General features: G+C 42.1%; 2 protein-coding genes across 3 annotated transcripts in view; one reads left to right on the forward strand and one right to left on the reverse strand.

The window, feature by feature from the left end:
• LOC137633246 (chitinase-3-like protein 2) overlaps positions 1-49904 on the reverse strand; it is a 73205-nt gene extending 23301 nt beyond the window's left edge. Inside the window, exons 1-6 of the mRNA XM_068365446.1 lie at positions 49502-49904; positions 24798-25003; positions 5525-5634; positions 4965-5118; positions 4446-4537; positions 3984-4199 (exon numbers count right to left, since the gene is read on the reverse strand). Of these exons, the coding sequence (XP_068221547.1) occupies positions 3984-4199; positions 4446-4537; positions 4965-5118; positions 5525-5634; positions 24798-25003; positions 49502-49655 (932 nt within the window). The 5' untranslated portion in view covers positions 49656-49904. The remainder of the gene's footprint in view (positions 1-3983; positions 4200-4445; positions 4538-4964; positions 5119-5524; positions 5635-24797; positions 25004-49501) is intronic.
• A 7304-nt stretch (positions 49905-57208) lies between these two features.
• On the forward strand, positions 57209-105624 carry LOC137633345 (cartilage acidic protein 1-like). 2 transcript variants are annotated; one of them, XM_068365595.1, is made up of 14 exons: positions 57209-57250; positions 60511-60644; positions 63742-63834; positions 64125-64363; positions 64784-64883; positions 65127-65272; positions 66813-66950; positions 67174-67322; positions 67482-67565; positions 71296-71434; positions 71813-71919; positions 75593-75780; positions 87237-87369; positions 104973-105624. In XM_068365595.1, exons 2-14 carry the CDS (start codon positions 60613-60615, stop codon positions 104976-104978), a joined length of 1554 nt encoding a protein of 517 aa, XP_068221696.1. In that variant the 5' UTR covers positions 57209-57250; positions 60511-60612; the 3' UTR covers positions 104979-105624. The 2 variants fall into 2 exon arrangements, with proteins under 2 accessions (XP_068221696.1, XP_068221697.1); XM_068365596.1 differs by lacking the exon at positions 57209-57250 and adding an exon at positions 57486-57593.
• The last annotated feature ends 17303 nt before the right edge of the window (positions 105625-122927 follow it).

Below are 122927 nucleotides of genomic sequence, written 5' to 3' on the forward strand. Positions count from 1 at the left end.
ACTCGTCCTACCCCGGTGCTCTGGTTCCTTAATGACGTACTCAAATTGGCTTCTGATACCATTAACAGTTCTTGTGATTACATTCCCCTTCTCAGGAAAACACTTTTCCTGGTGAGCTTGGCTTCCGGGGCAAGAATTTCTGAATTGGCAGCCTTGTCGAGAGACCCGGGTCATATTGACTTCCTGCCTTCGGGAGAGGTCCTCCTTTCTCCTAACAAATTCTTTTTGGCTAAGAACGAAGACCCTCAAAACAGATGGTCCTCCTGGAAAATTGTTCCCCTCACGCATGATCCGTCTCTGTGCCCTGTTACTACTCTTAGGTCTTATTTATCCCGGACCTCCTCTAACTCCTCGGGGCCTCTATTCGTTAGAGAACAAGGCGGTACCATTACTATTAAAGGGATCAGGCAACAAATTTTGTATTTTATTAAACAAGCTAACCCTGACTCTTTTCCTCTTGCACATGATATCAGGGCGGTTGCTACCTCGGTGAACTTCTTTCACCACATGAATTTTACAGACCTTTCCAGGTATACAGGGTGGAAATCACCGTCAGTGTTCAAGAAACACTACCTTAAACATTTGGAAGCCCTAAAATTTTCTACAGTAGCCGCAGGGAGCGTAGTTACTCCCAGGTAACTCACAGGTTAATGCCTTGTCTCTTTATCTCTCCCTCTTACCTGCCTCATTTATACCCTATTGTATTCGTTGGTCTCGCACCTGAATACTGTTATTATATTTGTAAATTTTTATACTCCTGAGTATCTGTATATATTATCACTCACGGCATTATTATACCTGCCTTATTGGATTTATGTTCATATTTAAGATACCCTTATAATTGTTTTTTGGTACTCATCTCTGATTAAAAGCATCCTGTATTTCCCTTACGCTTATGTTTTTTCCTTTATTTTGCAAGTTTGGTGACATTTTCTCTTGTATAGATTCACTGGGCGGCACAGGTTCGAGCCCAGAAAAGGGATTTTGACGTAGGAAAAATCTATTTCTGGGCGAAGGACCTGTGCCGCCCAGTGAACCCTCCCAGCTCCTCTCCCTTGGAGTCCCAAAACTTTGGGTGCTAAGGAGTTGGGTTCTGAGCGGATGCATTGTTAGTAGTACCGAGTGAGGTTGAACGGCTCTCCTCTATTGGGGTTTCTGTCGTGGATGAATCTAAATAGTGCGGGACCTCTGGATTATACGCCCAATTTTATACCGACACCAATAGGTGAGCGAGCTAGTTAACCTAGCACTCCTTTACATTTTTTCTCTGGTATATTTAGCAGTAAATTACCTAAGAATAAGTGCTAAATGGAGCTTATTCAGTGGGCGGCACAGGTCCTTCGCCCAGAAATAGATTTTTCCTACGTCAAAATCCCTTTTTCTTATGGTGACCTATATAATGCCACCTGGACACTACTCTGGTTACCAGGATTTGGTCCATAATATCTGAAACAGTTATAAATAGGTCCGATATTGCGAGGTTTTGCTGTACTTCGCCAACGTCTCAGGATTTGACAAATCTCGGGTAGCAGTGAAGTAGGTGACTGCTTCAGACTACTGGTCAATTTAGGAAGCTGGCCAGTGAATGGGATTCCATGGCAGGAGGTTCAGCAGCTGAGAAGACTGTGCCCTCAGTCTTGAGTCTTTTCACAGGCAAACCGGCCATCGACACAGACACTACAAGATCGACGAAAGGAGGAAAAGGTCTCTTACCTTCGATATGTAAAATCTTCTCTTTTAGATTTGGGAATTCACTGTGCCAAAGGCCTCGCAAACATGTTCCGACCATGGCAACTTATTAGAGGTCTTAAGATCATTAAGGGGCACCGAAATTGATCAATGGCTGTTAACATTGCACTTACACAGGGCCCTTGGAAGCATCTCTAAATTCATTCCACTCACAGATGACTGCAAGAACACTGTCAAATGTACACTAAGAGACTAACAAAATACCCTGTACTTTAACTTTTGAAGAGTGCAACTGTGAGCGCAATATTGGGGGGGCAATCAGTGCTTGTGTAAGTAACAGGCACCTAGTGGTGGAAAACAGGGCATCGTGGTGTTTGTATGAGTGCTAAGAGCAGTATCGGCTGGGAATTTCCTGATGCGTTGTCTAGCCATGCAGGGAAGGAACAGGTGACAGGTGTTCATGTGCAAGCATGCGTGAGTATATGGGAGCCTCCAAGGTGATCCAGGGGTCACAAGGAAAACAATCCCATGGCGACTGATCACAATAGGACCGACAATCATGTGGTTAACAATCCCAATAGGATCAATCATGTGGAGACTGTTTATGAAGAGATCGATCATGAGGAGACCAAGGATTGTATTCCCGATAATGCTCATATGAATAAATGTTTTGTCGCCTGTAAAAATGAGGAAACCAATCGCCAGTTCTTCAAACATCATCATGAGTCAACTTCTCCACCCTCAGAATCAAAACATTCTTATGGGGAGAAAGTGAGGTGTATCTCAATCGTCCAGGAGAAGGAAGGGAAAAACGATGCCTTTCATCCCAACTGACAGTGCGCATGCTCAGTTCAGTGTGAGATACAGCACAGGTAGCAGGTGTGCGAACACCTGTAACTCGTACTGAGACACCTTCCCGGTCTGAGTTGGTTCTCGGTACGGCACCGCCTCTCTCGCATGTAGGTGAGGAGAGATTGGTTGAAGTTTCTCAGGACTTTGACAAATTCTTCTTCTTTAGGACTCGAGTAGCAGCGTTAGAAGGATCAGCTGAAGACGAGGTGTAGGGAGAAGAGGAAGAGGAGCACATATGCTTTTTCTTCTTGCCAGTCTTCAAGGTTTAAGTCTTGGGGCCTAATAACTATGATCCCGCAAAGGAAGTGGCCACAGAACCTCTTCATCAGTGGACGAGACTGAGAACACATCATCGCGTGCCACATCAACCAGTGCTTCCACACGTGGAGCAGATGGGAAAGACTCAGTGAAGAAAGCCTCAGATGCCCTGGAAGCAGCCAAAACCCTCAGAAGCTTCCCTGCCAATGGAATACCAGCGATACCCAAGGCAGGCCACAACTTCCTCAAGTCCAAGTCATTATCAACATCATTGGTCAGTACAGGAACAGGCAAGTCTCAAGGTAAAGGCAGAGGCACATCATCTTCACTAAGGGAAGGTAACGCTTCTGTTTTCCCTGAGGAACACATAAAAAACGAATCAATATCTCCTCTCCCCCACGGATTCCTCCAGAGGACTCTGCTCTAGAGGAATCCGAGTGAGACACAACAGGTTAAGCAGTGCCAGAGGAAAAGGAGCTATAGAGATTCTTCAGCATCAGTTTAGGTGTATCCACCTCTAATAACAAAGCATCCCTCTAAGACTTCTCCTTCCTCTTCTTGGAGAACTCCACCTACCGCAGAGGAGGTCTCGACAAGCACTCACCATAAGGGGATGACTTCGAACAGTCATGCCCTAAGCTAAAAGCATAGAGCAGGCAAGGATCAAAGGCAGATCTCGACATAAACCCGCCTCATGTTTTTTCCCAGTTTTCCTGGATACAGTCGCATATCAGCACACTCCTCCATTCACAGTAAAGAAAAAGAAAATTATTGATACAACCAAGATTGAGGAGAAAGCAAGAGTACATCTATGCAGCTTACAACCAAAATCAAAAGTGAGAGTTTAGTCAACTGACAGGTGAGTGGAGCTTACCCACCACCCGCCAGTAGCTAAAACTACCTTGTTAAAATTTAATTGGCCATTCCAGCTTCATTGAAGCCATACTGTACTGCTATTAAAGGACGGAAGTTTTTTTTTCGTGTAGGAGCAAATGGTTCTGTATTCATTATTTTCATAAATGTATTTTGCCAAACTAAAAAGTATGTCTCTAATATGGTATAAAATGATAAAGTGCACTGCTATTTATACTTATTCATTTACCGATTACTATAAGCTCTTTGTTAAATATTTTTAAACAATTATATAATTACTTTATAAATAACATACACAGATCAGGCCTTACTTCCATGTACGTCCATACGTAGGGATCCCAACAACAATCTTTTCTTTTGGCATTCCTTTTTCTAGCCAATAATTTGCAGACCACTCTATATTCAGTTTTGCAAAGAGGCCAACTTCCTTCAAACCGGGAGCAAGTGGAGAGTTATGCCCCGTGAATGGCATGTATGACTGGAACATGTGATAGTCATATCCCATAACAGAAACAAAGTCGACATATCTGGTAAAAAATAAATTTAATTATTAAATATTTATCAAGAGGGCTTTCATGTTTTTATAATATGTTTATGCACAACGGTACAGATAAGTAAACGGTAAAATATTTCTAGACAATATAACACTGGTTATCACACTGTGATGTACACCTGTAATGTAAAAAAAAATTATACTTTCATTTTCTTTTTTAGTCACTTATGCAGGAATTATCTGTTTTAAATCTACGCTTCAGAGTTTGAAGATTTCTTACTTTGCAAGCTCCGAGACTTCATACGAACTATCCACTATTGACTGAGGTGAACCAACTGCAAGACTCAGCTTCAATGGTGGGTGGGAAGCCAGCTAGGGATATGGAAGGAAAAATAAATCATAACTATGAATTGATAAAAATCAATATTTGACAATTTAAATTGAGGAATTAGTTTCTCAAGATACAGCTCTTTTTTTTCCTTATACAAGTATTTCACTTTGTGATAACCTCAATATTATTATTTTTTATTATTATTACTAGCTAAGCTATACCCTATAACCCTAAAGACTCCTACAGATCTCTGACCAACAGTTTCCCCTCCCCTCTCATCACACATCCAAATCATCTCAACCTTTGAGCTCTCAGTCTTTCTATTACCACCCTAATGATACAGGAACTCTCCCTCAATTCCTTGTCTATAATAGAATTTGTTTACACTACTCCAGCCATGAATATGGGTACAGTACTCTAAAGGCATCCTTTAACCTCTCTCTACATATGACTTGCATACTCACTTACCTTGAGAGCATTATTGAGCTGCAGCACAAGATATGTGAACCATTTTCTTTCACGGGGATCCTTTTTCCACGCAGGCCAACCAGGAAATTCCCAGTCAAGGTCCAGTCCATCAAAACCATGACTTACAAGGAACTGTTGAGCATTGAAAGCGAATCTGAGAAATTACAATAAATCATTACAAATTTTGCCAATGGTACAGTATTTGCAGTAAGTTTAAAATGAATGCTGCCTTGATCAAGAATGCCGATATAAAATAACCCACAAAGCAAGGGCAGGTAAAATTTATAAAAAATAATAAAAAATCATTTGATTAAAATAAAACAAATGGTGTCACATATAACTGAACAGAATCTTGATTATTAGTATTTCAGCAACAGTTTGATTTAACTGGAAAGATTCTATCAAGCTAATATTTGAAGTACTCTAATACTAAGATTTACTGAGATAACAAGATCATTTAAAATCTTTATTTACTGTATGAGGAAATAGATCTGTACTATATTTTGGGGGAAATAAAGATAAAAAAGCTATGCACTGATTCAAATTATCCCCCTACTTACACAGCAATTGACTCTTGATCTCTGACTAGACTTTCAAATCCATCGACAAGACAAAGAAGTACAAGGAGATTTGGATTCTGCTTCCTCAAACTCATCACATCACTATACACCTGGAAATCATAATATAGTACTATATATGTAATTTTAAATTAAAAAATACAATGAAGTTCACTAACAGATATTTCAGTCTCAAATTTATGTGGTTTGAAAAGAAACATTAATACCACAAAAAGTCTGGTAATAAGTATATCAATTTTCTTTAGTATAGAATTTTAAACTATATTTTACTCATCAGGGGAAATAAACACTTTATAGAAGATTTCATTAAATACTTGATATCTAAAGTATCATATACTGTATTGTGTACAATAGTTAACTATGACTATCATTATTATTGTTCTATTAAACTATTATGATTCATTATTATTATCATTCACTGACAATGCTATCATCATTCTTACTATTATTATTATCTTTATTATTATTAATTGCTAAGCTACAACCCTAGTTGGAAAAGCAGGATGCTATAAGCCCAGGGGCTCCAACAGGGAAAATAGCCCAGTGAGGAAAGGAAACAAGGAAAAATAAAATATTTTAAGAACAGTAACATTAAAACAAATATCTCCTATATAAACTATAAAAACTTTAACAAAACAAGAGGAAGAGAAATAAGGTAAAATACTGTGCTCGAGTGTACCCTCACGCAAGAGAACTCTAACCCAAGACAGTGGAAGACCATGGTACAGAGGTTATGACACTACCCAAGACTAGAGAACAATGGTTTGATTTTGGAGTGTCCTTCGCCTAGAAGAGCTACTTACCATAGCTAAAGAGTCTCTTCTACCCTTACCAAGAAGAAAGTGGCCACTGACCAATAACAGTGCAGTAACCATTTGAGTTAAGAATTGTTTGGTAATCTCAGTGTTATCAGGTGTATGAGGAGAGAGGAGAATATGTAAAGAATACGCCAGACTATCCGGTGTATGTGTGTGTGTGTGTAGGCAAAAGGAAAATGAACCATAACCAGAGAGAAGGATCCAATGTAGTACTGTCTGGCCAGTCAAAAAACCCTAAAACTCTTTAGCGGTAGTATATCAACAGGTGGCTGATGCCCTGGCCAACCTACTACCTACTTTCTTGGTTGGATATCCAAGGGGTGGCCTGATGCTGTAATGTCACATTTAAATATGCAAATCCACAGGTTGACTACTGTCTTTAATTTAAAAATGTTATTTTTATTAGTAAAATAAATTTTTGAATATACTTACCCGATAATCATGTAGCTGTCAACTCCGTTGCCCGACAGAATTCTATGGAGGGATACGCCAGCTATCGCAATACTAGAAGGGGGTGTACTTACCAGCGCCACCTGTGGACAGGTACTCAAGTACTTCTTGTTGACACCTCCTCAATTATTCCTCGGTCCACTGGTTCTCTATGGGGAGGAAGGGAGGGTCGATTAAATCATGATTATCGGGTAAGTATATTCAAAAATTTATTTTACTAATAAAAATAACATTTTTCAATATTAAACTTACCCGATAATCATGTAGCTGATTCACACCCAGGGGGGTGGGTGAAAAAACCAGTGTACAAGACTAAAGGATAGCTAAGTATCCCGTATTTCATATAATCAGTTATCCACAATAACAATGAAATAATAAGTACCTGGTAAGGAAGTCGACTTGAACCGTTACTCTGCCTTTAATAAGATCGTCTTCCTTACTGAGCGCAGCGTTCCTCTTGGGAGGCTGAATCAACTCAAAGGTGCTAAAGTATACAGGGCTGCAACCCATACTAAAGGACCTCATCACAACCTTTAACCTCGGCGCTTCTCAAGAAAGAATTGACCACCCGCCAAATCAACAAGGATGTGGAAGGCTTCTTAGCCGACCGTACAACCCATAAAAAGTATTCAAGAGAAAGGTTAAAAGGTTATGGGATTATGGGAATGTAGTGGCTGAGCCCTCGCCTACTACTGCATTCGTTGCCACGAATGGTCCCAGGGTGTAGCAGTACTCGTAAAGAGACTGGACATCTTTGAGATAGAATGATGCGAACACTGACTTGCTTCTCCAATAGGTTGCATCCATAACACTCTGCAGAGAATGGTTCTGTTTGAAGGCCACTGAAGTAGCCACAGCTCCCACTTCATGTGTCCTTACCTTCAGCAAAGCAAGGTCTTCTTCCTTCAGATGAGAATGTGTTTCTCTAATCAGAAGCCTGAATAGTAAGAAACTGAGTTCTTAGAACTTGGAAAAGAAGGTTTCTTGATAGCACACTATAAGGCTTCTGATTGTCCTTGTAAAGGTTAAGACCTTTTTAGATAGTACCTAAGAGCTCTAACTGGGCAAAGTACTCTCTTCAGATCATTCCCCACCAAGTTGGACAGGCTTGGGATCTCGAACGACTTAGGCCAAGGACGTGAAGGAAGCTCGTTTAGCAAAAACCGAGCTGCAAGGAACATGTAGCCGTTTCAGATGTGAAAACAATGATCCTGCTGAAGGCGTGGATCTCACTTACTCTTTTAGCTGTTGTCAAGCACACGAGGAAAAGAGTTTTTAATGTGAGGTCCTAAAAAGAGGCTGATTGGAGAGGTTCAAATCTTGATGACATAAGGAACCTTAGGACCACGTCTAGATTCCAGCCTGGAGTGGACAACCGACGTTCCTTTGAGGTCTCAAAAGACCTAGGGAGGTCCTGTAGATCTTTGTTGGTGGAAAGATCCAAGCCTCTGTGGCGGAAAACCGCTGCCAACATACTTCTGTAACCCTTGATCGTAGGAGCTGAAAGGGATCTTACTTTCCTTAGATATAACAGGAAGTCAGCAATCTGGGTTACAGTGGTACTGGTTGAGGAAACTGCATTGGTCTTGTACCAGCTACGGAAGACTTCCCCTTGAGACTGATAGATTCTGAGAGTGGATGTACTCCTTGCTTTGGCAATCGTTCTGGCTGCCTCCTTCGAAAAGCCCCTAGCTCTTGAGAGTCTTTCGAAAGTCTGAAGGCAGTCAGACGAAGAGCGTGGAGGATTGGGTGTACCTTCTTTACGTGAGGTAGACTTAAAAGGTTCACTCCTAGAGGAAGAGTCCTGGGAATGTCGACCAGCCATTGCAGTACCTCTAAGAACCATTCTCTCGCGGACCAGAGCGGAGCCAACCAACGTCAGCCGTGTCCCTTTGTGAGAGGAGAACTTCTGAAGTACCCTGTTGACAATCTTGAACGGCGGGAATGCATACAGGTCGAGATGGAACCAATCCAGCAGAAAAGCATCCACGTGAACTGCTGCTGGGTCTGGAATCGGAGAACAATACAACAGGAGTCTCTAGGTTATCGAGGTAGTGAACAGATCTATGGTTGGCTGACCCCACAGGGCCCAAAGTCTGTTGCAAACATTCTTGAGAAGGGTCCACTCTGTGGGGATGACCTGACCCTTCCGTCTGAGGTGATCTGCCATGACATTCATACCGCCCTGAATGAACCTCGTTACCAGTTAGCTTTCGATCTTTAGACCAGATGAGTAGGTCCCTTGCAATCTAGAACAACTTCCACGAAAGAGTCCCTCCCTGCTTGAAGATGTAAGCCAGGGCTGTGGTGTTGTCAGAGTCCACCTCCACCACTTTGTTAAGCTGGAGGGACTTGAAGTTTATCAAGGCCAGAATAACCGCCAACAACTCCTTGCAATTGATGTGAAGTGTCCTTTGCTCCTGATTCCATGTTCCCGAGCATTCTTGTCCGTCCAAAGTCGCACCCCAGCCCGTGTCTGATGCGTCCGAGAGGAGACGGCGGTCGTGTTTCTGAACAGCCAAAGGTAGACTTCCTTGAGAAGAAAGCTGTTCTTACACCACGCGAGAGTAGACCTCCTCTCTTCGGAAACAGGAACTGAGACCGTCTCTAGCGTCATGTCCTTTATCCAGTGAGCAGCTAGATGATACTGAAGGGGGGGGAGGTGGAGTCTCCCTAACACGATGAACAGGGCCAGCGATGAAAGTGTCCCTGTTAGACTCATCCACTACCTGACTGAGCATCGGTTCCTTCTCAGCATGCTCTGGATGCATTCTAGGGCTTGGAAGATCCTTGGGGCCGACGGAAAAGTCCGAAAAGCTCGACTCTGAAGATCCATACCCAAGGAGACAATGGTCTGGGATGGAACGAGCTGAGACTCCTCAAAATTGACCAGGAGGCCCAGTTCCTTGGTCAGATCCATAGTCCATTTGAAAATCTCCAGACAGCGACGACTTGTGGGAGCTCTTAAAAGCCAGTCGTCTGACGGAGCCGGACACAAGATCATGGTACTGCTGCACAGTCTGTGAACTGTCAATCATGGGCAAGCGAGGAAGTACAGTGACAACCCGAATCTGTCTAGACTGTCTGGGTCGTACAGACAACTCCTTATCGGGTTGCTGAGGTTGCCGCACTGCGTCACAACAAGTCACTTCTGTTGGTTGTTGAACGTCTTCCCCGTGACACATTGACTCCGTAAACAAAAAATCCTCTAACAAGGACTAAGCTTGGACTGCATGTCTTGCAACACAGCTCAAGGTCTATGGGAGCAGGTGTGGTAACAGACGGGATTAGCGACTGAAGTGGAACCATTACCTTCCCTGGAAGCATGTTACGCTTAAATAAAAGTCCATAGGAGGCTATGCAGCTAAAGGCTCCCTCCAAATGACAGAGTCCTCAAGGGAATATCAGAAGGAGGGAGAAAAGAACTTTCTCATCTACAGGGACCATATCCTAGAAAAGCTAAGTTCTCTCAGTGAGGGTTCACTGGTGCAAAAGCAGCAGACTAGAAGGCATTATGAAACTGCTTGACAGTCTAGTGAGTTGGCAACAACCAAAGATGTGTGACTGAGAAGCATGCGGTAAGGTATGCAGAGCATGTTGTATGCAGAGTATGCTGTATGCAGAGCATGCTGAATGCAGAGCATGCTGAATGCAGAGCATGTTGTATGCAGAGCATGTTGAATGCAGAGCATGCTGTATGCAGAGCATGTTGTATGCAGAGCATGCTGAATGCAGAGCATGCTGTATGTAGAGCATGTTGTATGCAGAGCATGCTGAATGCAGAGCATGCTGTATGCAGAGCATGTAGTATGCAGAGCATGCTGTAAGCAGAGCATGCTGTATGTAGAGCATGCTGTAAGGTAAGCAGAGCGTGTGCATGGCGTTTAACATTTCTCAGAAATTCCATGACCAGTGCTAGAGTGCTTTATGCATGCTTGCATGGGGTTTAAATATCAACATAATATTTACCTAACATTCATAACTCATGATTCATATTTTTTGCCATACTCTGCGATATTGTTAAAAACATATTGCAAGGAATACAAATATATTTTTATAAGTAATACAAATAACCTCCATTATCATAAGGTTTGAAAATGGAGGTAAGGTATGCTGAACAGCAGAGTCAGAACGAGCTGGAACAACAATAGTTGAGGTTTCCTCTTCAAGACTCTGTTGAGGGAACACCTGAGGCTCAGTCTGCAAAGGCTGATCAAAGGAAGTAGCAGAAGGTATGCGCATGGGTGGAGGAGGCTGACTCCTGGCATGAGTGGCTGAACCCAAGGGTTGCGCTTGCTGAGCGGTTGGCGGAAGCGGAGTAGCAAGTTCCTGTTCCTGTGGTGTGAGCGGAGCGCGATGAGGTAGAGGCTGCGCAGAACAAGGTAAATGTCTCGCAAGCTGAGGCTCCTGAGGCGCAAGGCTAAGGTGTAGTGGTGCTTGCCTTGTGGAGGGTTGAGCTCGCTGCAGCGAGAGCTGAGGAGACTGACTCAAGGACGGGAGAGGTTGTTGTACCTCAACCGAGTGTTGCATCACTGGTGGAGCAGCAAGTGGAGGCGGAGGAAGAGAGGTATAATCCTCCTGATCCCATTGTAAAGGTTGCCTTAAAGAAGGCGGAGGCTGAGCACCACTGGGAACAGCCAACTCAGAACGTGGCTCAACATCGTACGCCTGGCAGGTGGTACTGCGATCAGGCGGAGCGAGCGCAGGCGGAGGAAGAGAGGTATAATCCTCCTGATCCCATTGTAAAGGTTGCCTTAAAGAAGGCGGAGGCTGAGCACCACTGGGAACAGCCAACTCAGAACGTGGCTCAACATCGTACGCCTGGCAGGTGGTACTGCGATCAGGCGGAGCGAGCGCAGGCGGAGGGAGTGTAGGCGGAGGAGGAGGCGCAACACTCTCAGCCCGACACTCACGCATCAAGACCGAAAGTTGTGACTGCATGGACTGCAGTAGAGTCAACTTGGGGTCGGCAGACACTAAGGTCTGCTGAGGTAAAGCCTTAACAGCAGAGATCTGTTGCGGCAGAACCTTACTCCTCTTAGGCGGAGTGCATTCAACTGATGACTGAGGAGAGTCAGAGCTAACCCAAAGACTGCATCCGGGTTGTTGAACTCTAACTTCGTACGTCTGGCATAGGTCTGGACTTTATGTTTAAGAGGTATTGAGACCTGAGACCAGCGTTTTCTCCCCTAAATTCTTCTGCAGACGAGCAAAATAAGGGCTCAATCGTCTGCGGGTGGGAGTGACGGTCTCAGTAAGACACGCCCACAACCACCGAGGATACTTCTGTGCGCCGATCAAGGCCTGCTGCACCCTTTTGTCCTTCGACATTGCTTCTCCCCTGGGCTTGGGAGCTTGCAAGAGGTCCCGGACTGGGAGAACGACTGGCGCGCACAGAAGTACCCTCACGCACAACACTGACACACTTTGCGCTAATCACTTATCACTTTGATTTTCTGTTTGCACTTATTTCACTGAACTCGAAACTTTAAGTGGTTTGTACCTGAAACACGCAATTCTATCCTTTCACAAAAGTTAGTAATTGCGAAAACAGAATTACAATGTAACAGAAAAATCTAATGAAAGATAAATAATTCAGTGGCTGGAAAGAGACTAAACACTAGATCACTCTAGAAACGTTTACTTTCTTCCCCTAAAGAGACTAGGGAGAAGAGCAAAAAACGATAACAACGTTACTCGTACGCCTGGCAGGCTTGAATGAAACGTTTACTCTTTCTCCCTCCGTCTCTATCTATCTATCTCTCTCTCTCTCTCTCTCTCTCTCTTGACTTAGAACCTGAGAGAAGAGCCCAATCATATATATCGTTAAAACATATTATTGTTAAAGGAAAAAACTGAAATATTTCCCAAAATGAAAAGTTCCTTTATTAGGATTAAAACCATTAAGTTAAGAAAGAAATGAACAAAACGCTAGACACGGTTACTCTTACTGCAATGTGAAACCGTGAAAATTCTTTCTCTATCGTAACGATAGAGTGCAAGTTGAACGTTCTGAACGTCAACAACTGCAGAGACAAAACAAAACGTTAGTTCAACTTTGAAACAGTACTAGACTATCAAAGAAATTCTTTCAAAGACATTAATAGCATAATATGTTAACAGGTAAAACCGAAATGACGGGCTCAATGTTAATTAACTTCGGTACTAAGAAAAGACCGCCTACTATTAGGAAGGTCGAAAATAAACAAATATAAAAATTAATTTTAATAAGTTTATAAAAAAAGGAAGTTAATCGAAGAGGCCTATAAGAGGCGGAGAGATATAAAATAAATCTATAACTTTTGTCAAGCAAAATTAAGAAAGAGAGTCTATACTCTCTTAGAAGCCAACACTTCCGTCTAAGGGAAGGGTCGGCCATTTAAAGGTGAAAGAGAGTTCATACTCTCTTCGTCACCATAATTAATCAAATTAATTCCAAAAGCTAACTAAGCTAATATAGAAGTTTCCAGTAAAGCGACAGCCGAAATCAAAGAGAAATACTTCACCAAAGTCGTGAAAATACTCCAAGAACATAAGCGTATCCCAGAACGTCTTGCCGGAAGCACGACAGAGGAATAATTGAGGAGGTGTCAACAAGAAGTACTTGAGTACCTGTCCACAGGTGGCGCTGGTAAGTACACCCCCTTCTAGTATTGCGATAGCTGGCGTATCCCTCCATAGAATTCTGTCGGGCAACGGAGTTGACAGCTACATGATTATCGGGTAAGTTTAATATTGAAAAATTCAAAACTTCCAACCAATGTGTAACAAAAACAAATGCACGGAAAAAAATATCAACAACCAATTTAAAGTCATTTCATCATCATCTACGCCTATTGACGCAAAGGGCTTCAGAGGATTCATTGGGTAGATTCATCAAAGGATAGCCAGTTCCTTGTGGTGTGCAGTGCCTATCTAACTAAGGCAAGTGACCCCTGCCAGTCAATACTAATTCCAGTAAGATCATCCGTAAGGCACCAGGAGTAGAAGCTGAAGAGGCAGCTTGTCAATTGCCTTAAACCCAATCCGTCACCCTGTTGCCAGTGACTTCATCAAGATTTAGGGGGCATTTCCTCCCCCACCAAAGTACTTGTTACTCCACCAGGTTGCTCATCCACTTACACTGTCATTGGCAAACACGGATTGTTAAGATATGCCACCTAACACGGTCCTTTATTAGAGACTGCTTTCATTTTGGTTATTTTAAATAAAAAAAAAGACTGCATTCCAAATAATCCTTATGAATATCAGTAATATGATGACAACGAGGCGATCGTATACAAACTTATGGGTTTACGGCAAATTTCAATTACTGTCCGGTTGTTAAACTACAGTACAGTCATACCTCTCGCCACTAAATAATATGCTTATGAAATTTTCAAGCTGCGAAATGAGAGGCGAATATTTTTATATGATTCACTTCGCGAAAAAAGTTTCATTTTAAGAAAAGAGACTTGCCAGCCAGGCCGAGAATAAAATAGTCACCCAATAAAAAAGGTGAAGAAAATGAGTTTAGACAATAGAAAATGTAGCTCTAGTCTATAACAGGGTAACTATAATAGTAAAGTACATATGGTACTGTATATTTTGTATATGTACAGTACTGTATGTATTGTATAATTTTCCATTTATTATTCCATTATGTTGTATAACTTAATTTACAGGTATTAACAGTTAGTTTAGGTATACTGAATGGTTCAAATGTATTTGGCTGTACAGTATTTTATTGTGGTTATCCTGTAGCTTTATTATAAGATTTAATGTGGTGTTTTGTAGGGTGTGGAACGAATTAGGCAATTTGCATGTAAAATGTGACTCACGACACGAAAAAATCACTTAATGAAAGCCACTCCAGAAAGAATTAATTTTGTGTTGTGAGGCATTACTGTATTGGGCAGTACAATAGTTTGCAAGTTTCATGGCAGATCTCAAAGCAAAAATCTGCAAAATGTGGCAAGAGCTACCTGAAAGGTGGTTACTGAGTGAGTAGTGAATGGGTCTTTACATTAATTTTCAGTCCTACATTTCTGCTTTCTCTATTTATATCTATCATATTTTACAATTCTTCCCATGATTAACTAAACAGAACTGTTATCTGCAAATCTTAAATTGTTAAGGTATTCTCATTAATGTTATGTCTTGTATTTTCCAAATTTAAATTTTTAAAAACTTTTAAGCACGCTGAATAATTTAGGAGAGAAGGGGTCTGTCTAACTCCTTTCTCAATCAGAATTTTCTCACTATCTTCATGTCGTTTTAGGATTGCTGTACTGTACTTCCCGTTTAGATATCTTCAAATGTTCTAACATAGGATTCATATAACCTTGTTTTTGAAAGGCTTTCATACGATTGGAGCTTCGACAGAATTAGAAGCTTTCTCATAATCTATAAATACCATCCATAGCAGTTTGTCATACTCTTGTTAATTTTTCCATTAGCTGGTCAAGTACATGGAGATGGTCAGTGGTTGAATACTCGCTTCTAAAGCCAGCCTGCTATCTTAGTTCATTAAAATCTAGCTGCCTTTCTATTCAGCACAACATGATATTTGTAAAAATGACAAATTCGTTAGGTAATTTGTATTTTTCCTAACTATACAAACCTTAACTATTTAATATGGGTATTACTTTCGGCGTAGCTGAAATGACGAGCCATTAGAATTTTAACGAGGGTTTACTACCCCCTCGCTAGTTAGCGAGGGGGTAGGGAGGGGTAGCTAGCTACCCCTCCCCCCCCCCCTCACACACACCTGTGATGAGCTCACTTTGCTTAGAGGTAGGACTTCCTGGGGGACAGGGCTGATGGGCAAGTTTGATTAAATAGCTAAGGTTTGTATAGTTAGGAAAAATACAAATTACCTAACGAATTTGTCATTTGTTCCGTAACTGAAATACAAACCATGCTATTTAATATGAGAAGTCCCCGCCATTACTGGCTTTTGGCTTTTTGCCCGGGGACTCAGTATCTGAGTGTGTCAGCACTCAATGATAAGGAGTCCCTGTACGTCGATAGCGCCTTGCTCTGCAAAGGCCGCGGCCTACATAAGCTTGGGTGTGAACCAATGAAGTGTGACTCGTCCTAGGAGGTTGACCTGAAGTCCTTTAGATGTAACTTTAGGCTAGGACTCTCCCAATACCACCTCGTAAGGGTATGGGGACGTGACAGTATTAGCTTAATACTAGGAACACAAGGGAACATGGTTTACCTGCAGTGGTTTGAGGTCAGCTGTGCAAAGAACCAGGATGCTGCTTTTCTCAAGAGAGGGGAGGATGAAGAAAAGAATAAGGGCCAGGCATACCTTTTCATTCATGCAGACTAAAACCGGGTAACAATGCCCTCAACCCTCTACTACTTGTCCATTAAGGAGCCTGAGGTTTAAACCAACTGTTGTGCAGCCACCACAGGGCCGATAGAGAACGTATCGATCCTCCTGTAGGTCACGTCTTGCAGGTAGTGGGCTGTGAAGTTCGTCTGACGCTTCCATACGCCTGCTTGTAAAACCTGTGTCACTGAGTAGTTCTTCTTGAAGGCCAGGGACGTAGCTATGCCCCTGACATCATGTGCTCTAGGGCGACGTGACGGAGGAGGGTCGGGATTCAGGGAATGATGGATAACCCTTCGAATCCAGGCTGAGAGGGTATTCTTAGTAACCCTCCTCTTTGTCCTCCCGGTGCTTACAAACAGTGCTTGCACCTGAGGACGAACTGCAGCTGTTCTCTTAAGATAGAGCCTCAGACTCCTTACTGGGCACAGTAGGAGATGGTCTGGGTCATCTGTGACAGAACGAAGACTCAAAACCTGGAAAGAGTCGACCAGAGCGTCCGGCACCCCTGGATTCTGGGTCTTAGCAACAAACCCAGGGACGAATCTGAACGTTACCTTCCCCCATCCCCTTGAATGGGGGATGTCATACGAGAGACCATGAAGTTCGCCGACTCGCTTGGCCGAAGCCAAAGCAAGTAGGAACACCGTCTTCCAAGTCAGGTGGCAAACAGAAGCCTGGAGTAATGGTTCGAAGGGAGGTCTCTCAAGAGACCTGAGAACTCGAACCACGTTCCATGGAGGAGGTCTCACTTCCGACTGGGGGCAGGTAAGTTCATAACTTCGTATGAGTAGAAAAAGTTCGTTCCAGCGAAGAGGAAATGTCCATTCCTTTGAGTCTGAAGGCAAGACTTAAGGCTGAGCGATAGCCTTTCACTGCCGAGACTGAAAGGCGCATTTCTTCCCGCAAATAAACGAGGAACTCCGCTATTGCTGGAATAGTGGCATCGAGTGGAGAGATACCCCTTCCACGACACCAACCACAGAGAACTCTCCACTTTGCCTGGTAGACTCCTGCGGATGACTTTCGCAGGTGTCCAGATATCCTTTCTGCAACCTGCTGCGAAAAGCCTCTCTCTGTGAGGAGGTGTTGGATAGTCTACAGGCGTGAAGTCGCAGCGAAGCTACGGCCTTGTGAAAGATGTTGGCGTGTGGTTGTTTGAGTAGCTCGTGTCATGGAGGGAGTTCTCTCGGGAGTTCCGTTAGGAGCTGCAGAAGGTCCGGAAACCACTCTACATGCTGCCATAGCGGAGCTATCAAGGTCATTGAAAGATTGACCGATATTCTGGTCTTGTTGAGTACCCTCCTCATCAGACAGAACGGGGGAAAGGCGTAAACGTCAATGTTGTCCCACCGTTGTTGGAAGGCATCTTGCCAGAGTGCCTTGGGGTCCGGAACTGGGGAGCAGTACAGCGGAAGCTTGAAATTCAAAGCTGTCGCGAACAGATCCACCGTCGGGGAACCCCACAAAGTCAGGGCTTTGTTGGCTACTAGACAATCCAAAGACCACTCGGTACTCACTATCTGGGATGCTATGCTCAGACTGTCGGCAAGCACATTCCTCTTGCCTGGAATGAAGCGAGCTGATAATAGAATCGAGTGGACTTCGGTCCAGCTCAGTATCTCTAATGAAAGATGGGATAGCTGCTCTGAAAAGGTACCTCCCTGCTTGTTGATGTGAAAAGGATATCTCCCTGCTTGTTGATGTAAGAAACTACTGTGGTGTTGTCGCTCATCTCCACCATGGAGTGACCCGCCAGGTATTGTTGGAACTGTTGAAGGGCCAGGAATACGGCCTTCATTTCTAGCAGATTTATGTGGAGGCACTTTTCTGATTCTGACCACAGGCCTGAGGTCCTGTGGTTCAGAACGTGGGCCCCCCACCCTTTCTTTGAGGCGTCCGAGAACAGCATCAAATCCGGGGGGAGGACGAGAAGATCCACTCCTTTTCGTAGGTTCTCGTCTGTCACCCACCACTGAAAGTCCGTCCGTTCCAAAGGGCCCAAAGGGACCATGACGTCTGGGGAATCGTGTCCCTGATTCCACCGAGACTTGAGTCGCCATTGAAGGGATCTCATCCTGAGGCGACCATTTGGAACCAGACGGGCCAGGGATGAAAGGTGACCGAGGAGACGTAACCACGATTGGGATGGGAGTTCTTCTCGTCTGAGGAAAGGATCTGCGACCCTCCTCAGCCTTGCTATCCTGTCGTCTGATGGGAAGACTTTGTAGAGATTGGTGTCCAAGATCATGCCTAGATATACCAGTCGTTGAGTTGGAAGCAGAGAAGACTTCTCGAGATTTACCATGATCCCTAGATCTTGGCAAAGTCCCAGAAGCTTGTCTCGGTGTCGAAGAAGGGTCGACTCCGAGTCTGCCAGGATCAGCCAGTCGTCCAGATAACGGAGGAGACGGATGCTGATCCTGTGTGCCAACGATGAAATCAGGATGAACACACTGGTGAAAACCTGAAGTGCTGTGGAGAGACCGAAACACAGCACCTTGAACTGGTAGATCTTGTTGTCTAGGCTGAATCTCAAGTACTTCCTCGAAGACGGATGGACTGGGATCTGGAAGTACGCGTCCTTCAGGTCCAGTGTACATAAGAAGTCTTGTGGTCTCACTGCAAGTCTGACCGTGTCTGCCGTCTCCATGCTGAACGGGGTTTGTTTGACAAACCTGTTCAGAGCTGAGAGGTCGATGACTGATCTCCAGCCTCCAGACGCCTTCTTTACAAGAAAGAGTCGACTGAAGAAGCCTGGGGAGCCGTCGACGACCTCCTGGAGAGCACCCTTCTTTAACATGGTTTCGTCTTCTGCCCGTAGGGCTTGCCCCCTTGCCGATCCCATGGCAAAGGAGCTCAACGACACTGGATCCGCAGTCAGGGGAGGTAGAGATGTTGTGAACGGGACGCGATATCCCTGACTGATTACGGAAATCATCCAGGGATCGGCCCCGAGTTGCTGCCACCTGATTGCGCAACTTTGTAGGCATCCCCCCACTGGTGGACATGCAGGGGGATTGCCAATCCTAGTGTTTGCGGCCTCAGCCACTCCCTCTAGGATATTTCCCTCCCCTAGAGGACTTCTTGCCTTTCTTGTCATTGACAGGAAAGGGCTTCGACACCGTTGCCTTTGCTGCCACTGCCGGTTTCGTCGTCTTGGATGGGCGAGGTTGTTGAGGTGCTGGATGTTTATAGGGCTTAGATGTAAGAGCCCTGTGTAGGAGAGTGTCCTGGTTGGACTTCCTCCACCTCTCAGCTGCCTGTTCCACGTCTTTAGGCTCAAACAGATTCTTTCCAAGGATGGAAGAATGTCTGAGCCTACTGACCTCGACGCTGGGGACCTTCGTGTGGAACCTCTCGGCCACGGCATCACGTCGTTTCAGAATGGAATTGGCCCACAAGTTCGAGACTTGGTGGGCCAGAAACTCGATGGTGCGCGTGCCCGAAAGTAGGAAGGTCTCCAAGGCCTTCCTGGTACTCTCCTTAGACAGGTCCTCGGATCGTAACAGGAAGCCGAGAGACCCTAGCCAGATATCCAGCCACGGAGTAGCCTGCATGGCACACTTCGCAACCTTCTCCTGACTGTGGATCTCTGTCGCCGAGAAAGACACTAGCTGGCTGGAGAGACTCTCTAGAGGGACACTCTTGGTAAGCTCTTCCACAGAGTGGTGTAAGGGAAGAGCTAAACAAGATTCCTCCATGATCTCGAAGTACCTCCTCTGATGGACTCGAGGAGGAGGGAGGAGTTTATTGCCGGCACTGGAACGGCTGGAGGAGGCGAGCTCGAAGAGCTGGCCCTCAACCTTATCCCTGACACTCTTCACCCCTTGGGACCAAGACAAAGCCACACTGGCCTTAGAGGGTTTCTGAGTGCCAAAGACTCGGTCCAGGACCGTGTCCTTGCCCTCTCGAGGGGGAATCTCAGGATCCAGGAACCCATTGAGATTCCTCATCAGGGTCAGAACCTGCCAGAAGGCATGCTCTGACTCCTGTGGCTCCCCTTCTGAAGGACTGGCAGCAAAGTCTCCCATCCCCAAAGGCTCTTCTTGGGGGGACTCGTGGACGTTTTCTGCGGGTCTTGGCGGCTCTGGACAAATCCTTGAGGATGACTTCGGGATGGTCTTAGAGTCCTTAGGTTCCCTCCTGGGAGAAATACAGGACTCCAGCAGCGATGGCAGGGGCTCTTCTCCTCTGCGCGGGGTGGGGTTTCTCCCATTGGTGCGATGGAAGAACGCCTCACCTCGGTAGAATCCCCTGAGGACGGGAAATCCTCGTCCACAGGGGAGAGGGAGAAAGTCCGGGGGGGGGGAGGGAGCCTTCCTCAAGGACTTCCGAGGAGCCAGCTTGGCCCTAGGAGAAGTCACCACGTTGTCTACTCCTCTCTTCCTCTTCAGAGGGGTCGGAACTGCCATTGATTTGAGGCCCAACTCAGAGAAGGCAGGTTTGAAGGCCTGCATGACAGCTCTGATGATGGACCCGAACCATGGCTGCTTACTGACAGTGGCGCTGTCAGAGACTCCCTCTGGAGGGAAGGGGACCGGGCAATCCTTAGGAGTAGAAACCACAACTGGGTCTGCCTGAAAGGAAGAAGATGAAGGTTGGTTCCTGGACCTATCCAGAGTTCTCCCCTCCTCCGGCAAGTGCGCTGGTCTGCGCTTGCGGGTGTGTGTGTGTGTGTGTGTGTGTGTGTGTGTGTGTGTGTGTGTGTGTGTGTGTGAAGACGATGACCTGGTAGCTCGTGTTCCTGTCGCTTCGCGCATGAGCTCGCGCTGTGAATCCCGCTGGGAATTGCGCTGGGGTTCGCGCGATGGGATTTTGACTGGTTCGCGCGGGGGCGAACGTTCGCACACGCGGAGGCGATGGCAAGGGCGCGCGATCAAGCGATGGCGCGCTGGCGCGTAGGCGAGCGATGGCGCGCAGGCGAGGGGGCGCGCTGGCGCGTAGGCGAGCGATGGCGCGCGGGCGAGCGATGGCGTGCAGGCGAGGGGGCGCGCTGGCGCGTAGGCAAGCGGGCGCGTTGGCGAGCGATGGCGCGCAGGTGATCGGGGGCGCGCAGGGGCGCGTTCTAGCAATTGAAGAGGATGCGCATTAGGCTGTACAAGCGTTCGCGCGTGCGGAGGTGATTGCTCGCGCGCGTGGACGCACAGGATCCCGTTGAGCCCGTGAGGGCGAAAGCATTGGGCGCGCACGCGCAGGGGAAATACCTCTAGCGCGTGGGCGCACAGGAGGGCGCACATCCAGAGCTGGAGAATGCGCAGATGCGCACGGTGATGACTGCGCGCGATAGCGCGTAGGAGCAGGCGGGGTCCGTTGGCGCGTCGGTGTAAGGCGGCGCGTAGGAGATCGCTGGCGAGAAGGTGAAGAAGGAATCTTACCTCCTGCGCCCAGATCCGAAGATCGTGGGCGCGCAGGAGAACGCTGGCGAGCAGGCGAACGCTGGCACGTAGGAGAAGAGTGCAGGCAAACAGGAGATCGTGAGCGTGCAGGAGATCGTGGGTGCGCGTGGCACGCATCAGGATAAGGACGAGCAGATGTGCGCTGGCGAGGAGGTGATCACTGGCGTACAGGAGATCGCTGGCACGCAGGTGAGCGCTGTCAAGCAGGAGAGCGCTGTCTTGTAGTCTCAGGAGCAGGAGATCGCTGGTGCATTGTCCCTGGAACAGGTGATCCCTGGAGTGAAGTCTCAGGAACAGCAGAAGAGCGCTTGCGCGCAGGAGAACGTTGGCGCGCAGGGGATACCTGGCGCTTAAGGGACTTAGTCACATTGTGAGAAAGTCCCTTTTGCCCCGAAGGGACCGATGCCCGTTTGATAACGGGGTGTGTGGGCGCCCACAGCCCATCAGCGCCCAGGAACGGAGACGGCAGAACGGCAGGTCAGCAGGTCTGGCAGGCGAAGGAGATCGCGAACGATCTGCAGAGAGGTCCAGGGATGCAGCTGTAACGGTCGGTGCACAGTGTGGAGGATCCTCTGCGGGGGACTGCGAAGGCGAAAAACCGAAGAGGCGCCTCCCAACACCCTTGTGGGGTGAAGGAAGGCCTCTACGGCGATGAGGAGGGCGAGCTTTGCGTCTGATACGTCCTCTGGGTGCAGCAGGCAGACCATCGGCAGTCCTCCGAAGAGGAGTCTCTGTTAGTGAACTCCCCCCAGGGGGAGAAACACCTGCAGGAGAGACTGTTGGACTTAGCTCCTCCCTCGAAGGATGTTCGGAGGGGGGAACTAAGCCTTCAGCTACATCAGCAACCGAAGCAGAGGTTTGACCTAACTCGTCAGAAGCCTCTGCCACAACAACGTCGAAGATAGACAGAGGATCAACCTCTCCTACCGGCAGCGACTGTTTGACAGTTGCTCCCAACCTGATTATGTCAAACAGAGCTTACTTGGAGGGCGAGCCCTGAAGCCCCAAGGAAGCCCAAAGCTGTAACAAATCATTGTTAGACACGTTATCATCATTAGAAATAAAATCCTCCCCCGGGGGAGGAGGAGGAGCTGCCTCGCTATGGGAGGCAACTCCCTCTCCCAAACCCCGAGATTGGTTAACAGAAATGCAGCCTACGCTACCACTCGACGGCCTCTCGGAAGAGACCGATCGAGTGGGAGCTTCGGAGGAGGTTTGGGCTACGGAGGAAGAGTCCTTGGGATTTTCTCTCTTCAAGGAAACCCTTGAAGGAGAAATATCCCGTTTGGACTTCTTCTTCCAACGCCGGGAAAACCTCTCCCACTGGGAGGTAGACCACTCCCTACACTGACCGCATACTTTATCTCTGTCACACCGTTGACCCCTACAAAAAGGACACAAGGTGTAAGGGTCCGTGTCAACCGCCGACATGTAAGTTCCACAAGGGCGGTCAGGTAAACTGGGACACTTCCGCATCGTAGAGGCCAACTTCCAAACACTCTGTCAAAAAGAAAAAGCAAAGAAAGATCAATGGCTGTCAATGCAGGCAAGGGTGGGAACGGACACGTCCGATCATCACCCGAGCCAAAAGCAAAGTGAGCTCATCACAGGTGTGTGTGAGGGGGGGGGGTAAGAAAGCTACCCCTCCCTACCCCCCGCTAACTAGCGATGGGGGTAGTAAACCCTCGTTAAAATTCTAATGGCTCGTCATTTCAGCTACGCCGAAAGTAATACCAACATTAAATAGCGGGGTTTGTATTTCAGTTACGGAACAAATATTCATATATTACTGAGATTAAACTTATTGTGTGGTAATTTTTCAGGACTTTTGTGTCTCCATTTTTAGTGAATTACTGAAGTATAATGATAAAGTTTTTCCAAGCTGTAGGTATAAAGCATTTTTGCAGAAATTTTGTGTAAAGTTCAGAGAGTTATACTAATATGAAATCTCCTCCATTTATTATTATATTACTTGTTAGGCCATCTTCACCAGCTGCTTTGCCTCTTTTCATGTCTTTTAATGCTTTCTTTACTTCTACTGTTACCTTTGGTACTGGCTTATGTGTTTCATTATTTCTATTGGCAAAGTTATTTCTTATAGCACTATTGTATACCATTGTATAGAAATTCTTTGCAATTTTCATCAATCCATCACATTTGTTGTTGATCTTTCCATTTTTATCCTTTAAAGCAAACAGCTGTTGATGCTCTGTTCCATATTTTATTTTCATCAATTTGATGCTTCTTCCTTTCTTTAGTGTTTCCTCAATTCTGGTCTGATTGTGTTTATGAATGTCTTGGGTTTATAGTTTTGGATATTATTATTTTATCTCTCTTGGATTTTATGCTACTTTCCAATCTTTTCTTGATTAGTTTCTTGATGTTTTCTGATAGTTTTCCTTGATCTTGTTTAGGAACTCTTCCACCTATATCTTGTGCCGATTCCAATACAAATTTTGTTAAATTAATGTTAATTTCTTTTTTACCTCCGGTTTCATCATGCAGGTGGGAGTACCTATTTTGTGTTGCTAAACTAAACTCATCATATTTTTCTCTTACGACAGGAATGTTTATTTTCTTTCTTAAAATTGGTTTTTCTCTTTCTTTCTTTAGATTTAGACAAATTTCACTTCTCACCATTTTATGGGCAATTGACGCTTATAAAAACCTTTCATCCTTTGACATAGGGAATTGTCTTCATTGAAGCTGAAGTGGCTGTTGAAATCTTTAACCCTTTTACCCCTAGGCTCTTTGGAAATTTCCAACCCTTAACCCCCAAGGGGTTATTTTTTCCCCAGCACATTTTGCAGTACATTTTTTTCTAAATTGCTCTAACAGCCTTAATTTTTGTCATAGAGAGGTCAGGTTGGTCCCATTCTCTTGGAAAATGCCTGAATTTTTTCAAAAAATTATCAAAAATATTAAAAAAAAAAAAAATTTATAGCATTTTTTTGCAAGGATGTACCGGTACGTCCATGGGGGTAAAGGGATGAGTTTTGTGAAACGTACCAGTACGTCCTTTGGGGGTAAAAGGGTTAATAGGGTAGTTAGAGTATGGGTTTATTGAAAGAAAGAAAATGGGAAAATTCTAAAAAATTTATGGGTAAAGTTTGCTTAAACGAAGCTTCTGGAAAATAAGCAATGTGAACATCAGGTGAGTATAGAAATAAGAAATTTCATTATCCAAAATTCTATTTTCACATATAGAGTACATATAATGTATTTATACATTAACTGATAAGTCAAGATCTACAAAGTGACTTTACCTTAGTATGTTCTTCAGTCACAGGAACTATAGTGCTATTCTGAATTCTAGCGCAAGATATAATGATGTGGGTGCAAATGTTAGGATCAATATCTTTAGGAGTTAGGAAACCCCCAACAGACTTTCCATATCGTGGAATCCAATAATAACACACTTGCTTCATAGATGCATTTGCTGCTTTCACACTCTCAGCAACATAATTCATCCCTGTAAAAGAACAGGAAAAGTCTTCAGTTGCTAACTAGATTAAAGAAGGGTTCCCAAAACACTGAAATAAAAAATAATTCAACTTTAAATTAAGAAAGTAAAATATCAGAGATCTTTAAAATTTATTTGTATAATTTCTAACTAGACATGCTATACTAGAGACCTTTAATAGGATTAAGTTTTCAGCATAGCTGAAATTTATAATGAGGCAGGTGGCGGGGAAGCTCCCTACCCACCCAACACACTGAGTAGCCACTTTGACCTTAAACCTAGGACTCGTGCGATGGTTGAGACAGGATGTCTCACCTAAGGGATTCAAATTTGTATAGTTAGGAAAAATGTAAAAATCTTTTTAAATTTGTGACTTTTTTAAACCCTTGTCCTTTAATAGCTGACTTGTTCTAAAGAGTGATTAAGTCCCAATAAGCAACTGGCTGATTCACTTTCCCAGGAATGTCAACCATGACAAATTTTGAAGTAATTTATGTTTTTCCTAACGATACAAACTTGTAGCTATTTATAAGGGATATTACTTTCCTCGAAGCTGGAAGATAAGCCATAAGACTTTTAGGGAGGGTTAACCACCCACGCCCTAGTTAGGTGGGGGGGTAGTCAACTACCCTGCTCACTCACAAACCTAGCCACGTAGGACTTCTCGGGGGACAAGTTCTGGTCGGCCAATCTGTATAAAAAGCTCCAGGTTTGTATCTTTACGAAAAATACAAATTACAATGCTTCCAAATTGGCATTTGTTCCAACACTTAAATACAAACCCTCTGCTATTTATAGGATGACTTATTCCTTAGGAGGGTGGAAGTCCGCACTAACTAGCTTCTTGGCATTTATCCGGGGTTTCTCCGTACGTGCTCTGCATGTAACTAATGGAAACCCTTACACCTCGCTAAACACCGTGCTACGCACGTCCAGCAGCCTACGCAAGCTGTGTGCTTGTGATACTAACAATGCGACGGTCTAGGGAAGAATTCTCCGACTTGCAAGAATCTTCCGAGGGTACCATAGACATTACCCAATACTGTACACCCTTTGCAGAGTACCCTGTGTATTAATTATTATTATCATTACTTGCTAAGCTACAACCCTAGTTGAAAAAGCAGGATGCTATAAGCACAGGAGCTCCAACAGGGAAAATAGCCCAGTAAGGAAAGGAAAAAGGAAAATAAAATATTTTAAGAAGAGTAACAACATTAAAATAAATATTTCCTATAAAAAATTTAACAAAAAAAGAGGAAGAGAAATAAGATACAATAGGGTGCTCGAGTGTACCCTCAAGCAAGAGAACTCTAACCCAAGGCAGTGGAAGACCATGGTACAGAGGGTATGGCACTACCCAAGAATAGAGAACAATGGTTTGATTTTGGAATGTCCTCCTGGAAGAGCTGCTTACCGTAGCTAAAGAGTCTCTTCTACCCTTACCAAGAGGAAAGTAGCCCCTGAACAATTACAGTGGAGTAGTTAACCTCTTGAGTGAATAATTGTTTGGTAATCTGTGTTGTCAGGTGTATGAGGACAGAGGAGAATATATAAAGAATAGGCCAGACTATTCAGCGTGTGTGTGGGCAAAGGAAAATGAACCGTAACCAGAGAGAAGGATCCAATGTTGAAATGTCCAGCTAGTCTATAAGACCCCATAACTCCCCAAGAAAGGGGAAGATAAAAGAAAGAAAGAGCCAGTCATTCTTACGCATTCATCCCAGACTAATCCCGGGTAACCTTAGCCCTCAACCATCTGCTACTTGTCCATCAAGGAGCCTGAGGTGCTTAGATCACTTGTTGTGCAGCCACCACAGGCCCAATGGAGAACATCTCTATGTTCCTGTGGGTGACATCTTGCAGGTAGTGGGCAGTGAAGGTCGTCTGATGCTTCCACACACCTGCTTGCAATACCTGCATCACAAAGTAGTTTCTTTTGAATGCTATGGACGTTGCAAAGCCCCAAACGTCATGAGCTCTGGGTCATTGGATTGTAGGGGAGTCAGGATTCAGTGTCAGGTCAATGACCCTGTGAATCCATGCAGAGATGGTGTTCTGTGTAATGCTCCTCTTGACCTTCCCCGTGCTAACGAAGACTGCTGACACTCGGGGGCTTGCAGCTAATGTTCTTTTGAGGTAACACCTCAAACTCTTTACTGGGGATAGTAACAGTTGACCTGGATCATCAGTTACAGTACGAAGACTCCCAATCCGGAAGGGCCCGAATCTAGGATCCGCTACTCCCGGATTTTGAGTCTTAGCTATAAACTCAGGGACGAAGTCCAGAATTACCTCCCCCATCCCCTTGAATGGATGATGGCATAGGAAAGGCCATGCACTCCACTAACTCTTTTGGCCGAAGCCAAGGCAAGTAGGAACACCGTCTTCAAAGTGAGTTGGCGATCCGTTACCTGGGTAATGGTTTGTAGTAGAGAACAATTCAGAGACTGAAGGACGCGACCCACATTCCTTGGAGGAGGTCTAACTTCCGACTAGGGGCAGGTAAGCTCATAGCTTTGTATGTGGAGAGAAAGTTCCTACGAAGAAGAAATAGAGACTCCTTTCAATTTAAAGGCAGGGCTCAAGGCTGAGTGAGTGAGTGGTAGCCTTTCACTGCCAAAACTGAGAGGCACTTCCTCCCAAAGGTAATACAAGGAACTCCGCTATTGTTGGAATAGTGACATCGAGGGGAGAGCCACCCCCTTCCACGACAACAACGACAGAAGACAGTCCACTTAGTCTACCATTCTTTTTGCAACTTGTTGCAAAAGTCTTCTCTGAATGGGGAGGTGCTGCATAGTCTCCAGGTGTGAAGTCGTAGCAAAGCTACGATTTTGGAAGATGTTCGCATATGGCTGTTTGAATAGATTTTGTTGTGCAGGGAGTTCTCACGGAAGTTCTGTCAGGAGTTACAAAAGGTCTGGGAACCACTCTGCGTGATGCCATAGCGGAGCTATGAGAGTCATAGAGAGATTGTCGGATACTCTTCTCATCAGAAAAAACGGGGGAAAGGTGTAGATGTTGATTTTGTTTCACCGTTGTTGGAATGCATCTTGCCAGCCAGAGAGCCTAGGGATCCGGGACCGGGAAGCAGTAAAACGGTATCCTGAAGTTCAGGGACATTTTGAAAAAGTCCACAGTCAGGGAACCCCAAAAAGTCAGGACTTTGTTGCCTATTAGATCATTCAAAGACTACTTGGAGCCCACTATCTGAGTCGCTCTGCTCCCAAGTGTCCGCGAGCACATTCCTCTTGTCCGCAATGAAGCGGGCTAATAGGGACACCGAGTTGTCTTCTGCTCATCTCAGTATCTCTACTGCTAGATGGTATAGAGGCTGCAAAAAGGTACTCCCTCATTTGTTTATAAACGGCACTACTGTGGTGTTGTCGTTCATCAACACCACCACTGATCCTCCAGGAACTGCATGAACTGTTGGAGGGCTAGGAAGGCTGCCCTCATCTATGAGAGATTTATGTGCTGGTACATATCGGATTCATACCAGAGGCCGGTGTCTGTGTGGTGCAGCATGTGGGACCCCCCACCCTGCTTTTGATTCATCTGATTGAATGACTGATTTAAAATTCTCTGGCATCTTGACATCAAAGGTCATTAATGTTCATATCTTTTGTTATACAGAATAAAAGAGTATTCAATTTAAAGAGATAAAAGCACAGCTGTCCTTATAAAGTCTGAATAGTTTTCAGAAGACCTGCTTCAGAAATAAATCTAAAACTACCGCTGGCATAGTACTACACATCCTATATATATGAACATTGGGGACTATTGATATGGGAGTGCCCAACATGTGAGAGTTTTTTCTTTTTTTATCATTTTTTTTTAGTCTAGTTATTGCTGTTCAAATCTGAATAATATTGCAGAAAAATTTTTCTAATTTTTTTCTCATTTTAAAAAAAACAATTTTATATATGTATGCAGTATGTATTTCCTTCCATAATGTGCCTTGTGTCCCAGCCTTTAGATTTTTTTATTTATCATTTCATTGGTAAGTGTAACAATATGCAAGTAAAAAATCTTACCTGAGAATTGAGCTGTTCCATTTTTTCAAAACTCAGTACAAGCTAAAATAATAGGAAAGTTCTAGGGTTCTAGCTGGGTGCCCTTGCCCAGTATAAAATCAAGGGGTGGTGCCCTGTGCCCATTTCTTTCTTGACTTTTTTTCCCCCCAGATCTCTGAGCATTCCACCATATTTTTTGTGTAGTGCAAAATTAGAGTGCGGTCATCATTCTGACATTAGGAAGTCTGTGAGCTATGTTAGGCCACAATCTGCAAACCATAACAGCATTGATTCTACATGTTACTTTATCCTCGGTTCCTCTACTGGGAATAGGTTCGGTTCTGGTCTCAATCACCAGTTGTAGTATCCCCTGCCTCTGGGCGTCGTTCTTGCTTGAGGGAGGGTGAGCCAGACAACGCATGGTCGCCTTCGGTCGCCATAGGGAGACCTCATTGCGTTACTTTTGGTAGGCACTATATTGGGGTACTGAGGGGATGGTCTTCTCTGGTTTCTCGTTTGGTGGCTGGGTGCTAATCCCTCTCTGCTCCTTTTCTCCCGGTGTCAGTTTGTCACTCTGGTCAGGGGCATTTAGTATGGATTTGGACTTGGGTTTGTCCTACACTCTGAATTGGTTTTGCTGCCAAATGACTACCAAACTGACCTTCAATTCTCCCTTGGCCTTTGTTATCACAGTGCATTGTTGGACAGGTGAAAATTGTTCATGTTCAAGTCCTGTATTTCCCTTGCTTTGTTGTTCGATCATCCTATTCCGTTCCAAAAGAGGGAAATTCTTACTGAGCTCTCCTTGTCAATGCGGTAATAAGGCTAGATAAATCATACTAGGGTAAAGTTTATTAATATGACAAATTCGAAGATAATTTGTATTTTTCCTAACCATACAAACCTTAGCTATTTACACAGGGTTTACCTTTTAGCGCAGCTGAAATGGCGAGCCATTAGAATTGAACGAGGGTGTATTACCCCCGCGCTAGTTAGCGGGGGGGTAGGGGAGTGGTAGCTAGCTACCCCTCCCCTCCCTCACACACAGATGAATGCTCACTTTCACTTAGAGGTAGGACTTGTCTTGGGGGACATGGCTGGCGGGCAAATGTGTGTAAATAGCTAAGGTTTGTATGGTTAGGAAAAATACAAATTATCTTTGAATTTGTCATTTGTTCCGTAACCGAAATACAAACCACGCTATTTACACAGGGTGACTTACCCCTTAGGTAGGGTGGAAAGTCCCCAGCCATACTGGCTTTGGCTTTACCCAGGGACTCAGAATCCGAGTGAGTAGCACTCGATAAAAGGAGTCCCTGCACCTCACAAGTTCCTTGCTTTGCAAGGAACCATGTGGCCTACGTAAGCTTGTGTGTGAAGGAAGAAGTGTGACCCGTCCTAGGCAGTTGACCTGGAGTTCCAAAAGGAACTCTGGGTTAGGACGTTCCCAATACCACCTCGTCAGGGTATGGGGGACGCGACAGTATTAACTCAATACTCGGAACACAAGGAAGCATGGTTTACCTGCAGAGGTTCGTGGTCAGCTATGCAGAGACCAGGGTGCTGCTTCCCCGTAGAGGGGATGATGAAGAAAGAAGTAAGGGCCAGACATACTTCTTTCGTTCATGCAGACTAAAACCTGATAACAATGCCCTCAACCTTCTGCTACCTGTCCAAAAAGGAGCCTGAGGTTAGACCAGCTGTTGTGTAGCCACCACAGAGCGATAGAAAACGTATCGAGACTCCTGTGGGTCACGCCCTGCAGGAAGCGGGCTGCGAAGGTCATTAGACGCTTCCAGACTCCAGCTTGTAGCACCTGCGTCACAGAGTAGTATTACTCGAAGGGGAGGGACGTTGCAATGTATCCAACATCGTGCTGTAGGGCGACGTGACGGGGGAGGGTCTGGAGACAGGTCGAGATGAATGTCCTTGAGTCCAGGCTGAAGAGGCATACTGGTGACTCTCCCCCATGTCCTCCTTGTGCTCCCAAATCGGCTGCAACTGAGGACAAACTGCAGCTGTTCCCAGCGCTAACCTCTTGATTCCTTTACTGGCAAGAAAGAGAAGGTCTTGGGACATCAGATACAGAATGGAGACTCGAAATCTTGAATGAATCGGACCGAAGGGCCAGGACCCCCAGATTCTGAGTCTAGCCAACAACTCAGGAGCGAGCCTGAATGTTGCCTTCCCCTCTTCCTTAGAAAGGGGGGAGTCGTAAGAGACCAAGAAGATTGCTTACACACTGGCCGTGGCCAGAGTGAGCAGGAGACCCAAGGCAGAATACAATCCGAGGCCTGTCGTAAAGGGTCTTGAGAAGATCTCTTAAAGGACTAAAAGTCCGAGCCATGCTCCAAGTTGGAGGTCTTCCTCCGACTAGGGCAGGGACGATCGTAGCTTCGCATGAGCGAGGATAGATCCAGCGGGCAGGAAAAAGTTATTCCTTTAAGCCTGAAGGTCAGGGAAAGGCTGAGCGACAGGCTTCATTGCCGAGAGCGGAAAGGAGTTTCCTCCCGCCGAAAGGCAATAAGACCGTTATTGCTGGAGAAGAGGCCTCAAGGGAAGAGGTATATCTCCCACGGCACCAACCACCTTAGACTCTTCACTTTGCCTGGGAGACCCCTGTGGATGACTATTGCAGATGACGCGACCTCCGTACCGCGACTGTAGCGGGTTGTCTCTTCTTGAGGAGGAGGCGTAGTGTCTCCAGGTTCGGGAGAGATGTCGCAGTGTGGTTGCTTGAGTAGTCTGCGCCGTGGGAGAAGCTCTCCCGGGAGTTCCGTCAGGGGAAGCAGAGGGTCCAGAAACCGTTCTGCGCATAGTCCCAGTGGAGCTCTCCCATTGAAAGGTTGACAGACAACCTGGTCTTGTTGAGACCCATTGTCCACAGACAAAAGAGAGGGAAGACGCAGGCGTCGAAGTTGTCCCACCATCACCGGAATGCATCTTGCCAGAGTCTCGGGGTCTGAGACTGGGGGGGAAGAATAGCGGAAGCTTGAGGTTCCAAGCTGTCGCGATCAGGTCCCCCAGACCAGTACTTGCTGGTTACCCAAGGTCAAAGACCCCCAGGTACACTCTCTCTACGAGGCTCTGCTCGGATAGTCTGAGCGAACATTCCCCTGCCTGGAATGAGAGAGCCGATGGTGGTATTGAGAGAATCTCAATCATCCCGGTATCTCTACTGCAAGATGTGAAGGTGTGAAAATGCGTCCCCTGCTGGTTAGAATACGCCAGAATCATGAAGTCGACGCGCACGGGGCGACTCGGCAGGAGCTATAGGATCTGTAGAGGGGCCAGACTAAGGCCCCTAAGCCTGCCTGAATGATGGAGAGGTATCCTTCAGGTCTTGACCATAGGCCTGGACCGGAACATGCCCCCCCCCCCCCCCCTTTCCTTTGACGAGTCCGAGAACAGCATCAAGAATGTGGGGAAAGGACGAGAATATCCACTACCATCAAGAGGCTCCATAGGTCAACACCCACTGCAGGTCTAATAGTTCCGCTGGTCCCATAGGGGCCAGGAAGTCCGGTTAAACATTGCCTGAAGCCACCGGAACTTGGATCGCCCCACATGGAACTTATCCTGAGGCGACCGTTCGGACTATAGACGGGTCAATGAGGAAAGGAGAACTAGGAAACGTTCCAAGGTAGGGCTGAAAGCTCTGCTTGACTGAGAACAGGTACTGCGACTCTCCTCAGTCTTGCCACAGTCAACCGAAAGGAAGGCTCGGAGGATGTGGTAACAGAATCTGGCGTCCCCAGGTGGTCACCCATCCAAGTACCGACGTTGCTTAACCTCGCTGGACGGACGAGAAGCTGGGTTTCCAACGTGGTAAGGCCGTTGACTCAATATCATGGCCAGATACTCCAGATGTTGAGGCAGAGGAAGAAAAGGCTCCAAGCAAAATACCATGAGCCCACACTCATGGTAAGCATCCGGAAGCTTGTCCCGGCGCTGAAGAAGGTCGAACCCGAGCCTACCGGAGTTGACCAGCCCTCCAAACAGCAGAGGAGGCGGAAGCCTGCACCTGAGCGGCCAAGAGGAAGGCAGGGAGAGTTCTCTGGGGAAACAAACCTGCTATGCCACGGCGGGATAGCCACACTGCATCATAAGCAGGAATACTTGCAGTCTAGGCTGAATTCGACGAGCACCCTGGAAGATGGATGGAATGGAAACTGAAAGTACCCGTCCTTCCGATCCAGGGTTTAAGGAGTCCTGTCGCCTCGTTACCAGTCTGATCGATTCTGCTGGTCTACGCTGGCCAAAGTTTGTTCGACAAACTTGATCAGGGCTGAGAGGTCGACTAAGGACATCCCCTCTCAGATCCTTTCTTACAAGAAAGGATCGACTGAGGAGGCCGGGGGTGAAGCCGTCGATGATCCTAAGGAAGACCTTCGCCTAAGGTATGGATCATTCTGCCCAACCGGGCAACTCTGCTGACGCTATGGCATAGAGGTTCAGAGACACTGAATTCGCTGACAGAGACGGCAGGCGCGATATCCTTGGCTGATCACAGAGATTGTGCGGGAATGGGCATCGGGAAGCTGTCATTCGGATGAGTAACCTTAAGCATCCTCCCAGAGAAAAACCTGCAATCCTAGAGTTCGTGAACTCCTTTTAGGACTATGCCCCCCCGGGGGAGTCTCCCGTGCCATCTGTTCCTGACAGGAGGAAACTGCAATTGGACACCTTGTCCCAGTTGTCGTAGCCGATAACTTAGGCCGACGTGATTGAAAGAAAAGGGCGCTGGAGCCCTGCAGAGTCTGGAAGAAAGCGCCTTGGAGGAGTGAAAGCGGAAGTCGATTTCCTTCGCACAGCCGCTGTCTAAGTCTCTGTCCTTGGGCACAAAAAAACTCTTCTCAAGGATGGAAGGGTGTCTGAGGTCATCGACCTCCACAGATGAGACACCCGAAGGAAGCCCTCAGTCAGCGCGTCCAGATGGTACAACATCGAGCTTGTCCGCAAGTTAGATACTTAACGACGAAAGGCCAAGGTGCCTGAGCTCGAGAGGAGGAAAGTACCCATGCTCTTCCTGTAGCTTCCTTGAACCAAACCTCGGGCCGTAACCGAGGAGGGAAAGAACCTGGTAAGCTCCCAGAGGAAGGGGTAAGCAGTCACCCCTTGTCCGATGGAGAAATCTCGAATGGAAAGCCCCCCCGCCAAAAATCCTTCCAGGGAATGACGGGGAAGGGCTAACCAGGTTCAGGAAAGAGGAGTGTTGCTCAGATCTCCCTTAAGTTTCTCCTATTCTTGCAAGTGCCATGCTCTGCGTTTACGGGGTGAGGCCGTGTTCTGGAAATATGCTCCAGAAGAACTCGCCAGGCTGGCCATGCTGCGAAAACCCCATTGGGAATCGTGGTCGCAATCGCCCTGGAGCTCGCGCGACGGTAATTCAAAGATTTTCGCTTGGGTGAACGTGGAAGCGCCCATGCACGGTAACGCAAACGAAGGTGAGCGAAGGAGCGCAGAAGGAGGGCGAGCGTGGTAGGAAGGGTGATAACCCATAGACGAGCAATGGATACTGCAAGAAATAAGCCGACGTTTGTGCGAAGAAACGCTGTAGGTTCGCGCGACGGAACACCATCCGTCCGCGTGATGGAAAACCGTTGGTTCGCGCGTGGGCGAACATTGGAGAGCATGGGCGCGGACGCGCATGAGCGTAGACGTGCAGGCACGTGGGCGTGTGGGCGCGCGGGCGTGTGGGCGTGTGGGCGTGTGGGCGCGCAGGCGAGTGGTCGTGAGGTGGATGAGCGCGAGTCCGAGGCGGCGAACGCAAGCGTTAGCGCGATGGCGAGGAAACACGCTGCCGCGTGGGCGAGGAAGACCGCTGGCGATATGGATCAACAAGCGATCGGTGGTGAGCTGGTGAGCGCTAACGCGCAAGTTTTGTTATGCCGACGCGATGGTCGAGCAGCATGCGCAGGTGAGCGATCGTGCATTGGCAAGCAATATGCGAAGGTGAGCGATGGCGAGCAGCATGTGCAGGAGGGCGATCGCGCGATGGCGAGCAGCCTCTGCAGGTGGGCGATCGCGCGATGGCTATCAGCATGCGCAGGGTCGCGCGATGGCGAGCAGCCTCTGCAGGTGTGCGGTCGCGCGATGGCGATCAGCATGCGCAGTTGAGGGTCGCGCGATGGCGATCAGCATCCGCAGGTGTGCGGTCGCGCGATGGCGATCAGCATGCGCAGTTGAGGGTCGCGCGATGGCGATCAGCATCCGCAGGTGTGCGGTCGCGCGATGGCGATCAGCATCCGCAGGTGTGCGGTCGCGCGATGGCGATCAGCATCCGCAGTTCAGGGTCGCGCGATGGCGATCAGCATCCGCAGTTCAGGGTCGCGCGATGGCGATCAGCATCCGCAGTTCAGGGTCGCGCGATGGCGATCAGCATCCGCAGTTGAGGGTCGCGCGATGGCGATCAGCATCCGCAGTTGAGGGTCGCGCGATGGCGATCAGCATCCACAGTTGAGGGTCGCGCGATGGCGATCAGCATCCGCAGTTGAGGGTCGCACGATGGCGATCAGCATCCGCAGTTGAGGGTCGCGCGATGGCGATCAGCATCCGCAGGTGAGCTAGTAGCTGGCGAACCATGTTCCTTCAGAAGAGTTGGAAAACATTGGCGTGCCGGCTGTAACACACGCGGGCGATCCGGAGATCGCCGAGAGACAGGTGATCGCTGGCGAGCTGATGATCGCTGACGAGCAGAAGGCTACGCGTGGAAGCCTGCGTATAGAAGAAGAGTCCTTGACCCCGACCTGAACCGAAGTTCTAGATCGCGAGGGCGAACGTGGGCGCACAGGGCGCGTAACAGGAACCAACAGGAACAGCAGGGATGATCATCATGAAAGCGCTGACGAACAGGAGAGCGCTGATGAGCAGAAGAGCGCCTGTGCGTTAACACTGAGAAGGAGCAGGAGAGAACACAGCAGAAGGGCGCGCAGGGAAACCCTGACACGCAAGGGAAGAACCCCCGTGGGAGGCAACCCTTTGCCCCGAAGGGATCGTTGTCCGCCGGGAGACTGATGTCCGTCGGAAGACCGCTGTCCGTCGGGAAGACCGTTGCCCGTCGGAAGACGATATCAGACTGCTGTCCATTTGCACCAAGGCGGAAGATCGAGAAAAAGGAATTGTAGGCTGCAAACGGAGATTCAAAAAGGCGCCTCACGCACCCTTATAGGGAGATGAGAGGCCCTTACGACGAGGCGGACGGTGGGCCTTACGGCGAGGGAGGCCAACAGCAACAGCAACAGAAGAAACCTCCGAAGAGGAGTCTCTATGAGTGTACTCTCTCGCGAACGAAAGAGAAACACTTCGTAGAAGAGACTGGTCAGCAGTGACCTAAAAGGAGCAATCCTCCGAAGAGGAGCTCCTGCAGTTGCCAAGCCCCTTGAGTGAAACTGCAGGTGTAACCGCTCAGCACCAAGAGCATAGTCGCACGAAAAAAAGGCAAGAGGAGAACCCTCCATAAGGTGAAAAACTCAAGCCTGGACAGGAAAAACTTCCCTCGGAAGGAAAGTTACCTGCCCAAGGAGGCAAGCCTCCTGAGAGTTCTAAAATGAACTGGAGAGCTGTCCGTCGTCACGGGAGTACTTCCAGTAGAAGGAGACACGCCCCTGACGAAAACACAAGGGGGGAGGCAGCAACAGCCGAATCCCCAGGACTCAACAAGACAGCTCACACCGTTGCCATATTACAGAAACGAACTAGATCGGTAACTGTAAAAAAAAAAAAAAAAAAAAAAAAAAAAAAAACATTAGTACACATTCATTCCCCCGGGAAGGCTCCGAAGAGGAATCCCAAGGGAAAGGAAACAAGAATTACACAACAGGCACGTGCCCTCACAACCACTTACACTCACGGAAGGAGAGCTGTAACCAAAACAGAATTATAACAATTATAATTATGTAACATGTAATTATGTAATTTAAAAATTAATGAACACTAAAGAAAGAACGAAAACCCCGAAAGAATCGTTCTACAAAGCTGAAAAATCAACAAATACAATTAGATTCATAAACTAATTGAGACAAACGTACGGCGTAGCAACCCCCCCACACGGAAAGGAAGCTACAAGGGCGTAGTAACACGTAGTAAAAGGGTGAACGACCTCAAGAGAGAGAGAGAGAGAGAGAAAGACATAAGTCAAACTCGATCGCCACCCATAACGCCGTGGCGGCTAACTGCCGAGGACACCACGTAGATAAGTACACTACACAGACAAATCTGAAAAGGAAACTTACTGATTTCTATACTCAAATATGTATACAACCATGAAAACATGTTTACATATATATTGAGTAAATGAAAAGTAAGCGATTAAGTAAAGACAAAACAAACGATGGCTGCCAAGAGAGGACCAAGACAGAGACGTCTGTCACAGTCCGAGCCAAAAGTGAAAGTGAGCATTCATCTGTGTGTGAGGGAGGGGAGGGGTAGCTAGCTACCACTCCCCTACCCCCCCGCTAACTAGCGCGGGGGTAATACACCCTCGTTAAATTCTAATGGCTCCCCATTTCAGCTGCGCTAAAAGGTAAACCCTGTGTAAATAGCGTGGTTTGTATTTCGGTTACGGAACAAATAGAATTTTCATAATAAAATTAATATCAATGTCGAAGACTAGATGCTTCTTCATCTAATCACACCCCTAAGATGACCAGGTAATTCAGGGATAAACCTCTCCCCTTTTTCAACACATCTGAGAGCAGAGTAACATGTAAGGAGGCGGAGAGCCGATTAAGTCTCCCCTGTGAGGGTTCCTCATTCATTCAACAGATAAGATCACCCCAAGCTTCCCGTCTCACTGGCATGAGGGATGGGAGATCCCTGGAGAGTGGCCAGTGATTCTTTAAACAGTACAGTACTGAAGAGAACTCTGGCCAAGGAATGAGCTTCTCCAATGAGAAAAGGTGACTAAGAAGATTCTGCCAGCACTGAGCTGGTAGTTCTATGTTTTGACAGAACAGACATGCAACCTACTTGGGCTTGCTGATGCGATTGTCTAACTGACAGAATACCGCTGGTGTAGTGTTTACCAGTATGCTCCAGAGCTTCAACCTCGACTTGAGTAAGAGATTTAATTTTTCCTCGATTATCAAAATCCCCGGATAATGACAAAAGCGAAAAGTCAAACTCAATCTTGTTGCAACTGCCACATGAAGGAGACCAGGATCAGCCCCTGAGAGATACATCTACAGTAGTATCCCTTGCTAATGGCCACAAGCCACTACCAAGGTGAAAATCTTTATGAACACAGAGAAGCAGTACACAGTTATCGAACCTATTGTCCTGAATTGGTCCATTGTACCATAGAGGGAGAAGAGAGGTACTTTCTAATGGACCAATACATGGGTACTAAAAGTACGGGTCCTTCAGATCCACCGAAAGCATGAAGTCTTCCTCTTTCATGGAACTCGGCACAGATCACACTGTTTTCATACAGGACTTTGACCCACAAACTCATTCTGTGGCGAGATGATGATAACCAGCTTCCAGTTGACTCTCTTCCACCAGAAATTCTACTATAGAAGCCCAGAGATTCGTCTCAAACGACTTCGAGCTAGTTCCTCTTCAACATCCCTCCTTATCTCTGTTGGAAAAATGTAAGGGGGGTCCCCAAGAGCTAAAGAGGATAGCAAGTTCTCGGTGATGCTGAAAGAATGTAAGGGGGGGAGCAAGAGCTGAAGAGGTCAGTAAGTAACTGTCCTGAAGAACTCCCACTAACCAAGGCTCAGCCCTATGCCTCAGGTGGTTTCACTAAAGGAATGACAAGCAATCCCTTACTCTCAGACATAAGAAAGGGGAGATGAATGCTGGCAACAGTGCAACCCTCTTCTTCCCTTCTTCCCTGTCCCACTGCATATAGGGAGAAGGTTTTGTAGCTCAAAAGAGCTGCATGCATCGTTTTTTTTTTCTGGGAAGTTGCAGGTGATCTTGTCAGGGTCTAGGAAAGTCCCTGAGGCCTTTTTTGCCAGACACCATACTGACAAGATCCGAAGTGATAGAGAATGGGGAGACCAGGGATGGCACTGGCCGTTGAGGGTCACTGAAGTGGTGCTCAATGACAGAGGTCCCTCCCGAAGGCAGATCCCAGGTAGCATCCCTCCAACCATTGCTGGCAATCAAGGGTGCAACAGTATATCTGTACTCGATGATGCTGAAAACATGAGTAAAGCAATATTGATAGGTAGGATGGTGGGGCTCATAGACCCCACTCCCACTTGTCGCTCAACTGCTCAGTAAAATGATTCAATGGACATCCAGCTCGTGCTGAAAACATATTTTCTACTTATAAAAGAATGATGCTTAGTATATCAAATAAATACAATTAATGAAGGGAAAATATCAATACAACATACAAATATGAAGCTAAAGAATAAATGCCACATATAACTCTAAAAGGAAAGAATTAATAGTATAGATACAAAAGAAATCAGGTGCAGTACATATGTTTATGTTATTTGACGAAGGAAGAGTCAGTTGACTATGTCAACTGGGCGGAAGGGGATTTCCCTTTATGGGAGGGGCATTTCACCTATATATCATTAGCTAACTATTTTGGCCTGTTCCCAAAGCCATTTCAAGATTTGCTTGCAGATACTCCTACACTAAAAGACAAAGGTTTGTATTTTGTGTATTGATATAACTTGATTTTCTTGTCCATTGAGAAACAGGTTAACTTTAGTTACTTATTTACTTCCTATATCTAAATGTAAATCTTCAACCATAGCTTTTTCTGAGATACTGTAATGACTAAGAACATGGCTTCCTAGATCAATTTAGGCAAGCGTATGGAGCCCCAGATGAGCAAGGACATCATGCATTGCGTTGGATTTGGGAGATATGAGAGGTTTTGATACTTAGTCACAGTGCACAGGGGAAGATTTACTTTAAAGGTTTAAAGGCCGCTCATGAATGGCAGAGGCAAGGGATAATGACATTGCCCTACAAACAGGACAATGCCCAAGAGGCTGACCATATTACAGTACATATGATTAGTGCCCAAATCCCCTCCCCACCAAGCTAGGACCTAGGAGGGCCAGGCAATGGCTGCTGATGACTCAGCAGATAGACCTATAGGCTCTCTCAAACCCCCCATCCTTAGATCACAAGGATGGTGAGGTTGTAGCGACCAAAGAAACTAACGAGTTTGAGCGGGACTCAAACTCCAGTCTGGCAATCACCAGGCAAGGACGCTACCACCCGGCCACCACAACAATAATAAAACAGTTACTAACAAATGACTTTACTACATTTTCCATTTGATAAACTTTTTCCAAGTGTTCTAAAAAATGTTACTGGGTCATTATCTAGATATTGTATGGAATTATGTTTCATTACTTTCATTTCCCCCAATGCATTATGCGTCTTTTGCATCATCTATACCACACTACTATTCATTGGATATCATTATATTACTTTCAACATTATTTACTGATAAGCCACACCAGTTATTTTTCATGGCTCAGGCTCAGTCCGTCAGGTGCATGGATAAGTGGCCCCAATTGGGTCATTCTTTACCCTTGCACAGGCAAAACTAAACACATTAAACCTCTATTCCTCCCTAACCAAACCTAGTAGAGCACAATAATACACTCTGCCCTGGCCCACAAGCCACATTCCCGAACTTACCAAATCTGGCCTTGGGCGTCATATGAATAATATGAGGGCAAGATGTATTACATGTTATTCAAAGGACAAGAAAATTATTGGACAAATAGATCCTGTACAAATTCCCCTTGTAAATCTATTCATTGGTGACACAAATGATTAAAAATGCCATATAAGTCTATTTGCTTACCTATATGAAAAAAAAGGGATTTTGACGTAGGAAAAATCTATTTCTGGGCGAGGGACCTGTGCCGCCCAGTGAATAAGCTCCATTTAGCACTTATTCTTAGGTAATTTACTGCTAAATATACCAGAGAAAAAATGTAAAGGAGTGCTAGGTTAACTAGCTCGCTCACCTATTGGTGTCGGTATAAAATTGGGCGTATAATCCAGAGGTCCCGCACTATTTAGATTCATCCACGACAAAGATCCCAATAGAGGAGAGCCGTTCAACCTCACTCGGCACCACCAACTCTGCATCCGCTCAGAACCCAACTCCTTAGCACCCAAAGTTTGGGGACTCCAAGGGAGAGGAGCTGGGAGGGTTCACTGGGCGGCACAGGTCCCTCGCCCAGAAATAGATTTTTCCTACGTCAAAATCCCTTTTCTGGGGTCGAACCTGTGCCGCCCAGTGAATCTATACAAGAGAAATGTCACCAAACTTGCAAAATAAAGGAAAAAACATAAGCGTAAGGGAAATACAGGATGCTTTAATCAGAGATGAGTGCCACAAAACAATTATAAGGGTATCTTAAGAGGAACATAATCCACTTGGTGGAACAACTGACAAATAAGGTAAGATATAATAATGCCGTGAGTGATGATATATACAGATACTCAGGAGTCAAAAATTAACAAATATAATAATAGTAATCAGGTGCGAAACCAACGAATACAAATAGGGTATAAATGAGGCAGGTAAGGGGGAGAGATAAAATAACAAGGAATTAACATATGAGTTACCTGGGGGTAACTACGCTCCCTGCAGCTACTGTAGGAAATTTAAGGGCTTCCAAATGTTTAAGGTAGTGTTTCTTGAACACTGAGGGTGACTTCCACCCTATATACCTGGAAAGATCCGTAAAATTCATGTGGTGAAAAAAGTTCACCGAAGTAGCAACCGCTCTGATATCATGTGCAAGAGGAAAAGAGTCAGGGCTAGCTTGTTAAATAAAATACAAAATTTGTTGCCTGATCCCATTAATGGTAATGGTACCGCCTTGTTCTCTAACGAATAGAGGCCCCGAGGAGTTAGAGGAGGTCCGGGATAAATAAGACCTAAGAGTAGTAACAGGGCACAGAGACGGATCTTGCGTGAGGGGAACAATTTTCCAGGAGGACCATCTGTTCTGAGGGTCTTCGTTCTTAGCTAAAAAGAATTTGTTAGGTGAAAGAAGGACCTCTCCCGAAGGAAGGAACTCAATATGACCCGGGTCTCTTGACAAAGCTGCCAGTTCATAAATTCTTGCCCCGGAAGCCAAACTCACCAGGAAAAGTGTTTTCCTGAGAAGGGGAATGTAATCACAAGAACTGTTAATGGTATCAGAAGCCAATTTGAGTACATCATTAAGGAACCAGGTAACCGGGGTAGGACGAGTAACCGGTTTCAGTCTGGCACAGGCTTTCGGAATAGAAGCTAACACAGAGTCGGTTAAGTCTATGTTAAAACCCACTAGGAATATCTTTTTCAAGGCAGATTTAATAGTGGTGATAGTATTGGCTGCCAGACCTGATTCTAATAAAGTTCTAAAGAAAGTGACTGTAAGGTTCAAGTTCAAACAGTGTACGTCTGAGTCTATCAAAAATTTAGCCAACTTTTTAACCGCAGAATCATATTGGCGGATGGTGGAATCCCGTTTATCTGATTCTAGGAACAGGGTGTTTTGAGGATCGATATTGGCCCCATGCATGGCCGCAAACTTCATGAAGTCCATAAAGTTAGGGTGCTCTGAATGTTTGAGAAAGCGTACACAACGCGTGTTTGTACTATCTGAGACAGAACCGGATTGGGTATCGGGTGAGGATGTAGTCTCAACTTTCGCAGGAGAGGATACCAATTGCTCTTGGGCCAGTTGGGTGCGACCAAGGCTACTCGTCCCTTGAAGGATCTCAGCTTGTCTAGGACTTTCAGTAAAAGATTCACCGGGGGAAAGAGATAAATCCTTTCCCAGATGTCCCAATTCTGTGACATAGCGTCTGTGGCGTAGGCCTGAGGGTCTAGATTGGGAGCCACATATACTCTCAACTTGTGGTTGGACTCCGTGGCGAAGAGATCCACTTGGAGACCCGGAACCCGAGAGAGAATCCACCGGAATGACTTTAGATCGAGTGACCATTCCGATTCCAGAGGGGAGGTCCGGGACAGGGCGTCCGCCACTACGTTCCGGACTCCCGCCAGGTGGACGGCTGAAAGATGCCAACGGTTCTAGGCTGCTAGGGAGAATATGGCTACTAGAACATGGTTCAGAGGCCCTGATTTTGATCCGCCTCTGTTGAGGCAGCGGACCACCACTTCGCTGTCGAGAACCAGGCGAAGGTGTTGTCTCTTGGGTGGAGCGAGACGTTTCAGGGTTAGAAGAACTGCCATGGCCTCCAGCACATTGATGTGAAGTTGGCGGAATAAGGGAGACCAAAGACCTTGAACTTTCCTGAGCTGAGAATAGCCTCCCCAACCTGATAGGGATGCGTCTGTGTGAATGATTAACTTCGGAGGCGGAAATCGAAGGGGAACTGACTTTGACAGATTGTTGGCCCTTGTCCAAGGTAGAAGTCTTTCCCGGAGAATGGGAGGAAGGCGGACTTTCCTGTCCCGGAGCTTCCGGTTCGCCCTCGAACGCCAGACACGATTGATATCTTTCAATTTTGCCTTCAGAAGTAGATCCGTCACTGAAGCAAATTGAAGGGACCCTAGGATCCTCTCTTGGAGTCGTCTGGAACTTACTTTGTCTTTGAGAAAGCATTTGGTGTTCATTGCAATCTCTAACCTCTTGGGTTTGGGAAGACACAGAGTATGAGATATAAGATCCCATTGCAGGCCGAGCCATTGGAACTTTGATTTCGGAAGAAGACGGGACTTCTTGAAGTTGATCTGGAAGCCTAGAGATTGAAGGTACTGGATGACTCTGTGAGTGGCTTTTAGGCAATTTTGGGAGGTGTCTGACCAAATGAGCCAGTCGTCCAGATAGGCTACTACTTGAATCCCTTGATTTCTGAGTTCCTGAACAGCAACTTCTGCTAACTTTGTGAAGATCCTTGGGGCGATGTTGAGCCCAAAGGGCATCACCTTGAAGGAGTAATTTTTGTCCCCTAGGCGGAAGCCTAGATACGGACGGAAGTGTCTCGCTATCGGGACGTGATAATAGGCGTCTGTAAGATCGATAGAGGTGGTGACGGCCCCACGGGGAAGTAAGGTCCGCACCTGCGAGACGGTAAGCATTCGAAACTTGTCGCATTGAATGGACAAGTTGAGAAGGGATAGGTCTAGAATCACTCTTCTCTTGTCCGAATCCTTCTTCGGGACACTGAACAGCCGACCCTGAAACTTCAGGTGTTTCGTTTCTTGTATGGCGTTCTTTTGTAACAGGTCCTGGACAAATTCGACTAGGTCCGGAGTGGAATGTTGATGAAATCTGTTCGGAGGTGGAGGTCCTTGAATCCAACTCCATCCCAGTCCCTTGGAGATGATACTGAAAGCCCAGGGACTGAATCTCCATTTGTTGCGGAAGGCATAAAGCCTCCCCCCTACCTGCTGCACCTCAGTATTGGTTTGAGGAGTTGCCTCCGCGTCCGCCTCGGAAGTTCTTTCCCTTACGAAAGACTCTTCCTCTACCTCTGTTCTGGTTAGAACCACGATGGTAGCCTCTACCTCTGTTATAACTCTGGGAAGAGCTATGAGCCTCATAAGACTGGTTAAAGGCAGGAGAAGTGGTGGAGGCACCGGAAAGCTGGCTCTTAGGGAGCAGAACGGTGACATAGTCGTCCGAAGGAGCCTGAGAGGTGGAAGGCTGTGCAGGAGCAACGGGAGATGGAGGAAGAGGCAGTCGGAAATTGGATGAACTACTCTGCTGTTGCCTGAACTGGGTGGAGGTATACGGGCGGAGCTTCTTCCTACCCCGGGCTTGGTAATTTGCGGGGTCATATTTCCGTTTAGGAGTCAAACCCCAACGGGCTTTAAGGCTCTGATTGACTCTAGTGGCCTCTGCCAAGACTTCCTCTACAAGATCCTCAGGGAAGAGATTTGAACCCCAGCAGGAGGACCGGATAAGCTTATTAGGCTCGTGCCTAATGGTCGCCTCAGCCAGGACGTGTTTGCGACACCTACGTTTAGCAGTAGCGAAGTCATAAAGGTCGTACTGTAGTATAATGACTGCAACGTAGCCTTATTGAGAGACTTAAAGATACTCTCAGTATCATAAGTCAAGGCTATCGACTCCGTGGATGTGGCCAAGTTCAGAGTTCGGCCAACACGTAGGCGGGAATCATACTCCTGTTTAATGAGGGATTCCGGGAGACGGGGAAGCCGCTCACTAAACAAGACTGAGGCACAGTCCGCTGATAGCTTGCCAGAGGTAAAAGTGGTATGGACGTTGTCCCAACACTCAATGCCAGAAGGAAGAAGGAGGGAGATCGGATCCACCTCACGGATGGGAGGCAAGGGCTTCTCCTCCAGAGCATATTGGAAAGCAAGCTCTGCTACCTTATTGACACATGGAGTCACGGTGTTTTTATCCATTAAAAACATTGTGAAGGAACTCTTATACGGCGTTAACATGGTGTTGGTGCAACCGATGTCGTTCAAGAACCTAGCCCAAACAGATTGGGCTTGCTCTTTTGGGAAGATGACGGTCTCTTTGGGGACCTTATCTAGCCGAACCAAAGCTTCCTCGGTAAGCCTGGCATAACCATGAAATGGAAATGCCAGACCAGGAGGAAAGAATTCAAAGTCCTCTAGAGGACGAGTGCCAAGACCTTCCAAAGTTAACATTCCGTCTGAGAACGGAGAATGAAGAGCCATGCGCCAAGGATTATTCTTGGTAAACGGCGGGAGCTTAGAGGCATCCGGGATGAGAGAGCTTTGGACTCGCTCCGGAGCCCCTTGCTCTAATGCCCCAAGTCTCTGACCGATGTTAGAGAACATCGTGTCCATCTTGGCCTGCATTTCCGACACCAACTTAGCTTGCATCTCCGACACAATGCGAAGCATGGCTGATTCGGAAAGGCCCGGGCTAGGAGCAGGAGTGGCGGATTGTACTCCTGGGTCGTGAGACTTAGAGGAGGAGCCGGAAGCCTTAGATGACGGGTTTGTATTCAGCTTAGAACTATGGGAAGCCTTGTGAGGCTTACGAGCTTTAGGTAAGGTTCTAGATGTAGACTTATCCTTGGGGGGAACCGGGTGTGATCGCTGAGACGAATCACGGTCCCCAGAAAAACCATGAAAGGAAGAGCGATCAGAAGAAGAAGAAAGAGCGGGGCTGAGGATAGGAATCTCAGCGCCGGTAACACCTGCCTCACTTACCACCCTACCTGCGTCCGGATCATCCAATAACATGGGTTCGACGTCCAGGTTCATGGAAGCAACATTGTCTTCCAGATCTCCGGGGGCATCCGACGGATCTTGATCTTGATCAATAAACCCCGTTATGGTGGCATCAATGTGGGCAATGATGGGAGCTGCAACATGCCTAGCCACAGCGGCTGAAGACTTGGCGTTAGGATAGACCATGGCACAATAGTCTTCGGATAGGACGTAAGGCTGCTTGGATTTCACGTTCCGGGCAAAACCACCAACCCACACTTTCAGTGTGGCCCGAGCCGCAGACTTTTGCTCCGGGGATGCCTGAAATAATAGTGGGAATTATAAAAAGGCAGACTCATAGTGGTCCTTCAAGACCATAGAAATCTTACTAAATAGTGTATGTATACCAAAAAAAGGTAAGATAGATAAAAAGACAACATAGCCAACAGGACTCACCGAGTCAGATCCAAGGGTGGTGATGAGGTCAAAACAGACCATGCAGTTGTCAGGGTGCCAGACCACGATGTCCTCCAGCTGAACCCCGCAGAGGGCGTGAGACCGACATACGGTGTGCCCACAAGGCTGATGCAGAACAGCCGCACAGGCCGTCGTCTGACAATGCACCATCTATAAAAAGAATAGTATATGAGAAACTGTAATTCTCTTAAGTAGGGGCGGGTCCGGAGGACCCGGGCCTAACATAAGTCTAACTTAAGACTAGAGCTTAATTGTAATACTCTTAAGTAGGGGCGGGTCCGGAGGACCCGGGCCTAACATAAGTCTAACTGAAGACTAGAGCTTAATTGTAATACTCTTAAGTAGGGGCAGGTCCGGAGGACCCGGGCCTAAACATAAGTCTAACTTAAGACTAGAGTATAGCTATCCATTCCGGTCGAGCCGGGAGTATAAAATGCAACAAAGGATTAAGACACATAGTGTCTGATTTCCCGGAGCGAGGTTAAGCCCCGGGCCGGGAAATAAAAGTATATCCATAAACCAATTCATATAGGAACTCCGAGATAGTAATCTGTCATATATAATCATATATAATCATAGGAACTGTTATAAATTAATAGGGGGGCGGAACTGTAGATAAGAACCGCCAACCGAACCCGGAGGGTTTTGTATAACATAATAAAAGTGTGATAAGTGAATATAAAACAGGGTGCACCGGGATCCAACTCTGTTGACCGGTGGCCAACCCGTCTAGACAGAGACGAACCCGCCGGGACACCCGGAGGACAAAGTCCATACACACTGAACTACCCCCTCTAAAGGAGGGAAGGCCACGGTCCCCTAGGGGAGGGGGGAGAGAAGCCTAGCCGCCCACCTAGCGAGAGGGGGAGCTTGGGGGAGGATCACGTGATACGGAGCCCAGTGGAAAATAAGCGAAATACGAGAGCACAACAAAAAAGCGGGTTACAACACAGGCGTGCTAAAAGGAGTTGAGTTCTGAGCGGATGCAGAGTTGGTGGTGCCGAGTGAGGTTGAACGGCTCTCCTCTATTGGGATCTTTGTCGTGGATGAATCTAAATAGTGCGGGACCTCTGGATTATACGCCCAATTTTATACCGACACCAATAGGTGAGCGAGCTAGTTAACCTAGCACTCCTTTACATTTTTTCTCTGGTATATTTAGCAGTAAATTACCTAAGAATAAGTGCTAAATGGAGCTTATTCACTGGGCGGCACAGGTTCGAGCCCAGAAATATGGAACGGTTGTACCAACTTTCGTAAGAAGTTGGGACAAAGTTCATAAAATAAGTAAAAACATCCTACCTAAGCGAACTTAACTATTAAAGATATTATATGATGTACTAACCTGCTACAAACCACCCATTGTTTCTTTCCAAGATTTAAGCAAAGAAAGGTAGTTTTCAAATCATAATTCTGATGATTGTGGTAACAATAAAAATTCCTGTAGATGTTTACCTATCTGTTATCTTTGTGGTCCAAAGACGGATTATAGCTAGTGCGCTACCCATAATCCGTATTTGCCTTCATAATGCTCATACATACTTTCTTTATGCATTGTCATGACATTTAGTACCGTCTTGAGTATGTGGAGAGGACTGGACTAATAAAATAGTAATACTATAAAGTACAATACTTACTTAGTTACTACAAGTTTTACTCTGTAATAATCAAGAACAGTTATGGATGATGTATCCTAATTCAATTAGGATACATCTACAACTGCCTTCCATAACCTACCAATTTCATTATAGAAGAGTGCAATATTAGTTAGGGCATTGGAAATAGCATAACTGAATAGATCTTTGCAAATGCACTATTTTCAATCCATATTCTACTGGCAGAAACCTCTATTAATGAAGTTACAGATTTTAATAAAAAAAATTCCTGTTTTACTTTTGTCATGTTTAGCACAGGCTCTTCCACCTAGTAGTTCAGAAAAAACTGATAAGTGATGGTTCTGTCTTAAGTTACTTGTTTGAAAAAAACAAAGGTCCCAACGTTTAATATTCTAAACCTCTTTGTTATTTATTTTCAATATTAGAATATACAATATAATTACAGCTCTTATTTTTTTATCATGTTAATAATAAAAGGTTAGGGTAGAAACGTGTGTTTGATAAATGGTATTTAGTCTGATAATGGAAAGTGGAAGCCAATAAAATAATAGCAAATACTACCTAACATGCTTAGCAAAACAAGTTTCGCTTGCCAGAACAAAGGAGCAATGAGATAAAGTCTAACTGTGAGTGAAGCAAGCTATGACAAATAAAAAACCAATAAATCATTAGCTCAATTATGTAAGGAGGTTTTTGTTGTACGATGAACACTACTACGAGTGATTCCATAAAAAATAGGATAGAAAAATAAGGTTTTCAATTTGTCCGAATGTCCTGTCAAATGAGAACTCTGCTATTTTAACCATGTTTCACTACTATTACTCAGTTTTGATTACGGTAACTTTCTTTTATTACAATGACTGGCAGAAAAAACAGAATCTAAAAAAGTTCATTCAAATATCATATAATTAGACGGGTACATTGTATATATAAAGGCGTTTCGAATGTAATTGATGACAATACCTAGCCCAAAACCATAGCTTTTCAGATATGGTTGTTAACCCACAAGTTAAAGACTATGGATTTCAACCATAAATCATCATAAAAATTGGATAATACACCATAAAATACGACAAAAACGATTCATTTCCTACAAACCGTTTATTGTACTGTTCTATAATTTTACCAACCTAACTTAACCTTCGATATTTGCCTTCACCTCTTGGAATCATCAAACTAACCTGACCCAGAGAAATATAAATTCTACAATATTTCTAAAGCCTAATTGACCCATACTTTTTCTTATAGGCATCGCCTATAAAACATATACCAATAACCTTACCTGTAACCACGTCACCTTCATAATCGCAGGAACAGTGCAGGTAAGCTGTCAAAAATAGCCACACCCAAATTATTGCGAGAATAAATCCCGCTGTCACTAACATTTTCTTCTTTGGTCGATTATACATTTGGGTATATTTATATGAACTCTTCATTTTGATTATCAATTTACACTTTTAGACTAATCTAAAAGTTTAGAATAATCTACCAAAACTGAACTTTGAACATTGATGCTTGTGCTGAAGGAATGTTGTGCGATCTCGTGACTAAATGTCATTTGAGGAAGTTTATGGTTTGATGATAGCTTTAATAATAATAACCACTTGTTGAAGACATGTATTCCATGTGTCACTAGGAAATGTTCTGTCAAATATCTACCAATGACAACAAAGGTGGGCACTAAGTCGGGTTCTGATTGGTAGAATAGAATAAATCGGAATGTAAACAACCTTAAATAGTAGTAGTAGAAATAGAATTTTACCTATGTAATTGCACTCTGTCTTGTATTATTTTGCTCAATATTATGAGTTTAATTTTCAAATAATTTCCAGATTCTCTTGTTAATGCATTTTGTCTTATTTTCTTTTGCTCAGGATTAAGAGTTTAATTTTCACACAATTTTCAGTTTCTCTTGTAAATGCATATTGTCTTGTGTTATTTGGCTCAAGATTAAGAGTTTGATTTGCACACAATTTTCAGTTTCTCTTCTTAATGCATTTTGTCTGTTATTGTTTTGCTCAAGATTACGAGTTTAATTTTCACACAATTTTCAGTTTCTCTTGTGAATGCATTTTGTCTTGTGTTATTTTGCTCAAGATTATGAGTTTAATTTTCACACAATTTTCAGTTTCTCTTGTGAATGCATTTTGTCTTGTGTTATTTTGCTCAAGACTATGAGTTTAATTTTCACACAATTTTCAGTTTCTCTTGTAAATGCATTTTGTCTTGTGTTATTTTACTCAAGATTAAGAGTTTAATTTTCACACAATTTTCAGTTTCTCTTGTAAATGCATTTTGTCTGTAAATGCATTTTGTCTTGTATTGTTTTGCTCAAGATTACGAGTTTAATTTTCACACAATTTTCAGTTTCTCTTGTGAATGCATTTTGTCTTGTGTTATTTTGCTCAAGACTATGAGTTTAATTTTCACACAATTTTCAGTTCCTCTTGTAAATGCATTTTGTCTTGTGTTATTTTACTCAAGATTAAGAGTTTAATTTTCACACAATTTTCAGTTTCTCTTGTAAATGCATTTTGTCTTGTGTTATTTTGCTCAAGATTATGAGTTTAATTTTCACATAATTTTCAGTTTCTCTTTTAAATGCATTTTGTCTTGTGTTATTTTGCTCAAGATTATGAGTTTAATTTTTAAACAATTTTCAGTTTCTCTTGTGAATGCATTTTGTCTTTGTGTTATTTTGCTCAAGATTAGGAGTTTAATTTCCAAACAATGTTCCACTTTCTTTTCTGAGAAGAGATATATTCCATTAGTTTGTCTTTCTCTTCATTATTTCAAGTAATGACGATTTGATAATTTCTTGGATAGTATTTCTGTTTTTTTTTTTAATGTATGCAATTAAATTTGGCACATACCACAAAGCTCGTCGTTATCAGAACTTAAGATTGTATAAAACTATTTTAGATTTCTCTTCTACTACCCAAGTGAAGTGTGCGATGTTTAATCCTATATTTATGTACAGTATATAGATTTCGTCTGCTAAATGTGCACTCAACATCGAAGGTCAATATTTGTGGATAACACAGATCTTAATGTCTCCATTAATGAAATTGGATATATAAATTAGAAACTGAATTGTGGAATATATAATTTGGGCTTAACGCAAGCGCCGAAGCTTAAGAAGGCATTCGGTAAAGGATATTTGATTGACTGAAACTATTCTAAGCAATTAATTTTTTCCGTGGCTAGAAATACTTACGGTCTAAAGTGTCTTTAAGAATTCTGTCTATCATAGATCGGAAACAAGCATTAATTTAATATAAAATAACGTTTAAAAGCTATGGTTGTGACATCTCTTAGATAACTCATAAGACTATTTTTATATTTTCATTTGAAAGTTCTGAGATTTTCTCATCATCTAAATGGTCTCTCCTCCTTAAATGGTCATGTTTTGGAACAATAGACCAAAATGGATTTCAGGGTGAGCAAACTCTGGGATACTGGCTCCCTTCTAAAAATAAAATTCTGATTTGATCTTGTTTTTTTTGAGATAAAACAACATGCCCAAGTGTACCTCCAAGCAAGAGAATTCTAATCCAAGACAGTGGAAGACTGGATAACAATCATTTGATTTTATGCTCACCCTGGGATACTGGCTCCCTTCTAAAAATAAAATTCTGATTTGATCTTGTTTACTCCAAAACCAAACCATTGTTTTCTAGTATTGCATAGTGCCATATCCTCTGTACCATGATCTTACACTGTCTTAGGGGTAGAGTTCTCTTGTTTGAGGGGACACTCGGGCACACTATCTTATTTCTATTCCTCTGGTTTCTTTGAAGTTCATTTTTTACAGTTTATGTACGAAGAAATCTATTTTAATGATGTTATGTTCTTAGACATTTTATTTCATTTTCAACACTACTCTTGTAGTTTATTTATTTACTTTCCTCATTAGGCTATTTTTCCCTGTTAGAGCCCCTAGGGTTATAGCAACCCGATTTTCCAACTAAGACTGTATCTTAAATAGTATTAATAATCATATTACTTGAATCTAACAACCTTTTAAATAAATCAACCAGGTAAGCTCTGAAACATAACGTGATCCGAACCTACATTTCATGTAGAGTATTTCATGCAATTTTATTTTGAACCAGAAAAATGAACTCGACAACCGTAATGAAATCTGCATACAAACATTTCATTATAAACTCTTGCTAGAGATATCTTATCAGCACCCCAGTAGGTCGAAACACCGACTACAAGATAATAATTGAATTCTTGGCCACCACTGGGTCCAAAGCTTGTAAAAATATGTAATCATGATACCTGTTGTATTATTATTACTGAAAATTATTCAATATACCGTATTAAAAATGTGGACTTTAATATATAGCATCAGTTTATATGGCATTTTCTGCATATACAATTACCTCCGCCAATGAAGTTTGAAGGCGTCTATGTTTTACCCCCTGTTTATGTATTTGTTAGTGAACACCTTCCTGACCACAATTTTAATCGTAGAATAATGAAATTTGAAGGGATTGACAGTTATGCAAATAGCTGGAAATGATTAAATTTTGGTAAAGTCTAGGTCAAAGGTTAGGTCATGATCAAACAAAATGTTTAATTCACGTTATCAGACATAAGTTCGGATATCGTAGACACAAAGACTTCAGACTTGGTTCATATTTGAGTGTATGAAAATCCATGCCTATTAATACATGTTAAGGTCGAAGGTCAAGGTAGAGTCCAAGATCAATGTCAAGTAAATGGTCAAATTCCGGCCATCAACTGTACAAAATGATGAAACTTGCAGGGATTTTAAACTGTTATGTAAAGAGATTAAAATTATTAAACTTTGGAAGGTCAAAGGTCAAGGTCAAGGATTAGCAAAATACTCAAATCATGTAATCAGCCATAAATTTGGACATCGTTGTCGCAGAGACTTCAAACTTGGTTCATAGTTGAGTATACAAAAACCACGCCAATTAATACATATCAAGATCAAAGGTCAAGGTCAAGGTCGAGAAATAAGCTGCCGCGGTGGAGGTCTATGCTATACCGAGTGCCACTAAAGTTTGCTATGTATCCTATGAGTTATACAGGATGCCAGAAAACTCCAAATCAATCAATCAATTAATCCTATGAGTGATGAAAGTTTTATATCCTAAAGCCATGGAAATCTTTAAAAAGTAATGTAATTGTATAAAAAATTCACAAACTCAATTATTGTGGCAATGAAAAAAATAAAAAAGTGCTAAGCTCCCACTTCTGCCTTTACCCAAACCAAACCTGGATTTGGGAAACCTAAGAGCATGGTCCTGCTTACCTGTATATTTCCATGTTTTTTTTTTTTTTTTTTTTTTTTTTTTATGAAATTGGGACCACATATCCCGGCAATAGGTCCCAGGAGGTCATTCATCACTGAGATACTAACATGCAGGTGCCCTGTGAAGTTTAAAAGTAGTAGTAGTAGTAGTAGTACAGTAGTAGTAGTTTCAAAAGGAGGCGATTTACCAGCCCAATTAGTCAAACTCGTCTCTTACAAAACTGGTTCGATTAAATTCAGGTGAAAATACTTATACTAAGAGCTAAAAAATAAATCAAAATAAAATAATGGGAAATATAAGAGATAAAATTATGATTAATATAAATCTAAATCTTATCTATAAATACAAATTTCTTAAAAAAGTTAAAATCTTGAAAACAGAAATTCTCAGAGTCCAATAAAAGGTTAATAAAACTTTTCTCACCAAAACATAAGTAAAGTATAAAATAATTTGAACAACAAGATTGAAGGAGTTCAGTTTAAGTGTAACGCTTAAAAAAAAGTAGACGCTGCATGAACCTCAAAGTATTGCCTACATTGTGCCACATAATGATCTTCCTAATCGGGGGGTTGAATGAGTAGAACTTCAAAAGTTCAAAGTTGGAGCAAATGCTTTTTTGTTGACCAGGCGGACATGAGTCTTTTTATAGTTTATTTATGACATATTTGTTTTTGATGTTGTTAATAGTTTATATATGACATGTCTGTTTTGACGTTGTTACTTATTTTAGAATGATTTATTGTTAATTTGTTCTCTTCATTTATTTATTCCTTATTTCCTTTCTTCACTGGGCTATTTTTCCCTGTTGGAGCCCCTGGGCTTATAGCATCTTGCTTTTCCAACTAGGGTTGTAGCTTGGATAGTAATAATAATAATAATAATAATAATACTCACTGGTGGCACTAACCCACAGGAAGAGTATCTTCTTCGTGTGCATTGCTTTACCATACTCACATTTACCATATCTATCATTATTATAAGATAAGCTACAACCCTAGTTGGAAAAGCAGGATGCTATAAACCTAAGGGCTCCAACAAGGAAAATAGCCCAGTGAGGGAATGAAATAATGAAATAAACTACAAGAGAATTAAAGAACAAAAAAGAACAGTAACAAATTTGGTATAAATCTTTCATTTATGAAAAAACATAAAATAACAAGAGGAAGAGAAATAAGATAGCATAGTGTGCTCAAGTGTACCCTCAAGCAAGAGAACTCTAACCCAAGACGATGGAAGACCATGGTATAGAGGCTATGACACTACCCAAGACTAGAGAACAATGGTTTGATTTTAGTGTCCTTCTACTAGAAGAGCTGCTTACCAGAGATAAAGTCTATAATGGGTAGAAAAGACCCATTAGTTAGGGTAAGCAGCACTTCTAAGAGAAGGACACTCCAAAATCAAACCATTGTTCTCTAGTCTTGGGTAGTGTCCTAGCCTTTGTATCATGGTCTTCCACTGTCTTGGGTTAGAGTTCTCTCGCTTGAGGGTACACTCAGGTAACTATTCTATCTGTTTCCTCATTTCCTTTCCTTACTGGATCATTTTCCCTATTGGAGCCCTTGGGTTTATAGCATCCTGCTTCTACAACTAGGGTTGTAGCTTAGTTAATAACAACAACAACAACAACAACAACAACAACAACAACAACAATAATAATAATAATAAATTAAAGCAAGAACATGCGAACAAAGAATATGATTCAAGCGAGCAAATGCAGTGTGTAAATAATATTCCAAGCACTGTTAATAATATTCTAATATCTAATATAAATTCATTCAATGAAATAGATCCTGAAGACTTTCTACGAATTACTATTTTCATGTGAATCGGATAAAAATAGACCATGATATAACAAAAAGACATTTTTGTTGCTGTTCGTTACTTTAACACTTGACCCAATCACTCCCAAATTCTAATCAAATTGTCCTTGGATCATGGCCAATCATCCCATCAAATTTCATGAGATCTGATAAAATAGTCTTTGAGTTATGCGAATCACAAATAAACGAACATGCAAACAAATAAATAAATACACGCCTATTAAAGTATAACCTTCTTACGAGGGTAATAAACATATATTTATTAGATTAGTCATATAATTTCATATGTCTTTTGGACCATATCTCCTTTACAACTGATCCAGATAGTATTATCAATATATCAGCGAGATAATACATTTATGTATTTCCAGAAAATCTCCCCCCCTCTCTCTCTCTCTCTCTCTCTCTCTCTCTCTCTCTCTCTCTCTCTCTCTCTCTCTCTCTCTCTCTCTCTCTCTCTCAAGTAAGAACTTACTGTACTTGATCATGTGCATTTATCGATATGTGAGATAGACATAGAGGGAAAGGCATTTCGAAAATAAGCTCATCATATTAAGTTCATAATATACATTTGCAAGTAAATATCTAATTGATTTCCGGATACCAGAATCTTCATTGAATAATTTTCCATTTAAACGAAGGTTGACAAGTCATTTTCCCTCGCGTAATCTTCATATTGAGAAAGAAATTATATGGAAGAAATTAAAAATAAATAAATAAGCAAAATCCCTTTAGGCGATAAACATTATTCTTCAATAAGATTAGGCCTAAGAACTTCCATTTAATTTTTTTCTACACAAAACTAACTAGTTCCCATTAATTGACGGTAAAATATAAAAATAATTTATTGATAATTAAGTAAACACTAAGTAAATACATTTGAATAATAATACTTACTTCATTATTATCGTCAAATCAACAGCATCATAACGCATATAAAGTTTAAAAGCTACAATACTTCATAGTCAGAAATGTTCTTAGATCAATATCTAAAACATTGAAATGAATTATATAATAACGGTATATGGACACATGGAGCAGCGAAATAATGAAGATTCCGTTTCTTATAATAGATTGTATTAATTTTCTATACCTGGGTTGGAATATATATATATATATATATATATATATATATATATATATATATATATATATATATATATATATATATATATATATATATATATATATATATATATATATATAAAAGTGTGTGTGTGTGTGTGTAAGGTATTTTTTAACTACTGCAACCCTCAAAACTTCAAAATTTAAATCCTTTCTTCACGATAATGATACTGAAGAGAAGAGTGAAGTACTGTATTATTATTATTATTATTATTATTATTATTATTATTATTATTATTATTATTATTATTATTATTATTATTATCAAAATAAATACATTATTATTATTATTATTATTATTATTATTATTATTAAAATAAATACATTATTATTATTATTATTATTATTATTATTATTATTATTATTATTATTATTTTTATTATTATTAGCAAAGCTACAACCCTAGTTCGAAAAGCAACATGCTTTAAGACCAATGACTCCAACAGGGATAAATCAAGGAGGGGATAAACAGCCCAGTGAGGAAAGGAAATAAGGAAATAAAAGATATAAGAAGTAATGAATAACTAAAACAAAACATTTTAAAAACATTAACAACATTGAAACATATATTTCATACATAAACTATAAAAAAAACTTGTCAGCCTGCTCAACCTAAAAAATTGCTGATAAAAAAATAAAATAAAAAGAAACAAAAATATGTTTAAGATCACAACGCGAGCAAAGGAGACTCCCGTTACAAAGAAAAGTCTCCACTTGACATCCATTTACTACTACTACTACTACTACCAATGTAAACAAAAGGAAAGGTAAACACCTCGGATTACATGAAAGGTACAACTTGCGTAATCACATCCTTATGTATTCATCTTTTGTTATATAATAAAATAATAATTTAGTTGGATAATATATGATATATTTTAAAATCTCGTCAAACGAATTAACTGTGATATTTTTCCTGGGTTGTCTAATTAATTTATTGGATATGGCATTAATTTCACCCTAAGACGTTGAACTATTATATTTCAACTATTAAATTGTGTTTATTTCTGGTGTGCACCATTCGTTTTTGGGGGTGTATGTATAATAGCGGCCACCTGTATGTATGATAGCGGCTGACTTTGATTACGGCAGTCTAAGGGAGTTCTCAACGGGCCGTTAGCCCCACCCCCATTAGGTAAGTAGGTAAGAACAAGGCTTGTAGGTTAGGGGGGTGTATGTATGATAGCAGCCATGTGTATGTAATATTATGGCTAACTTAGAATACGGCAGTGTAAGGGGGGTTGCAGGGGGGCATTAGCCCTCCCGTTAGGTAAGTAGGTAAGGACACGGCTTGTAGGTGAGGTTAGGGGGAAAGTTTAGGTTAGTTTATGTCCATTTTTAATCCACATGGGAAGAACTGGCCGCTGATATACAAAGGCTCCAGGTTAGTTTAGGGGGATAATTTGTTAGTCGATGTCCATTTTTTATGCAAGTAGGAGGAACCGGCCGCTGATATACTAAGGCTCCCAGAAACCTATGAGCAATCTCAACAACTATAATATAATACTGAATTTCTAAGCAAATATATGAACCATACATTTTTTTTCTAACTGGCTTTTGTTTGATCAATTTTTGATCATGGATAATGTGGTAAATCACCCTTTCATGAGTTTCCACCCCCCCTCCCCATATAAAATTGATTACAGGGATCCCAGTGGATAACCTGGGTATCTGGGTAGGGGGGTTGGAAAAAGGGCTGTTGTAAAACGACATTCAGGAATTTATGCATAAATACCTTTAAACTCTTAAGGGTTCAAAAAGACAATTAATGATTACATCATGCAAAAAATAACACCTGCCAAAAACAATTGCAAATGTCAAATATGCATTAACCCATTATTTGTCTCCAGAAATTAAATGATAGAATTAGATAATGAAATGGTTCTCACATTTTATTTGATCGATATGGAAGTTATCATGCACCTGTTCTCATTAGTTAAACTGTACAAAGAAAAATAAAATGCCAAAATAGTCAGTATATACTTGTCCATTTCTAATAGCAAATTCCAGTTACGCTAAAAATTAAATTATCATAAATTAACCAAACAATAAATCACTAAAAAATCACAAGAGGTATAAAAATAGAATAAAAGGTAAATACATGGATATATTTTATATTAAACTAACCTAACCTAACCTAGGATGCCGAGGTCTACTGGCCAGTGTAGAAGGGGATATAATCTAACTCGAGTGACTCAACATGGCTTACATCATAAAATAAAATACTGAGCTGTATCTTAACCTAATCAGATTGAGGGTGTCATAAATTGTAGATTTAGATACTTGTGACCATTTCTGTAACACATCTTGATCGACCTCTGGAGTAACTAACGGTATTTTAATTTTAATGATATTGTTCTTGTGTTTTACTGTGGTAAGTATCTCGACTGAAAGGTACCAATCCCCTGCCACCTGGTACTTGGGGAACAAGGCATTCTGTAGTACTTAAGAGAGTAAATTTTTATGCTTTTATTTAACTCTTTTACCCCCAAAGGACGTACTGGTACGTTTCACAAAAGTCATCCCTTTACCCCCATGGACGTACCGGTACGTCCTTGCAAAAAAATGCTATAAAATTTTTTTTTTTTCATATTCTTGATTATTTTTTGAGAAAATTCAGGAATTTTCCAAGAGAATGAGACCAACCTGACCTCTCTATGACAAAAATTAAGGCTGTTAGAGCAATTTAAAAAAAAAAAATATACTGCAAAATGTGTTGGGAAAAAAATAACCCCCTGGGGGTTAAGAGTTGGAAATTTCCAAATAGCCTGGGGGTAAAAGGGTTAATGATCAAGCAGCTCTTACTTTGGAGGGTATAACTATGTGACTTCCAAGTAAGTACTGAAATAATGAATTTTAAAATGAGATTCATCTTTTTACAGTGGATTCTGTTCAATACTCGACATGAAACTGCTGCACTGTCGACCAGCAGCTCTAATACATCCCTGAATCTTCATAAAAGTATACCATTCATTTTTTATATAGGCTACATTAAATTGAAAATTATAAGGATATGTAAAGGTTAAGTTCATCAAATATGATGATGATTATGACAAAAATCGCATTAAGTTAACTTCTCAAGTAGTTAATTAACCTAGAGATATTTCATTTAGCTACAAAGGAATACTAATGAAATATACAGGTCAGGCAAAGAATAATTCATTTAGGTATTAAGCAAAGCTAGCAAAATAACACGATGGCGTAACAGCCCTGTGCCATTAGCATACCACACTGAAATTAGCATGAAAGAAAACTAGGCTAGCTTTTAACTATAAACAAAACTGAACAAAGCAGCTGTTCAAATAAAAAAGGAAACTACCGTATTTACAGTACACTGACTGATGTTTAATGTCAAGTGACTGTCTCCATATCAAACACTTTTGCGCTTATATTAATAGTCTAATAAAATATGGAAAGATTAATCCATAGAAAAATTAATGGTAGTAAGAAATTAACCCTTTTACCCCCAGGCTATTTGGAAATTTCCAACTCTTAACCCCCAAGGGGTTATTTTTTTCCCAGCACATTTTGCAGTATATTTTTTTTTAAATTGCTCTAAAAGCCTTAATTTTTGTCATAGAGAGGCCAGGTTAGTCTCATTCTCTTGGAAAATGCCTGAATTTTCTCAAAAAATTATCATGATTATGAAAAAAAAATTTTTTATAGCATTTTTTTGCAAGGACGTACCGGTACGTCCATGGGGGTAAAGGGATGGCTTTTGTGAAACGTACCAGTACGTCCTTTGGGGGTAAAAGGGTTAACATGATGCAAAGCAAAGTTAGTCATAAGCAAAATGAGTATGAAATGAAAAAACCTAGAGCGTAAATGGAATAAATATGCTTGCATTGCACATACATTTTACTTCAGTTGGAGGGCACTTTGAATCCCAGACGTACAGATGACAGGCATGTTCAGAATTTTTCTACATTTAAGTGTGTCTGAAAAATGAGCAACTGCATATTAAAGGTTATTATAAAGTCCAATACAACTGTATCTGTTACAAAAGCCTTAAAGAAAAATAAGAAAAATAATAACCTTTACTTTATTTTCAGATGTATAGAAGCAATCATGAGGAAGTGAAGAAAGCTTAACATAATACTTGTATGCAACTGGAAAACTAAAGACTACTGTCACTGGTTCTGAAATACTGAAACATGTTCCAAGAAATAACAGAGGAGGTGTTCAGGTACAGTATTGACTTATTTCTTTAAAACAAAATTCAAAAAATCAGGCTTTACCTCAGTTTAGTGAGATCAGTGTTACTGTATGGACATGAGTCATGGTATGAAAATGAAACAATCTTCAGCAGATTTAAAAGATTTGAGAACAAAGCCCTCAAGGAAATGGGGAGTTAAATGGCAGGACAGGTTTAGAAATGAAACTATAAAAGAGATTACTTGAGTGCCCCATGTGAACGAGATCATGGTGAGGGGTAGATGGAGATGGTTTGGGCATGCTCTTCACACTCCCCAAGAGAGATTAGTACACCAAACATTTAAGTAGGCTCCACAAGGCACTAGAAGACTTGAATGACCCAGGCCTATAAGGCTGAGGACTGTGAAGTGGGAGATGGTGAATGGAGAAGTATTGAATGTTAAGCTCAAGATAGAGATGACTGGCAAAATTTAACTGAGGCCCATTGCGTCAACAGGCGTAGGAGGAAATGATGATGATGATGATGATGAAAATAAAAAATTCCAACTTTCACATTGGAGTACATAATGGCTGTTGAAGTTTGTTAAGAAGGTTCTTTCAGATTGGGGATTTTGAGGGAGTAGGGGAGATATCCAACACTTGCCTATCTGAAAAATCTCACTTTTTCTTTAGCTGTCATTGAGTCAATAAGTCTCCACAACAGCCTCATGGTTTAAAAACTTGACCTTTGGTTAGTGAAGTGTTTACTATAGTGCCTTTATTACCTTTAATCACCTTGCTTTGGATTTTTTTTTTGGATGTCTGTTCTTAGATGTCAGGTAAAAAGCAAAATCAGAATACACTGTGCGCGGCATGGGGAAAGGTATACTCGAGGTTAGGATGTCCTGGTCTGGTGCCTGAAGAGGTAGACTACTGTACCTCGAGTTGGAGAGTTCTTTTGTGAAGATCCTTGCTCTTATCCATGAGTGCAATGGTTTAGGGGGAGGCAACTTTGCCACCATCATTAGGGAGAACCTCAGTCATTGATCTATACTTCGGTGCTCTTCAAGGCTCGAGGTCCTCTTTGGAGTTGCCATGGTTGGGTCTTGTTGATTTGGCCCTGGATTGAGTTGACAATCAAATCTGCAGATCTGAGATCTTGCTTGAGTACAGTTGGTCAAGTAAGAATCTCTGGCCCTCCTCCAGGTAGTGTAGGTTCTACACACTAGTTGGCCCATCAGTGTGTGCACTGATGGGGGACTCTCGGTGGTAGGCAGAAAGTATGCCCTTCTTGGCCTCTAATTTGGCCATGGAGGCATCTGCCCTGGTCTCTCTCCAAGCTGTTTCCTGCTGTGACCAATGGTTAGGAGCAGTAATGTAGTGTACTGTACTTCCCAAAGTCAACAAGGTTATCAATCCCAAAATCTTTGGAGAAGTATTTTACAAGACACTCGTGCTGGCTGGTGGGAAGGCCGTAATTTTCCTGGCTCACCAGGCAGCAGTAGAATCTTAGCTGACAGCTTTGCAAAACTCTCTGATCCAGCATGTTGTCTCTGGTGTGTCCCAGCCTGCTCCATCAGGATTGAAAGACCCTGCTCCTGTTCTGAGACCATGATCGGCACCGCCTGCAACCTATTCCCGGAAAGAGCCAGCCAGCACAGTATTTTAGAGAACCCCAACCCGGTCCTTTCAGAAAGGGTAGCAGTGGGAAGAGAGAGGAAAGGCAAACGCTGATACCGGCGTTCCCTCTCCCGCTCCCAAGAGTAGGGGGATGCTTGTCTTACCACTGAGCAACTTGGCAGAGACACGAGGCTGATCCTTGGGTAGCAAGAGTCCCTTTGGACAGTTACTTACTACCTTACTACTCTTTCAGGACTGTCGGCCCCCTATCTCAGTTACCAATAGTTTCCGTTGGATCCTCCAATATCGCCGAAAGCCTTAGCCTTGCGGGAAAAGGTGGAAGGACATTGGAGAAGAATGTGCTCAAAGTCATTTGAGACAATTCTCAGGCTTTTACAATTGGCTCTTCCTGGTGGAGAAGGCAACTGGGGGCTGGAGACTGGTCATTGACCTCTCTCCTCTGAACAAGTGTGTTTGTTAAAAATAGTACAGTTTGTGCTGCCTTCCATTAAAGAGGGAGACTATGTTTTCAGTGGATCTGAAGGATACGTACTTTCAAGGGTCTGTTCATCAGTCCTCTTAAAATTACCTCTGCTTCTCCCTCTACAGTATCGTGTATCAGTTCATGACTCTGTGCTTCGGGTTGTGTACAGCTCCCTAGGTGTTCACGAGGGTATTGACCTAGGTAGCCGCTTGGGCCCACTCATGAGTGATACATCTGTTGATGGTACTTATATATTTTCTGTGATAAATTCCATCTTTTTGTATTTCCAAAGTATTTATTTTCCTGAATGATTATGTCAACTCAAAATGGGCTTATTTTAATTACAGTACTCTATTGGGTTTGTTGTTGTAAAATAGATTACCGGTATGTATAAATTCAGTTATAATGTGGCATATGAATTTATCTCATTCTCTAGTATTTTAATATAGTAATTACTGTACTTTTATATTTGCCAGTCTTATGTGATATCTATTTTTTTTTTTTCATAGTATTTAATAGTACCTTAAGAGTTGATGTTACTTGATGCAAGTCTTAAACAACATCTTCACTCTCTCTTGCATAGTTAAAGTACAAATTATAATTTGAAGATCAACATGAAATGGCCACCTTAGTATCTGATGTTTGTTATTCATTTATGCTTCAATGTATTCTATTTACTGTACTATATTACTGTACCAGTCTTTTGTAAACCTTTATATAAACTTACATTTTTGTAGTTACGTACTATTGTCTTACCAAAGTAATGAGTGTTCCTACATTTTAGCCATCTGGAGACTGGGATATTTGCAATTGATATATATCTTAATATGTATTAATTTTCTAATGAAAATTAAAAGCAATAAATTTAAACAATTAGAAGTGAGTGATCTTTGTTTTCAGAAGCATACTGATAGGATTTATTTTCACAAATTAATGGCCTTCGAGATTTATTTTCCAGAATTAATTGTCTTAGAGAAAGAGAGAGAGCACACTTGTATTGATTTCTATGTAAAACTTCAAGGAGTTATTTGCTTCTCTCCCACAGGGCAAGTCCACAGAGCAATCCCAGGCAACTTAACTATGGGGTTGCGGTTTCAGATGTGGATAATGATGGTCAGCTGGAGATTATCGTCGCAGGGTTAGTATGTGGATATTAAATTTTTACTCTTGATAACTTAGTAAACTTAAGAAAAATAGTTGTCTAATACTCACTCGCACCATCAACTTTGCCAATAGATCTTGTTGCAACAAGATCTATCAGCAAATGTTTATTATGAAGGTGAGTACAGTATCAGAAAACTAGTTTTAAATTCAAATCTATTTAAAATTATTTTAGTCCAAATATATACCCATATATAAATTCTTACTACAATTTTATTGTATTTGTGTTGTTCTGTATTTTAGAGTAGTATATTCTCATTATTTTAGGTATGATGGCCCTAATTTGGTGTTGAAATATGATAAAGAAGAAGGACAGTTAGTGAACATAGCTATTGATGACCCAAGGTCCCCGTTTTATGCCTTAAGAGACGACAAAGGTCATGCCATCGGTGTATGCGCTTGTGACGTTGATGGAGATGGGAAGGAAGAAATCTACTTTTTAAATACAAACGATGCCTACTATGGACTTGCAACCTATTCCGACAAACTGTTTAAATTTAGAAACGGTACATACATAAAGCACTGTATATTGCTGTATTCCTTTTATTTGAACAGATTTGAAAATGCAGCCTTGAGATTTTATATTGATCAATGAATGCAGCAAGCAGAGAAAGAAAATCTTCAGTTTACGCTCTCTCATTTGTATTAGTTCAAATTAAGTTCCAGAAATTATTACTTGTGATTGTGCTCCTGTTTTATTCCCAAGCACAATAAACAATAAATTTTTTTTTATGCAGGTTTACAGCTATCAGTAGTATTTTAACTTGCTGCATATTCATATACAATAAATTAAAAATAAATGAATATGTTTCAGATTTATTATAAAGTATGTACAGTAATTGTTTTAGCTTCTATGGAAATTAACATTTTTTAAAAGTTAATTTTCATTGGTTGCAAAAGAATTTTGATTTTACAAATCTTAACAGGCCGGTATGTGGATATTTTATCAGATGAAGTAAATGAAAATATTGCAAGCTTTTTTGCTGGACGATCAGTTGCTTGTGTTGATCGTAAAGGAACAGGGAGGTAAGTGACGTGTTTGATGTTAAATGTGTTAAGTGGTAATTGTGTCAAATTATCTTTTTTTCATTATGCAATAATTCACTTGCTGAATCAAATATTCATTTAATAAATCATGTCATATTGGATTCCCTGTTCTAGCCTTAACAGGAACGTCCTTGTTTTTTCCTTTGTCAAAATTCCTTTGTCAAAATTCCTTTGTATGTAATTTATGCAACTACAGGAATAGAATATTTTTTTTCTTGCAAGGTATGCCATCTACCTTGCAAATTATGCAAATGGTCGTATTGGAGCTCACTCGCTTATTGAAATGGATGAAAGTCGCAGCAATGTATCTAAAGGAATGATAGCTCTGAGGAATGTTGCTGAAGAAGCAGGAGTTGAAAAATTAACAGGTAAAGTAATCAAATGATTTAATTTATTTTTCTATGGTGGAACTTCATTCATAATTTTGAATTCTTTGCACTTGTAGTTTGTCATTTCTCAAGATATTCTGCAATAGAACCAGACAAAATACAATGGCTTTAATTCTCACTGCCATCTTATGCAATGAAGGTGCTAAAGGTTATGAAAGTAGGGATAACAAAGAAAAGATTTATCTCTTTGCTTTAAAATAAAACCTGCTATACAGCAAAATTTTTTTATTATGCTTACTGAATTTTTGTATATTGAAATCCAGCTCTTAGGTAGATGTTCATTAGATGAATATACTGTACAGTAGAACATCGGGTTATGACTAACTTTGAATACGAGCAAATCAGGATACGAGCTTACACATTTGAATTGTGTTATGAGTATTGCATTGCCCTGGGAGCAAAAATTCTGTTGTATGGACATTTTTCGTGGACAAGTACTGTATGAATAAGACTATCATGTGATGCACAGAATTTCTTAGGTGTATGAAATACACTACTACTGTATTTGCTAGTCTCAAATTAATGTTTAAAAATTTTTATATAAGTTGAGACATGTTTCTATGAATATTATATTGTATACAGTATTATATTACATTTTGTGTGTGTATGCATTCAGTTTTTAAACTAGGCCTATGTTTAAAAAAATTGGACATGGGTCCTTGGCAACATTTTCTTTCATTACAATTTTCTTATAGATAGTTTTTAAAGAAGGAAAATTAAAAATATCAGTGTTAGGATAATTATGATTTGAAGTTCAGAAAAAAATGTGCCTGTACTACATTGGCTAGTAAGACCAACTGGAAAACGTACAGTGGCAGTCGGATGGATGCACTGGCAAAGGGGATTAGTGCAATCACAGATGAGCATTCCACTGTAATATAACCCTTTGCCAGTGCGCTAATCCAGGAAAATCGACGTATAGGATGACCTTCATCCAGCCATCCATGAATACAGCCTCAGTTGCAGGTACGTACTCAGTCATACTGGCACGAGAAATGATGCAACCACACTGATGTTACCCTTCACCAGCAATTACATATTACCAGGAGGGAGTGTTGCCATTTATCCCATTAATAACACATTTTTATCTAATTTCCGTCCCATTTTAAAGAAATGGAAGAATCAGTTAAGTATATTTAAATTATCAATTATTTCTATTTTACAATGTGAATTATTAATTTTCATTCATTTCTGATTTTATAGGCTATAAATTGTTTTGTAATCACCATTACAAAACCTTTAAAAAAAGTGTATATGTGTATTTATGGAAGTGTGGAACACATCGAGTGAATATCATTTCTTATGGGAAAAGGTGTTTTGGGGTAGGAGTAATTAAGGTTGCGAGCTCACTCCCACAAGAATTAAAATCATGACCTGTGGCACTACTATACTGCTGCATAGTCATACTGGATACTTAAGAATGTCAGACAAACTTATACAAGGTGTACTCTACTTCAGATTTTAAGGGGCATTAAATAATGTACAAACATCTTCAAAGTGTGAAACTTTCTGTCCAAAGGTGGTCGAGGAGTTACAGTAGGACCAATACTCAGCAAGGATGGACGAAGTGATATATTTTGTGATAATGAACATGGACCCAACTTTTTGTTCAAGAATAATGGTAATGGAAAGTACACGGATGTAGCAGCTGAATGTGGTAAGTTGGAATTTTATAATCCATTCCAGACATTATGACTATTAAGGCTATACATGGTACTAAAGATATTTGAATTAAAACAAAAATTATACGATAAGATTGATAATACAGTAGTAATAATATCTGTATACAGTATTTATACAAACCCTCATTACCATTTTGTTGTTGTGATTTGCACTGTAACAATGGAACACATACTAAATATTGGATTATTCTTATTTAGGAGTTTCTGATGCATATCAGCATGGGAGAGGTGTGATGCTCAGTGATTTTGATGGTGACGGGAAATTAGATATAGTGTATGGCAACTGGAATGGATCCCATAGAGTATTTCTACAGACAGAAGATGATGAGGGTCGGCCCAGGTTTAGAGTAAGTTAAGATTACAGTATATGGAATTTTTATTTGAATCAAATATTCATCTATGAATTTCATCTTATAACCGGTACAAGTAATTACAAATATCCTAGAAGTTTGAGAATACCATATTTTATTTTTCTTTGTTCACAAAAGTCCATCTATTCCTTACAGAATATTGCCACGGATGAATTTGCTGAGGCATCCCCGATAAGAACTGTCATAGCAGCTGACTTCAATAATGATGGAAATCTTGAGGTTTGATTTTTAATGGTTAAAATGTTATACTCTTTGTATGACTATAACTACTACTTTTAGTAAATGAACTGTTACAAATGGTAGTTTTGTATGGTAGCAAAGCAATATGTTAGCTGAGTAATTAATTTGTATAGGTGTAGCACTGCAAGACGATTATACAGTCAGATGTCATTTATTAGAGTAATGAAATTAGAATTGGCAGTTTAATGAACTGACTGATGTAATAAAAAATCTAATATTCAAAAACTAATTTAATTAATCTTTGCAGACCTATTACTGTACTTATAAATATGCTGCATTTGTTTATGAGATAACAGAAGAGCAACAGTAGTATTGAGCACTTGTCTTTAGAAGTAAAAAATAAAACTTACTTTTTATGAAGTCTAAACCATTAGTTATTTTATAAGTTATGAGTTTGTATGGAAAGAATTGTGGTTTTGAAAAAATAAATTTTTTCATAAATCCATTCTAGTGAGGGCAACCATTGTTATACAAACAATTAATATCTTTTAAATGGTTTGTATAATTTCCTACCCAAAATCTTAAGCTAATAACTCTGAGAGTTATCCGAATATGGGCTTTTTTCTTTCACCCCTGAAGCCTACACCATCATATCACACTTCAATCGTCTTGCTTGGCTCAAGATTTTTCTGTGTAAAATACAGTACTGAATATACTTTAACTTGCTTCTCATGCATTACAAGAAATATAGTTTACATTTGTATAGTGGAAGCTATGAGGATACAATACACTACAGCTATGGTCACTTATTTACTTAGGCTAATTATTCCCTCAAGATATGAAGAATTTGGAGATAATTTGTATTTTTCCTGACTATACAAATCTCAGTCTTTTTCATAGGAGAGATAACAGCAAAGCTGGAAAACATAGCAGTTACAATTTTATATTAAGATTTAAACAGTTGGTCGGTAGTTAAGGATTGGGAGTGGGGAAAGTCCCGCCCCACTGCTTGCTGACTGAGAAGTCACTTTGATTGCAGCTGGGACTTTCTAGGGATTTGGTGATGACAGGAAACTATGAGTAAAAGACTCAGGTTTGTGTACAGTAGTTAGGAAAATACAAATTATCTCCAAATTAGTCATTTGTTCCAGTAAAAACACAAACCCTCAACCTTCATCCTTTACATAGGAGATTCATCCTTAGGTGGGAGGAAATTCCTGTTCCAACTGGCTGGAAACTTATCCCCAGGATTTCTAAACTCAGACCTTGTAGGTAGTGAGAGGTCAGGTTCCTTACACCTCATGCACCAGTGGTGCCACAATACCAGCGGGTCCATGTCCCATGCAATAAAAGACACTTTAGCAGAAAGTCTATTGTAATGCTGAATCATATGTATATTAATGGGCTTGCTTTGTTCCAACTAAGTAGCATATGTATCCTAATAGGTTTGCTTGGTTCACACCATATGACATATTTTTAGAAATGATGCTTCTGCTTTACATTATAAAACAGCTGTAAGCTTGAGCGAGGCTTACCTGCAGTCAAATTGATTCCAGCTAACAGGGTTTAAAAAACTGTGCACCATGAGAGAGGAAGATTAAAAGGAAAAGAAAAGGACAACCATTCTTCATTTTCATTACAGACTAACTTGTAACATTTATCCTCAATCTGATGCTAATGGTCCTATGAGATGAGCCCAGGTAGCTATACCACCTGCAGTGTAACTACTACAGGCCCTTGAGAAAAAGTGTCTAGAGACCAGTGGGTTGATTTCCATGGGTAATGGGCAGTAAATGTTGTCCGACATTTCCATATGCCTACCTGTAGTACTTGCTCCTCAGAAAGAGTCTTCTTATCTTCCAGGGTTGTACCTATCCCACTGACATCATGAGCTCTACCCGGAGTGTTTCCTGGGGAGGAAAGTGAGGGTGGTGGAAGGGTGCAGTCAATGACCTTCCTTAGCCTAGAAGAGATTGTATTTTTGGTCACCTTCACTCTTCCTGTGCTGACAAAAAGGTGTTGCAGGTGTGGTTAGATTGTGTGTATACATTTGAGATAATGCCTCACCACCCTCACAGGACACAAAAGTAACTGATCAGGATCATTGGTTACCTCTCTAAGGCTCATGATCTGAGATGATAAAAACCTGAAATCAGGAACTGATGGATTCTTGGCCTTGGCAATAAACTCAGAAATGAAGAAGAACGAGACCTGTCTTCATCCATGGGTATGAAAGACTTTACAGGAGAGATCATGCAGGTCATTAACCCACATAGCAGAGGCTAGGACAAGCAAGAAAACCATTTTAAGGGGGAGGTTCCTAACCGAGGCAAGCCTCAATGGCTCGTAAGGTGCTCCCTTTAAAGAACGTAATGCCCTGACAACGTTCCAGGGTGGTGGTCTCACCTCTAATAGAGGACAGGTCTGTTCAATACTCCGTATGAGCATGGAAAGCTCTACTGAAGAAGAAACATCATCTCTTTCAGCCTAAATTCCTAGCTTAAGGCTGAGCAATAGCGTTTCACCGGTGATACTGAGTTAGAGTTTTTCCCCTCGGAGATAAAATAAAAATTTGGCTATTAATGGGATGGAGGCTCTGAGAGGAGAAACGCCCCTTCCAGGACAACGATGACAGAAGATAGCCCACTTGGCTTGATACACACAGGGTATACAGACATTTCTTGTGCAACTTTGCATGAATAGGCCTTTCTCTGAGAAGAGGTGCTAGATAATCTTCACGTTTGAAGCCAAAGTGATTCCATTGTGCTGTGGAAGATTTGAGCCTGTGATTTGGCACAACAGGTCAGGAAGAGAATGCAATTCCTTCTACTTCTACGTTGGAGAATCAGTAGAAGTAGAATGTCTGGGTGCCATTCTACTTTGGGTCATTTTGGGGCCACTAGAGTCATGTTAAGATTGGGAGTGGTTTGCACTCAAGTCAGGGTGCTCTTTAATAAGCAGAATGGCGGAATACCATAGATGTTGAGGGTTTTGGAACTTGTCCTCTTATCGCAGGTTTGTCCGACACCCCCCAGACACTTCCGCATATCCGCAGGCATCCCAATGGAAAACACAAAGTCACTAACACACTGGAAGTACAAAAAGAAAAGAAATTAAGATTGCCAATATTTTGGCCAATGGTAACATCTGTTCTCACCTATCAAAGTGTCTGCTCATTGAGTAAGCAATGGAGTGGGGCTTTCCCCACTCCCAGTTGTTAAGTACCGACCAATTGTTTACACCTGGTCAAAAAATTTTAACTCCCGTGTTTTCCAGCTTCAGTATTATCTCTCGTATGTAAAGGATGAAGGTTTGTATTTGTAATGGAATAAACAGTTTTAAAGGACTTCATAGATAAAAACAAATTCTGCTCTCTCCTTTGTCAGTAATACCTTTTATAGTAACATATTGTACAATCATAAATAAGAGAAAAGATTAGAATGAATTAAAATAAATACATAAATAAATTTCCAGACTTGACAGAATGCCATACAGTATTTCCTTTGGTGGTGTATATTTTTGCAATATACAGTGTTATACAGTACATTATGTAATAATTTTTTGCTTGTGTTTAATCCATCCATATACCAAAGGCACTTCCCCCAATTTTGGGGGGTAGCCGACATCAACAAGAACAAAACAAAAAAGGGGACCTCTACTCTCTAATACTGGAATAATTAATCTAGCAGTTTGCTGAAGATCAAATATTTACTAAATGCTACTTGAGTATATAAGAATTGATGGCTCTAAGTGGTATTTTTTTTTTCAGATTTTATTGAACAACATAGCCTACCGAGGTCCTGCTCCGAATAGACTATTTCAAGTGGTTCATGGTATAAATGGTCAAGACCCATCTATAAAAGAAATAAACATAGGTGATGCTTTAGAACCATATGGGCGTGGCACAGGTAGGTGATGCTAATTTCTGCACCAGATTAGATTTTACGATTTGACTGAAGCTGGTGTGAAATTAGGTCCTAGAAAATATGTTAGTGTCTGATATGCATATTGTTTTGCTTGAAAATAATTTTTAAAAGCTATTCATAAGCTTCATTGTGATTTTTTTTTTCATAATACTTTACCAAACACTAATTGTTCACATTGCATTTCCATTTACGGATAGCAAATTACAGTGGTTACATAGCAACACTGGTGTCATTTTCTATTTGTTGCAGAGAGGCTGTAATTGATCCCTTTTGATACCTTCAAAGGTCTTTTTTCATAAGATCCTTTAGCATCACACTGCATACTGATATTTGTGTTAAAGTGTAAAAGGATTATTGCAGGGGGAGCTGTGACAGACTTTGATGGAGATGGAAGATTAGAGCTTATCATCTCACATGGAGAATCAGCTGAACAGCCATTAAGTGTCTTTAGACTTCATCCTGATGAGGTACAATCAATTTAATATTACAACCTATTCAACTTTATATATTGTTGAATTGCTTGAAATCTTTTGATCTTAAAAGCAATAACTGTACTTTAACATGTCAGGGGAAAAAAGAATTGTTCCCTCTTTTCTTTCTTGCATAAAGCTCAAAACTCCCTTGCTAAAGTAAAGTTTTACTGTTCCAACAAATAAACCCCTTACTTTAAGACCTTGTTCATATCCCATGCATGAAACCAGAAATATTGATCCCTTTGTTGGAGTAAAAGAAAAGTTAGTACATGTGCATACTCTCCTTGGACCCAGCTATTTAGGTAAACTATATATTGTGTTTGCTGACTGAAACCGTTTCAATAATTCCCAGACCGTTTGGACTTGGAAACGGCACCTGCAGTTTTCTTTACTGAAAGGAAGGTAGTTTTTAAAGTTCTGTAAGCCTTTTATTTACTACTTTCATTCACTAGCTTTGAGCTATTCAGTTCTTTTAATTTTTAATTAATTTTGTAACTTTTTTCTGATGAATATATTTTTCTTACTGTTTGTTTCTAATCACATTAATGACCGATTATATTTGCTTTCTGATATTATGATGTTTTAATGCTTTTTATCTACTGTATTTGTGATATGTAAAATCTCAATTAATTTCTTTAGAAGTTTATAATGTTAAATTTTTGCTTACCTCGTTATCTTTCATAAATTTTGTCCATATTAGCATCTCATTTTCTTCTGTGAATTTATTTTTGTGTACTGTATTTTTTAATATGTCAGTGACAAATCCAATCTTTCTGAAGGCCCTATCATAAATTATTTATTGTTGTCTTTTCACATTTTTATGTTGTTTTCTTGGGAAAATTTATTGTATTACAGTACATATTCATAAATATTACTTTATCCTTTAACTCTAACATGCTTGTTCCTATTTGTCACTACTTTCAATTAGCTCTAACAGTCTCGTTGCCATTTGTCACTGCTTTCAATTAAAATGGCCCTTAGCAAAGATTTGTCCATGAAAATATCTAATTGATTTGATATTTCGTACTTTAATTTAATAATTTATTAGTAATTTTACATGGGTAATTTTTACGCACACAAAGTTTGTGAACTTTCAACATAACATTATTCTTCTGCTTTTGTATTAAAATGCACATTGATAGTCAGGGTAAGCATAATGTTTTTACATCTTCACAAAATAAAGGTTCTGAACACAAGAACGCGTGTTGATATCACGGTGCTATAGAAGGAATGATGGGAGAAGCGTGGATAGTGGTAGTGGTGGTGGGGGAGGGAGTAGTCGTAGTAGCGGGCAGTAGTCGGATGTAGAACGGCACCTTGTAGTAACGGGTGATGTTGAGGAAGGAGAAAACTAATTGGTAAGGGACCTCTGAGAGGGGTTTTAACACGCCCCAGTTACTATACCGACACCCTATAAAGGTGAGCTAGCTGGGTATATTCCTGGTATTCCATGCAACATTTTTCTCTGGTATATTTAGCAGTATTTATACCTTAGAAATGGTGCTATAAGGAGCATTTCACTGGGCGACACAGGTCCCTCGCCCAGAAATAGATTTTTCCTTCGTCAAAATTCCTTTTTGGTTCTTGACTGTAATGATTCATCATGACCATTATTTAACTCTGTCAAGTGATTTTTTCATTCCATGATTGAATTTTTCACTTTTCCATGATTTTTCTTTATTCAGTGTACATTACTGACAGAATACATTCAAGTACGTACCCTGATGAAAGATTTTCAGTATTTCCTGCTATTTTTGACTCCCTTTTTTGTGAAGTTGATGTTTAGCTTTGAACTGTAGTAATGGTGCTTTTGAGAGTGCCGGTGCCTTTGTTGCTCTCCTTAACTCATCACTTTCCTCTGTATCTTTGCTTATTATTGGCACCTACTTCTTTGCCATCTTCTGTTTCAGATGATATACATTTTTTTTTCAGGGAAAGGACTTCTTACTTGCTTAGTAGGAGAACGATTGTTTTGCTTCTTGCTCTGTTGCATGTACTACCCTCTGTTCCTTGGACATAAAGGAGGCCTTTGCCAGTCGTCATCTAGCTCCTTTAATGTTACTATATGTGCTTCTTATGTGTCATTTTTGTTGTGGTTTGGGCATATCTTCTTTGGAAAACTTTAATCTGAAAATTCCCCCTTCTCTGATCATTCAGCTATCCCACTTGCATCAGCATTTGTCTTCTCTCTCTTCCTCCCGCCATTTTATTAATGGTGATGCTTGGTATGGACTAAGCCTTCTGTCTTTTCTCATTACCTGTCACACATATTCCCTGCTTTTAGGCTCCCCTGCTGCTGTTTATTTTGCCCTCAGAGCCTTGTTCAAGGACTATATGCAGGAATCGTCTATTTAGGAGCTTCTTGTGTTGAGGTCCAATCCTCCTTTGAACCTGAAATAACTGCTTCTTTCGAGGCTTAAAATTCTCCTTTCAGGTTTTATGTTGGGTTAAATAACGAACTGATTCTAAGAGGAAACTTTGGTTGGCACTTATGATATTCGAACTATTAGGCTATGACATGGCAAAATATTTCTTCAGCCTTCAAGTCCTTAACTGTCTTCCTGAATTGTTTCTTTCTTCAGCAGGCTGTTAAGTTTGTATGCTCTAAGCAGCATCTTCAGCTCAATGAATTTCATTCCACTGCTTCAACATTAGCAGCTCAAGTCTGTGGCCTATCCAGGTAGAGTTCCTTCTAGTATTAATATTGCATCAAAATCTTTCTGAAATTTTGTCTTTTAAACAACCAAGACATCTGTCAACAGAATTGTTCTTTTCCTTTACAATGAAAACTATGACCTTCTCACATCAAGTATTTCTGTCACCTTATTTCAGTTTGTTCTTATTATATCACTATTGCATTTATGAAACATTTATTTTTTTTTTACTCAGGCAATTTTTTCTTAAAATGATGTCCCATATAATTATTTAATTTGCCTTATCACTTGAGAGACAAAAGTTTACTTGACTTTAGGCCAGCACCCTCTAACTCAAGATTTTTTTTCTTCTCCAATGAGACCATGTAAGTTTGCCCTTCTCTTCAGGTTTTGGCTGATGTTTTGGCGATTCATCTTCCCCATCAGATTTGCCTGTCACATCTTAGGTCTCCTTCAAGATATTAGTATGCCTGTTGTTTATGCTTCCATACCCATGTTTATATTTGTTCTTAATTTAACATGGTCTCAGTCCTACTCTTGTGCCCCTCCTTCCCCTTGGAGCCTTTTATTTCCTAATGCATTTTTTGGCCAGGAGTTCCTTTGTCCCTTCAGGTCCTTTTCATCTTACTAGTGTGATTCCCTTAGAGTGCGTTATATGTAGTTTCTTGTTTAGTTCCTTGTAAATTAATTGGTTCGTTAGGAGAAAGATGATATTATTTAGAAAAAAAAAATACAAACAGACTAGCATACTTAAGTTGATTCTTTTTCCTTATCCTTCAACTATGTCAAAGCAGTTCATTTCCAAAAAAAAAGGTGATTCATTTCGCTACCTGGGAGCTAAAGGACAGTGAGCACATGTGCTACTTTACCCAAGACATCTGATTATTCCCTTTTAAGTAGATTGATAAATCTGAGATTCACCTGTGATGCACAAAAACGCTTATGTAAATAGTATTACATATCTATTTTAAAAGTGGATTTTCTAATTACACTATAATATTATCTTTTGGCAGGATTTATATCAGTACGGATGGCTACGTGTCTATGTTTTAAGTCGTCAAGGTGCTCCTGCGAGAGGAGCAAAAGTCACTCTACATACAACAAAAAGGAAGCATTCTCGTGTTATTGACTGTGGCTCAGGGTATTTATGCCAGATGGAACCAGTTGCACATTTTGGTCTCAAATCAGATAAGCCAACAAGGTGTGTTTAATTGCTTGAATTAATCATAATACCAGGTGAATTATCTTATAGTCTATTTGTTAATTCCAACTCCATTAATTATATTTAGCCCTCTTTTGTGGTTTTGATGTTCATAGACATCTTAGTTCTAAAGTCTTGAAGATGGAAGAGGTAGAGAATTAAAGAGAGAAAAATCTTGTGTGCCTATGACCCATTAGTTGGTAATACTATTCTAATAAAATGAGAGAAGTAACAAAATGTCATATCTCCTTGGAGGTATAACATGGTGCCCCGAAAATGGGAGACGGCTCTTTGTCGTCTCCGTATTGGTCACACTCAGTTGACACGAGTTTCTGCTGAAAGGCCAACACTAACCGTATTGCGATGACTGTTTAGTACCTTTAACAGTGAGGCATTTGTTGATCGAATGCTCCAATTATAATAGCTTAAGAAATAGATATCTGTTTGAGGCTCGAGGTGAGGATGGCAGGTTCATCTTTGCCAAGATTCTTGGACATGATGTGTCCTACTATGCGCGTGCCATTTTTGGGCTCAAGCCATGTCGTCCTGATGGAAGGTTCCTATAAGTACTGTAGCTTCCTAAGGGATATTTGACTACAGTGATATTCCTAGAGAATTTACCTTTAGGTCTCGAGAATTCTAACTCCTGGTGCGAATATCCTTAAAATTTCTCTTAAGCATACATCATACATATACCAAAGGCACTTCCCCCAATTTTGGGGGGTAGCCGACATCAACAATGAAACAAAACAAAAAAGGGGACCTCTACTCTCTACGTTCCTTCAGCCTAACCAGGGACTCAGCCGAGTTCAGCTGGTACTGCTAGGGTGCCACAGCCCAACCTCCCACATTATCCACCACAGATGAAGCTTCATAATGCTGAATCCCCTACTGCTGCTACCTCCGCGGTCATCTAAGACACCGGAGGAAGCAGCAGGGCCTACCGGAACTGCGTCACAATCGCTCGCCATTCATTCCTATTTCTAGCACGCTTTCTTGCCTCTCTCACATCTATCCTCCTATCACCCAGAGCTTTCTTCACACCATCCATCCACCCAAACCTTGGCCTTCCTCTTGCACTTCTCCCATCAACTCTTGCATTCATCACCTTCTTTAGCAGACAGCCATTTTCCATTTCTCTTAAGGATATCGCATAAATCAAGGGACGTATATCTTGATACGACACATAGCAATCTTCACCCCGAATAGCGTTTTCGCCTCGAGGGGGAAGAGTGGCAAAAATAGAAGGGGAGCCATTATCAAGGTTACCCTTTCTCCCATACTATTATTGAGTATCTAGATGGCGGCATATTCAAAATGGCGGTTATTCCTATTTTTGTAGCGAATTCGCACAGTGGTGTTCCCTGTTAATCTAACGTTTTTGATCGATTTTGTGAGGAATTATTATGCAATCTCCAGCTTCTTTCGCCTCTGGAAAGTTGAGTATTGATTCTTTACCGTGTATAATTCTTAGCTCCTGCTTCACAGTGAAATTAGAGTAATTTATTTGTGTTAAGGAGCTAGGCCTGTCACCGGAGGCGCCATGGGCGCTATCGTTCGTTATGCATGTGTTATTTAGTTAGCAGAACGATTTCCCGGTTGTAATAGCATTAATAATTTATGAATGCTATTTAGGCACAATTATACTAGTAAAGACATTTATTTTATGCATAATTTCCTCTTCCTTTGTCGTTCGTATACGTTAGAGTTTCAGCGATTTAGGTAACCGAGATCTCGTCTTGCCTAGGCTACTTAGCCTAGGCGATGTAGTATACTTTCAGACATTATCCCCGTTTACCCTCGTGTATCGTTTTATTGATTCAGTGGGAGATAGTACATCTCCTAGAATTATATAACTCGATACTTGTCTCCTGTGGAGATTTAAGGGTAATCCCTCCTTCCCTCTGAGTGCCACCGCAGGCGGCAACCCTTTCTGGTCTTGCCATAGAGTAGTTCACTCTGGCTTGACTAGGCTAGGGTTTTTTGTCTCCCACCTTGGCCGGCGAGAGCCCGGCTTTGGTTTTCGACAGAACCTCAGAGTATTCAGTCTTTCTGCCGGCGGCAGAGCTACAGGGTGAGTAGTCACTCCCCTGCCGGCTTATAGCCGCCGGCATAGGAGGCTAAGCCTCCCTAGGCCGCACCTGAAGTGGTAATATGATGCCGCCACCTCCTCCCCTGCCGTCTAGAAGACTAGTCCTGTGTTGGCAGACCCTAGGATGAAGAATAGACATTCTTCTGCCGCCTAGGACGGCGCCGACACTGAAACGATGTTTCTCCTGTGTTGAGAGGCGGCGGCAATCCTGCCGCCGCCTCTTAACACCACTTCGGCAAACCCTAGGCTGAAGAATAGATATTCTTCTGCCGCCTAGGATGGCGCCGATATCAAAACAGTTTCTTCCTTGTGTGGTAGGGGCGGCAACCTTGCCGCCTTCTTCCACACTTTATACAGGACCCTTTTCCATGCTACCTCTGTCCTTTAGCGATGACTTAGCCATTGCATTCCTTGTGGCCGTCGTCCTGCAATCTCATCGCTTGCCGGGTGGGTTGTGGGGCTAGCTGGGCTCCTAAATAAGCAGCTGTTTAGCCACTCAGTCTTTCCCTTACGGACCTAAGGATCTGGGAGGGTTGTGCCTGCTATGGCGGCTGCCGGTGGGAGACCCCTCTGCTGCTGAAGGTTCTTCAGTCCTCCCTTGGACTGCCATCCACAGTCCTGTAACCGGCAATGCCGGAAACGGACTTTGCGGCTGGATGGAAGCCTGAATGATGCATTCTCCCCTTCCATTTGAACCTTCTTTCTGGAGGAAGGCAGTAAGATTATATACTTATATCCTTATTTACTGTAAACATACATTGTAATAAGACAGCCCTTCAGTCCATGCTTTCTCTCTTTCTATCAGCTAGTGCCGCCAGGTACTAACCCGGCTGGCAGCATGTCGGCTGGGCCGGTGCCGTCAGGTACTTACTCAGTCGGCAGCATGCCGACTGTACCAGTGCCGCCACATACTAACCAGCCGGATATATGCCGGCCGGACTGCGCCGCCAGGGATTAGCTCTGCCGGCTGAACTACATTATATGATTATACAGTACAGTAGCCAGTATATGTGCAGTAGAGTATATACTGCAGATAGAAAACTATTGTATATACTGTATTATACAGTAGTTATTTTCCAACATATCTTGTGTATCCTTGCCCAGTCTTTTGCTGAGACCAATCCTATATTGAAAGAATAGAATTCCTTCAATACTCTGATTAGAAATCAGTTTAAAATTTACCCTAGAATATTAAATATTTTAGAAGGGTCAGTGGTAGTACACTTTTCTATCCCTAAGCGTTAGAACCCTTATCTTTGAGTTCCCTGATCAGGAAACTCTATAGTCTTAATATTGAAAGGGAAGGTCACAGCAATTGGCTGAGTGGGATACACAAGTATGTGTCTTTTCTAATTTCTAGTCCAGCCGGCGACATGACGGCCGGACAGTGCCGCCAGGTGCTAGCCATGCTGGCAACACACCGGCTGAACTACAGTATATGATTATACAGTAGCCAGTATATTTGCAATACAGTATAGTATATACTGCAAACAGAAAACTATAGTATTATTATACGGTAGTTAATTTCTAACATACCTTGTGTACCCTTGTACAGGCTTTTGCTGAGACCAAACCTATATTGAAAGAATAGAATTCCTTCAATACTTTGATTGGAAATCAGTTAATACTTACCCCACAATATTAGATGATTGGAAGGGTCAGTTGCAGTGTACACTTTTCTATCCCTAGGGGTAAGAACCCTTCTCTTTCGAGTTGCCCTGATAAAGGAAACTCTTTATCTTTAGTATTGGGGGAGGTTACAGCAATTGGCTGGGAGGGATACACAAGTATGTGTTTTCCCCTATTTCTTTCTAGCTTACGATCCTAAGCTATAATGATTGAAATATGAATAATTGCGCATATCTGTTTATCTTGTGAGATAAACAATCATATACTCATTTTATTTTCCTTTCTTTACAGGAGGAACCCCAGATGAAATGCGATGCGATCTTCTGCAATCTTAGGAATAAGTACTTCGGTCATAAAGCATGCAGGTCTCATGCCCCCTGCACCATTATTACCGAATCCCTGCAATAATGGGACCCCCAAGTCTGCAATATCTGCCGGACCTTGGTGACCGAAGGTTTTGATGACCCCAAGTCAATGGAGTCTAGGGATGCGGCACGTAAAAAGCTACGCAAGTGGGTAAGAGGGTTCCAGAAGAACTCTCCGGGACCATACATACCTAACAATATGATGTGTAGCTTACTGTTCCCGAAAGCGGGTAGTGAAATGGTTGTGCCCCAAGCACGACTCGCACCTCTCTGCGTCCAGATTGCCATCAAGACGGAGGGCAGGGAGGCGTTGCAAAGTATGGACATCCACCAGAAGGCAAGGATGTCGAAAGTGTCTATGGACACTGAAAAGGATCTATTAAAGCATCATCCCGAGGAGGAGTCTACTCTACCTCTGGAAGAAGATGATGATGTCATGTCGGAATTCCTTCCATCTGTGCCGGCCCCGGAGCCGTTACCCTCGACGTCTTCACCTTCTACCCCTCCATTGGACAACACAAGCCAGGCGCTGGCCCATCTTACGGATTTAATGGAGAACATTAGCAAATGAGGCGAAACAAGGGAAGCGAAATTCAAGGGAGAGCTCTGTGAAGCTCCACTTATCGCCTCCCGAGGGTCATTCAAGCGACCCAGAGGCCAAGACCTCCCGACCTGCTCCAAAACCAATCCCTGGAGGTATGCGGAGCTTATGCCGATTTTGAACGGCAAACTCTACATCTCAGAGAAGATGGGAGCTGTCCCCTTAGACGACAACAAGTTTTGGCCAAACTTTAACGCTTTCCCTGATTGCTTTATTCGACTGAAGCATGAACCAATGTTAAAAGAGGAGAGACAGATCTGAAGGAGGTCATGGTTTTTGACCACAATAAGGCAGGCTCTCTTGTCAAGTAGCCTGAGAAAGGCGGGCTATTCGGTATCGAAAGTGTCCGTCTTGAGCAAGAAACACCCTACCTTTCTTGCTCTTGCTTCAATAGCATTCCCCTTTACGTGGAAGGCATTTAAATCTGTTGCCAAGGTAGTGGAGGCAGGCAAACCATGCCCTGCACTTGAGGAGTGCAGGCCGGCCTCTGTCGCTAGCCTTGCCCATGCAAGAGAAGCAATGGAAGGAAGTCCACCTAACCTTCTCAGTAGGGAAACTGGACGCGGACATCGATGGACGACAGTTTAGCTAGAATCTCCTTAAACTTTCTGATTTTCTCTTGTGCAAGGAACAAGAGACGAAGGAGAGACTTGCGGCCTCTTTATCCCTACAAAACTGCATAGAGATGTGTGCAGGCTAACGAAGTACCCCAGACATGCTCATGGTCCTGGCCAAAATGCATATGGCCATCTTAGTAAAGGACCTGTATGCTTTCATGAAGGCTAGGAGAGCCTGTAGGGAGTTCGTGTTCGCTGCTGCAACAGTGAAACATGAACCCAGGAAGCTGATATCTTCCAACATCTGGGGTAAAGACCTCTTTCCGAACAAAGTAGTCAAAGAGGTAGTCGAGAAAGCCATCACGGAGAATAGGAACCTTCTCCAGAAGTGGGGCATCTCTTCAAAGAGGAAGTCTTCCCCGGATGTGGGTCCCCAACCTAAAAGGAAGACGAAGAAGTCTAGACTTTTCCCTCGGCCTGCTCAACAACATCCCTCAGTTACTATGACCGTGGTGCCCCAGGTAGGCGGTCGAGGAGGTAAACCCTCCGATCAATCAAAGCAAGGAGACGCTTCCAGTAGGGGGGAGGCTCCAATAATTTCAGAATCGTTGGACCTTCGATCCTTGGGCCCACGGCTTAATCAAGATTGGACTAGGATGGAAACTAGACATGTCTCCACCATCATTTCCTCAACTCTTCCAACCCCGTACAGTATTAGAAGAATATACCCTATATCTCTTGAGCATACAGGTTATAAGGAAAGCAAAGTCCATCAAATTCCAGGGAAGACTGTTTTGTGTTCCCAAGAAGGACTCAAGAAAACTCAAGTGTCATTCTGGACTTGTCGCCACTCAACAAGTTCATAAGAAACAGCAAGTTCAGGGTGTTAATCCTTCTACACATAAGGACCCTATTACAAAAAGGGGCGTTCACAGTCTCGTTTGACCTGACAGATGCCTATTGGCACCTTCTAGTCAGTCGCCCCCTCTCCTCCTACCTAGGATTCAAGTTACAGAAGATAAAGTATGTTCTAAGAGCCATACTCTTCGGACTAAACATAGTCCCAAATATCTTCATGAAACGGACAGGCGCAGTCGTGTAACAACTACGCCTAGAAACTGTTCAGGTAGCAGAGTACCTGGACAACTGGCTGGTGTGGGCAGCATCCGAAACGGATGGTCTGCAAGCATCCAAAGAAGTAACCAAGTTCCTGGAACATCTGGGATGCAATATCAACTTCAAGAAGTCTCAACTATCTCCAGCTCAAGGGTTTCAATGACTGGAAAATCATTGGGACCTGAGGTCACATTGTCTCTCCATTCTCTCAAAGGAGAGGAAGGAGATCGCAGGGTCTGTCAAGAGACTAATGTAATCCGACAGGATTTCAAGACGCCAACAGGAAAGAGTCTTGGGTTCTCTCCAGTTCACAGCAGTAACAGACCCGGTGCTAATAGCACAGCTGAAAGATGCGTCAGGAGTCTGGAGAAGATACGCATCAAATGCTCGAAGAGGTCTAAAATGACCGATATCGGCCTTATTTCGATCACTTCTCAACCCATGGTCGAAGGCCAAGAGCCTAAGGGGACCGTGCCCTTGCAACCACCTCTGCCGTCAATGGCCATCCACATGGATGCCTCGACGGAAGAATGGGGAGTTCACTCCCATCAAAGGAAAGTCCAAGGGACTTGGTCATCTCTGTTCAAGGCCTTTCTAATCAACATTATGGAAGCCATGGCAGTCCTTTTCATGTTGGGAAAACTCTCCCCTCACAGACTAGCCCTCATCAGGCTGATCTTGAACAGCGAAGTGATAGTGAGATGTCTGAACCGACAAGGCTCGAGATCGTCCCATATAATCCATGTGATATTAGCCATCCTTCGTCTAGAGAGATGGCACCTATCATCAGTTCACTTACAAATGATCCGCAAGGTGACAGCGGATGCTCTACTCAGGTTCAAGCCGATAGTGTCAGAATGGTCCACAGTCGCAGACTCATTCTCTTCCATCTTGGAACAAGTCCCGGAACTGCAAATCGACCTCTTCGTGATGAGCGTCATCAAGAAACTACCTCGATATGTAGCCCCATACGAGGACCCTCTAGAGGAGATAACGGACGCCATGTCCCTAGTTTGGAACGAATGGACCCGGAATTTCCTGTTCCTTCCATCCAATCTCCTACGGAAGGCCCTCAACATGCTGAGATCCTTCCAAGGATCGGCAGCTCTAGTGGTTCCCAAGTGACCCAAAAGCAACTGGTTCCCTCTACTGATGGAACTGAGGCTGAGGCTGGTCCTTGTACCGAACCCAGCTCTATCTCAACGGGTTCTGAAGTCGACTGTCTCTGCTTCATCACAGAGACCCCAAAACCTTCATTTCATGATTTTCACGCCCTAGCAGTTAAGAAAAGATTTGGGATCTCAAAAGGCAGTATAGACTTCCTAGAAGAATACAAGTCTAAGTCAACTAGAAGACAATATGGATCGTCTTGGAAAAAGTGGGTTGCTTTTGTTAAAGCAAAAGGACCGAAAGAAATTTCAATAGACTTCTGTCTATCCTTCTTTATCCACCTTCATAATCAAGGTCTGGCTGCCAACACGATAACTACGTGCAAGTCAGCCCTGACTAGACCTCTTCTATATGCCTTTCAAGTTGATCTGACAAACAAAATTTTTAACAAGATCCCGAAGGCATGCGCTAGACTTAGGCCTGCAGCTCCTACGAAACCCATTTCATGGTCTTTGGACAAGGTCCTACATTATGCTTCATCTGTGAACAATGAAGATTGTTCTCTCAAGGATCTAACCCAGAAGATTATTTTCCTGTTCGCTATAGCCTCAGGGGCTAGAGTTAGTGAAATAGTAGCCCTATCAAGAAATGAGGGCCACATTCAGTTCACAGAAGTGGCTGACAGACTCCAAGAAGAGGAACAAATACATACTCATCAGGCCATTAGAGCAGTATGTCTAGTGATTGCTTCCTTCATTCCTATGTGTCTGATAAGCAGTCAACACACCTTAGCAACTCTGCACCTATGTTTCAAAAAATTTCTTGTGAATTTTTTATTCACTTTTTCAGCAATAATGCTATTCAAGTTCATTTTGTTATATTACCACAACAATTGTTGCTGTAACATTCTCTTCATTTCAGGGATTTACTTTCATTTTACATTTATGAGTTTACTCTTCACCAGTCTGTAGTATTTAACCATATTACTCAGGTATCCTTTTGTAGGTGCTGTACAGTATTCATGTTTTCCTTTGAGCAGACACCACACATTATTGTATTCTACATTGGCAACTGTAAGCTTTTATTGGGTGTTTTATTTAATTATTTTTCACCCTTTTCTTATTCAACTTACAGCCCTATGATTAGGGGGTTTTAAACTCAAGTACAGAATTTATTGAATTACTACTCTTGGTTTTCCTTGTTTAAAAGGCTAATCTATTTTATTTAGCCCATTCAGTCTTTCATTTTGGTTATGTAATAGTATTACTATTCTTGTGTTTTTAAGGAATTGTTCATTATATTTCTAATTTCTGTTGTATTTTCATACGATTGACTTTATGATTACCTTTGCCGTTTAACTGCTAATCCGCCATATTAATTTTACCTTGATTATTTTCTTTCTTTCTTTTGATAGTTTCAATTACTGAGAACAGGCTTAAAAGATAACATTTTATTTTCTTATGCTCATGGAAGTTGGCCTTACTTTGAAAAGTGCAATCCTTAACATATATTTGTAAGTCTGCATAAGGTATGCTAGTTTAATCAGAGTCCCTTTCATTTGCTGACCTTCATGTTATGCTTGTGATGTGATAATATTTAGAAATTTGATTGATATCAGTGTATGACAATGACAGGAGCTATATTGCTACAGGGATTTACCATACTTTAAATTTTCCAGGACCTATTTGCTGTAAAACTGGAGTACTGTAAATTAGTAAATTACTGTATAGTGTTAATGAAGTGGTGGGGTCATCCTTCGAATTCCGGGGATAGGAGAATACGAGGTACGTAGCAAGGTGCATACCCAGTCCGGCGCATCTGGTGACCATCCATGACTAGCCGAGGAGAGAGCACTACCTGCATCAACTCACAGAGCGTGTGAGCTATGTCTCTCTCTCAGCTGTCCCCCCTCTCTCCCCTAGAGTGTATGACTCAAGCCTACTTCCCGAGGTTAGGGTGTGGCGAGTAAGTACTCCATCGAGGTGGGTACAGGGGGAGGGAGACAGCTGAAAAGAGTGGCTCGCTCGTGATCAGGTGGTCACTGTGACCGGTCAGGTGGGGCAACCCTCCGAGACACAGTGGATCCACCCGATCAAGGCAGTAGGCCTATGGCCTTCTGTCCAATACATACAGATTAAATAATAATAATTTATATAAAATAAAATTATATGTTCTAAAGTAAAGTAGGCTATAACGACATAATGTGAGTAAAAAGGAATGGGGAAAAGGAGGTAGGGAGAGGAACATGGTGTGATACGAACGTATAGCCTAACCCTCCAAAACTGGGTATACTGTAATGCTGACCTGGTCAGGAAGACTAAACTGCTCTAATCAATAACTAGCCCTCCAAAATCGGGTATAATGCCGACCTGGTCAGGTAATACAATTGACTTAAGGATATCATCCTATAAAGTTTTAATCGTGTCCCAACTCCCTAATCAGATCGCTTCGAACTGAATGAAATCTTTAGTCTCCCGTAGAAGGCTAAAAGAGGGATGCTGCTGGTTAGGCTACTCCCATAATTATTTCAATGGGAACGTCTTAACCTAGATATAATTATATGTACAGTATATCAAAAGGGGAACTCACTGGCGTAGGCTACCTTCCGAAGCCGCATACGGCCTGGTCGGGTAGGCTAACCACATGACCGCCAAAATAGCCTAACTAATACTCAAAACTTAAATAACCATAATTAATCATTGTATAAGATGTCTAGAACTAAATAAACAAGACTACAATTAGTATGAGGAACTAATTGGAAATCGTCAAGTAAGCATGAAGCTCTCGGAGGTAGCGACACCAAAATGGCTGCCGGGGGAGCGGCATCATACGACACTGCCGAGACTAAAATGAACAATATATTTAATTTTACGTGTGTCGCTACCTCAACTTATCAAAATTGATAATTGCAATACTCAACTTGGGAGTAGGAGTCTCCAGAAGTTCAGACATCTTCACTACAAAGAAAATAAGGCTTCCGAACACAAGAACGCTTGTAGATATCACGGTGCTATAGAAAGGAATGTTGTGAGTCGCGTGGGTAGTAGTAGTAGTACTGTAGCGGGCAGTAGTCGGATGTAGAACGCCACCTCGTAGTAACGGGTGATGTTGAGAAAGGAGAAGACTAATTGGTAAGGGACCTCTGATAGTGGTTTTAACACGCCCCAGTTACTATACCGACATCCTATAAGGGTGAGCGAGCTGGGTATATTCCTGGCATGCCATGCAACTTTTTTCTCTGGTATATCTAGCAGTATTTATACCTTAGAAATGGTGATATAAGGAGCATTTCACTGGGCGACACAGGTCCCTCGCCCAGAAATAGATTTTTCCTTTGTCAAAATCCCTTTTTTATGCCTGTTGGTTAAGGAAGTCCCTCTACCTCTTTTTTCAATAATAGACTCATATCTTTGAAAGCATTGATGGCGCTCCTCAAATGTGCAAAGAAATATGCATAATTCCTCTGCACGGTGGCACTCATGATGTGCGCCTTGTGAAGTTATATCCTTAAGGTTATATGATTTACTTTATCAGTTCACACCTCCATCCCATGCATATTGTAGATCTGACACATCATCGAACAGCTATGCCTCTTAAGTAGTGACTGCAACACAATGTGCAGCTCACTTGTCTCTCTTACATGAAATGATTGGCATATTCTTGTGGGCTTTGAATCATCTGCATATCTGAAGACTGCCAGGCCAAGTAGTCTCCTGTAACTGGTATTAAAAAAAATTTCCAACTTGAGGCATTATGTCATTTATGTTAAACATACACAACACAGATACAGTATAGGCATATATGGTATATGGTTCATGTGTTTGTATCAAAAACTTTTTATAAAACTATAGCATTGTAAAATCAAATTCTAAACTTTCTTTATCACAGTGCATAGTTATTTTGAAATACAGTACTGTTTATGTTTTACTTTTACCTAGAAAGTTTAAAGTTATGCATCAACATAAGTAATTTCTCTTTTGTTACAGGCTTGAGATACTTTGGCCAGATACCACCTACAAAAGTTTGGAACTTGATTCTTCAAATATAAACACTGTAATGACTATTAATCATCCGGGTTCTCATGCTGAGCCGGCAGCTAGTGATTCTTCTGCAGCCAAGGTATTGTTTTTGTCTCGTGAATTTTCTATATTTCCTGCATCATAAGATTTTTCATTCATGAAAAATATTGCTTCCGAAATTTATCCTGCGTCTTAGTACTTGACAGTCAAATTGTAATATAAGGCCCAGATAACCATTCATGGTAATATTGAATATCATATATAAACTCTTGAGTTGTTGTATGAAATGATATACAGTATGGAAAACTGGCAATGTTAATAGTCAAAAATATATTCAAACAGTAATAATGGACTTTGTAGTAATAAACCACATCAACAGATAATTTCCAGTCTTGAATACAGCCTTAAACAGCAATTGATGCACTTGGAGCTAGATTTAAACACACCATGTGCTTCCACACCTTGTGGTAGCAAGCTTTAGTTGTATCTTATGTAAAGAGCTATAAAACATAGTTAGCTGGATACATCTGATTGGTAATAACTACAGATATTCAAGAACGTAACCAAACCTAATGATCTGTTTTAACAGAAAAAAAGGCATAGTTTAGAGTCGATCGTTTGGATTTACTAGTACACTATAGTATCATGTACCGTATACCCTTGAATATTCATTTACCCCGAAATATCTGACAAGTTATGATATGGGGAATACTGTAATATAATAAAAAACTAAATTTGTTTTCTGATAGGAACAGTGGTATCTCGGTTTACAATTTTAATTTGTTCTGTAAGTGAACTTGCAAACTAAAATGGTTTTGCCAAAATAATTTTTCCCATAGAAAATTAAGGAAATTAACTTTATGCATTCTTCAAGTCCATAAATATGCATGCTGTATATACTTATTCCTAAAGATTTGTAACAATAATTATTGAATTATTTAGTACCCCTAATATCAGAAATGAATACAAAATAATCATTCACAATAAAAAAAAATATTGCAAAACAATTTGACTGGCATGGAAATTAGATAAAATACACACTTCCTTCTGGTCTCATGTGAAGTGACGAAGGGCATCCACATATGTGCTGTCGTCGCTGTGGTTACAGATGGGTGGACTGAGGGCACCCTGTTTGTGGAGCTTCCTGGTTTGGCGCACTGGGAAAAGATTATTACATTATGGAAGAGCCATTGAAATACAATGATCCCGCTAACTAGTATATTTATCCGATGGGTTACCACTATACTCTTTTAGCTGGTCTTGCTAGCTGGTGTAATACCCTATCTGTACATGCATGTTTTTTTTTTAGAACCTCAAATCATGATTACTCTAATATTGTCCTTTTTATTCTTCAAAAGCTTTCAACCATTTCCCTTCTACAAATTACAGTATCTAATGGCTTTTGTCTGTCACCTTCTCCTTAAGAAAATTATAATAAAAAATCCCTTTATGACTCGAACGTCTTATAGAGAGTTTAACCAGTCAAATTGCAGAAGTTTGGGTCAAAGAGTTTATTTTATATTCCTTCTGGCAATATATATAAGACAGTTAGTTTAGTTTGTCATAGAACATGTCAATTAATTTAATACATTATTATAAAAATGATATTTTGATAATAAAATAAATTTTTGAATATACTTACCCGGTGAATATATAATAGCTGACGTCTCCGACGGCTCGACAGATTCCAAAAACTCGCGAGCGATCGCCATGAAGGTTGCGGGTGTGCCCACCAGCGCCGACTATCGGCCAGATACCGCATATACTTGTCAATCTCTCCAGTTCTTCTCAGTCCGCTGGGTCTCTATCGGGGAGGAAGGGAGGGCCTTTAATTTATATATTCACCGGGTAAGTATATTCAAAAATTTATTTTATAATCAAAATATCATTTTTAAATATTAATCTTAGCCGGTGAATATATAATAGCTGATTCACACCCATGGTGGTGGGTAGAGACCAGTATTAATACAATAAAGGCGTATATGCTCAAGAGTTTTTTGACAAATATTTCATAAAAAACCAACTTAAGTATAGGTACCTGGCAAGGAAGCTGACTCTGACGATTACTCTGCCTCATTAGTCCGCTTTCCTCACGAAGGCCAGCCATCCTCTCAGGATGCTGAAAGACTCCCAGGAGCTGTTATATCCAGGGCGAACACCCCTATAACAGGACCTCATCAATACCCTTAATCTGGGCGCTCTCAAGAAACAACATTTGACCACCCGCCAAATCAAAAAGGATGCGAAAGACTTCCTAGTCTTCCGTACAACCCAAGACAAGATTAAAAACATTTCAAGAGAAGATTAAAAGGATATTGGGATTAAGGGAATGTAGTGGTAGAACCTTACCCACTACTGCACTCGCTGCAACGAATGGACCCAGGGTGTAGCAGTCCTCATAAAGAGTCTGGACGTCTTTTAAGTAAAATGAAGCGAACACCGACTTGCTCCTCCAAAAGGTCGCGTCCATAATACTTTGAAGAGACCTGTTTTGCTTAAAAGCCACCGAAGTTGCTATCGCTCTCACTTCGTGCGTCTTGACCTTAAGCAAACAACGATCTTTCTCATTTAAATGAGAATGTGCCTCCCGGATTAAAAGTCTAATAAAGTACGATAACGCATTTTTAGACATGGGCAATGAGGGCTTCTTAACGGAGCACCATAAGGCCTCAGAACCACTTCGTAATGGTTTAGTTCGAGCTAAGTAAAACTTAAGAGCTCTAACGGGGCACAGCACTCTTTCAACTTCGTTACCTACGATTTCTGACAGACTAGGTATTTCAAAAGATTTAGGCCAAGGACGAGACGGCAGTTCGTTCTTGGCCAAAAAACCAAGTTGAAGCGAACATGTAGCTTTATTCGTAGAGAAGCCGATGTTCTTACTAAAAGCATGGATCTCACTGACCCTTTTAGCCGAAGCCAAGCACACCAAAAAAAGCGTCTTGAGGGTGAGATCCTTCAGGGAGGCTGAATGCAATGGTTCAAACCTGTCTGACATTAGGAACCTTAGGACCACGTCTAAGTTCCAAGCGGGAGTTGACATACGACGCTCCTTAGAGGTCTCGAAGGACTTAAGGAGATCTTGGAGATCTTTGTTATTTGACAGATCCAAGCCTCTATGTCTGAAAACAGACGCCAACATGCTCCTGTAGCCTTTAATAGTGGGAGCAGAGAGGGAGCGAACATTTCTCAGATGCAGGAGAAAGTCCGCAATTTGGGCTACAGAGGTACTGGAAGAGGAAATAGAGGAGGACTTGCACCACTCTCTAAAGACCTCCCACTTCGACTGGTAGACCTTGATAGTAGATGATCTCCTAGCCCTCGCGATCGCTCTGGCTGCCTCCTTCGAAAATCCTCGAGCTCTTGAGAGTCTTTCGATAGTCTGAAGGCAGTCAGACGAAGCGCGGGGAGGCTTTGATGAAGACTCCTTACGTGGGGCTGGCGTAAGAGATCTATCCGTAAGGGCAGACTCCTTGGGACGTCTACCAGCCATTGAAGTACCTCTGTGAACCACTCTCTCGCGGGCCAGAGGGGAGCAACCAACGTCAACCTTGTCCCTTCGTGAGAGGCGAACTTCTGCAAAACCTTGTTGATGATCTTGAACGGCGGAAATGCGTAAGCGTCCATGTGAGACCAGTCCAACAGAAAGGCATCTATGTGGGCCGCCTCTGGATCTGGGACCGGAGAGCAATAGGTCGGGAGCCTTTTGGTCAGTGAGGTCGCAAAGAGGTCTATGGTGGGCTGACCCCAAGTCATCCAAAGACTCTTGCACACGTCCTTGTGGAGGGTCCATTCTGTATGGATCACCTGACCTCTCCGACTGAGACAGTCCGCCAAGACGTTCAATTTCCCCTGGATGAACCTCGTCAACAGTGAGATGCCTCAATCTTTTGACCAGATGAGGAGGTCCCTTGCGATGACGAACAGTGTGGGAGTGAGTGCCTCCTTGCTTGGAGATGTACGCCAAGGCTGTGGTGTTGTCCGCATTCACTTCTACCACCTTGTTTCGAAGAAGACTCGAAACTCGTCAAGGCCAAGTGAACAGCCAACAGCTCCTTGCAGTTGATGTGAAGGCTCCTCTGATCTGTCGTCCAAAGACCCGAACATTCCAGACCGTCCAGAGTCGCTCCCCAACCCAAATCCGACGCGTCTGAAAATAACACTTGGTTTGGGTTCTTGACTGCCAGGGACAGACCCTCTCGAAGACCTATATTGCTGTCCCACCAGCTCAGGCACGTCTTTACTGGTTCGGAGATCAGGATCGAGACCGCCTCCAAAGTCTTGTTCTTGTTCCAATGGGAGTCTAGATGGAACTGGAGAGGGCGAAGGTGAAGTCTCCCTAGAGAGATAAATTATTCCAGGGATGACAGCGTCCCTAGGAGGCTCATCCAACTTCTCACAGAGCAATGGTCTTTCCTCAGCATGAGGCGGACTTTGAGCAAGGCTTGCTCTATCCTGGTGGCAGACGGAAAAGCCCGAAAAGCTAGACTGTGAATCTCCATCCCCAAATAGAGAATCGTTTGGGAGGGAGTCAGCTGAGACTTCTCTATGTTCACCAACAGTCCCAACTCCTTTGCAAGATCCAACGTCCATTGAAGGTCCTGCAGACAGCGATGACGGGACGACGCTCTGAGCAGCCAGTCGTCCAGGTACAGGGAGGCTCGAATCCCCGATAAATGTAGGAATTTTGCTACATTTCTCATGAGCCTCGTAAAAACAAGAGGAGCAGGGCTGAGGCCGAAGCACAGTGCTCGGAATTGGTACACCACATTCCTGTATACAAACCTCAGATACGGTTGAGAATCCGGGTGTATAGGAATGTGGAAGTACGCATCCTGCAGGTCGAGAGAGACCATCCAGTCTCCCTCTCTGACCGCTGCTAGAACGGATTTGGTGGTCTCCATCGTAAATTTTGTTTTGACAACAAAAACGTTGAGCGCACTAACATCCAGCACTGGCCTCCAACCTCCTGTATGCTTTGGTACTAGGAAGAGACGGTTGTAAAACCCCGGTGATTGAAGGTCCGAGACTTTCACCACCGCACCCTTCTCTAGCAACTGAGACACCTGCAGATGTAATGCCTGCCTCTTTGACTCCTCTCGATACCTGGGAGAGAGGTCTAAAGGGACTTTTACTAGAGGAGGTCTCCGTACAAAAGGTATTTTGTACCCCTCCTTTAGCAACAAAACAGACTCCCGGTCTGCACCCCTCTTCTCCCAGGCCTGCCAGAAGTTGTTCAGTCTGGCCCCTACCGCTGTCTGAGGACGTGGGCAGTCAGACTCTGCCACGGGAGGACTTACATCCTCTCCTCTTGCCTCTCTTACTGTCGGCACGAGCGCCTCCCTTACTGGGAGCTCTGCCACGAAAGGGCGGGATAAACCTCGTTGCTGGAGTATCGAGCTTAGGTCTAACGACATAAGATGATGAAGGAGCAGCCTTACGCGCTGACGTAGCCATCAAGTCGTGGGTATCCTTCTGCACCAAAGAAGCTGCGATATCCTTAATCAACTGCTGAGGGAACAAGGCAGATAACAACGGAGCAAAGAGAAGCTCTGACCTTTGACAGGGAGTTACTCCTACAGAAAGGAACGAACAAAGAGTCTCCCTCTTCTTAAGGACTCCTGACGTAAAGGTAGCAGCGAGCTCATTAGAGCCATCACGGATAGCTTTGTCCATGCAGGACATAATTAGCACGGATACATCACGGTCGGCCGAAGAGATCTTCCTGCTCAAGGCTCCCAGCGACCAATCCAAGAAGTTAAAAACTTCGAGGGCCCTATAAACCCCTTTGAGGAGATGATCAAGGTCCGAAGAGGCCCAGCAAACTTTTGAGCGTCTCATGGCCAGGCGACGGGGAGAGTCTACGAGGCTTGAGAAGTCTCCCTGGGCAGAGGCAGGAACTCCCAAGCCGAGAACTTCTCCCGTGTCATACCAGACGCTCGCTCTAGAAGCCAGTTTAAAAGGGGGGAAAGCAAAGGCCGTCTTCCCCAAACTCCTCCTGGTGATCAACCAGTCGCCTAGTAAACGCAAAGCTCTCTTAGAAGAGCGAGAGAGCACTAGCTTAGTAAACGACGGCGTCGAAGCAGCTAGGCCTAGCATAAACTCTGATGGAGGCGAACGAGGAGCAGCAGTCACGAAATGGTCAGGAAACAGTTCCTTAAAAATCAGCATGATCTTTTTAAAATCAAGAGAGGGCTGAGCAACTCTAGGCTCCTCTCCATCTGACAAAGTCCCCAAAGGCATATCAGTTGGAAGGGGATCAGCGACTTCCTCATCCGACGGAACTTCGTCCGACAACTGCCGAGTCTCATGATACGGAGAGACATGCCGAGGAGGTAACGCTTGACAGGCAATGTCAACAAGCAACGGAGCAGCAGCAGCAGAAGAGGAAACGACGTCACGTCGCTGCTGAAAGGACTGAAAGTCTTGAGACTGACCAACAACAACAGCTGAAGTAGATTGTCGCTCGACATCACGTCGGACCTGCATTGACTGCAGAGTCTGAGCAGGCAAAACAACTTCCGACTGCGGTGACAGACGCTCAACGTCACGTCGAGGCAACGGAGCCGGTCGGCGAACGTCAGTGCGGGGCTGCGGCGGCAGCAGCTGAACGTCAGTCTGAGACTGTAGCAAAGGGGGATCCATGTCACGTGACTGACGTGAATGACTAGGCACACGACTAGCATCGCGTTTCAAAGCACTAGAAACGTTAGCAATAACGTCAAACGGACGAGAAAACACTCGTTTAGGCGGCTGAAGGCCCGAGTCACGTTCAGCGCACTGGCAAAGGATCATCGTGAACCTGATCAAAGTCATACTCTTCCATAAGGGAGGCAAGCTTAGACAGCATGTCCCGCAGGACAACCCACTTCGGATCAACGGGAGTCGGAACGGGCCGTGACGTCGGTAACGTCTGCGTTGGCAAAACATTGCCTCTACCGTGACCCTCAGACCCCGTGTTACGCTTTCGCTTAACAGGCGAACAGTCATCTGATGACTGCAAATGGTCAGAGCTGCCCCAATGGCTACAGCCAGGACGCTGGACCTGTCCTGAAGGGACTGACTTTCGCTTTAAGGGTCTAGAAACCTTGCGCCAAGGTTTCTTATGCGATAAGTCTTCGGAGGACGAGGAGAACTTAGTCTCACCCGTCTTATGGTAAGGACGATCTTGACGAGAAACGTCTGATACCAAAGAGGGAACGTCTGTACGTAGGTTTACACCTCTCGCCCCCTTAAGTCCTACGACATTACTTCTCCCTGGTGCAGGGGAGCCTGAAAGAGGTCTCGGACTAGGGGAGCGACAAGCACGAACAGACGAACCCTCGGTCGCAACACTAAACACATTTTGCGCACTTATCACTTTATCACTTAGATTTTCTGTTTTACCACTCTGACACTTCAACAACTTAACATCTGCCATAAGTTGGTTTCTGTCCGATGCTAAGGACTCAACTTTTTCGCCTAAAGCTTGAATCGCTAAAAACATATCCCGCATGGACGGTTCATGATTGCTAGTAGGGGGTTCAGGAACAACTACTACAGGGGAAGGATTAGGTTCAGGGGCATGGGAGGAGGAAAATTCCAAAGATCTAGAGGAGCTTCTCCTCACCCTATTTCTCTCAAGCTTACGAGTATATTTTTCATACTCAAGCCATTCGAATTCTGACAAGACCACGCACTCCTCACACCGATCTCCTAATTGGCAGGATTTACCCCGGCAATTAGAACAAACAGTATGAGGGTCGATAGAGGCCTTGGGAAGACGTTTGTTACAATCCCTCGCACACTTGCGACTTACAGGAGAAGGGTCAGCCATTTTGAACAATCAGAGAAAATCCAAGTCAAAACCAAATTCATCAACAATAAACACCAGCCAAAAAAAGGGTTTCAAGAGTTTAATTGAAGACACACACCAACACAGCGAAAGCCAATAAACAACCAAAATAAAGTACTTCACCAATTCGGTCGAAAACTCGAGGTCTAAAGCGAGCGGAACCAACTTGTCGACAAGACCGACAGAGAAGAACTGGAGAGATTGACAAGTATATGCGGTATCTGGCCGATAGTCGGTGCTAGTGGGCACACCCGCAACCTTCATGGCGATCGCTCGCGAGTTTTTGGAATCTGTCGAGCCGTCGGAGACGTCAGCTATTATATATTCACCGGCTAAGTTTAATATTTAAAATAGTAACAGCAGGCTTTAGGTATTAAGGAAAAAATATCCTTCCCAGGATATGTCTATTGGAAGTATACTACAAATCTTTTGGGAAAAGTTCTAAAATATGTCACTACAGCTTAGTCTGCTTTTATATATTATTTCTGGGCTTGAACCTGTGCCGCACAGTGAATAAGCTCCATTTAGCACTTATTCTTAGGTAATTTACTGCTAAATATACCAGAGAAAAAATGTAAAGGAGTGCTAGGTTAACTAGCTCGCTCACCTATTGGTGTCGGTATAAAATTGGGCGTATAGTCCAGAGGTCCCGCACTATTTAGATTTATCCACGACAGAAACCCCAATAGAGGAGAGCCGTTCAACCTCACTCGGTACTACTAACAATGCATCCGCTCAGAACCCAACTCCTTTTAGCACGACGAGTATAGTAACCCGCATTTTTGTTGTGCTCTCGATTTTGGTTTATTTTCCATTGAATTATGGCTTCTTCGTCGGTTTCCCAGGAGACACCGTCTAAGTTAAGTACCAAGCTGGGTTTTACTGTGTTTTGAGCAACCTAGATCGTTTAATATTTATATTATAGGAGTTTATTCTCTTCGTTCATATCGACCTTGCTTGATTTCACTACAGTTGGTACTCCTGTTTTTGAGAGCTTTTAAGTTTCACTTGCGGTGTTACTATGTGTATTATTTTTATTATCAAATATTATTTGTTATTGTGAATATTCATTATTTAGCGTTTAGAATCCTCGTGGTTCAATTTTGGGCCGATATCATTTACGTATCGTTATGGCTGCCGACCTTCGTGCTAGGCGGCAATGTTATTTTTAGCCATCAGGTGTGTCTTTTGTCATTTAATTATTATGTTGCATGCCTTGCCCAAAAATTTTCTATGTGTTTATTCATATAATTTTTAACGCTATTATTATTATAATGAATATTTGTGCCATTACTCCGTTTGATCTGTCTGGTTGGGGATCGTCAGTTGGTAGCCCTGCTGCCTCGTATCACGTGATCCTCCCCCACGCTCCCCCTCTCGCTAGGTGGGCGGCTAGGCTTCTCCCCCCTCCACTAAGGGACCGTTGCCTTCCCTCCTTTTAGAGGGGGTAGTTCAGTGTTTTTGGACTTTGTCCTCCGGGTGGCCCGGCGGGTTCGTCTCTGTCTAGTCTGGTTGGCCACCGGTCAACTGAGTTGGATCCCGGTGCACCCTATTTTATATTCACTTATCACACTGGTTTATGTTATATGAAACCCTCTGGGTTCCGTTGGCGGTTCTTATCTACAGTTCCGCCCCCCTATTTAATTTATAACAGTGCCTATGATGATTATATGACAGATCACTACCCCGGAGTTTCTATACGAATTGGTTTTGGATACTTTTATTTCCCGGCCCGGGGCTCAGCCTCGCCATGGGAAATCAGACACCCTGTGTCTAAAATTTTTGTTGTTGCATCCTTTTTTATACTCCCGGCTCGACCGGAATGGATGGCTATACTTTAGTCTAAGCTAGACTTTTGTTTAGGCCGGGTCCTCCGGACCCGCCCCTACTTAAGAATAGTACAGTTAAGCCCTAATCTTGTGTTAGGCTTATGTTAGGCCCGGGTCCTCCGGACCCGCCCCTACTTAAGAGAATTACAGTTTCTCATATACTATTTACTTTAGTCTTAAGCTAGACTTATGTTTAGGCCGGGTCCTCCGGACCCGCCCCTACTTAAGAATATTACAGTTAAGCCCTAATCTTGTGTTAGGCTTACGTTAGGCCCGGGTCCTCCGGACCCGCCCCTACTTAAGAGAATTACAGTTTCTCATATACTATTTACTTTAGTCTTAAGCTAGACTTATGTTTAGGCCGGGTCCTCCGGACCCGCCCCTACTTAAGAATATTACAGTTAAGCCCTAATCTTGTGTTAGGCTTACGTTAGGCCCGGGTCCTCCGGACCCGCCCCTACTTAAGAGAATTACAGTTTCTCATATACTATTCACTTTAGTCTTAAGCTAGACTTATGTTTAGGCCGGGTCCTCCGGACCCGCCCCTACTTAAGAGAATTACAGTTTCTCATATACTATTTACTTTAGTCCTAAGCTAGACTTAGGTTTAGGCCGGGTCCTCCGGACCCGCCCCTACTTAAGAGAATTACAGTTTCTCTTATACTATTTACTTTAGTCTTAAGCTAGACTTATGTTTAGGCCGGGTCCTCCGGACCCGCCCCTACTTAAGAGAATTACAGTTTCTCATATACTATTCTTTTTATAGATGGTGCATTGTCAGACGACAGCCTGTGCAGCTGTTCTACATCAGCCCTGCGGCCATACTATCTGTCGGTCTCACGCCCTCTGCGGTGTGCAGCTGGAGGACGTCGTGGTATGGCACCCGGATAACTGTGTGGTCTGTTTTGACCTCGTTACCACCCTTGGATCTGACTCGGTGAGTCCCGTTGGCTATGTTGCCTTCTTATTTATCTTACCTTTTTTGGCATACATACACTATTTAGTAAGATATCTATGGTCTTGAAGGACCACTGGGAGTCTGCCCTTTTATAATTCCCACTATTATTTCAGGCATCCCCGGAGCAAAAGTCTGCGGCTCGGGCCACACTGAAAGTGTGGGTTGGTGGTTTTGTCCGGAACGTGAAGTCCAAGCGGCCGTACGTCCTCTCCGAGGACTACTGTTCCCTGATTTACCCCAACGCCAAGTCTTCAGCCGCTGTGGCTAGGCATGTTGCAGCTCCCATCATTGCCCACATTGATGCCACCATAGCGGGGTTTATTGATCCAGAGCAGGATCCGTCGGACGCCCCCGGAGATCTAGAAGACAATGTTGCCTCCATGAACCTGGACGTGGAACCCATGTTATTGGATGATCCAGATACAGGTAGGGTGGTAAGTGAGGCAGTTGTTTCTGGCGCTGAGATTCCTATCCTCAGCCCCTCTCTTTCTTCTTCTTCTGATCGCTCTTCCTTCCATGGTTTTTCTGGGGACCGTGATTCGTCCCAACGATTACACCCGGTTCCCCCCAAGAATAAGTCTAGAACCTTACCTAAAGTTCATAAGCCTCATAAGGCTTCTCATGGTTCTAAACAGAATACAAACCTGTCATCTAAGGCTTCTGGCTCCTCCTCTAAGTCTCGCGACCCGGGAGTTCATTCCGCCACACCTTCTGCTAGCCCGGGCCTTTGCGAATCAGCCATGCTTCGCATCGTGTCGGAGATGCAGGCTAAGTTTGTATCAGAGATACAGTCTAAGATGGACACGATGTTCTCTAACATCGGTCAGAGACTTGGGGCATTAGAGCAAGGTGCTCCGGAGCGGGTCCAAAGCTCTCTCATCCCGGATGCCTCTAAGCTCCCGCAGTTTGCCAAAAACAACCCTTGGCGTATGGCTCTTCATCCCCCGTTCTCAGACGGAATGTTAACTTTGGAGGGTCTTGGCACTCGTCCCCTAGAGGACTTTGAATTCTTTCCTCCTGGTCTGGCATTTCCATTTCATGGTTATGCCAGGCTTACCGAGGAAGCTTTGGTTCGGTTAGACAAGGTCCCCAAGGAAACAGTCATCTTCCCAAAAGAGCAGGCCCAATCTGTGTGGGCCAGATTCCTGAATGACATCGGCTGCACCAACACTATGTTGACGCCTTATAATAGCTCTTTTACAATGTTCCTAATGGACAAAAACTCCGTGACTCCACGTGTCAATAAGGTAGCAGAGCTTGCCTTCCAATATGCTCTGGAGGAGAAGCCCTTGCCTCCTATCCGAGAGGTGGATCCAATCTCCCTCCTTCTTCCTTCAGGCATTGAGTGTTGGGACAACGTCCATACCACATTTACCTCTGGAAAGCTAGCAGCAGACTGTGCTTCGGTAATGTTTAATGAGCGGCTTCCCCGTCTCCCGGAATCCCTCATTAAACAGGAGTATAATTCTCGCCTACGCGTTGGCCGTACTCTGAACCTGGCCACTTCCACGGAGTCGATAGCCTTGACTTACGATACTGAGAGTATTTTTAAATCTCTCAACAAGGCTACGTTGCAGTCATTATACTACGACCTGTATGACTTCGCTACTGCTAAACGCAAGTGTCGCAAACATGTCCTGGCAGAGGCGACTATTAGGCATGAACCTAATAAGCTGATCCGGTCCTCCTGTTGGGGTTCAAACCTCTTCCCTGAGGACCTTGTAGAGGAAGTCTTGGCGGAGGCCACTAGAGTCAACCAGAGCCTTAAAGCCCGTTGGGGTTTGACTCCTAAACGTAAATCTGACCCTGCAATTTACCAAGCCCGGGGTAGGAAGAAGCTCCGTCCATATACTTCCATTCAGTATCATCTCCAAGGGACTGGGGTGGAGTTGGATTCAAGGACCTCCTCCTCCGAACAAATTTCGTCAACATTCCACTCCGGATCTGGTCGAATTTGTCCAGGATCTTTTACAAAAGAACGCCGTACTAGAAACGAAACCCCTGAAGTTTCAAGGTCGGCTGTTCAGTGTCCCGAAGAAGGATTCAGACAAGAGAAGAGTGATTCTAGACCTATCCCTTCTCAACTTGTCCATTCAATGCGACAAGTTTCGAATGCTTACCGTCTCGCAGGTGCGGACCTTACTTCCCCGTGGGGCAGTCACCACCTCTATCGATCTTACAGACGCCTATTATCACGTCCCGATAGCGAGACACTTCCGTCCGTACCTAGGCTTTCGCTTAGGGGACAAAAGTTACTCCTTCAAGGTGATGCCTTTCGGGCTCAACATCGCCCCAAGGATCTTCACAAAGTTAGCAGAAGTCGCTGTTCAGGAACTCAGGAATCAAGGGATTCAAGTAGTAGCCTATCTGGATGACTGGCTCATTTGGTCAGACACCTCCCAAAATTGCCTAAAAGCCACTCACAAAGTCATCCATTATCTTCAATCTCTAGGCTTCCAGATCAACTTCAAGAAGTCCCGTCTTCTTCCAAAATCGAAGTTCCAATGGCTCGGCCTGCAATGGGATCTTATATCTCATACTCTGTGTCTTCCCAGACCCAAGAGGTTAGAGATTGCAAGGAATACCAAACGCTTTCTCAAAGACAAAGTAAGTTCCAGACGACTCCAAGAGAGGATTCTGGAGTCCCTTCAGTTTGCCTCAGTGACGGATCTTCTTCTGAAGGCAAAATTGAAAGATTTCAATCGTGTCTGGCGTTCGAGGGTGAACCGGAAGCTCCGGGACAGGAAAGTCCGCCTTCCTCCCATTCTACGGGAAAGACTTCTTCCTTGGACAAGAGCAAACAGTCTGTCAAAGTCAGTTCCCCTTCGATTTCCGCCTCCGAAATTAATCATTCACACGGACGCATCCTTGTCAGGTTGGGGCGGTTATTCTCAGCTCAAGAAAGTTCAAGGTCTTTGGACTCCCTTGTTCCACCAATTTCACATCAATGTGCTAGAGGCCATGGCAGTTCTTCTATCCCTGAAACGTCTTGCTCTTCCCAAGAAACAACACCTTCGTCTGGTCCTCGTCAGCGAAGTAGTGGTCCGCTGCCTCAACAGAGGCGGGTCAAAGTCAGGGCCTCTGAACCATGTTCTAGTAGCCATATTCTCCCTAGCAGCCTTGAACCATTGGCATCTTTTAGCTGTCCACCTGGCGGGAGTCCGGAATGTAGTGGCAGACGCCCTGTCCCGGACCTCCCCTCTAGAATCGGAATGGTCACTCGATCTAAAGTCATTTCGGTGGATTCTCTCTCAGGTTCCCGGTCTCCAAGTGGACCTCTTCGCCACGGAATCCAACCACAAATTGAGAGTATATGTGGCTCCCAATCTAGACCCTCAGGCTTACGCCACAGACGCCATGTCACAGAATTGGGACACCTGGGAAAAGATTTATCTCTTTCCCCCGGTGAATCTTTTGCTGAAAGTTCTAGACAAACTGAGATCCTTCAAGGGACAAGTAGCCTTGGTCGCACCCAACTGGCCCAAGAGCAACTGGTATCCTCTCCTGCGAGAGTTGAGACTATACCCTCACCCGATACCCAATCCGGTTCTGTCTCAGATAGTACAAACACGCGTTGTGTACGCTTTCTCAAACATTCAGAGCGCCCTAACTTTATGGACTTTATGAAGTTTGCGGCTATGCATGGTGCCAATATTGATCCTCAAAACACCTTGTTCCTAGAATCGGATAAACGGGATTCCACCATCCGCCAGTATGACTCTGCAGTTAAAAAGTTGGCAAAATTTTTAATAGACTCAGACGTGAACTGTATGAACTTGAACCTTACAGTTACTTTCTTTAGATCTTTATTAGAATCAGGTCTGGCAGCCAATACTATCACCACTATTAAATCGGCTCTGAAAAAGATCTTCCTAGTGGGTTTTAACATAGACTTAACCGACTCTTTGTTAGCTTCAATTCCGAAAGCTTGTGCCAGACTGAAACCGGTTACTCGCCCTACTCCGGTGACCTGGTTCCTTAATGACGTACTCAGATTGGCTTCTGATACCATTAACAGTTCTTGTGATTACATTCCCGTTCTCAGGAAAACACTTTTCCTGGTGAGCTTGGCTTCCGGGGCAAGAATTTCTGAATTGGCAGCCTTGTCGAGAGACCCGGGTCATATTGACTTCCTGCCTTCGGGAGAGGTCCTTCTTTCTCCTAACAAATTCTTTTTGGCTAAGAACGAAGACCCTCAAAACAGATGGTCTTCCTGGAAAATTATTCCCCTCACGCAAGATCCGTCTCTGTGCCCTGTTACTACTCTTAGGTCTTATTTATCCCGGACCTCCTCTAACTCCTCGGGGCCTCTATTCGTTAGAGAACAAGGCGGTACCATTACTATTAAAGGGATCAGGCAACAAATCTTGTATTTTATTAAACAAGCTAACCCTGACTCTTTTCCTCTTGCACATGATATCAGGGCGGTTGCTACCTCGGTGAACTTCTTTCACCACATGAATTTTACAGACCTTTCCAGGTATACAGGGTGGAAATCACCGTCAGTGTTCAAGAAACACTACCTTAAACATTTGGAAGCCCTAAAATTTTCTACAGTAACCGCAGGGAGCGTAGTTACTCCCAAGTAACTCACAGGTTAATGCCTTGACTCCTTATCTCTCCCTCTTACCTGCCTCATTTATACCCTATTGTATTCGTTGGTCTCGCACCTGAATACTGTTATTATATTTGTAAATTTTATACTCCTGAGTATCTGTATATATTATCACTCACGGCATTTTTTGGTACTCATCTCTGATTAAAAGCATCCTGTATTTCCCTTACGCTTATGTTTTTTCCTTTACTTTGCAAGTTTGGTGACATTTTCTCTTGTATAGATTCACTGTGCGGCACAGGTTCAAGCCCAGAAAAGGGATTTTGACGTAGGAAAAATCTATTTCTGGGCGAAGGACCTGTGCCGCCCAGTGAACCCTCCCAGCTCCTCTCCCTTGGAGTCCCCAAACTTTGGGTGCTAAGGAGTTGGGTTCTGAGCGGATGCATTGTTAGTAGTACCGAGTGAGGTTGAACGGCTCTCCTCTATTGGGGTTTCTGTCGTGGATAAATCTAAATAGTGCGGGACCTCTGGACTATACGCCCAATTTTATACCGACACCAATAGGTGAGCGAGCTAGTTAACCTAGCACTCCTTTACATTTTTTCTCTGGTATATTTAGCAGTAAATTACCTAAGAATAAGTGCTAAATGGAGCTTATTCACTGGGCGGCACAGGTCCTTCGCCCAGAAATAGATTTTTCCTACGTCAAAATCCCTTTATTATTATTATTATTACTATCCAAGCTACAACCCTAATTGGAAAAGCAAAATGCTATAAGCCCAGGGGCTCCAATAGGGAAAAATAGCCCAGTGAGGAAAGGAAATAAGGAAATAAATAACTGAAGAGAACAAATTAACAGTAAATCATTCTAAAAAAAGTAACAACGTCATAACAGAGATGTCATATATAAACTATGAACAACTTCAAAAACAAATATGTCATATATAAACTATAAAAAGACTCATGTCCGCCTGGTCAACAAAAAAGCATTTGCTCCAACTTTGAACTTTTGAAGTTCTACTGATTCAACAACCCGATTAGGAAGATCATTCCACAACTTGGTAACAGCTGGAATAAAACTTCTAGAGTACTGCGTGGTATGGAGTCTTATGATGGAAAAGGCCTGGCTATTAGAATTAACTGCCAGCCTAGTATTACGAACAGGATAGAATTGTCCAGGGAGATCTGAATGTAAAGGATGGTCAGAGTTATGAAAAATCTTATGCAACATGCATAATGAACTAATTGAACGACGGTGCCAGAGATTAATATCTAGATCAGGAATAAGAAATTTAATAGACCGTAAGTTTCTGTCCAACAAATTAAGATGAGAATCAGCAGCTGAAGACCAGACAGGAGAACAATACTCAAAACAAGGTAGAATAAAAGAATTAAAACACTTCTTCAGAATAGATTGATCACCGAATATCTTAAGAGACTTTCTCAATAAGCCAATTTTTTGTGCAATTGAAGAAGACACAGACCTTATATGTTTCTCAAAAGTAAATTTGCTGTCGAGAATCACACCTAAAATTTTGAAAGAGTCATACAAATTTAAAGAAACATTATCAATACTGAGATCCGGATGTTGAGGAGCCACCGTCCTTGACCTACTTACAATCATACTTTGAGTTTTGTTAGGATTCAACTTCATACCCCATAACTTGCACCATGCACTAATTTTAGCTAGATCTCTATTAAGGGATTCACCAACCCCAGGTCTACATTCAGGGGATGGAATTGATGCAAAGAGAGTAGCATCATCTGCATATGCAACAAGCTTATTTTCTAGGCCAAACCACATGTCATGTGTATATACAGTAGTATGAAAAGTAATGGGCCAAGAACACTACCCTGTGGAACACCGGATATCACATTCCTATACTCACTATGGTGCCCATCAACAACTACTCTTTGAGATCTACAACTTAAAAAATCAATAATAATGCTAAGAAACGACCCACCCACTCCCAACTGTTTCAGTTTGAAAACAAGGGCCTCATGATTAACACGGTCAAAGGCAGCACTAAAATCAAGGCCAATCATACGAACTTCACAACCACAATCAAGGGATTTCTGTACTGCATTGGAGATTGTAAGAAGGGCATCACATGCTCCAAGGCCTTTACGAAAACCAAATTGCAAACTAGGGAATAGATATACTAAAATAAAATCCTTTTGAGAAAATGTTAAAAATTTTTCACAACAGTTTAGTCTGATATATTCTTATTACTACAAAAGGTTCTTTCCATAGCTTCTTCTCCAACTGCAAAGCTTTCTGCATTTTACTTTTCATTCATGATATTTAGCCACTTCTTACCTAGCTCTCCAATTTCTGTAACTTGAAAGTATTCCAATTTTCAATTTTTTTTTTTTAGGGAGAAATATTTTGAGTAAGCCGTATGAGTCATGAAATGCAACTCTGTGACCTTAAACTACAGTAATGTATACCAGTTGACAGTTTAATGTGATTACTGTTTTAGTATTAGACCTTAATGTAATGATCACATTTCCTTTATTATTTCAGAATTGAACTTCAGAATGATTTTCCATCTTCGCAGTCTTCATCTGGGTTGTAATAGTTGCTCATGATCTCCTTCTGTTATCAGGGATTCTATTTTGTTAGTTCTTTATTTATGTCAAATATGCTACGGGAGCTATTTTTTCACAATGTTTAGCAATACTTTAGATGTGTTAATTTTTGCTATCAGGAAATTTATTATACTGACATTATTTCGAGACATTTGAAGTGGTCATAATTTATATCTCCCTATTTTTATATTACTTTTTACATAGCATCACATGACACATGGAAAGGAATATAATATGTAATGAAATTTTTTCTTAATACATTGTTATGTGGAAAAATGGATGTGAGAGGTATGATATTAGTCTTTACAACATTCCTGACCATACATTGTTATTGTTATAGATTAGAATGTTTTGCAGTCAATATTGTTTGACTGGAGGTGCCATTTTCATTTTAATATCTGAAAAGTTACTCGTAATATATACGCGATCTCCAAATATTGTTTTCGAGAGTAAAGCCAGGCACACATTTGGCATTTTTCTCTTGACATATTTACCTATAATAATCTCTCTCTCTCTCTCTCTCTCTCTCTCTCTCTCTCTCTCTCTCTCTCTCTCTCTCTCTCTCTCTCTCTCTCTCTCTCTCTCTCTTAAGACAAGATGCAATTTCATTAGTTTCTCTGAATATGAGATCACTACATGTATTGTTAGCAAGAGCACTTGTCCATAAGGCCTAAACTTAATACAGGGTATTCATCATGAAATACGAATGATTTCCATGTATTTTGCACTTCATAACTTTCTTGAAGCTCACTACTATCTTGTCAAGATTTATAAAAAAGATTTGCAGTTTCAAGAATTTGAAGTTCATGAGTTAACTCGAATTCATCATTAAGCTCTAATCAATATTAACAACAACTTTTGGCCAACCATAAGGTAATCAAAATTCAAATTGGCTCATCATCATTAAAAATAACTATGTCAGAGTTTCTTCCTAAATTGCTATCCAGTCCAAATTCTTATCTATACTCTGCCCTCTTGGCTATTTGAATACTATATGGGTCTTCTTACTGGTCTTTGCCCCGCTACTTTTGCCTTTATACTACTTTTTTACCAAATATTCCCCTCCACCTCAGACATATTTCTTATCAGCTTCCTCTTATGCAACTCTAGCCATAAATCTTAGAATTTTAAGTCATACCTGTTCGAAACCTCCGGTCTCTGTGAGCATCCACATGTTTGTTGCATAGAGCAATTAAGTATGGCACAGGACATACACAAGCATAATCAATATAATCATTAATAGTAGGTAACTCTTATTAACTAGTCTAACAGCCTCTTTATTTCATTTAGGCTTACCAGCTTCATAATCCAGAGATCATAAATGTTCTACTGCATTCAAGGCCTTTCCTACAACCACAATATGACATTCTTCCCTCACTTATTAACGTTTTTTTCTTATACATGTTAAATATTGACACATTTATTCAATTTATGTTTTTCAATCCTGAGTATTTTTTATGACAGTTATACTGCACTTCTTGAAACTTGCACATGACCACTTTCTCTAACTACATTTTCCTTTGCTTCCTTTCCAGTTACCATAAGTTTTTTTTTTACCATAATTGAGTTTCAGTCCTTTCTTCTCTATTCTATTTGTCTTTTAAATATTTCTGTAGTGTCTTCTGATTTTCATGTTAATGTCTGATCATCTGAAGCTCCCAAAGGTTCTTTGTTTGTAGTCCTTTGCAGCAACCTTATTACTGTGAAAAACATTGAAGGGCTCTTTAACCTGATCCGTAATAGTCACCTGTTTTGCCACTATCTTTACTATAAATCTTGTGGTATTATATATTAAAGATTGCTAGCTAGAGTCTTCCTAGTAGCCTTTGCTTTTAGTAATACAAATCTAACTACTTTTCTTGGTCCTCAGTCAGATATTTAATCAAGATCAACAGAGATATGATATAACTGCTTCCTTTTCATACATTACTCTTCCATAGCATCTTTGGTGTTATTACTGCTTTATTACTCTTCCATCTCTTCTCATCTATTTCTTTATCCTGTTTTCATGTATTTTGGTCTCCTCAGAAGCTCAACTTTTTAGCTTATTTAATTGATAATAGTAAATCATTATTATCAACCACTCCATTGTTTTCTAATGTCACTCAAAATGTGTTCATAAGAATGGTGCTATAGATTTCACAATTGTCAGGAGTTAACATTTTATATATTTTTATGGTTATCATTCTACTATTCACTCTCAAAGTACTGTCCTGGTACTAAATTACATAAATATAAGATGATACCCTACTTGATTACAAAAAAAAAGATAAAAAGGGAAGTAATACACATTTTGAATAAAAGTTACTCCAAACTAGAGAGGTGAGAAAAGCATATATTTATCCAAACATATAAGGGATACAAGGAAATAAAAGAACCACAGGTAGAAAGAGGGTATTGCAGTCCGTCATGAATAATTGCAGACATGAACTTTGAGTCACTATGTGAATTAAAGCCTTGACTGAGTCCTCACTTTCACTGCTTCATGCAGTTGCATTGCTTCTAAGTTTCATACATTTAGAAAGGACAGTAAGAGGACAATAAAATTGTGGTCTATTACAGACCACCATCTGCAATAAGAATTCGTTCATGCAATTACCTTTCAATCATTAACCCTTTTACCCCCAGGCTATTTGGAACTTTCCAGCCCTTAACCCCCGGGGGTTATTTTTTTTTAAGCACATATTGCGGTATATTTTTTAAAAATTGCTCTAACAGCCTTAATTTTAAATATTTAACTTAGCCGGTGAATATATAATAGCTGCAACTCTGCGGCTCGACAGAAAACACACTAAAAAAACTCGCGAGCGATCGCTATGAAGGTTGCGGGTGTGCCCACCAGCACCACTATAGGCCAGATACCACTCTTGCATGTAAACAAACCCTTCAATTCTTCTCTGTCGACGTTCACGACAAGACGTATCAATACTCGCTGTAGAACCTGGAGTTTTCTCAACATATTTGGTGAAGTACTTCATTTTGGTTTGAGCTTTCGCAGTGCAGGTGTTTTATCTTCATCTTAAATCTTGAACTCGTTTTTGGATAGATTTAATTTTTGATGACAAGAGAGAGAGTATGGACTTTCTTTGACTTTTAAATGGCCGACCCTTCCCTTTGACGGAAGTGTGTTTTAGGCTTTTAGCAATTATCTTATCACGTTATAAATTAATTATAGATTTTCCTCTATATATTTTATATCTCAACCGCCTTTATTAGGCCTCTTCAATTAGCTTTCCATTTATAATAAACATCAAAATAAATTTTAATGATTTGTTTATATGCGACCTTTCCTGAGAGTAGGCGGTCCTAACTTGGAAACCGAAGTTAAACAACGTTGAGCCCTTTTCAATCGTAAATAACTTTTATAGAGCTAATGATTTAAAACTTATTAAATGAAATATTTTTAGTAAATATTTTATGATAGTTTTTTTCTTTGAATAGTCTTCGTACTGTTTCAAAGATGAACTAACGTTTAGTTTATTTATGCTACGCAGTTTGCGCTCTATCGTTACGATAGAGAGAGTATCACGGTTTCACTTTGCAGAAAGAGTAAATCGATTCTGACGTTTTGTTCTTTTTTCTTTCAAAGCTTAAATGTTTTAAAGACTATTTTAAAGGAACTTTTAATTGAAAAACCTTTCAGTTTTTTCCTTTGGTCAAATAACCTGTTTATTGACGAAAGGTAAGTGGGCTCTTCTCTTTGGTGCGAAATCAAGAGAGAGAGAGAGAGAGAGATAGAGACGGAGAGAGAGAGAGGAGAGAGAACGTTCCGATCTTTATCTCGTCCCAAGCGAGTAACGTTGTTCTCGAGTTACTCTCGTCCCTAGTCTCTGTACGGGGAGAAAGGATAAAACGTTTTCAGTTTTTATTCTCGTCCCAAGGCACTGTACGGTGAGAGATTGAAAACGTAGTTTTGAATGAAATAGTGTTTAGTCTCTTCCCCAGCCACTGATTTTTTTATCTTAAAATATGTTTACTGTTTTTTGCTGGTATTAATGTGCTTACATTATACGACTGATTTCGCAATTACAACCTTTTGATGAGGGTAGAATTGCGTGCTTCAGGTAGAAATCAGTTTTATTCATACCTAATGTGAATTGTTAAAAAATTCGATTTCAGTGAAATAAGTGCAAAACAGAAAATCGTAGTGATAAAGTGATATTGCGCAAAGTGTTATCAGTGTTGCGACTGAGGGTTCGTCTGTTCGTGCCTGTCGTTCGCCTAGTCCGGGACCTCTTGCAAGCTCCCAAGCCCAGGGGAGAAGTAATGTCGTACGACTTATGGGTTCGAGAGGCCTTGATCAGCGAACAGACGTTCCCTCTATGGTATCAGGTGTATCTTACCAAGATCACCCCTACCATAAGGCGAGAGAGACGATTTTCTCCTCGTCATCCGAAGGCTTTTCGCATAAGAAACCGTGGAACAAGGTTTCGAGGCCCTTTAAGCGAAAGTCAGTCCTTTCAGGACAGGTCCAGCGTCCTGGTTTTAACTATTAAGACAGCTCTGACCCTATGCAGTCATCGGAAGACTGCTCGCCGCCTAAACAAAAGCGTAACACAGACTCCGAGAGTCTTTTTGTAGGCAAGGTTTTGCAGTCACAGACGTTACCCTCGTCTCTTACCGCAACCATTCCCGTTGATCCTAAATGGGTTGTACGGCAAGACATGCAGAATAAGCTTGCCTCCCTTATGGAAGACTATTCTGCCGATAAGTCCGTTGAGCCTAGCCGTTTATCTTATCGAGATCCTGGCCTTCAGCCACCCTAACGTTCCTTTGTGCGTCCTGTTGACGTTGGCGTAGCCAAGTCACGTCAGTCAGGTTGTTTAGAACCACACTCGATGCGGTCTCGTGTGGATTTTCAGCCACATTTGGACGTTAGGCCACTTGCTGATGCTCCTGTTGACGTTCAGGACGTTCGCCAACTATCGGAGTTGACTTGTTTTGACGCTGAGCGTCAACCTCCGCATTCTAGAGTTGTTTTGACTGCTCAGTCTAGGCGGTTAAAGCAGTCTCGAGTGGACGCTGTGCGTCCTCACGCACCTGTTGTTGTTGACAGTTCACAGACTGTCAAGCAGTTACATGACGTTGCGTCCTGGTCCGCTACTAATGCACCAGTGTGTGTGGACTCTGCTTGTAAAGCATTGCCACCACGGTAGGTCTCTCCCTTGCTTGAGACTCGGCTATTGTCGGACAAGGTTCCTCCAGATGAGGAAGTTGCTGTTCCCCCTCCTACTGATATTCCCTTGAGGACTCTGTCAGACGGAGAGGAGCCTAAAGCTGCTTAGCCCTCTATGGACTTTAAATAAATCATGCTGATTTTTAAGGATCTTTGTCTGGATCTTTTTGTAACTGCTGCTCCTCGTTCGCCTAAACGTCAGAGCTTACACTAGGCCTAGCTACTTCGAAGCCGTTGTTTTATAAGCTAGTGCTCTCTCGCTCTTCTAAGAGAGCTTTACGTTTGCTAGGCGACTGGTTTATCACCAGGAGGAGTTTGGGGGAGACAGCCTTTGCTTTCCCTTCTTTTAAGCTGGCTTATAGAGCGAGAGTATGATATGACACGAGAGAAGTTCTCGGCTTGGGAGTTCCTGCCTCTGCCCAGATAGACTTCTCAAACCTCATAGACTCTCCCTGGCGCCTGGCCATGAGACGCTCCAAGATTTTACAGGTCGACTTCAGAGCTATTTTCGAGCCTTTGAAGTTTTGCTGTACAATTATGTCATGCATAAACAAGGCTTTCAGGGATGGCTCCAATGATCTGACAGCCACGTTCTCTGCAGGAATAAGTCCCTCAGGGATGGCTCCAATGATTTGGCAGCCATGTTCACTTCAGGAGTACGTAAGAGGCAAGTGCGCTCAATGTGTTCAGTGTCAAGACAAACTTCACGATGAAGTCGACCAGGCTGTCTTGACAGCATTTATGGAAGGCGACTGGATGGTCTCTCTCCACCTTCAGGAGGCATACTTCCACATTCCTATACACCTGGATTCCCAACCGTTTCTGAGGTTTGTTTACAGGAATGTGGGGTACCAGTTTCGAGCCCTGTGCTTTGGCCTCAGTCCTGCGCCTCTCGTGTTTACGAGGCTCATGAGGAATGTGGCAAAATCCCTCCATCTATCGGGGATCCGAGCCTCCCTGTACTTGGACGACTGGCTTCTCAGAGCACCGTCCAGTCTTCGCTGTCTGCAGGATCTACATTGGACGTTGAGTCTGGCCAGGGAGTTGGGACTTTTGGTCAACCTAAAAGTCCCAACTGATCCCATCCCAGATTATTCTATATTTGGGGATGGAGATTCGCAGTCAAGCCCTGCTCGAAGTCCAACTAATGCTGAAACGAAACGTTTATTCAGTCAGGAGTTGGAACAGTCTCGTAGGGACTCTCTCATCCCTGGAGCAGTTTGTCTCACTAGGGAGACTATACCTTCTGCCTCTCCGGTTCCATCTAGCCTCTCACTGGAACTAGGACAAGACATTAGAGACGGTATCATTCCCAGTCTCCGAACCAGTAAAGGCATTCCTGAAATGGTGGGACAGCAATATCAGTCTGAGAGAGGGACTATCCCTAGCAGTCAAGAACCCAAACCACGTGTTGTCCTCAGACGCGTCGGATTTGGGTTGGGGTGCGACCCTGGACGGTCGGGAATGCTCGGGTCTGTGGACCTCAAGTCAGAAGAGCATGCACATCAACGGCAAGGAGATATTAGCAGTCCACTTGGCCTTGATGATATTAGAAAGCTTCTTCGAAACTAAGTGGTAGAGGTCAACTCAGACAACACCACAACTTTGGCGTACATCTCCAAGCAAGGAGGCACACACTCCTTCACGCTGCTCGAGATCGCAAGGGACCTTCTCTTATGGTCAAGAATTCGAGGCATCTCCCTGTTGACGAGATTCATCCAGGGGGACTTGAACGTCTTGGCAGACTGTCTCAGTCGGAGGGGTCAGGTGATACCCACGGAATGGACCCTCCACAAGGACGTGGGCAAGAGTCTTTGGGCTACTTGGGGTCAACCCACCATAGACCTCTTTGCCTCCTCGTTGACCAAAAGGTTACCAATCTATTGCTCTCCAGTCCTAGATACAGAAGCAATCTACATAGACGCGTTTCTACTGTATTGGTCTTTTCTGGACTTATATGCATTCCCACCATTCAAGATAGTCAACAAGGTACTGCAGAAGTTCGCCTCTCACGAAGGGACAAGGTTGACGTTGGTTGCTACCCTCTGGCCCGCGAGAGAGTGGTGCACCGAGGTACTTCAATGGCTGGTAGACTTTCCAAGAAGTCTTCCTCTAACGGTAGATCTGTTACGTCAGCCCCACGTAAAGAATGTCCATCAAAGCCTCCCCGCTCTTCGTCTGACTTCCTTCAGACTATCGAAAGACTCTCAAGAGCTAGAGGCTTTTCGAAGGAGGCAGCCAGTGCGATTGCAAGAGCTAGGAGAGCTTCTACCATTAGAGTATACCAGTCGAAGTGGGAAGTCTTTCGAGACTGGTGCAAGTCAGCATCTGTGTCCTCGTCCAGTACCTCTGTAGCCCAAATCGCAGATTTTCTTTTACATCTGAGAAAGGTTCACTCCCTTTCAGCTCCCACGATTAAGGGCTACAGGAGCATGTTGGCTTCGGTCTTTCGACATAGAGGCTTAGATCTTTCCAACAATAAAGATCTCCAAGATCTCCTTAAGTCTTTCGAGACCTCTAAGGAACGTCGTTTGGCAACTCCTGGATGGAACTTAGACGTGGTCCTAAGGTTCCTCATGTCAGACAGGTTTGAGCCATTACATTCAGCCTCCCTGAAGGATCTCACCCTCAAGACACTTTTCCTAGTGTGCTTGGCTTCGGCTAAAAGGGTCAGTGAACTTCATGCCTTCAGTAAGAACATCGGCTTTTCTACAGAAAAAAAGCCACTTGTTCACTTCAACTTGGTTTCCTGGCCAAAAATGAACTGCCTTCTCGTCCTTGGCCTAAATCTTTTGATATTCCTTGCTTATCAGAGATCGTAGGCAACGAACTGGAAAGAGTATTATGTCCTGTTAGAGCTCTTAAGTTCGATTTAGCTCGTACTAAGTCATTACGAGGTAAATCTGAGGCATTATGGTGCTCAGTTAAGAAACCTTCATTGCCTATGTCAAAGAATGCTTTGTCATATTTTATCAGATTTTTTTAATACGAGAAGCTCATTCTCACTTGAATGAGAAAGACCGATGTTTGCTTAAGGTTAAGACGCACGAAGTTAGAGCTATAGCAACCTCCGTGGCCTTCAAGCAAAATAAATCTCTGCAAAGTATTATGGACGCGACTTTTTGGAGAAGCAAGTCAGTGTTCGAGTCATTTTACTTAAAAGATGTCCAGACTCTTTACGAGGACTGCTACACACTGGGTCCATTCGTTGCAGCGAGTGCAGTAGTGGGTGAGGGTTCTACCACTACATTACCCTAATTCCAATATCCTTTTTAATCTGTCTCTTGAAATGTTTTTAATATTGTTTTTTTGGGTTGTACGGAAGGCTAAGAAGCCTTTCGCATCCTGATTGATTTGGCGGGTGGTCAAAGTCATTTCTTGAGAGCGCCCAGATTAAGGGTTTGATGAGGTCCTGTTGTATGGGTTGCAGCCCTTAATACTTCAGCTCCTGGGAGTCTTTCAGCATCCTAAGAGGATCGCTGGGCTTCGTGAGGAAGACAGACTTATAAGGCAGAGTAATCGTCTAAGTCAACTTCCTTACCAGGTACCTATATATTTTGGTTTTGTTATATTGATAACTGTCAAAAACTCTTAGCTTATACGCTGTAAACTTAATTAACTCTGGTCTCTACCCACCGCCTTGGGTGTGAATCAGCTATTATATATTCACCGGATAAGTTAAATATTTAAAAATGATATTTTAATTATAAAATAAATTTTTGAATATACTTACCCAGTGAATATATAAATTAAAGGCCCTCCCTTCCTCCCCAATAGAGACGCAGCGGGACGAGAAGAATTGAAGGGTTTGTTTACATGCAAGAGTGGTATCTGGCCGATAGTGGCGCTGGTGGGCACACCCGCAACCTTCATAGCGATCGCTCGCGAGTTTTTTTAGTGTGTTTTCTGTCGAGCCGCAGAGTTGCAGCTATTATATATTCACCGGGTAAGTATATTCAAAAATTTATTTTATAATTAAAATATCATTTTTCATCATAGAGAGGTCAGGTTGGTCTCATTCTCTTGGAAAATGCCTGAAGTTTCTCATAAAATGATCAATATTATAAAAAAAAAATGTAAATAGCAGTTTTTTGCAAGGATGTATCGGTACGTCCATGGGGGTAAAGGGATGAGCTTTGTGAAACGTACCAGTACGTCCTTTGGGGGTAAAAGGGTTAAGCATGATTTATGACTAATATCCTACTGTATAATCAAGGCAAATTGACATATAAAGAAAGTGCATGAAATCATAGAAATGCATGGGTTTTAAATAATCATAGTATATCCCTAGTAACAATCTGGAATGATTAAATATGATTTTTCTAAGAAATTATTCATATTGTACTAATTAATATATTCAATTAAATCAATTTTGCGTTCCACAGGAACAAACTTAATTCATTTACGCCTTATTTAGATGTTTTACTGTTTCAATTTCTAGGTCTCAAACCCTTCTTAAATGATATTAAATTGTCAAAAAAAAATTAGAACTTTTCAATAAAAATATGTAACTTTATGTGTATATTACTTATATGTAAGATACCCTATAAACTCATTTTAATTCATAAAGAACTTAATACTGTAAAGTACCCCATATTTAAATTTCATAAAATACTTAAATTCACTATTGATGTTAAATTTATATAATAAAAGAGTTTTTCTATTCTATAATTCAATAATAAATATTTGCATAAAGAAATATTGATATTTGGAAAGTTTCATCTTTAAATGGAAACATTAGAAAATCTGAAGAATGGTAATCAGATCATATCAAAAGCTATTCTAGATATATTAGAAGGAAAACTAGAAATCAAAATACAGTATAGTTCATTAAGATCTCTTTTTTTATTATATATTCTAGTTTGGAATTTATCATATTCGAGTTTCCTATTAATGTCTAAAAGTGCTGTTACTTTATCTGATCTTGATTAGTGTTAGAACCAAAGAACTTGAGGATTATAGAAGTAACATCAAATGAAATGCATCTATTATTCAATGATATTAGATCATCAATGAATATTAAGATATAACCACATCTCAAATCTCTAATCAATATGATTATGAGTTTAACTTTGTAAGCACTGTAATTTGCCTTCTAATAAAGAGTACTCTTAAGATGAAAGCTGGTTCAATTACTGAAGAATATTAACAGGGTAATTCAGGGGTGTGCCATGAGTACAAGTGATGTCCCTTGCTGAACCCTCACCTTCTCCAACTACAAAAACAAATGGAGGGTTGGATAGGGGAAGGATATTAGAATATACGACCTAGGTTCATATAGCAAAGACAAATGTAATCTACTTTAGGGAAATTTGTAGTTGCTTTTAAATTAAATGTGCAAACTTTCAGTCTATTTGAGACTCATTCATTAAGTAGAGATTTTGTTTCAGAGCTACAAGAATGGGAACCGTTTGACTTAATAATCTGTACATGATAATATAAAAACATGAAAACCAGTTGAACCACACAGAAATGTCAGCTTCCCAGTCATGTTTATGATGAACGGAAGACTGACCTCTGTAACCCCCTATACAGTTGGCATTTTCCAATGAAGAGGGTGATTAGCCTTGTGCCAGATTTAAAAAAAAAAGTTGGAATACAACTTTAAGAAAGAGTATATGGGAACCAGTCTCTCCAATCTTTGCACAGGACATATAACTATGTACAGTGAACCCTCGTTTATCGCGGTAGATAGGTTCCAGACGCGGCCGCGATAGGTGAAAATCCGCGAAGTAGTGACACCATATTTACCTATTTATTCAACATGTATATTCAGACTTTTAAAACCTTCCCTTGTACGTAGTACTGTTAACAAACTACCCTTTAATGTACAGAACACTTAATGCATGTACTACAGTACCGTAAACTAAAACAGGCACAAATATTAAAGGCGATTTTATATCATGCGTTTCCTAAACACGCTAAAAAGCATGATAAAAAATGGCAACCAATGTTTTGTTTACGTTTATCTCTGATCATAATGAAGAAACAAACTGGAGGTAGAGCTTTGCTTATTACCCAGACATATTTCTCATACTTTTCCCTTAGAGCTACATCACATCTTCCTACTTTAGATATATATATATATATATATATATATATATATATATATATATATATATATATATATATATATATATATATATGTGTGTGTGTGTGTGTGTGTGTATATATATATATATTTATATGTATACACATATACATACCTACATAATACATACATACATATATACATAAATACATGCATACATATATATATATATATATATATATATATATATATATATATATATATATATATATATATATATATATATATATATATATATATATATATCTGTATATATATGGGTTATGGAAAAAATCCGTGAAGTGGTGAATCCGCGATGGTCGAACCGCGAAGTAGCGAGGGTTCACTGTAGGTAATGATTATTATAAGATCTCCAATAATAATCAAAATGATCAAATTTATCCTTCCCCTAAGCCTTAGATTAGGAAACCCTGTATAAATTCCCTATATTGAGTCAGACTTTTGCAAAATCATAACCATGTTTTGTCCAAGGAGGATACCATGACTAAGACGGTTTCCTATCCAAAAGGGGTTTTGGTAGATGGCACATATTATGTGGCCTCCAAAGGTCCCATGGCAATGTCCAAGGACTTTTAAGTGACTTTCCTTTGGTAAAAGGAAGGAACTGGTAGCCAAGCATCGCCAGAGACTTGCCTCCTGTAGCTGGGCAATTAAGAATTTTTAAGCAGGTAGGACTGTTTCATCTTCATGGGTTATTGCATGAAGTGCTAATTGTATTATTTTATAAAGCCAAGGGAAATGGAGTTCTTAGCTACACTCTTCTGCCTGCCAGTGGATATGAATAGGCATCATTATTCAGGCTCATCTAAATCAACAAATTTTGCACTGGACATCAAAGCATGAAGTCTTAGTGAAATGTAATCATGATCTCGAGACTTTCACCACAGCAAACAGGTTTTGAGTCAACCACAAGTTCAGGAACGAGTGAGAGAGCTTATTTCATCCCTTCAAATGCCGAATGTTGTATAAAGTATCCCCAACTCCCCAGTTCCCTTTGCCAATGCCAATGCTAATCAACAGACGATCTTGAGGGTAATAACTCTTAGGGGCTTAACAAAGTCCAGGAGAGGTTACTAAGGATGAGATATTATTACTTGAGGCATACTTAATTTAGAGGGTAACATTGCACAGAGCGCATCTTGGATACAATCCTGCGAGAAAAGCCTCTTTCAAACAAGTGGTGCTAGGCTGTCTCCAGCTGTGAAATTACAAGCTCACTACAGACTGTTGGAGCCTTAGTATTCAATATTGACAAAGAAGTATTGGTCAGGGAGAAAGTTATCTCGGTGCTTCGTCCAGAGACCCAGCAATTCAGGATACCACTTAGTTTGGGGTCAATGATATGGCAAAAAGGTCATTCTGAGTTTAGGAGTAAACAGCACACAAATGAGCCCCATGCTAATCAGAGGTGTGTTGAAGGGATCAGAAAATTTAGAGATTCCTCATCAACCAGGTCTCAAACTGATTAATTACCAGTTTTTCCTGAGACTTGAACAGTCTCCGTACCTTGCAAGGATATGGAGACAATCCAGTCTTGACAATATGGACCCAGACAAATAAGCTGATTTACTAGAATATTCCTCCTGCCCAGAATGTACTTGGACATCAGCCCAGCAAATTTGGAGTCAGCCTACTCAATGCATCTGCCATGCCACCTTGCAAAGGGAAAAGGAGAATATCCACTCAAGATAACTTAGCCACTTCACTCATCAACACCACTGAGTGACTGAAAGATCTGTCTCAAGATGTTACATGCGTCAGTATTCCTATCTGCATTTTGATGACATTGATCAGTATTGAAGGTCATCTGTGGTCCACCCTTCCAGAATGGTTAGGTCCTCCAAGCAATGTTCTTGTTATCCACACACACACTAACAGATCGTCCTTCACCTCTGCCTATGGGGCACCGAATCTAAGATGGGCCCAGTGCAGTCAAATACTGGAGAGCTATTGTCCAATAAAAAAATTTGCAGTTAATAAAAGTTCAAATGTTTGATAAAAGACTTTAAAGAAATCACTTAGTCATATTCCGAGAAAACCTTGGAGCTTTTCCAAATATCTCCTTGAATTAGAACTGGCACATAGAGTAAGGTGAAGTTGAAGTTGAACAGTCAATAAAGCTGAGGAATGGGAATGGATGAAAAATGATAGATAAGAAACAGTGCATCTGGCGGGTGGGCAGTGTAACTGCAAAGAACCTTTGATGCAATCTACAGTGTGCCAATTTATAATGATTAGGAACTCTTCAGAATAGAATTAATGTGTGATAAAATAACACTAACTTATAAAATCCTCAGAAAAGGTCATGATCATACAACTGAGTGAGTGCAAGTTAATGTCTTCCACATTACAACCAATGTACTATACTAAAACATTATTTTTGTAAGGAAGAAAACCCTCATATAATTTTATTGGCATTAATACTTTCAGAATATAAGCAGGACTTACCAAATCAAATGGGCATAAAGAAAGAAGGCACTAACCCCAGTTTTAATTAATGTTTTTTTTTAAAAGGATGTAAATAATGTTCCACCCAATATATATCATATGGTTTTACAGAGAACATCCACACTGACAGCTTTGATTATCAATGGTAGTCAAACATACATCTTTTAGGGGCTCCCCTGCCTCTTGAGTAGTATGTATTTCTGGGTACATGTTTCAAAAGAAGATTGCATTATCAAAGCTCTGAATTTGTATGAATATGGAATTTTTGGAAATAAATCCCCAAAGGAATAGTGCATCCCTGTGGTACCGAGCTGTACTCGCATTTTAGGTTTCTACTATATGGTACCTTGGAGAACTTTCCAGGAGGGTTCCAGTGCCAGGAGAACTTTCCAAGAAGGCTCCAGTGTGAGGAAAACTTTCTTATTTCTGCTTCCTTTGTCCCATCTTGCTTGCCAACTTCTATTAACTAGTATTTTAAAATGAAACTGTAGCATTTCATCCCTGAAGCACCTGGGCCCTGAATGGCTCCTTTGGTCCCAGCACCAGGCCATATGACCCAAATTTATATGCTCAAATCCAACCACATTTGAAAATAAGAAATTTCCTATCCAGTAGAACCAGAAAAAAATATTTCTTATAAGCCTGTAAAATGGAAATGACTTCATTGTATGACTATTTAACTTCATAACTTTACTCTTCCTCACATTTACTGTCACCTTCCCCTATTAGGCTACATTATCTTCCTTTTCACTGTTCCCTGTCAGTGGTGTATCTAAAACACCAATCCCTCTACACTGTTTCAATCTGTTTTCTATAATGCATTTACCTCACCTACTTAAATCTACCATTTTTCTCTGACTTCATACATCATACATTCATAAATATATTGAACAACCACGGAGACTATAAGGTTGTGGTGGCCTGGTGATAGCGTCCTTGCCTGGTGATTGCCAGACTGGGGTTCGAGTCTCACTCAAACTCGTTAGTTCCTTTGGTCACTGCAACCTCATCATCCTTTTGAGCTAAGGATGGTGGGGGGGGAGCCTATAGGTCTATCTGTTTAGTCATCAGCAGCCATTGCTTGGCCTTCCTTCCATGGTCCTAGCTTGGTTGGAGATGGGGCTTGGCCGCTGATCATATGTAATATGGTCAGTCTTTAGGACATTGCCCTACTTGATAAGGCAATGTCACCGTTCCTTGTCACTGCCATTCATGAGCGACCTTTAAACCTACCCACTTTTATATATAATCAATCCCTCTCCCATATATATTGTAATGTACTCTTTGCTTCCTTTCAACAGCCAAAAACTAATCCTCCTTGACATCTATCCTTGGTGTCTTCCACAATGTCTGTCAATCAGCTACAAGATTTTCTAGGTTCGTGCATTTCACATTCTCCTTTAATATCAAAGTTATCTAAAAAAAAAAACTGTTCCAATACATACAACTGATCCTTACACCCTGTCAATTCATCTGCTACATCTTCCTCTCTCTCTAATAAAATCCTTCCCAACAAAATTCACAGCTTTATACATACATATACCAAGGCACTTCCCCCAATTTTTGGGGGTAGCCGACATCAACAAATGAAACAAAACAAAAAGGGGACCTCTACTCTCTACGTTCCTCCCAGCCTGACAAGGGACTCAACCGCTTTATAAAAAGGAATAATTATTCCTTTTTAGCGGGATACAATTTTAGGCGTATGCAAATCAATCTGAACCATTCAAGAAAAAAAACAAGCAACTTCTGTAGGAATTTCCTCTAAATAATTAGGAAACTATGTAGGTACTTTATCCTTCCTCAAAAGTAACAGATACTCAACGGCAACACGAGTTAGTTATGAACTAAAATTAAAAGAAGATGAATGTTGGGAGGGAGTGGGAAAGGCTTAAAGGGGGGGGGGGAGATTGAGAGTGAGGAAGGGAATTAAATGGCGAGATAAGGTGAAGGATGATATGGAGCGAAGATGTTTGGTGGAAGAGGATGCCTTTGATAGAAGGCATTGGAAAGGACGCATCAGGCAACCAACCCCTTAATGTAGGGATAACGATGGGAAAGAAGAAAATTAAAAGACAGAGAAAAAGATAGTTCACGGAGGTGACAAGTGGTAGACATGATCAGTCCATGTTGATTTAAAATAAACAAAAAAGGGTTGAAGAACAAGAAAGGAGAAGAGAAATGCAACTGAAAGATAAATGAATCAAAGGGAGAATTATAATCACCCAGGGATACGTAATACTGCTGCTGTTAACATTCTCTAGCTTCTACAAATAACAGTGATGTTCCCAACCAAGATATATACCAGTCTACGATGAAAAATATTCCCATCACTGCAGCAGTACACTCGGGTGATGATAATGTATACTGTCATTTGTTAGGCTGGTGCCTGCACACACACACACACACAAACTCTCTCTCTCTCTCTCTCTCTCTCTCTCTCTCTCTCTCTCTCTCTCTCTCTCTCTCTCTCTCTCTACATAGGGATACTTAGAAAAGATCGACATATCAGAATACAAATGGAAAAAAAAAATAAAAGCTAAAAAAAGGTTGAATGGAAGTATACATCTTTTAAAAATAGTAAATAAAAGCTAAAGAAGAAAAGTTGAAAGGAAGTAAATTTTAAGATAAAACAATGTACAGCATAGGGAAAGAGAAATACGAACTATGACAAAGGAACAAGTAAAAGATGCAGAAGAGAAACATGTAGAAATCAAGGGAGAACCACAATAAGCAAATATGAGAGAAAGGAGTCATAATCAACACATGGGATAAAGGAAAGATGATAATAATATTTGGTGATAGAGGAACACAAGAGACAATTATAACAAACAAACAGAGAAACAAACATATTTTACATATCCCATGGTCGCTTTAATTACCGTAAATAAGAAAAAATAAATAAGAAAAAATAAATAAACTAGGATCCGGAACTTTCCCGAAAGATTCGTATAATTTTTAATCTCCAAAATTACCTGAGAGATTTCCATAAGTTTGTATGGAAGAAATGTAAGTTTTCTCTTTTTACTTTCTAAATAACTTTCTCTTTTGCAGTTAGTTTCTTTTAATTCTCTCCAACGATTCACCAAAAGAGTTGGGAGGTGCTGGTTATTTCCGGAAGAAAGTTACCGTCATTGGTTATATATTTGTTTGTTTATAAATGAGAAGGAAAGAGTAAACATAAAGATATGTGCGTGTGTGTGTCTGTAACAGAATTAGTAAAACATGTAAAAGTTTGTTTTAAAGGTTTAAAGGCCGTTAATGAATGGCAGAGGCAAGGGACAGTGACATTGCCCTATCGAGTAGGACAATGCCTTAGAGACTGACCATATATACATATGATCAGCGCCCGAGCCCCCTCGCCACCCAAGCTAGGATCAAGGAGGGCCAGGCAATGGCTGCTGATGACACGGCAGATAGACCTACAGACTCACAAGAATGGTGAGATTGCAGCGACCAAAGAAACTAACGAGTTTGAGCGAGACTCGAAGCCCCGTCTGACGTTCACCAGTCGGCCATCACCACCTCATTACAAAAGTCAATCTTATTAATATTAGAATCATAAGTTGATCATTATTGACATTCCAGGAAGAGCTAAAAAGGAAACTTCCAATGACAAAGGTTGTCATTACTTGATGACGAACAGAAGCAAGAAGTCTGATGATTAAATAGATTCAGTGAATATATAGATTACTCGAGATTTTAAGTCAAGATTTTGTGAAAAGCGAGATAGATTTTAATCAAATGGATTCAAGATTATTTAAAGGAAACAAAGGTTTGAATTACATAACTACATCTATCCCTACCATTTAATAAATGAAGCTGCTATTATTATTATTATTATTATTATTATTATTATTATTATTATTATTATTATTATTAGTTATGCTACAACCCTAGTTAGAAAAGCAGGTTGCTATAAGCCCAAGGAACCAAACAGGGAAAATAGCCCAGGGAGGAAAGGAAATATGGAAATAAATAAAAAACTATTATTATTATTATTATCATTATTATTATTATTATTATTATTAGCCAAGCTACAACCCTAGCTGGAAAAGCAGGATGCTATAAGCCCATGGGCTCCAACAGGAAAAAAAAAATAGTCCAGTGAGGAAAGGAAATAAATAACTTACAGTAGAAGTAATGAACAATTAAAATATTCTAAGAACAGTAAC

This window comes from Palaemon carinicauda, chromosome 42 (assembly GCF_036898095.1).
Source record: "Palaemon carinicauda isolate YSFRI2023 chromosome 42, ASM3689809v2, whole genome shotgun sequence".
Classification (NCBI taxonomy): Eukaryota; Metazoa; Arthropoda; class Malacostraca; order Decapoda; family Palaemonidae; genus Palaemon; species Palaemon carinicauda.

Coding starts and splice junctions, on each gene's coding strand:
- LOC137633345 (XM_068365595.1), top strand. CDS start 60,613: ATGTTCCAAGAAATAACAGAGGAGGTGTTCAG. Junction 64,364..64,783: donor ACTGTTTAAATTTAGAAACG/GTACATACATAA, acceptor AAATCTTAACAG/GCCGGTATGTGGATATTTTA. Junction 75,781..87,236: donor AAATCAGATAAGCCAACAAG/GTGTGTTTAATT, acceptor CTTTTGTTACAG/GCTTGAGATACTTTGGCCAG.